Source organism: Callospermophilus lateralis, unplaced genomic scaffold (assembly GCF_048772815.1).
Source record: "Callospermophilus lateralis isolate mCalLat2 unplaced genomic scaffold, mCalLat2.hap1 Scaffold_323, whole genome shotgun sequence".
Lineage (NCBI taxonomy): Eukaryota > Metazoa > Chordata > Mammalia > Rodentia > Sciuridae > Callospermophilus > Callospermophilus lateralis.
In genome coordinates, this window is record NW_027513809.1 from 1,099 (window position 1) to 145,277 (window position 144,179).

Sequence of the window (144,179 nt, forward strand, 5' to 3'; positions counted from 1 at the left end):
ATCAGCAGACTGTGTTTTTCTGGGCAAGCCTTGTGGATGGGAAGAGCTGGAGTCTGGCTGCTCAGTCACTCTGAGAGCAAGGACCTGGGATGAGGGAATTGTTTTAATGTGAGTGGATGCTGGGGGTAGGATGAGGGGTCCACAAACTGAGAAGCCATCAAATTATTTTGCTCCATATTTTTTTTCTAAATTTCTTTTTAGAAATCATATCTGTTCCTCTGATGGGGGTAGGCCAGGGGAGCAGAGCTAGATGAAGTAGGACTTTGGCCTTCATTCTTATTTTGATCCAGATGGCAGACTTCAGCAGCTGTAGGGAAATCCTAGGGAAGCTTGACTGAGGCTGGCAGTCTGAGCCTGTTCCAGCCAGTCTTCCCTGACTCCTCGGAAAAACACATGCACGTACACCTGAGCAAGAACTGCTTCTGTCTTACAGGATACGGTGTAAATATTCATGTGTCTTGTTACCTTTTGAAAGAAAACTCAGCTCTCTAAGAATGTATCCAGAGATAGACTTCATATTTTATGTGCTGGATAGGAGGATAAATATGCCTGAGTCCTGAGGGATTTGGGGGTGAGCCTCTTATTCCAGTAGGTATAAGCTCCATGACAGAAGAATCTGGTTTGTTTTGTTTACCATGGACCTTTAGAGCCTAGACCAGTGCACAGCACACGGAGGCTCAGCAGCTAAGTAGTGAGTGAGCTAGCAAGCAGCTGAAGTCCTTTCTGAATGCGTAGGGCAATGGTTCTCACACTTGGCTGTCGGTTAGAAGCTCCTGGAAAGCTTCAGCAACATCTCAATGCCTAGGCCATACCCAATGCCTATAAGTTGGAATACTTGGAAGTGACATCTACACATGAGTATGAACTCCAGTGTTGCAGTTTGACTACAAGTGAGGAATCTCCTGGGACATGTGACTTGTGCTAAAACTGGCAAGGTGCCAGGAAACTCAGGATGATTTGTTGACTCAGTCTTAACTCCAAGAATTATCTGAGAACCAGTGCCATACCGTGTGTGTGTGTGTGTGTGTGTGTGTGTGTGTGTGTGTGATGTGTGGCTTTATTACTTTAAGCATGATTCATGGACCAGTAGCTACAAGCATTACCTGGGTTTTTGTTAGAAATATGGGCTCTCAGGTCCCACTCTAGACCTACTGAGTCAGAATCTGATCCGAATAAGATCCCACTGATTGATATCACCTTGGGAAGCAGTGCAGCGTGTCTTGGGGATAGAGAATCCCCTGGTGCTTTGGGTCGATGAAATGAAGAGAGCAGTGAGAAATAATGCTGGGAAGTTTGGACCCAATAGGCAGTGTAGAGCCATGAATAGATCTTGAGCTTGGGAACGTGATTGGAATAGTCCCTGCCAGTGGGATATCGTGTCTTAGAATGTCACCTTCTCTTTTAGGTGCTGCTTCCAGCAGCCAGCTTGCTGCAGCTCATGGATGTTCGGCAGCACTGCTGTGACTTCCTGCAGTCTCAGTTGCATCCCACCAATTGCCTGGGCATCTGTGCATTTGCAGATGTGCACACCTGCACCAACCTTCTGCAGCAGGCCAATGCCTATGCAGGTATCTGGGAACTGGAACACTGCACTTTCTCTGTGGGCTTGTGGATTCAATCTCCTGGTGTGCTGTGGACTCCTCAAAGATTATGAGAAGTGGTCTCTGCTGTGAAGCAGCTCTGATTTAGTTAGGAGACAAAGCACAGGTTTGAAGTTAATTAGCAATAGGTGCATTTAGCTCATTGGCAAGTGGAATATGATTAATTGCTAGATGGGTGGTATAGTAGAGGAAGGAGATCTGAGAAGTCTTTGGGGCACAATAAATTGAGCTAAGTGTTGAAAGAGATCTTTTGTTGTTATTGAAGATGATTTTAATTTTGGTCATGATTTTAATTTTACAGCATGTTCTGTAAACATGTTCTGTAAACATAAAGTTAAAAGTCAGACACTGTTTGTTGCTAGCCTTCTATTGATAAACACATCCCCTGCTGTTCCTTTCCACACTTTCTTGCTTTCTAGGCTACTCACTTTTAGTCCTAACAACTAAAATGCAGGTTCTGATTCAGCTAAAACCTGCTTCATCTACTATCTACCTCCATTGATCTAAGCAGTTTGTTCCTACATTAATTTTTGGTTTGTTGACTTTAGAAATTATGTGTTGACTTCTGCACAAAAATCCCACTGGCCTTTCTAAACCTTATCCTCGTCCACACACTCACCTGCTCTTTATTATTTGACAGTCATTCCCATAAATGAACCAAGTCATGTATTAATTTTTAATCAGAAAATTCTTTTTTTCCTTCAAATTAGAAAGGCAGCTAGTAATTTTATTTTTCTTGTGCATGTTAGTGCTACAACCTCTATCTAGTTTTTGTCAGATACAACTTAACAATCCTCAATCTGATAATGTGTTGATTCCATTTTAGTTTTCTGGGAGACATTCTCCCTGCTAGAGCTTGTCATTCAGTTATTTTAATGGGACCCTGGAGGGAATAGAGATGAACTTAAAATTCAGCCCACCATGTTTAGCAGGACAGAAATCTTCATTACCATTTTATTTTAGCTAAAGGAAAGATCAAAAGGGACCTGGGAAACAGGTCCTCACGTTTTTTTGATAGATTCACTTTTGGCTGCCTCCTGTTCTTGCAATAAAAGCCTCAATTTACCCACTCCCCAGACAAACTCTGTCCTATGCCTCCTGTCCAGCAGTGTGTGGCAGGGAGCTGAGGACCAGCTGGATGCCCACCTGTAGCTCCCTGTGGTTCATGAGGTAATTAGTGTGTGCTGTGTCTCTCAGCATCTTCTTGTTCTCTCACCAAACCCCTGGCTCCAGGAGACTGCACAGATTCTCATTTTGCCCTGAGTCTGTGAGGGCACAGATGAGACTGGTTGTTAAGATGGGCTTGGTGGTTATGACATTTGTAAGGACATTCCCTAGTAGCCTCACTTCTGAATCCTGTTGCCTCTTGCCAGTCTTAACTTCATCTCTCCTGTTCCTCTGCTGTCCCTCTTGTGCTGTCCTTTCCCTTGCATTTCTCCACCAGACTTCTGCCTTTTCTTAGGTCCCCCTTTCTCTTTAGAGTGATGGTTTCCCAGCCCAAGCTCTGCAGAGGCCACTTTCTTGATGGATATGCTCTGGCTTTTCTTCAGCAGGAGTTGAGAGCTTGGCCACGGCTGTTTGCTTGTGTGGTGGCAAAGAAGGAGTGTTTAGGTGCCAGGAATTCTGTGGCTCCTCCTTTGGCTCCTCACCAGCCCTTTCCTTCTTCCCAGTGTGTGCATGGATCTGTGCACATGCAGCACATGTTCCATCCTTCTGTAGTTGGCTGATAGGATTGTCTGAGGTTTAGGGAATGTGATGAACTCTCACCTTTAACAAAGGTTCTCAGGCTCATGTGGCTTGGCTTTTCCCATCTTTCAACATCTGTGTTCTCCCTTTGCCCTTTTTTTCTATCTGGTGGTGCAAATGCATCTGTGGGAGAGAAGGGAGGATGTAGTTAGGACCATGTCCACCATCATTGTGTTTCCTGGTGCTGAAGCTGTCACAGTGTTTGGGTTCAGGCAGCACTGAGGATGCATGTATAAGTGCAGATACCCTGATGGATTCTCTTTAGCTAGCATTTGATGAGCTCTTGCTTTGGGTCACATCCTGTGTGAAGCATTTTATGGGCATTGCTTTGTTTTAATTCACATAACAGCTGTGGAAACCACAGAGAGGTAAAATAACATGAAGCTATATAGCTAGTAGGGACAGAAGTGGAATTCAAACCCAGACAGTTACTCCAGAGCTGGCATTTGTACTACCACCTTCTACAGCTTCCAGGCCCCATTTGAACGTAAGAGGCCTTGTGAGTCAATGAGTGAGGAGTGCAGGAGGCTGGAGATGGCATTTTCCATTAGAAGTGTGTGCCTGGAAACCTGTACCATGTAGTCACCAGATTCCAAGAACAGTGTAGACAGACACTCAGCTCTCTGCTAGACACAGGGTGTCTAGTCATCTTGGGGTAGAGAAGCATCATGTGGGCGTCTCCTTCTCTTCCTAGTCGGGCTATTTCCTCCCCACACATTTTTCCTGTTGCCTCACTGCAGGAGGGAGCCATCTCACTTTCCCTGGCTCAGTCATTATCATCCTCAGGCTGAGGGTTTCCTCCCTGTGTGCAGGCCCATGACCATCTTCTGGATGGCTTTCTTTGCAACCCTCAGCTGTGCACACAAAGGAGGATATGTAATGGGATGGTGCAGAAGTTAAGACAATGATGAGAAGAAATTAGAAGTGAAGGCAGGAAGCCTGTAGTGTCTAGAAAGAAAGTAGAATATGTTATGTGTGCCTAAATCTTGCAGTGATGTGGCTCTGCTTTGTTTTCTTGGTCTTGCACACTGGTGTTTAAATGGGGCCTGGTGCTCTTTAAAATTGCTGCTTCTTGTGAGGGTCCAGCTGCTTTGTACCTTCATAAAGATAGGCACCCACAAGAGACAGTGTTGTTCTGCCCAGTGATAACTGGTCTTCTGGGCCCTGACTTTTGTTAAGTGTTTCAAGCCAACAGATTGTAAGGTGACCATCCAATGCTTTGGAGCTAATTGACCCTGGGCTCCTTTTCTCCTCTATGATGGGTATAGTCCATTCTGTCTTGTTTTTATGATGGTTTGGAGATAGGGGCAAGGAGGAGAGGCCGAGAAGACACCCAGGGCCGGGCTCTACAGTCCTCCTGCCAGCATCCTCATTTGCACTGAGAGAGTCTCAAAGATGAGTCTAGGCTAGAAAGCAGGAGTCCTTGAGCTACCTCCACTAGTGCTGCAAGCCACACACAATTTTGGGATGGAGGATCATTTCCAAGGATTTCTGACTTTGGTTTCTTTTTCTCCAGATGCCCCAGGCAAATATGTTCTTACCGCTTCCTCATCCTCCCCAGGCTCTGGCCGGTTGGGCTGTGCCTTTACTTGTTTGCCTGTTCCTTTTCCAGTGAAAGATTTCTTTTTCTGTTATTATTGCTGCTACTCTACTTAAATACAAAACCCATCCCTGATCAGTACAGAAAAAGTGGATAGGCAAAAAGAACATGAAAAGCACCACCGTCTACCCAAAGAGAACCACGGCCAACACCTTGATGTATATCTTTCTGAGGCCTTCTGGATCTTTCTCATTGTATATGTGTGTTTTCCAACTTAAAAAAAATCCTTAGCCATTACCCATGTTGGCAGATACATTTCTTCACCATTGTTTGAAAACTATACAGAATGTATTCAGTAAAAGCAACTTACACTTGTGCAAACAGTACATATATAAAAAAGCAAAGTCCATCTTCTAGGCCCTCTCTTTGAAGATGTCAAAGGGAATATATTAGGTAGCTGTATAAAATTTGTATTTATGATTTTTTAACAGACATAAATAGAATCATTCTGTACTCATTGTTTTTGTTTGACTAAAAACAAAGTCTTGGAATTGTTTCCAGATCCTTGTGGATGGATGTATCTTATTATAATTTTTTATCTGCTGTATCATGTGGATGAAGTATAATTTATTTAACTAGTCCTCTGTCGATGGACACTAATGTTTTTAATTTTTTCTTGTACAAAATGCTGCAGGGAGAATTCTTATAATAATTTGGAATATATTTGCTAGTAATCCTTTAGGGATGCTGCTTTGATAATATTAATTGTTGGACCAAAGAGAATGTGCATTTTTAAACATTCTGATGGAGTTGGGGATGTATTCAGTGTAGAACACTTAGCTGGCATGCACAACACCCTGGGTTCCATTTATGGCACCATATAAATGAATGAATTTATAGATATTGCCAAATTTCTCTCTCAGTAAAACAAAGGAACCTTATTTTTAAGGCCAGTTCTGGATTTCTGAGAAGTCTTCAGCCTCCCTGGTGAGAGCAGGACTTTGGGAGGGGGCTGGAGCACCTTTGTTTCTCCAGGAGGCTGTTTAGGTCCCTGATTCCTGCAGTCCCTTCTGCTTCCTGTAGATCTGGTTTCCCTCTTCGAGTAATGCCCCTAGGTTTTTACTATGATATTTGTTCTGTGGTGTAAAAAAGTGGGGTCCACATTTAGAGTCTGCCTGTTCAGATTCCTGCTTCCAAGTGACACTCTCCAGTCCTCCTGTGTAGCTGGTACCTGGGAAAGGGATCCTAGTATCTTATGCAGCCTATTTCTTATATATCATTATTATTGTTTCCAATGACTGCTTAATTTTTAACCTAAGAGGCCAGGGCCCAGGTTTATGGGTACTTTGTTATTTGGCCATTCACCGGGCTGTCAGCAGAGCTGGTGGGGAGGAATGTTAATGGGACTTCATTAATGAGATGGCAATTAAAATTCCTTGAACATTTTGCTTACATCAGTCTGCCAAAGTTGAGCTGAAACCCTCCAGCCACAGGATGGAAAAGCCATCAAATTTCACATGCTCATGGAGAGAAATGGACTCCTCCCCCACAAAATTGATTGAGTCATTTGAGCCCTTGGAATAAAGTAATTAAATTAAGGGCTGTAGGAATGTTTGGCAAAGCATTTAAAAGTCATTGACCTCTGACTCAGTGAGGATCTTCTTATAAAACTGCTGCCCCCAGCTTGGCATCAAGAAATGGTGGTGGTGGTGGTGGTGGTGGTGGGAGGTTTTACCATTTTTGAACACTTCCTGGGGTGCACACACTTCACGGGCATTGACTCATTTTAGTCACCTAACTATAATGGGGCCTGTTATTTGCTCAGTCTACAGGTGAAGACACAGAAATGCAGAGAGGTTTAGTAACTTGCCCAAGATGACACAGCTAATGAGTGGCAGTGCCAAGGTTCATGGTGAGACTGAGGCTGATATCTTAGATGATCCAGATCAAAGTATTTGGTTTACTTCTTCCCATTAAGAGAAAGGAACAAGCTTGGGGCTAGCTTGGGAGGTAGGCTGAGTCTTAGACAGTCCTGAAGAATGTGAAGTTAAGTGCAGTAATTATTTCAGAGCTAGTAATTATTTCAGACATTGCATTGAACACTGAAGATTCAGCTTCCAACAAGACAGACATGCCTTTTGGGGCTTCAGTCCCAAAAAGACTTCATATGGTAAGGCAGGGAGATTGGTGATATGACAAATTATTATTTCCTGTTTTGGGGGATTTGGGAATATTGAATACCACTTTATGTAGCCTGTTGGAGGAAGATATATATATATATATATATATATATATATATATATATATATATATTTGTGACACCACCTAGTCCTGAAAAAGAGGCTTGGGGAGTGGAAGGACAGAAGCCACACTCAAGGTAAAACAACTGCAACTTTATTCAGCTGTGCTACATATTTATACAGTTTTCACACTAAGGAACATTTGTGCACCATATGGTATTTTAAGATATCATAAACAGAAACAAAGCAAAGAATTGTTTACTTATGAACTCCTTACAATGTACCGCCAAGTTTCCCAAGGACAGAATAACATCCCATTATCAAGAGAACATTACAAGGAAGAGCTATAATGAGAATCAGAGCTATGTTCCTCAAGGCACTGACCTGACTAAACAGGCACATGTTCTTAAAAGAACCCTGCAGGAGCAGGCAGCTCCAATTAACTCATTCCCACATGGATAGCTCCTCACATGTCCCCCTTCTTTAAATTATTTAAATGTACCTCATGAGCAAATTATTATTGAGGATTGTTGGTATATTGATGTAAAATGCACTGCAAACAAGGTGGCAGACAAAGTAGAAATAGTATTAGAAAAAACAATTCAAGCACTGTCATTAGAAATACTTGTTTTAACCAAGTATTTAACTAATATTTGTTTTAACCAGTATGTTAGCCATTGAAATAAATCCCATCCATCAGTATCAGTTGTTTTCAGCTAATGCCTTCAATTTGTCTAGCTTTTCTTGAATTTCTTCACTATTATCACTTATATTAAAACAACACATTCCTTTAATTCTTTCACATCCTTGATGATGAAATAATAGTAAATAGTCAATGGCAGTATGGTTATCCAAAATAGCTTGCCGCAATTGCTTTTGTTCTCTATTAATTAAGGCAATTGCCTGAGAAGTAGCATTAAGAACTTCAGCAAAATTACATCCTAAATGCTGCAATTGTCTTTGATTACAAGGTCCAAATGCTAAAATTCCAACAAGAGATAAAATCATAGCCATGCCTTCAGCATTTGAAAGAAAAGTAACTTTATCATTACAAGACTCAGACAGGGTTATAGATCTCTTACTGTGAATATTATAAACAGCTTGTAATTGATGTTTATCAGGTAAAAAGGCAGTAAGGTGAGATAGACAACACTGACCAGTAAGATTGGCTAGAATATAATTATAAGTATGGTCACCACAAGTAAAAAACCACCCCAAAGGCAAATGTACATGACCATAACTAGCAACCATATTCTCAAAAGAATGACAAGGGAGAGAGGCAGACACTGATTTACATTTAGAACTGGTACAATTTTCTAAGCGAACACATTCACTATTATTTGCTATAATGACACTTGGTGTTATTAATTCAACAGGAATTTTGGGCTTCTCATAAGAAGCAATGCCCCATTTGGCCATATCCTGGTATGTGATAGTATTTTTAATGGTAGAAAGGAATGTTAAGACTTTAATGGAATCTGCAGGTTTGCATACTGGTTGCAAACATTGTCCCAACATATAATGCGAATCTATATCCTGTTTCAAGCAGAAGGACATAGTATTGAGAGATAAAGACAAAGACACCCCAAAATTTTTTGAAGTCAAATTGCGAGGAATACCAATGGGCATAGCTGATGATACAGGAAGTAGTAAAGCAGTCAATATCAACTGTAGAGTAGGCGGCTGCATTCTTTCCAGGTGTTGGGATACAGCAAGTACATCATTCTGGTGGATCAGCATCCTGCAGGGCATCAACGGTATTTTCCTTCTTGTGGGGATTCAAAGTCATCTGTTTGAATTTGGTTATTAGCTGAGGATCCCACGGTGTGTACCAACCTTTCCAGGATCCACCTCAGACTTTGGGCATTCTGTGGAAATACACAAACATAACCTCTACCCCATGTAAGAACGGGATCAGGACCTTGCCATTGATTAGTAAGTGGATCCTTCCACAGGACAGAAGGATATGAAGTAGATTCAGGACACCATAAGCATTGCACAGCAAAATATCCATTAGCATACAAATTTAAAATATTGATTACAAAAAGAGCATGATCTAATAATGACTGTGGAGATCGCATACTTCCCATGAGTTCACCCTTCTGTTTTGTAATTGATTTTTTAAAGTGCGATGTGCTCAGTCAACAATACCTTGTCCTTGAGGATTATGTGGAATGCCAGTAACATGAGTAATAGAAAACGTTCTACAGAACACCTGGAAAGATTTACACGTATAAGCAGGGGCATTGTCAGTTTTTAATTGTTTAGGAATGCCTAAAAGAGAAAAACAATGTAATAAATGAGAAATAACATGCCTCACAGATTCACCTGACCTGGCCGTGGCTATCACAAAATGAGAAAAGGTATCAGTAGTTACATGTACAAATTTTAACTTACCAAAAGAGGCGACATGAGTTACATCCATCTGCCAAAGATGATTTGGCAATAAACCTCGAGGATTTATAATAAATGGGGCACAAGTAATAAAGGTGCACAATTACCACATGATTTTACAATATGGTGAGCCTGTTCCAGAGAAATTGCTTATGTAGTGCAGAGGCGTTCTGATGATGAACAGCATGTGATTTTAAAGCATCTTCCAATACAAAAATCATAGGTCTGGTTAGTTGATCTACAATAGCATTACCTATAGAAAATGGTCCAGGTAAAGAAGTGTGAGATCTAATATGAAGAATACAACAAGGGAATGTTCTGACATTCAGGAAGTGTTGAATATGCACAAACAAGGACAATACCACAGTGTTATGAGCATTGATATGAGGCATAGTTTCTAGCAAAGGAATAGCTTTTGCTAACATAATGACTATCAGTATACAAATTACAAGAGTCAGGACAATCTTGCAATGCACAAAATACAGTGAACAGTTCAGTTTCTTGTGGTGAAGAAAGGGAAGATTGTTTAGTATAACATTTTCCATTAATAGAATATGCAGTAATTCCAGTATTAGATCCATCTGTAAAAATCAATGAAGCATTAGGAATAGAAGACTTTTTAACAATTTTTGGAAAAATGACTGTTGAGAAGAACAGAATTGTAACAACTTATCTGGAGGATAATGATTGTTCAATGTGCCAGAAAAGTTTAATAAAACCAGGTTCCAGGAATCTGAAGTTTGGTAGAGGCAATTAAATTGTTCTGAAGTATATGGAAGATAAATAACGGTGGGATCTTATCCAATATATTGTTTAGAAGCTTTGCGGCCTTGTTGAATAAAAGAATAAATCAAATCAGGATAAGTATTTGAAACCTAATTAGGCATAGATGGAAGATAAAACCACATTAAGGGCCCTTGTTCATATAAAACACCTGTTGGAGAATGAGGAGTAGGTAAAATACATAAAGAAAAGGGCTGTGAATAATCAATACGGAATTGAATGTTCTGTAAAGCCACATTAACCAAATCTAATGCTGATTTCATTTTATCTGAAAGATTCTGCTGAGATGTAGGATCTGGATCTCCTTTAAGAGTATCAAATAAGGGCTTTAATTGAGATGTAGTCAATTTACAATATGTCCTAATCCAATTGATGTCTCCTAGTAATTTTTGAAAATCATTTAAAGTTTTTAAATGTGAAATTTTTTAGGTGAAAAATAATAAGGATAAAGGAAATAACCCAAATAAGAGAAAGGTGCATGATTCTGAATGTTTTCTTGTGCAATAACTAAGCCAAATACTGTTAATGATTCTTTTTAAAGTTGCAAAACTACAAGACAAAATACTTTCATCATGATAGGCAAGAAGGATATCATCCATATAATGAATAATATATACTTGAGGAAACTTACTTCTAACTGGATGTAAAGCTTGATCGACAAATTTTTGACATAAAGCAGGACTATTGGCTATACCTTGTGGTAAAACTTTCCATTGATAGTGTAACATAGGAGCCTTATTATTAATAACTAGAAGACTAAAAGCAAATCTAATACAATCTTGCAGAGCGAGAGGTATAGTATAAAATCAATCTTTAAGATCAATAATAATATCAAGCTCCTTGATCCATTTTGAGTTAACTTTTGTGCATGGCGAGAGAAAGGGATTCAGTTTCATTTTGTTGCATATGGATTTCCAATTTTCCCAGCACCATTTGTTGAAGATGCTATCCTTCCTCCATTGCATGTTTTTAGCCCCTTTATCAAATATAAGAAAGTTGTAATTTTGTGGATTGGTTTCTGTGTCCTCTATTCTGTACCATTGATACACCTGTCTGTTTTGGTACCAGTACCACGCTGTTTTTGTTACTATTGCTTTGTAGTACAGTTTGAACTCTGGTATCGCTATACCTCCAGATTCACACTTCCTGCTTAGAATTGTTTTTGCTATTCTGGGTCTTTTGTTATTCCATATGAATTTCATGATTGCTTTATCTATTTCTACAAGAAATGCCGTTGGGATTTTGATTGGCATTGCATTAAACCTGTAGAGAACTTTGGGTAATATCGCCATTTTGATAATGTTAGTTCTGCCTATCCATGAACAGGGTACAATTTTCCATCTTCTAAGATCTTCTTCTATCTCTCTCTTTAGGGTTCTGTAGTTTTCATTGTATAAATCTTTCACCTCTTTTGTTAGGTTGATTCCCAAGTATTTTTTTTTTTTTGAAGATATTGTGAATGGAATGGTTTTCCTCATTTCCATTTCAGAAGTTTTGTTGCTGATATACAGGAATGCCTTTGATTTATGCGTGTTGATTATATTGTGGGGTCAGGCTTCAAATCCCTTAATAAGATGCCCATAGCCCAAGAGTTAATAACAAGAATAAACAAATGGGACTTACTTAAACTAAAAAGTTTTTTCTCAGCAAGAGAAACAATAAGAGAAGTAAATAGGGAGCCTACATCCTGGGAACAAATCTTTACTCCTCACACTTCAGATAGAGCCCTAATTTCCAGAATATACAAAGAACTCAAAAAATAAAACAATAAGATAACAAATAACCCAATCAAGAAATGGGCCAAGGACCTGAACAGACACTTCTCAGAAGAGGACATGCAATCAATCAATAAGTACATGAAAAAATGCTCACCATCTCTAGCAGTCAGAGAAATGCAAATCAAAACCACCCTAAGATACCATCTCACTCCAGTAAGATTGGCAGCCATTAGGAAGTCAAACAACAATAAGTGCTGGCGAGGATGTGGGGAAAAGTGTACACTTGTACATTGCTGGTGGGACTGCAAATTGGTGTGGCCAATATGGAAAGCAGTATGGAGATTCCTGGGAAAGCTGGGAATGGAACCACCATTTGCTCCAGCTATCGCCCTCCTCGGACTATTCCCTGAGGACCTTAAAAGAGCATACTATAGGGATACTGCCACATCAATGATCATAGCAGCACAATTCACAATAGCTAGACTGTGGAACCAACCTAGATTCCCTTCAATAGATTAATGGATAAAAAAAAAAATGTGGCATCTATACACAATGGAGTATTATGCAGCACTAAAAAATGACAAAATCATGGAATTTGCAGGGAAATGGATGGCATTAGAGCAGATTATGCTAAGTGAAGCTAGCCAATCCTTAAAAAACAAATGCCAAATGTCTTCTTTGATTTAAGGAGAGCAACTAAGAACTGAACAGGGGGAAAGAGCATGAGGAAAAGATTAACATTAAACTGAGACGAGTGATGGGAGGGAAAGGGAGAGAGAAGGGAAATTGCATGGAAATGGAAGGAAACCCTCATCGTTATATGAAATCACATATATGAGGTTGTGAGGGGAAAGGGGAGGGGGAGGGAGAGAATGGAACAACAACAGATGAGGTAGAGAGGGAAGATGGGACGGGAGGGGAGGGGGGATAGTAGGGGATAGGAAAGACAGCAGAATACAACAGTCACTAATATGGCATTATGTAAACATTGTGAATGTGTAACTGATGTGATTCTTCAATTTGTATTTGGGGTAAAAATGGAAATGCATAACTCACTTGAATCAAATGTATGAAAGATGAAAAAACTAAATAAAAAAAAAGATCAATAATAATCTTAAAAGTGTTCTTAGGTATAGCCATAGGTGAAAATAACCCTTGTTGTAAAGCCCCCATAGAGTGCATAGTAGCATTAACTTTGTGTAAATCTTGTTATGGTCTCCATTTACCAGATTTCTTTTTAATAACAAAAATAGGATAATTCCAAAGAGATATAGAAGGTTCTATATGTTTAGCCTGTAATTGTTCCTGCACCAATACATGAGATACTTCTAATTTTTCTTTAGGAAGGGTCCATTGATCCACCCATACAGGATCATTCGATTTCTATTGAATAGGATCAGCATGGATGGCAGGAAAATCAGTGATCCCTATGAAAATGATCTTTGAATGACAAAATTTATATGTGGTAGAACATCATGACCCCAAAGGTTAATAGATAAAGAAGATAATACATAAGGCATGAAATACCCAGAATGTCCTTCAGAGTCTTTCCAAGAGAGATATTGAGAACTTTGTTCAGGATTAGAAGTTTTACCAATACCTGATAAATCTGTCACAGCTGGTTGAAGGGGCCATTGCTTTGGCCACCATTCTTTGCTGATAACAGAGACATTTGCCCCTGTATCAATTAATCCAGAAAATGTTTTTCCTTGAATACTTAAAGTCATAAGTGGTTTTTGTTGTTAAATAAGCGGAGAGAAATAGACATCAGAGGATCCAAAACCAGTAGCTCCTCAATGTTTGGATAATGTATGATTAAATTTAGTATGCACATATGGTAAAAATAACATTTGTGCTATGCAGCTACCAGCATTAATGGCAGAAATTTTTGTAGGGGAAGTAACCATAATTTTTATCTCACCTTCATAATCAGAATCAATAACGCCAGGCAGGACATATAATCCAGAAACAGTAACATTGCTTCTACCAACTATTAGGCCAAAAGTATTTTTAGGCAATTGTCCAAAAACTCCTGTAGGTATAAGTTGAACTCCCTTATCAGGGGTGATAACAAAATATTTGGATGAACATAAATCCAGTCCTGTGCTTCTGTGGAAGCTCGAATGAGGGAAGAAATAGAGCTGCCTTGGTTTTTATTGCCCAGAAGTAATTTTTCGGGGCCTGAGGTTGGCCCCTCCTCACATTTCCCGAAATAAGGGCATTACCAGAAGCATCAAATTTGGATTTACAATCTCTTGCCTAATGCCTACCCTTTTTACACCGTGGACAAACATCGGTTGTTTTGATTTAGAAGAAGAATTTCGCTTAGGACATTGAAAACGTTTATGACGGGGGCTGTTACATTTAAAGCAATTGCCTGAGTGTTGTCTTTTATTCACTGCTATTACTTCAGCTATACTTTTGCCTTACAGGGCTACAGCAAGAGTTACTCCCTGCAAGTATGAAGTGCCTATATCAGCACATAACCTTACATAGTCAGATAAGGTATCTTTCTTCTTCCAAGGTCTAATTGCAGTCTGGCATGCAGTATTGGCATTTTCATATTCTAGCTGCCAAGCCAATAGCATTCCCGCATCAGCATCACTTATTAATTTGCTGATAGCATCCAGTAATCTACCAACAAAGTCTTGATAAGGTTCATCAGACACCTGCCTAATTTGAGAAAGTTCCTGAGTTTTTCTATTGGAAGAAGGTAATCACTTACAGTCTGCTTGAGCTGCAGAGTTAATTTGAGCATAGGCTCCAGGAGGATATTGAAATTGATTTTGAACATAAGTAAATTGACCTTCCCCAGAGAGCATCTCATAATTAACATTATTATTTTCCACTCTATTGCGTTCAGATGTTTCATGACAATGTTCTGCAAATTCAGATTTCCATAAAAGATAGTCACCGCCGGAAAGACAAGCCTTAGCCAATTGTTTCCAATCTTCTGGAGGAAGGGCGTCAGAAGCCAAAGATTGAAGAATATCTTCAGTAAAAAGAGCAGTTGGACCATACTGAGAACAAGTGGCTTTTAGGTATCTAATTGTTTAAGAGTTAAAGTAACATATTGTTGTTGGCCCTGGGCATTAACCAAAATAGGATAACAAGTAAACTCTTAAACATCTTCCCCATTCAATTTTGCCACCCCTGTAACTCGCTGCAAAGGAGATTGCCTAGGGAAATTATTTTTATCTAAGGCAGGCAGGGGAAGAGAGGAAAACCCAGCACACACATTATGCTGTGGGTTTTTTTCTAAATTGTCAAATTTAGTTTGTAAAACAGCCAATAAAGCAGTAACATATCGAAGAACAGGATCAGACAACACAGAGGAAGGATCTTTAGATAGTGGAGAAGGACAAGAATTGGAACTCACAAAAGGGTTAGTTGAAGAGATGTTAGTTGTATTAACAGTATCATCCTGTTTTTTGATTTCTGCCATAAAAATTTCATTATCATCTCATCTAATATGATTTAATTCAGTTTGATAATCAGGGGGAAGAGGAGCAGATGGTTCAGTGACCAATTTCTCTCCAACTTGTGCCCATTTTTTACTTTCATGCGCAGAATCCAAGCTGTCTCTAATTAAGGTCCACAAAGAGAAAGTATCAATTGGCACCTTCTTTGGACCAAACATAGTATAATGACATTCAATTCTTTTCCAAATTTCTCCCAGGGAGACGAATTTATTGTCCCTTCCTCTGGAAACCAAGGACAAACCTCCTCTATAAATGTTAAAAAATGCTCAAGCTGGGAAGAAGAAACATTCATTTTGTGAGCAGCAAGTAAACTTTTTAAGACTTGTATAAACAAGCCCCAGCTATTGCCATTACCCATTTTTAACTTCCACAATAACTAATGACTATTCACCCATCAAATACTCACTTGAATGTCCTCTCTATTGGGTGAAGGCCCCTTTTCTACTATCTGTTTAACTCCGATTCGCGATTCCCGGTTTTCGGCACCACTTGTGGTGCGCTAGACACCACCTAGTCCTGAAAAAGAGGCTTAGGGAGTGGAAGGACAGAAGCCACACTCAAGGTGAAGCAACTGCAACTTTATTCAGCCATGCTGCATATTTATACAGTTTTCACACTAAGGAATATTTGTGCACCATATGGTATTTTAAGATATCATAAACAGAAACAAAGCAAAGAATAGTTTACTTAAGAACGCCTTACAATGTACCGCCAAGTTTCCCAAGGACACAATGACATCCCATTATCAAGAGAACATTACAAGGAAGAGCTATAATGAAAAATCAGAGCTATGTTCCTCAAGGCACTGACTTGACTAAACAGGAACATATCCTTAAAGGAACCCTGCAGAAGCAGGCAGCTCTGATTAACTCATTCCCAGACAGGCAGCTCCTCACATTTATTTATATATGTATATGTGTGTGTATATTATATATATATATATATATATATATATATATATATATGTGTGTGTGTGTGTGTGTGTGTGTGTGTGTGTGTGTGTGTATGTGTGTGTACACACACACACATACACATAGCAGCGATTGAACCCAGGGGTGCTTAACCATTGAGCCACATCTCCAGTCTTTATTATATTTTCTTTAGAGACAGGGTTTTGCTGAGTGGCTCAGGGCCTCAGTTGCTGAGGCTGGTCTCCAACCGATCCTCCTGCCTCAGCCTTCTGAGTCACTGGGATTACAGGTGTGTGCCACCATGTCCCGTGAGAAAGATCTAAGTGATAGGTTAGGTATGACTTTGGAACATAGGACTGACTCCAAAATGCTTAGAACATCTTTCTCTTTCTCTCTAGCACCACTGAGAAGAATTCTTAGGATTTTATGGTTTCTATATTGAGCTTTACCCCAAAGTCTTGCTCAGGACTGGTTTTTATGATCTTAGGGATTAAGGTACTCATCAGAATATTTGTTATGATCAGATAGCCTTGGTTTCAAGACCTGGCTCTACCTTTTACTATTATGTAAGCTTCTGTTTCTCCATCTGTAAAATGGGGATGTTGATATGCACTTCAATAGTGTGTGGTAGCTACTATTAGGAGATGCCTCAACCTCCTCTACCTAGGCCTCCAGAGAAATCTTTTTCTGGGATGCGACCAGTTTTCTCATCCTTTTAACACTGGAAGTGTGTGTGTGTGTGTGTGTGTGTGTGTGTGTGTGTGTGTGTGTGTGTTGCATGGTGGGGAAAAAGACTGGAAGTTACATGTTGGCTCTTTCTCTTCTCTATAATTTCTCATTCTAATGGAAAGGAGCACACACACGATGCTTCATGAACTAGGATTTAGAACTAAAACTTTTAGTTAAAGTCTAGCTAGTTAAGGCTCTTAACTAGAACCCTTAGTTAATTAACACTTTTTCCTCTTTTTCTAGTCTTGGTTAAGGAAGAAGAAGTAAAAAGATAAGAAAAATGAGTTTATTACTGGAGCGCTCCTCTGTAAGGAGCTAGCCTGTGGTTAAAGAATGCCTTGCCTCGTGGGCATTTGGCTCTTCCCTGTGATCTAGCCTTGCCTGTCTCTCCATTGCAAATCCTGGCACCTGGCACAGGTCCTATACTCAGTGAGTGCTCAGTAAACCTTTGTTAGGAGACTGACGTAGTATAGTGTAGGTGTTCACTAGACTCCACTACTGCTGTTCTCTATATGTGCTCTGAATTTTTCTACTTCTCTGCTTTTGTTTCTACTTGAAGTGCTTCTACCTGTTATGACCTTGTAGACTTCGGGTTGGGAATATTGATGCCTTGCCTTATCTTCTTATGAGCCAGGAGGCCCTGCGTGGGCATCAGCTTGTTTTTCTTCTTTTTTGAAGCAATGCTGCATTTGCTACATCAGGCATTAAAAGTTATCTAGTATTTACAATAGTTTTAATAAATATTAGTTTTATATATTTGCTTATTAGCCTATAATACTTTTATGAGATATATACTATAATTAGTGCCACTTAGTAGGTGAGAAAACTGCTGCCAGAGGAACTTGAATAACTTGCATTACAAAGAAAGCTTGTTGAACTCAATGGAATTAAACTTGGTTGGTAAGACATTGCAGGTCCACAAGCTTTTAGTCCTAGAGGATGTCTTGATGTTATGGAAAAACTTTTCTGTTAGAGAAATGCTGCCCTCAGAACTGGAATTTGAAACAGAAACATGGGTTGGTAATAGTCATCCTTTGTTTCTAAAGAGTTTCTTTTTAAAAAAATGTTTTAATTTTATTTATTCTAATTAGTTATAAATGATACCAGAATGTTATTCAACTCAAATTACACAAATAGAGCACAATTTTTCATGTTTCTGCTTGAACACAAAGTAGAGTCACACCATTTGTGTTTTTAAACATGTACATGAGTTCACTGTCTCATTCCACCATCTTTTCTAACCCCATGCCCATTTCCTCTCCCCTGCCTTTGCCCTATCTAAAGTTCATCTGTTCCTCCCATGCTCCCGCCCCACAACTGACTCATCCCCATTATGAATCAGCATCCTCATATCAGACAAGACATTCAGCATTTGTTTTGGGGGGATTGACTTAGTTCACTTAGCATTATATTCTCCAACTCCATTCATTTACAAATGCCATGATTTTCTTATCTTTTAATGCTGACCAATATTCCATCATGTATATATATGCCACATTTTCTTTATCCATTTTGAAGGGCATCTAGGTTGGATCCATAATTTAGTTATTATGAATTGTGCTGCTATAAACATTGATGAGGCTGTGTCCCTGAAGTATACTGTTTTTAATTTCTTTGGGTATGGACCTAGGAGTGGGATAGCTGGGTCAAATGGTGGTTCCATTCCCAGCTTCCCAAGGAAACTCCCTACTGCTTTCCAGATTGGCTGTACCATTTTGCAGTCCCACCAGCAATGTAAAAGTATGCCTTTTCCCCCACATACTCACCAACAATTATTGTTGTTTGTATTCTTAATATCTGCCATTCTGAGTGAAGTGGGATGAAATCTTAGTTTTGATTTGCATTTCTCTAATTGCTAGAGACATTGAGCATTTTTTAATATATTTGTTGATTGATTGTATATCTTCTTCTGGTAAGTGTCTGCTCAGTCATGCTAATGAAGAGAAGTACAAAGAAAACTCAAATTACTAACGTGATAAAAAAGTAAATATCAAAACAGACACTGCAGAAATACAGAAGATAACTAGAAATTATTTTGAAAACTTGTACTCCTATAAAATAGAAAGTATCGATGACATCGACAAAATTCTAGAATCATATGATTTTCCCAAATTGAATAGGCAAATGATTTGCCCAAATGATACACACAATTGAAACAGATAAATTTCAATTGATGAAATAGAAGACACCATCAGACGCCTACCAACTGAGAAAAACTCAGGAACAGATGGATACACAACTGAGTTCTACAACACCTTTAAAGAAGAACTAATATCAATATTCTTCAAATTATTTCATGAGATAGAAAAAAAAGGAGCATTTCCAAACTCATCCTATGAGGCCAGTATCACCTGATTCCAATATCAGGCAAAGACACAGCAAAGAAAGAAAACGTCAGACCATATCTCTAATGAACATAGATGCAAAACTTCTCAATAAAATTCTGGCAAATTAAGTACAAAAATACATCAAAAAGATAGTGTACCATGATTAAGTGGGGTTTATCCCAAGGATGGCTCAACATATGGAAATCAATAAATATAATTCATCATCTCAATACATAAGAAACATGTGATCATCTCAATAGATACAGAAAAAGCACTTGACAAAATACAGCACTCTTTCATGTTCAAAACACTAGAAAAACTAAGGATAACAGGAACATATCTAAACATCATAAAGGCTATCTATGCTAAGCCCCAGGCCAACATAATTCTATATGGAGAAAACCTGAAAGCATTCCCTCTAAAAATTGGAACAAGACAGGGATGCCCTCTTTCACCTCTTATGTTTAACATAATTCTTGAAATACTGGCCAGAGAAATTAAACGAAAGAAATTAAAGGGATAAGTATAGGAAAAGAAGAACTCAAATTAGCACTATTTGTTGACAATATAATTCTATACTTAGAAGGCCTAAAAAATTCCACCAGTAAACTTCTAGAACTAGTAAATGAATTCAGTAAAGTAGCAGGATATAAAATCAACACCCATAAATCAAAGGCATTTCTGTATATCAGTGACAAATCCTCTGAAAGGGAAATAAGGAAAACTACCCTATTTACAATAGCCTCAAAAAATAAAATAAAATACTTGGGAATCAACTTAATGAAAGAGGTGAAAGACCTCAACAATAAAAACTACAGATTGCTAAAGAAAGAAATTAAAGAAGACCTTAGAAGATGGAAAGATTTACCTTGCTCTTAGGCAGAATTAATATTGTCAAAATGACCATACTTCCAAAAGCACTATATGGATCAAATGCAATTCCAATCTTAAGAGCTTCTTAAAGATTCCAAAGTGAACTAATAACATATAGTCTCATCTTTGAACTTCAAGTGAACAATCTCAAGACATAGGTCATGTGTTCTTCCATTTTATGGATGAAGAAGACAAGGTGTGGAAAGAAGTGACCATAGGAGGTCACTTAGCCAGCTTTTCTCTTAGCCAAAGCTCTTCACCGTGTTCTCCATTAGTACAATCAAGGCAAAGTAAAATGAAGAAAAAACCAAGTAATTGTTAAAAGTAGGTGACGACAATCAGGGAAGTATCTTCTGGAAGCAGAGTAAATACTTTCTGGGAAGCAGCTGTTAAGAGAGCTGAGTAATAATCTTCTACCAGAATCCTCTTCCCATAAAATCAAGGGCAATCCTATGGTGTGTGTGTGTGTGTGTGTGTGTGTAGGGGTGTGTGTGTGTGTGTGTGTAGGGGTGTGTGTGTGTGTGTGTAGGGGTATGTGCGTGTGTGTGTGTGTGTGTGTGTGTGTGACTGTCTCTCTCTCTTTTCTCTCTCCCCTCTTTCCCATCTCTCCTCCACAACATAGAACTTACTTTCTTATCTCTTCCTGTTTTCTTCACTATTTTTCCTCTTCAAATGATAGTTCTTTACTCAACCAAACACAAACATGGGAAGGCCAGATGTGGCTCTGGACCAGATAGGTTACTGCAGTGTGCAGGGCTCTCCTCTGAACCTGAAAGCTATAGGCTTTCCTGCTGACTTACAGAAGCAAAAACCAGCTTCCTACCCTGCTGACACTGGCAGTTGTTTCCCTTTATAAAGAATCTGACCTTTAGGTTGGGTTTAGTGGCATACCTGTAGACCCAGTGACTTTGGAGGCTGAGGAAGGAGGATTACAAGTTGGAGGTCTGTCATAGCAACTAGCGAGACCTGTCTCAAAATAAAATAGAATAAAATAAAATAAAAATCAGGGCAAGAGTGTGGTTCAATGGTACAGCACTTGTCTAGCATACATGAGGCCCTGGGTTCTATCCTCAACACCATGAAAAGAAAGAATCTGACTTTTAGGTTTTTCTTGTTATGTACAAACATAGTTCAAAGTTCCAGGATGGACAGGTTTTAATAGTGTTGACAGAGATCATCAGGCTTGCAAGGAGCAAGTGGAGAGCCATTTATTGTTGTTGTTGTTGTTAGTGAAAGATGAAAGAGATTGTTTATAACTCCATCTTTGAATATAAACTAGTAACATTTAAAGTTTATGGGATGACATCATTACTCTAAGTACATATATGAAGACATGAATGGTGTGAATGTACTTTGTGTAGAACCAGAAAAAAATGTGCTATATATCTGTAATATGAATTGAAATGCATTCTTCTGTCATAACAAATTAGAATAATTTTTTAAAAAGACATACAAAATAATAAATATACAAAATGTCAATATTAAAAAAAAGAATCTGGGATCAAGGGAATTCACACAAGAGTCTGAAGTTATCTTCATATAGAAAGTTAACAGTGATTTTTGCAGGAAATAATTACATCTTAATTTCTTTGATTTTTGAGAAGTTTATGAGTGTGAAAGGGGCTTACACATGATCTGATTTTATTTTTCCTTATGTAAGTTCAGCTGACTTGATATTTCAGGAGGCACCCTGGGATGGAGGGACCCTGAATCTCATTTAAGAGGAAGCCAGACCAGGGCTGGTGTTGTAGCTCAGTGGCAGAGCATTTACCTAGCATGTGTGAGGCACTGGGTTTGATTCTCAACACCACCTATAAAAAATAAATAAAATAAAGGTCTATAAACCACTGAAAATATTTTTAAAAAAGAAGCCAGCTAGACCAAGAAGGGATGCTCTCTAGTGAGAATTGGGTGATGAAGCCCAGAAGAGAATCCAAGAGGTTATCAGGTTGGGTAGAGTTGCAAAGAAAGAAGTGGGAGGCTTGGAGGGCAAGGAGCACACTTGTTCCTCCATGGTGCAGGGTTGTGAGACAGCTGAGAAGGGATCGAGGTCTAGGACAAATGACAAAGATACTGTAATCCCCAGAGTTTGCCAAACTAGAAATCATCTATCTTTGGGTGAGTTCACCTTGGAAGAGCTTGTAAGACACAAGCAAGAAAGGTAGTGTTACTTTCATTTTACAGAAGGTGATTGTAAAGTCCAGAGAAGTGATGCTTTTGTTCCAAGGACACAACTCATAAATGGCAAAGCCAAAATTCGAACATAGATTCCTTCTTTCTGAAGCAGGTGGATATAATGTTCAGTACTAGCAGGAAGAGGGCCCAGGAAAATGTCAGGGCAGGAATTGCCCCTGGAGTTTTCCTTGTGTGGACCTCATGCATGTGGGTGTTGCCTTGTTCTAATTGTCCCAAAATTCTCTTCCATCTTAAAGCTTTACACCTTATAGCTGGGTGTTAGGTTGGTACTGCTGGTGAACCAGAGAACTAATATAATAGGTGTGACTTTAGGAAAAAAAAAACCATTATGATCCCATCTTCTGATCTCTTAGTGTTGACCACCTACAAGAATTCTCAGAGACTTCTAGCCAACCAGCTGTTCTGACCCACTTGGGTTTGCCTGAGCTGCAAATGGCAATGGTGTTTGTGCATTGAGGGGAAATGAGCTCAATTATATAGGCTGGTCCGAGTGGGGCTCTGCAATGCCATTATAATATCATGGAGCATGAAAAATATATGACCTCAGATTTCTCTGCCCCATATTTTTCTATGTTGATATTCATAACATAGTATCACACAGGGCAATGGATGCCTGTGCTGCTGAATTAAAAAGCCGGTTTCCCTTTGGCCAGATTCCTCTTTGTCTCTCCCTCTTCCTCCACCCTGGCCTTAGATCCTCCAGCCCAAGTCCACAGTTTGGCATGGTTTTGGCTCTTGAAGAGCTGGAGTGGGATGTAACTTTTTTTTCTTTAATACTACTACTAGTACTTTTTTTTCTTTTTTTTTTCTTTTTTTTGAACAGAGCAGCACTTTCCAGAGGTGATGCTGGGGGAAGAATTTCTTAGCCTAAGTCTGGACCAGGTATGGAGCTTGATATCCAGTGACAAGCTGACCAATTCTTCAGAAGAGAAGGTATGAAGTGGGCTTTGGGTGACACAGGAACCTCACTTTTGAGGTGGTCATGGGACGAACTCGTGTTTCAGTAAGATCTTTTATTCAGAGGCAGGAAAAAAAAAAAACCTTACTATTTTTTTCATCCTCCTAAAACAGGGGTGATGGTGGTTTCTGACTAATGATCATTATATTCTGTACCCTTTTAAGAAGAAATGGCAGGGGTTAGGGTTGTGGCTCAATGGTAGAGCACTTGCCTAGTACATGTGAGGCCCTGGGTTCGATCCTCAGCACCGCATAAAAGATATATAAATCAAATGAAGGTATTGTGTCCAAATACAACTAAAAAATTATTAAAAAAAGAAATGGCAGAAGTTATGGTGGTGATAGCAAAGATGCTTCTATTTACTGTGCACCATAGTTTGTCAAACTCTCTGTGAAGTCTTTATGATCTTCAGTCCATTCAGCCTTAACCATATCCTTGAGAAGCAGACTTTGCTGTCATACCCTTGTTAAAAAGAGGAAAACTAGTTCTGATTCCTCTTCTACCAGAAAGAACTTCTTTGCTCCAGGGGAAATAGTCTGCTGCAGTGAAAATAGCCAAAGCTTCAGTGTTGGCCAACCACTTCAGTGTTTACAAATTAGCTGTGTGACCTTGAGTGAGGAACTTTGCCTCTCCTCTGTTCCCTTACTAGTAAAGCAAGAATAATGGTATTAGAACAGATTCTTCAGAGCCTTTGAGGTGATTAAATAGGATAATATTGTACACAAAATGCCTGGTACTGTACCTAGTTGGTGCTAGGTCAGCATCAGATGAGTTTATTCTTGACCTTGCACCTAGAATCAATTTCTTCCTCTAATTTAACAGGATAACACTCACCTTGTCCTTCTAATTCATTGTAGTTAGTTCTAAGCTAATCTTACTTCCTATACCCAACTATTAGGTACCTAATCTTATTTCTTCATCCTCAGTAAATATTTCTTGAATCATCTTAGTCCACTGTTAACATCCCAAGTTGAGGTCCTTTCCTGAGATAATATTCAAGGAAAAACACTTGAAAAAGATTTTACATCACACCAAACTGCCCAATGGCATGGGTTTAGAGAATGAGGACATATTCACAAGTACCTACCTTTCATGCTGGGAAGGTTTGATTGAGAAGAAGAGCAGTTGTTCATTGGTCCCCAAGTCCTCCAATGGATCCCTAAAAGTGACTACCACAACTGTGGGCCCTGATTCCTCCCTCCAGTGGATCCCCAGAAAGTGACTAGCACAGCAAGCTCCTCCTCCATGGGGAGGAGGCCTCTTCTTCTAGTATCTCTGATACGAAACAGTGTCTCCAGGGAAAACAGTGCTCTGGCCAGGTCATACATAGTTCCTTTCCTGCTTTAACCTCAGAAACTAAGTGAATGCCTTTGCTTCTTTCCAAGTTTATTTACTGTCATCTTTGGGTTTTGCTTCCAAATTGGCACATTTGGAAGGAATGAACCAGTCAGTTAATTGGCTGTGTGAATGATGAGGCAGTTGGTAAATTTGGAGCCTGTTTGAGCATATTCTCACCTGTAAACTGAGAAACAGAAGAAGTCATATAAACAAAAGAGTGTTCAGAAGTGTTAGGGCTGGCTGTCACCCTCCTACCTTGAATTCATGCTGGCCTATCCTGCTCTGAGGTCATAAGTAAGATTTCTTCAAGAAAGGGTCTATAGGGCTAGGGTTGTGGCTCAGTGATACAGTGCTTGCCAAGCATGTGCAAGGCACTTGTTCAATCCTCAGCACCACATAAAAATGAAAACAAAACAAAACAAAAAAGAAAGTTATAAAAAAAATTTTAAAAGCTTAAACACATTTTTTTTAATCTGTGCTTGCTGTGGCAGGATTCTGGTTGGGATCAGGTAATTGTTAGGGAGAGGCAATCTGGTGACCTGTAGACCATTGGAGTTTTGGACTGAGGCAGACCTGGTTCCGATATCTGCTTATTGGCTGCATGACCTTGAGAAGTCACTGGTTTCTTTAAGCCTCGGTTTCCTGAAATATAAAACAGGCAGTCTAGTAGTACCTCCTTTATTGAGTTGTTATGAGGATTAAAGATGATTGATGTAAAATATCAGATAGTGTTTGGAAGGTACTGAATAAATTGAAGTTGTCATAATTGCCATAATTCTCCATTTTGAGACACCGTTGATAATAATAATGATATCAGTTTTGTCATTGATAATGTTAAAATATGCCTTTGAGTTAACTGAATCTTTTTGGAAATATGTCTTTAAATGTACACTCTTAAAAGTTGTTTCTAGTGGCTCTCATTAATTAACATGCTTATATATGAGTTGTTTGTTCTGTATAAAGCAGAGTTTGCAGTAAAAATGGGTGTTTTCACATTAATGAAATTCTGCTGAATTCTGCTGAAATGTTTGGTTGTCAGAAATTATGTATAAATTTAGAATTATGTGATACTTTTCATAAAGCATATTATATTTGGTCTTGATCCCTTTAGTACCTTTACACTGGCAGTATAATTTTGAAACTTATCAAAGAGTAGTAGGTTTTTTTCTGTATTTCTCATTGGCTAAATCCATAGTTTTATTTTCCCTTGACAGATCAAGTATTGCTGGTAGCTAAATAGCTAAAGACTTCTGACATTTAAATGTTTGTCATCTGAATACTCATCCTTTAGGCTTTGAAGATTCTGTGCCTATTCCAGATTTTGTGATTTCTACTCCCTTTAATCATATTGCATGTGATAAGTGATCTCTTGTAAATTTGATAGCTTTTCCTTTCAATATTGTTTCATAGTGGGCTTTGGGAATGTATTTGAAGTAATGTTAGGATGTTAATTTAAGTGAAAATTCAACTCTAGATAGTGTTAATTTTTGTAAGAAAATCAACTGGGTTCATAATCAAATAACCCGTGTCCATCTAAATCCTTACTTGAATAGCAATAAGAGCTATATCATGACTTACTTCTCTGCCGGCAGCCCACATATTTCTTTCAAATATATTATAAATTGCAGACATGAAAGTGGGAAAAAGCTGTGCATTTAAACTAGGGGATGTATGGTGTTTTGTTGTTAATGATAAGTGAAAGTAGCACTGTTCTACTGGATGGATTCTATAGTCAGAGTAGCTGGATATGAATACCATCTCCCTTACTTGAATAAGTACCCACTAGAATGTATGCACTACATGCTACGAGACTTTTTCTGTCTAATTTTCACTGCTACAGTAGTATGAGGCTTCTGGTTGACACAGAAAATATTTGTTGAATGAGTAAATAAAAGAATCTCTTTAAAGCACATTTTTTTCATCTGTAAAAGGTAGCGACCGTGTAGTATCTATCTGTAGAGATGTTCTAAGAATGAAATAACATTTGAGAAAAGCCTAGAACACTGAACATGTTTGCTATTATAAGATACTATTATTTCTGTTATTATTATTGTCACCACTGCTACAACTACAATTACTGTTACTACTGCTAGTAATAAATGTTGACCTGGGCTTTCGTCAGGGGGAAGTTTTTTTTTTTTCCAGTGCCCATGTTGGTTGGGGCTATTGGTGTAACCTGGGGTTCAGTGACTAGCAGGGGCTGGGAGTGGCAGTGACCTCATGCCCCCTGGCTTCCCTAGCACCCCCAGTTCTATTTGGGCCTCTCCCACAGCTCAGAGATTATGCTTCTTCCAACATTGCTCACTGTTTCCTGGACTCTCATCCTCCACTGAACTCATTCTCCTTGAAGCTGAGGATCCCGTCGTTATCTTTGTGTCATGCACAATGGTGACACATGCCCTGGGAGGCACCATGGAGGTGCTCAGCAGATGTTGTCTGATGGAGTGATGAAGCAAATGGGCTGGACTCTGGCCTGAACTAGCTGAGGATACAGGAATCATTTTAGTATTTTTCCAGAGAATAGGACAGATAGGTGAACTAGAGGGCAGGGGAGGTCTTTGGCCTTTGTCATTTCTCTCGTTTTTCCTTCTTGTGTTTTCTGTTTAATAATCCCTGTTTCTTGAGAGAGGACAGATGAATCTGGTAGGTCTTATGGAATCTTACTATTTCTTTGGATGGGACCCTCCCATCCCCATCTCACCTCACCCCCTCCAAGTTAAAGCAAACCCCTCCCTGGCATCTGAGTTCTTTGCTTGGTGGTGCAGTAGGGTCAGAGCTAAGCTTGTGAATAGAGAGCCTGCTGAGCAGATTCTCCTTTGAGAGGCTCTGGCCTTGGGCATCCTTAATGTCTTAGGGAAAGGGTGAGCAACCTTCCAGCCTAACATACTCTAAGGAAAAAAGAAATGGATATGACTCCTGAGTCCTATTGTGTTATGCCATTGAATTGCTTCATGACCTCGCCAGTTATTGGATTTCTCTGAATCTTTACTTTCTTAGTTCATGAATATTTTTATATCTTAGGAATACCATGCTTTCTTAGGAAACACTATCAAGGCTTTACAGAGATAGGTCTGAGTGAGTATTAGTGGGAAATGGCCTGCATTTTAGGTATAGGTCAGAAAGAAATTAGTTGAGGCTCTTTAAAAAATTAGACTATGTGTTTTAATGAGAACTACAGGCTAGTATTTCTTTGTATAATACACTTAAAATGTGCTGCACTGCATGTCAGGAGCCAAATTGTAGCATTTTATGTTCTGGTAGGGACTGTGTCCTTGTCTTCCAGGATCATTAGTGCTGTATGCCCTTCTGTCTGAATTTCTAGCTTTGGCTGAGGGGTGCAAGCTGCTGGCTGTGGGATGTAGGCTAGAAAGCCTTGGCCAGTCGGCTGGGCTTTTGTTATTGCTGTGGGACGTGTTATCTGGTGACCAAGTAGGTACCTTTCGTTGTCTAGGCTGAGTTGTTTGCAACCCTGCCATCTTCTGAGGTCAGTCCCCAGCTTCTTAGCCTTCATGTGGTGATTTGGCCTGGGATTCTGCCTCTGTGTTCCTCTTTTGACTTGTCTTTGGAGAGACCAACTCCATAATCACCTATGTGTAGAATACCTCAGAACTATGAGCAAAAATTCACCACTGTGGCCCACTGTTCTCCAGGCACATTTTGCACATTTTTTTTAAAGATGAAGTTTGTATTGTGATGAGTTCATAGAGAAGTAAAATGTATGCAGCTCAGCACTTTACAAAGTAAAATGTCCACATAACTAGCACCCTCATCAAGAAGCAGATCCAGGGTTCCTTTCCTTTCAGTATACCAGGCCCAGGAAGGGTAATTACTTCTCCTACCCTAAGTGAGTTTTACCAGTTGTGGAACTTTACATAATTGTAATAATGGAATACAAATACTTTTGTATTTGATTTATTTTGTCCAGCATACTGTTCAGCATATCTCTTTTAATCTCCACAGTGATGTGCAAGGCAGAGTTAATTGTCTCTGTTTTGCAGAGGAGGAAAGAAACTAAAGATCAGTGAGGGACATAATTTATTAGCAACAGATAGCTCTGTGATTAGAAGCTTTTTCTGCCTTTTAAGACCTTGCCCTTCTTCAGTGCAGCACCCTGATAGGAGGATACAAGGATGAATGATACCTAGTCATTACTCTTCTGTAGCTCTTCTTTGGGTGGGCAACATACTGGAAATATGTATCTATACTATGTGACTGAAAGAAGTTATTGCTTATAATCAAAGATCAAGGAAAACACCTTGGAGAATTTTACTCCCAGTTGTTGGGTACGAAAGGCATCATGGAAAATGGAATATCTGAGCTCAAACTTGGAATGTGAAGTTAGGATTTTGGAAAGCCATTCATCTTGGAGGGATAGTAAGAATAAAAACATAGAAGTCAGAAATGCTTATTGTACTTGGGAGAGGGAGTACCCTGGGTAATGAGAATTGAGGATATTTGAAGAGGGGATTGTGGGAGATGAGGCTGATAATGGAGTAGGGGTCTGTAAAGAGTGAACATTGTTCTTTAGGTTCAGTATTTGTCAACTGTGTCCCATTAAACCACAATATTGAAAGGTGTTTATAAGTGCCATCTCACAGTTAGCTGGGAATATTTGGGAAAGTAGTTGGTCACTTTCTGCCTCATTTTATCCTTTTGTAAGTGAACGACCTAGCTCTTCTGCATGGCATTTGTGAATATGAGATGAAGCAACTACAAGAAAGAGTTCTTATGTATTATACAAAACCTTGAGATAATGGTGTTGTCAGATAGATACATGCAATTGGGTAGGTTTCAAGAGGGCATGGGAGTCTTCAGACCAGGATATCTCCCAGCTAGTAGTTTAACAATTGGCTTTCCAAAAAACAAGTAAATAAACAAATAAAGAACAGAGTAAAATCTAAAAGCCCTGATTCATTTGATGATTCACTTGCTGATTGCCACAGTGTAAATATATTCACCAAGGCTGATTTCAAACTACCAGTGTAATGTCAATAAACCCTCAGTTGAGAAGACACATGCACAATGAGCTCCAACTGCCCACCATTGTCCCTGTGTTGTATGTGACTCTGAGGTGGGAATATGGCTATTGTAGCTCTTGTTAAGCTTTCCTTTAGGAAACAAAACCAGGAGGCTCTCAAAATCATTCTTGTGTCTACAAGTGCCATCTTCTTAATTTAAAAACATGGCAGCAGATTGGGCCAGTGTTATTGCCTCAATCCCTGGGAAAGGAGCAGGATCCTCAGGGTTGATATCCCAGGAGAGTGTGGAGGGATTCATTGGTATTATAGAATTAAGAACTTGGTTTCCCAATTCAGTAGTCTGCCCAGGGTGTTCAACTAATTATGCCTCTTAGAAGCACTATTGCATAACATTTGAACCTTGGTTTGGGGAGTTAGAACTGAATTCACAGCCCAGATCCACTACTTCCTGCTGGTGTGACCTTGAACACCTAGCTATCTCTCTGAGGCTATTTCCTCATCTGTAAAAATGTAAACAGTAACATCTTCATAGAATTATTTTTGTGGATTAAATGAGATCATACATGTAAAAATGTCTTGCATTGTGTGTGTTATTGATAAGATTAGTCCTCCTTCAATCCTGACTAACTTGAGTTCCCCTTCTTGATTTTTTTTTAAAAAAATTGAAAGCTAGAATTTCTTATTTTTTCTTTTTTTATTTTTAAAATTTATTTTAATTAGTTATACATGACAGTAGTATTTTGCACTTTGATATTTTATATATAAATGGGGTATAATTTCTCATTTTTTCTGATTGTACATGTTGTAGAATCATATTGATTATGCAGTCATATATGTACATAGGGTAATAATGTCTGCTTCATTCTACTAGCCTTCCTATCCTCATATCCCTTCCCTTCCCTTCATTCCCATATACCTAAAATAACTCTTATTTTCCTCTGGCACATGTCCACCCCCCCACCGCCATTGTGAATTAGCATCCACATATCAGGTCCAACCTGCCTTGGCTGCTTGTCTAACCAGAAGGTGAGGTGGATGGATCTAGTTAATCTGGTATCCTCTGGACAAGTCTTGTGCTTATATCAGAAGTATGGTGACCTGGGAACTGTAAAGTCTTTTTCTCTAACTCTTCTGCACATAACAACCTTGTAGCACCCAAGAAATTGTGAGTGAGGAAATGAAATTATTTCTTTGTTTGAAAGTGAAACCTGAAGCCTGTCTTGTGGGTAGCTGATTATTTTCTCATGGGATCCATGAAAGGTATTATCATTTGAGAGAACATCATCCTGCCCTGCTTAGATTTTAGAGAAGGAGTTAACAATTTTTTCCCAAAAAAGGTCCAGATAGTGAATATTTTAGTTTTGTGGGTTAATAGATTCTCAGCTCTGCTTTTGTAGCAAGAAAGCAGCCCAGATGGTCTGTAAACACATGAGTATGGCCATGTTCCAGTATAATTTTATTTACCAAAACAGGTGCAGGATTTGGCTCCTGGGCTATAATATGTCAACCCCTGCTAGTAGACATTTGAGAGGCAGCTAAGAGTGTGAGCATTAGAGCCGGGTTTGTTCTGCCTCTTTTCTAGCTCTGGGACTTGGGCAAATCACTTTATAAAGTTTAAGAGAAACTAGTCATTGGATTATCATGAGAATTCAGGAAGATAATGTCTACAAAGAGTCGTTTATGGGAAGGACTATTGGGAATGACATTGGATACTTTGAAGGCAAGCTATTTAAATGTTTATTTCCTTATTTCTTTTTCAAACATGAAATCTAAATGAAAATATATATATATACATATGTGACCTTCTCTAGCTGCTTGAAGATCACTGCTATTGCTGATTGCTGTGGCTTTTCATGGCTGAGTAGGTAAACAGTGCAACAAAGTGGAACCTGTTAGACTAGTCAAGCCAAAAAATGGAGATAAGGTTAATTATCGACTTTGGTAGACTCAGCTTGCTTTTTAGCTTTTATTACAATGATTAAGCTGGTAAATAGGGGAAGAATGTGATCAATAAATCAACCCTACTACTCAAGGACTTATACTTCATTGTTTAGCAAAGCTTTGTTGACCAGCCACTTGCAGCTTTACTTGGCAGTGTGTGGGAAGGAGCCCCCCCAGAGACAGAGCAAATACCCTTCTCCTCCTGCAAAAGCTCTTGGTCTGGTGGAGGGGAGTAGGAAGAAGTGTGGATAACCACATGCAAGGCAGAATATTAATGTGGCCGCCCATCTCCTTCTTCAGAAAGGTCAGCTTCTCCATCAGCCTCCAGCTCTGCCCTCCCTGCCAATGTTCCAGCCCTGTATTCTCAGTCATTCGCTCTGCTGTAGCCTGGGAAGGTCCCACCCCACTGCCTATTGACTTATTAAGAACTCATGTGTCCATTCATTCATTAAAATTGTATTTGAATATATATTATGTGCCAGCAAATAGGACACGGTCCCTGTTCTCATGGATCTTTTAATAAAGGGCTGGTGGGGAAAACACATTGACAAAATTATGCAATGAGGATAAGGACCATAATTGTAGGAAACTTTGTATTTTTGAAGTATTCTAGGCAAGGAGGATTTCCATGGTGTTTATATGCTTATGTCAATATATAGGTTATTTTATTCAAAAATGTGAGCCAACTACATACACAGACACACACACACATATGCACACACATTGCTCCTTTCCTTTTGCTCTGCTCCATACAAACAAAAAAAAAATTATTTATTGGATGCCATGTGATGTTTTGAAACATGTATACATTGTATAATGTTTAAGTCAGGGTAAACTTCCTTGTCTCCTCAAAGTATCTTTTCATTATGACTCAAAATTTTATGATTCTTTATGATTCAAAATCCTGTTCTCTAGGTTTTTAAAAAATAATCTAGTTTTTTAGTTGTAGTTGAACACAACATCTTTATTTCACTTATTTATTTTTATGTGGTACTGAGGATTGAACCCAGTGCCTCACACATGCCAGGTGAGTGTGATACCACTCGAGCCACATCCCTAGCCTTGTTCTCTAGCTTTATGAAATGTATAATCCATTATCAATAGTCACCCTACTGTACAGTGCTTGCTACACCAGAGTTTCTTACTCCAATCTAACTTCTTATCCACTGATCAACTTCTCCTTACCATTTGTCTCTGTTCCCTTCTTTACCTTTCTGATAACTTTATGATTCCTTGCCCAATTAAAGTTATGCCTGTTCTGACTTAAGATGTATCTAGGAAATAGAACTAAGTATTTTAGGTGCAAAGCATTATTAAAGTAGCAAAAATAAAGAAAAAATCAGTTAAGAGAAATTGGATTTTTTTTTCTCTTAGTAGATAAGCTTTCATTTCAACTTTATGTCAGGTTGTAAATTTTATTGCCCCATCTATCATTTTCCCTTATAATTTATCTTTTTGTCTTTACTTTTTATTTTAAAAACATTTAACATACTGTGAAGTTTGAAAGAATGCACATCTACATACTTTTTACTGAGATTCTGTAGTTAACATTTTGCTTTATTTTTTCTCTCTACAAACTTGATGCCTCATTTTGATGAACTGTTTAGCAGTAAATTGTAGATATCATGATACTTCACTCCTAAATATTTTAGTATGCACCTCCCAAACGTTATTTTCTAACCATAAAATCATTTTATGCCAAAGAAATTTAACATTGATAACAGTAGTGTTGTCTACCAAATAATCAGTATTCATATTTTCCTAATGGTCCCCTATTTCTTTTTAATCCATAATCCAAAGGTTTGTGTATTACCAAATGTTAGTTATTATGTCTCATGTCTCAAAATCTCATTAATCTATAACCATCCCCTGGATTCTTTTTCGTTTTTAATTATATTACATTTTGAAGAATTCAGCCCAACAATCTTGTAGAGACTCCAAACTGATTTGTCTGATTGTCTCTGTACTGTAACATTAAGGTTAAACATTATCAGAAAAATACACCTTGGGGCTGCTGTGTTCTCTCCATTAAATTACAATCAGGAATATAAGTTTGTCCTATTATTGGTGATAAGTTTGATCCTTTGTTTAAGGTGATATTTGTCTGTTTTCCTGTTTGAAGGTATCTTTCCCCTGCTGTGTAAATAAATATTTGGGATGATAGTTTATGAATTTCTTGTTTCACAAAAACTTTTGATTCTAGCTTTCATTGGTGATCCTTGCTGAATCAGTTATCACATTGGTGGTTTTTGCAAAATACTGTTTTTCTAATTTTGTCATTCTTTCTCATTTACCACTTTTCTAAAGAAGAACCCTTCTGATACTTTTCAAATTATCCTAGGAATTAATGGTCTCTTTATAAAATTCATTGTATTGTAATCCATTACTATATTTTTAAAATTAAGATTCTGTTGGGTATGGTTTGCACACAGTGAAATGTACAGATATTAAGGTACAATCTGATTAGTTTTGACAAATGTGTATGACATATAGTGTCTACCCTATAAAGATACATATCCATTACCACAAAAAATCTTTGGCTTCTTCCCTAGTCATTTCCTGAAACCCCACCCCACCAGAGCAGCCCTGATCTCATTTTTTCATTATTCTCTTTTATGTTTGAGTTGTTCCAAGTGTTGGCAGTGAAGGTCCCGTCCAGTTATTTCTGTGTCCTTTTGGCATGTCCTCTTTAATCTGAGAGCACTTTTTTCCCTTTTTAAATTTGTTCTAATTAGTTATACAAGACAGAATGCATTTTTTGATTCATTGTACACAAAGGGAGCACAACTTTTCATTTCTCTGATTGTACACAATGTAGAGTCGCATCATATGTGCGGTCATTCATGTACCTAGGGTAATGTTCATCTTATTCCACCTCCCATACCCCCTCCCATACCCTGTCCCCTCTTCCCAGAGTTTCTCCATTCTCCCAATATGTGCCCCCCTCCTGCCCACTTTCCACCATTATCAGAGAGAACATTTGGCCTTTGTATTTTTGGGATTGCCTTAGCAGGATATTCTCCAACTCCATCCATTTACCTGCAAATGCCATGATTTTATTTTCTTCTAATGCTGAGAAATATTCCATTATGTATATGTACCACAGTTTCTGAGAGCACTTTCTTGTTTTCATGTACAAGAAGGTGTCTTATTTTATTCTTTTTGAAAGCTGAAAGCAATAATAGAGGTGATATTTTAATAACTTCTTTGTTAGTGGACTTTAGGTTGTTTCTTTTTTGTCCTTTTACAAAAATGCTGCAGCAAACATTTTGGACACTTGTTGTTCTTGTGCTCTTCTATGAGTGTTTTTGTAGTCTAGGGCTCTAGAATTGGCATTTCTAGGTCACAGAGTATGCACATTTACACTTTTGTTTGATACTGCCAGTTTCTTCCCTCTTCTCTTAAAAAGTAATATTTATCTAGTAAATATCCACTAATATTACTGGTTTCCCCACAGCCTCACCAACACTGTTTTTTTTTCCTGTCTGTGCATGGTGGTGCAGAGTTTGAATTTAGACTTAGCCTTGAACAAAATAAACATCCACACCACCTGTCCTCTTTTTGGTTCCAAGCCCTCCAGTTTTGATTTACATAGAAATAAAATCTCTTCTCAAGAGAGAAGTTAAATCCAAGGAGAAATGTCTGCCCTTCTCTGTATTCAGTGTCACAGTCATCATCACAGCCAGCTGCAGGCAGAAAGCCTTCTTACAATTTTCATTCTGCACTGAATGTGCAGGGGAGATTAGAGAGGAGAGCAATGCTGGAGGAGTGTGGCATTGCCCCCAGGACATCTGGTCCTCTGCAGCCACCTTTAAACATTTGGTTCACAGTTATTGCTCTATATTTGTAACCTTAAATAACTATTGGAACTGATTTTTATTTTAGAATGAACCACAATGATTCTACATTGGGGAGAGCAGGTTTATTGTAGGCATATATGTGCGTGTTCACTCTTGAGAACATATAATAAAAAAAGCTTTTGTTTTACTTTAAACATTGAATCTTATGTTAAACACTTTTGCAGATGAATTATAATTTTTTTCTTTTTACAGATTGAGCAGGTTATTTGAAAGTGTTCCTTCTTTTCTTTATAGGTGTTTGAAGCTGTGATTTCCTGGATAAATTATGATAAAGAGACCCGTTTAGAGCACATGGCAAAACTGATGGAATACATCCGACTCCCTCTCTTGTCCCCGGATTATCTAGTGCAGGTGTGTCCTGGCCTGTCCACCAAAGCCTCAAGGGACAGCAGAGGCCACTCTGGTTGCATGGCATAGTTGAGATCAATAGGTCTTCTGTGCGTGTTGGGGGGCACCAACTAACTGGTTTAAGTTTGCAGTAGAGCTTAAAGGCATAGATTTGAGGATAAGCTGTATAGGTTTCAGTCCATGCTTCACTACCTACTAGTTTTGAGTTTTTATTCAAGCCTCAGTATCTTCTTCCAGAAACAAGTTGTCAGAATGTAAGCCTGAAGCCTGGCTTAACAAGTGTTCTATAAAATTAGCTGCTTTCCCTGTAGATGCCCAAAGCCAGAAGAGTCATTTTCATAATATTTCTATGTTGCCCTTCTGCTCTAAACAAGTTGGAGCCCAACTCAAGACTGTGAAAATCAGCTTTTCACAGGTGCCTAGAACACAGACTATCTCTACTTCTTCCAAGAAAGGAAAGAAAATTTTAAAATTATGGGATGTCCCTATAGTGCCACCTATTTCCTTATTTAAACCTTGTAATCAGCCTGTGAGGCAAATATTAACACACTCTATTTACCACTTTGGCCCTTGAGGCTGTGGATTGTGTTGCCCTCAGGGGTCACTAACCACCTGGGGAGAGTCAGGATTCAAATCCACAGCAGCCAGACCCTGAGGCACACAATTCTGCCAGCTGCCACCTTTGTTGCTGTTTATTTCATTTCCCCATTACATGACTCATTTTGACTAGTAAATGGCATTTGATACTCTTACAAGCAGGGAGTCAAAGCTTAAAATATGCGAACCAAACTTAAAATCGAGGAAGTAGGCCACCCCTCAGCTGTCCTGGAGGATCTCTGGAAGGAAGTAAAGGTATTATGCAAGAATAAATGAGGAGGCTTAGCAGGCTAACAGCCAGCTCCTGTTACCCTGTGCCATACTTAACCCCTTAAAACCTCAGTTTTCTCATCTGGTAAAGATAGCACTTGCCCCGGTAGGATTGTTTGGAGCAAAATGAGATGGTCCACATAAAGCCTGTCACACAGTGATCAGTGAATACTAGTTAATATTACAGTTGTCCTTGGGACTACGAGTAACATGCTGTTCTTGTGAGCACTTGTAAAGTCCTCTGATCCTGACGCTGCTGGCCATAGGCCTAAGGGGTCAATACAATGCCCTCTGAATCTGTACACCTCAGCCTTCTTTGCAGCACTGAGGGACTCCCTTGAAGCCTTTATAAGGGCCCTGCATGCCACCTTGGAGGATACTAGTGCTACCTGGTGGCATGGTATCCCTGCTGTAGGAAAGGAAAGCAGAGGGACTGAACTTGCTTCTCATTGACATAATAGGTCAATGAGGATAGTGGGAAACTGACTGAAGGCAGGGTGGGCAGCCAGGGACCTAGTTTCCAGTGAAAGATAAAGGGGACTTAGAGACCTCCATTAAGTGTCCATGACTGAAACTTAACAAAGATATTAGGAGATAGTTCCTGGATTATTATGCAAAATACGGTCTGGACCTGGAAAAAGAGGAGGTCAGAGATACTGGCTGTGAAAACTGTTGTGTGGGACTCCTTTTCTAAAAGTACTTTTATTAGGCCTCACAGGGTAAATAATTTTGGGAAAGGATATTTCCTCAGCATTCATTTGCCCTTGTAACTTCAGACCTGCTGGGGATGGCTGACCATGATGCAAGAGGAAGGGAGAGAGGGAAAACTCTTGCAACCAACACTGCCTGACATCTGTGCCTCACAATAGCTAAAGTTAGTTAGTCTTTTACTAAGCATTTTTAGATATTCTAAATTTATAGCATGCTATTTTTTGATAATAAACACATACACATATTTAACATAAACTTTGTGATTTTTTTGTACCAGGGATTGAACCCAGAAGTGCTTATGCTTAACCACTGAGACACATCCATAGCCCTTTTTAATATTTTATTTAGAGACAGGGCCTTGCTAAGTTGCTGAGGCTGACTTTGAATTCTTGGTCTTCCTACCTCAGCTTCCTGAGCCACTGGGATTATAGGTGTGTTCTACCATTCCTGTCAAACTTTGTGATTTTGACTGTTTTTGAGTGTATGACTCAGGGCATTTATTATATTCACAGTGCTGCACAACCATCACCATATCCATTTCCAAAACTTTCATCATCCCAAATTGAAACTGTGTACCTATGAACTCTCTGGGGGGGAGCTTTTAGTTCAAGCAAAATTAATTCTTTGGGAAAAGTAGCCTCTTGAGCAATTTTCCTTTCTCCCTAGCTCTTCTAGAGCCTTTCTCCCACCTCTTTTATTTTTTAACCCCCAAATTTATGATTTGTACCATCCTGGTTTAGGACCCTAATGGGAAGGTTAAAAAAATATCATTTAAGGCTGTAGGGAGTTTTCTTGGGGAAAAAGATGCCCAGAGGTGGCAGAGGCTTTGACTTGCCAATTCTTTTTTCTGCCAGCTCCAGTGTTGCCCAGTGGATGATGACCCTGGCTCTATTTTCATTCTTAGCAATAGATGGGGTCCCAGGAGAGGCTCAGCCAGGCCTTGTGCTGACTGTTTGGAGGGTTGAGATGATTGAAGTGGGAGCCCTTTCTCATTCTGTGATTGGACTTGAATCAGGTCCAATCCTCAGGTCAGAAACCTTGTCTTATTCATCATTTTCTTCCCTGGGGCCAGCACAGGGCTGCCCAACCAGGAGACATCCAATCAGTGTTAGCTGTTGAATGGAAGTGATGTTTTCCACCATCAAGTGGCCTCAGAAGACCCTGCTGTTCATTCCAGATATGTCACATAGTAATGTGAGCTGGGCTGAAGAGATGCGATTTGAGAGCCAGAGTTCCAGTATGCACCCTTGCCTACACATGGAGCAGGTAGGCTTGCATTAGCTGAAGTCCTGCTTAGGTCCTGAGGTCTGAATGCAAGGTAGAGAAGTGAGATCCCAGCGTAGATGGGGTAGATGAGGTCAGTAGATGGGATTTTGTAGAGGACATTCTTTCTGCTCTAGTGTCAGTACTCAGAGCCTCACTGGCCAGTTTTCTCCCTAAGACTTTTGCTGTAAGAAAATGGATGACCATCTTGACCATCTTATTTTACCAGTGCCTTCAAAGTTTGGCCCTTGGATCCTGTCTTCTTTCTTGTTTCCCTCCCTCCCTCTTCTCTCAGATCTCTGACCATTTGCCCTACACCTTATAAAGCATTCAAACCAAGATGAATGTGGGAAGAGATTTTCAGCCAACTCCTTATTTTTTATTTTGCATAAATTCATGTAAACCTCAATGTATAAGCAAACAAAACTAATGGGGTTTTAGGTGCTTTTAATACACCTGTTTTACAGATGAGAAAACTGAGATTCAGAGATGAGTGGTGCAGCTGCGATATGCATCCCTGTCTTAGGCCAGAGCTTGATCACTTAATCCTTATGCTCTTAAAATCCGGGAGGTGAGCACTAAGTTGTAACTTTGTAGATCTTTCTCTTTGGGTGTGAGATAAGATGACATAGAAATGAATGAGAGAATGAAGGAATGACCCACCCCAGAGTCAGCTTGACCAAATGGGGCCAGGCTCTGTTCCAATGTTACCTGTGGGTTGTTTCCTTCAGACAGTTGAATAAGAGGCTTTGATAAAGAATAACAACACCTGTAAGGACTTCCTCATCGAGGCCATGAAATACCATCTCCTCCCCCTGGATCAGAGACTCTTGATTAAGAACCCTAGAACCAAGCCCAGGCCTCCAGTAAGCCTGCCTAAGGTAAGCCCCAGCCTGGCCACTGCCCGGAGTCAGGACCACATCCTAGAAAAATGGCTTTTTCATTCACACTCCACATCCTTCCTCACCCCTGCCTTTCTTGCCTGCATCTTGGTTGCATTTAAGACCTAGGACACAGAGTGTGCTGGTTCCTCTGGCTGGTACCCCTCTCTTCTAGGGTCTTCCTTTCCTAGGAGTTTCAAGGAAACCTCCAGTGTCATTGGAGGTGAGAATAACTCATAACTCTTCCATCCTGCCCCACCTTTTCATTTCATGCCACAGTTTATGCTTCCTTCCTATTAGAAGAGGGATGGCTCTGTTGATCTTCACTTAGTGACAGCTATAAACATTCTTATAGTGTACTATTCTTCGAGTCAGAAAAGTCCCAGTTCGGTTCCTCTCTCACCACAGGGAGGGACATAAAGGCCAGAGAAGAGAAGGGGCCTTGAAAAATCCCAACAGGTAATGAAGTAGGGGGAGGAAGTAGGGGAAATGAGAACTTGTGAAGAAGCAGCCAACAGAGGGAAGGTCGAGAACAGGAGGGGACCCTCTGGTTGAGAGGCAGAGCTGGGTGTTTGCTGACTTCTTGTTTCTCGGTAGGGTTCCTTGCCTCTGGCCCTCAGGTCCCTTATTTGCAGAGAAAGGGAAGTAGCAATAGATCAGTCTTTCTGGGATCCTAACACAGTGTTGTCTGGGGGAAGGTCGCAGGCAACATGGGAGGGAAGTTGGGAGGAGAGGATGACACAGTGGGTAGCACAGGAAATTATTTAGGCCCTTACTTAGTCGTCCTCCTGCCCTCTCTAGCTGGCTGCCATCCTCTTTGCCTGCTGCTTCCAAGAATTTCCATAGGGATAGAGAACAATAGGTTTTGATTCCCAAAACTTGATGTTGGGATTCTCTGAGGTTTGAAGTTCCTTCTTTACATTCTGTTCTATGACCATGGATTACGGGGAATAGAGTGGTGGCAATGTGAACAACTGTCACAAATGTTCCCGATAATAATATAAACAGCTGATCTTAAATGCATGTTATGGGCTAAGCCCTAAGTGAGGGTGTCACATACATAGCTTTTTTATTTTCATGGTACTGGGGATTGAAACCAGGGCCTTGCACACACTGAGGAAACACTCTACCACAGAGCTACATACCCAGACCTTTCTAAAATTTTTATTTTACTTTGAGTCAGGGTCTTGCTAAGTTGCCAAGGCTGCAATCCTCCTGCCTCACCCCTCTACCCCCACACCCAACCATCCCCCACCCCCGTCATCCCCCTTTGCTCCAAGTTGCTGGTATTACAGTGTACATCACCATGCCCAGCTCACATGTGTATCTCATTTAAACTTCACACCCCAAGAGGTAGAGACAAGTATTTACCCTGGTCTACAAAGAAGGATATTGAGGTGATTTGTCCTGACATCACCACTATTAATGTGGTAGAAGCTATGTTTTCACTGAGTCATCATCACCCTCCAAACCCTCTGTGACCTCTGTCCTTCTGTACCTAGCTTTGCCTGTGTATCTGATAGTGTACACTTAGTTGTCTTCCCATGTGTCCAGTGCTGGTCAGAGGGAGGTGCAGCCTCAAGGAGAGGGCCTTGGCCTGGCTGACCATTTGTCTGGCTGCAACTTGATGCCCTTTTAAATTTTGTTGTTGTTGAAATTTTTCATTGAAACATCTTATTATTTTTTTAATTAAAGTAATTTAGCTTTCTTTAACAATAGAAGTATGTGCTCATTGTAGTTTATTTGAAGGATGCTACAATGTAAAAATAAAGTTAAAGTCACCTGAACTCTCTCCCAGGGACAACCACTGCTACTATTTTGGTGAGTTCTCTTTCCAACATTTATCTCTGTACACTTACTCAGAAATAGATGAAAATGTATACTTTCAGATTAACGGTCTTGTTATACAGATTGAAATGTTTTCCCCCACTCAACTATATGCCATAGATCACTTTTCATGTTATATCAACATGGGTGAAATCAGCATTTAAATTATAATGGGTACATAGTATTTGTGTTTTCTGTACCTATGTATTTAATTGTCCTCTCTTGGTGGACTTTGCAGTATTTTCCATTTTTTGTATTATAAACATTTCTATTCCAAATATTCTTTATAAGATGACATTTTGTTTTAGTTTGCATTGCTTTAATTGTGAGATTAATCTCAGTTTAATATTACTGTTTTCCTTTGTATTTCTGTTGGGGGGAATCTCTTTTCGTGTCCTTGCCCATTTTTCTGTTGGATTGTGTTTTTTATTAATAGTTTTAAAGGGCCATTTCTACATTAAAGAGATGAGGCCTCTGTATGTACGTACTTCAAGTGTTTTCTTCTTAGTTTACAGGTTACTTCTTAACTTTGTAGTATTTTCTCCCAATCTGCCTTATCTTTTCATTTTCTTAACAGTATCTTTGGAAGAGCAGATTTAAATTCTTTTTGATAATTTGAACTAATAGGGAAAGATTATATGTATTTGTCAACAGGATGATTTGAAATATGTGTACATTGTTGAATAGTTAAATTAAGCTAGCTAACCTATGCATTACCTCATATACTTATCATTTTTTAGAGTGAGAACACTTAAAATTTACTATTTTATTGATTTGCAACAATACAACAATACAACTAACTATAGTTACTATATTGTACAACAGTGTTCTGGAGCTTATTCCTCCTGTCTAACCAAAATTTTGTATCCTTTGATCAATACCTCTCCAACCCTGCTCCTTCCCCTCATCTCTTAGGAACCACTATTCTACTCTGCCTCTGGAAGTTTGCTTTTTCAAGATTATGCATCTATGAGAGATCATGCAATATATGTTGTTCTGGCCTGGCTTCTTTCACTTATGTCCTTCAGATCCAACCATGCTGTAAATAATAAGGTGTACTTCTTTTTAAAGCTGGAGTGATATTCCACTGTGCATATACACCATTTTTCTTATCTCCTCATCCATTGATGGACAAAGGATGACTCTAATCTTTTAGCTATTGTGAATAATTTGCAGTAAATACAGGAGTGCAGGGTATATTTGCGACATACTGATTTGAGATATATCCTCAGTAATGGGGTTGCTGGATTCTATAATAGTACTACTTTTATTTTTTTGAGTAATCTCCATTTTCTTTTTCATAATGACTATACTTGAAAGTACAGAAATTATTATTTTTTTCAGTTTTGTTGTTATAGTTTTTTTGTATTGTATCTTAAAAAAAACTTTGTCTTGCCTAACATCACAAAGATTTACTCCTGTATTTTCTTCTTGAAGTTTCAAAGTTTTAGATTTTGCATTTACGTCTATAGTCCATTTTGAATAGTTGTTTTTTTTAAATATGGTATGAGAGTTAAGAATCAAATTTTATTTATTTTGCATGCTAATATACAGTTGTTTCATACCATTTATTGGAAAGATTCTTCTTCTGTCAAAGTACTTCACTATTGTTGAAATAATTAATTAACACATAATAATAATATATGTGTTAGTCTGTTTCTGTAATCTGTTCCATTTTTCAATTTGTCTGTCTTTATACCAATACCATGTTGCCTTGGTTACTAACTTTATAGTAAGTCACGATAGTATGAGTTTTCCAGTTTTGTTCTTCAAATTTTTATTCTAAAGTCCTTTTAATTTAAGAATCAGCTTAATTATTTCTACAAAGAAGGTATGCAGATTTGATTAGAGTTATATTTAATCTCTAGGTCAAATAAAGGGAATTTCCATCAATACTAAATCTTTTGATTCATGAACACACCATGTATTTCCTTTCATTCAGATTTCCTTTGATTCCTCTCACTGATTTTTTTTGGTAGGGATTAAACCCAGTGGCACTTAACCACTGAGCCACCTCCCCAAGCCTCCCCCCCTCTTTAAGTTTGTTTTTTAGTTGTAGATGGACACAATACCTTTATTTTATTTATTTACATCTGGTGCTGAGGATCCAACTCAGGGCCTCACACATGCTAGGAGAACGCTCTCCTGCTGAGCCACAGCCCCAGTCCCCCTAAGCCCTTTATATATTTTATTTGGAGACAGTGTCTTGCTGAGTTGCTTAGGAACCCACTAAGTAACTAAGGCTGTGCCGCAGTCTCTGGCTGGGCACAAATCACGAGTCTCCACACAGCTTGTAGATTCAAAAAGCAATTCTTTATTCCCGAACTCACACCGGCCGTCTACAAACACGTTCTGGGGGAATCCACGGTCTCTTCCCAAATCCACACTCTGCCCTAATCCACTACTCTGCCCAAATCCACTCCGCATGGGCTTCTGTCTCCCAAAATATACTGTCTGACCCTAAGAACTCAAGAGGAACTCAGCAGCAGGATACGCCCTATTCTAAAGGGGGAACACCCTAATCTCCTATTATGCTAAACTGCCCTATTCTAAAGGGGGAACACCCTAATCTCCTATTATGCTAAACTGCCCTGGTCCTTGAGCAAGGTCACCTTTCAGAAGTCCTTCCACTAGACAGCATGGGAGTAAGCTGGCAAGGAGATTGTCATACCTACTTGGCTGATGGCTCCCAGCAATGCTGGCTTTAAACTTGTGATACTCCTGTCTCAGTCTCTAGAGATGCTGGGATTATAGGCATGTGCCACCACACCTGCCTTTCTCTCTGATGACATATAGTTGTCCATGTATGGGTCTTACAAGGCTTTTGTCAGATTTATCCTTAATTTTTGAGTAACCTCCATTTTCTTTTTCATAATGACTATACTTAAAAGAACAGAAATTAAATTTTTATGCTATTTTCAACGTCTTTAAATTCAAATTTTAATAGTTTATTTCTAATATGTAGAAATGCAATTGGTAGGAAGGTTTTTTAATGGAGAAGGAAGGGTTTAGGTGGTGATGACTTCACTGAAGGCAAGTATCTTCAGGAGATTGCTGAGTACCCCAGGCTGAGTCTCTGGGCAGATTTTTTGGACTCATCTTCTATAGCGTCAGTTCTTCCACTAAACTGTTGGTTCCATGACAGCAGGCACTACTCATCTGGGTCCTTGGCACCCAGCCCAGATCCTGGCACAGGGTGGGCAATAGTAAACATTTTCATGAATGAAAGACATATTTTTAAAGAAGTAATTTTATGGATCTTTAGACATGACCATTTATATCATCCCTCACTATTTCCCCCAATGCTTTTGGCATTTATACATGAGCTTTTGCATGGATGTAGTAAGTATTTATGTCTTTATAGCCTCTTTTGATCACTAATGTAAGTTGGGCCTAGAAATTTGGTTCAACCCAAAGGCATTCAATATTGCCTTCATTCATGAGAGATTATAAGAATTGTGATGAACCTGGATTGAACAAACAACTTTCCTCTAAAACTCAGCAAAAATCTATAGACTCTCACATATTAACTTATTAATTCACTCATCTAACACACTTCTGTAGAGAAAGCACTAATTGCCAGGCAGTGAGGCAGGTGCTAGTGCCTCATGGGCCCTTGTGAGGTGGTCTCTCATCTAAGGAATTCTCTGACTGGGGAGGAGGGTAGACAGATGTGAAGGATAACTATAGGGTAAAATTTCAGTGCCACCATGCGGGATTGTTAGGGAATTCTAGGAGCATAGAGACAGGTAGAGGAAAATTTTGGGTAGGAGCAAAAGCCTGAGCTGAATCTTCAAGGTCAAACACAAGTTGTCCCTGGGAGCACACACCCAGAAACTGGTTCAGAGGACCACAGGAGAAAACAGGCTCACACCTTCTGATGGCCACTTAGGGTTATGTGTACTTTGCATTTTGTTTCTTCCTGGGTCATTGTTCATATCACCAAAAGAATCAATGATGATGGGGCTGGGGATGTGGCTCAAGCGGTAGCGCACTCGCCTGGCATGCGTGCGACCCGGGTTTGATCCTCAGCACCACATACAAACAAAGATGTTGTGTCCGCCAAAAACTAAAGAAATAAATATTAAAAATTCTCTCTGTCAAAAAAAAAAAAAGAATCAATGATGATGAAGTAGTATTGTTTACATGTCAATGACTGAGCAGTTTGCTTGTAGTTTAAGCTCTAAATGTACATTATTTTGTCTTCACAATGAGGGTGGAAGTGCTGGATGTTGGAGAAAACTGAGATCCAGTAAGACTAAGTGATTTGCCTAGACTTTTATAGCTCTTAGGTGGCAGTGCAAGGACTTGAATCCAAATTTGGTAACATTGAAGTCTAGGCTTCTTAGCATTGCACAGTATTAATCCCTACAGTGATGATAACAGCACATCCCAGTTACTAAGCTCTCATGATGTGCCAAACATTGGGCTAAGTGATTTTCATTTATTATCTCACAGGATTTTCATAATTGTAATTATCCCAATTTTTCACATACGGAAATTGGTTCTTAGGTTATATCACCTGCTAATTAGTTATCTATTTCTGCATTACAAATTTCCCTACTCTTGGAGACTTATCATAAAACCATTGATTATGTCATAGTTTCTGTGGGCAGGCATCCCAGAGTGGCTTAGCTAGACCCTTCATCCTCTGGGTCTCTCATAAAGTCAAGATATTGGTCAGGGTTGCAGTCATCAACAGGCTTATTTGGGAACAACCTGATTATAAGCTTGCACACATGGCTGTTGGCAGACCTCAGATTCTGGACATGGGCCTCTCCATAAGCCACCTGAGAATCCTCATATCGTGGTCGCTGGCTTCTGCAGAGCATGTGACTCTAGAGCATTAAAATAAGAGACAGAAACTTTTCCCTTTTTATAACCTCACCTGAAAATCAATGCCTATTACTTTTGCCATATTTTATTTATTAGATGCAAATCATTAAGACTAACCTGCACTCAGGGGGAAAGGAATAATGCCCATGTGTGAGTGTAGGAGGATCAAAAGATTTGTGATCAATCTTTAAAGCACAAGTAGTCAATGGCTGAACTCAAATTTAAGCCTTGAATGACTGGCCCTAAACCTAAGCTCTGAACTGTTCTATGATATTGCTCTCAACTCCACAGTAGGCTTTTAGCTGGATCATATATGGAAAGTAAACTGATTCCTACCCTTTAGAGACTCATTAAAGATAGAACTTTGTCAAAGACCAAATAAGTGGAGGAAGAGGAGGAGTTAGGAGGTAATTACGGTAGTTGGAGGAGCAGCCTTAGGAATTCCAAGGATTTTGGGGCTTTTATGAATTCAGTCCAGATAAGCTTTCTGAAAGAGCAACTTCAAGAAATGAACTGGTGGAGAGGGATTTGCACCATCCTTTGCAATTCTTGCCAGTGAACCAATTTACCAGCCAAGTTCCTTCCCTGAAAGGAATGGGATTGTGCCTTGAGATTGCTGTAGAAGGTGTAGGGCCAGCCTCAGGCCTGTGTCAGGTTGCCTGCAGTTTTAGCCTCTCTTCTGCCACCACTACATGTGTGATCTTGGGCCTTATTCTCTGTGGTTTACTACCCTCATCTGTCAATGTGGATGATAATGTCTGTCTCACAGGGTCATGGTGACAAGTGAACAATGACACACTTAACACTGCCCAAACACTGCCTAACAGTGATAGTGAATGCTGTACCTGTGGAAATAGCCACTATTAGTGCCCTTTTTCAAAGCATCATCAGTTAAATAAGTTTTGTGATAACCACCACACATATAGTATTGTACAAATATTTTTTTTCTATACTGCAATGAATGCGCCCTACAGGCTAGGCATTTAGAAATAGTTTTAAATAATAACTTTTTCTTAATGCATCCAAATTCTGCACTCTTATAAAATATATTCAAGTTTGTTTCACTGTAAAATTGAACTCCCCATCCCAGTCCTCCAGGATACTGAGATTATGGAGGATGCTTAAGCTTAATGTACCCCCACCATTGCCCCAACTTGGGTATTTTGGAACTGTAGAACTTACGATTGTGTTTCTGTAGGAAGATGTTTGTTAGCTTTTTCTTTAATATTCATATATGTTGGTGACTAGTGGCAGCATCTTCACATATGTGCCTCTGTAAACTGGGAGCTCAGATAACACACAGCCCCTGGGCACTAGTATGTAGAAGAAGCAGGGATAGATCACCCATTAATCTGGTATTAGGAAGATCCAGCTAATGTCCCCTTGTCTTTCTGGAGGTCATGATTGTGGTTGGTGGCCAAACACCCAAGGCAATCTGCAGCGTGGAGTGCCATGATTTTGAGGCAGACCGGTGGGATCAGATTGCTGAGCTTCCATCCAGGAGATGCAGAGCTGGTGAGTCCCCCAGTCTAGCAGCTGTGTTTTCCTGGCTGGTTATTACCATGTATTGGAAGTCACACAGTGCTCCTTAGTTCTTCAGACACCTGTGTGTTTCAGGCTCCCTTGCCTTCCCTACCTGCTCGGTTTTGGGCTGACCCTTCTGCGGTCAGTTCTTTCCTAGTTGGGAGAGTAAGCAAATTCAGGCATTTGCTTGAATCAAGCAAAATTCAAAGAACAAATGGGAAAAGAAATCCAGTGTGCCCCACAGTGACCCCCAGGTGTCTATAGTCGAGATCGTCTTCCGTGGTGAATTATGTGTTGCCTGCCTGCTCCCACATTATCATGCATCGACATGCTCAGCCAGTCAACTGACCTAACCTTCATGCCTTGGTTTCCTGAGCTTCAGGTGTGGTGTTCATGGCCGGCCACGTGTATGCTGTGGGACGGTTTAATGTCTCACTGCGGGTGAGGACCGTGGACGTGTATGACAGTGTGAAGGACCAGTGGACGTCCATTACCAGCATGCAGGAGCACCGGAGCACACTGAGCGCAGCAGTGTTCAATGACCTGCTCTTACATGGTGGGAGGCTTCATGGCAGTACTGGTGGGTCCAGAACCTATTTCCTCCCCATCCCCACTTGGGTACACACTCCATGCAGCCTTATTTTGTACAGCCAGTTGCTGGGCTGACATCTGTCCTTCTGCAACACTGCCCCAGCAACACACACACATCTGTGTTACTCAGCTTTCCTATGGGATAGTTATAAGGAGAAGATTTATTTTGGCTCATGGTTTTGAAGGTCAAGTTCCTGGTAAGGTCACCCTTTGTGCCTGTGGTGAGGCAGCTCCTCATGGAGGAAGCATATGGCCAAGCAAACCTGCCTGCCTCATCACCAGGCTGCTAAAGTTAACAGGAAATGGGACCACACTGCCATCAAGGGCACACTCCTAATGACCCGGAGACCTCCTTCAAGACCCCTTCTGCTGAAGGTACCCTATAGCACTGATCCAGGGACCAAGCCTTCAACAATGGGCCTTTGGGGGCAACAGGAACCAAACTATGGCACCATCCTTCCTTACCCAGCTTTTGGAGCCATAGCCAGTCCCCCAAAGAATAGGAATATATTCATACAGATTATGAAACTCTCCATGTATGATCTCTAGGGCTCTGGGAAGGAGCCTACGCTCAAGTGTCCCTAGTCTGCACCTTCTACTGAACAGATAAGGGAACAAAGGCTCAGCAGTGGAAAGAAGCCTGGCTCAGGCCACAATGGCAGCCAGGCTTGTCCACTGCCCTTTCTACTGCCCCACTGAGCCTCACTAGACTGGGCCATCACAGGTGGACTCCTTGCTCCTGGATTTTACCTTGCTTCAAAAATTTCAGTCTGAACCATTAGAGGACATGGACTTGGAGAAAAGATCTCATATGTACTCATATTGCTGGGTAGCTGTCTCTGTAGACACCAACTCAAGAAAATAAAATGGTGTTCTATGGCCACAAGGGAAGAAAAAGTAAAAAGACAATATTTTTTACTTCTCTGAAGTTTCATTCATGTCTTCACGATTTGGTGATGTTTCTCATTCTTCATGTTGCTTCACAAATTCCATGGTCTTTAGCTTTTCTGGAGGCTATGTTTATTGAGCAGAAGGGATAGTGGTACATTGCTTCATTTAGGGCTTGCTTTTGGTTCTAAGTAGAAAGTCCAAGTATACTATGGCTTTAAAATACAGGATTTCTGTTTTTTGGTGGTTTTTTTTTTTTTTTTTTTGAAAAACAAGAAAAGGATTTCCTGACTTGATCTAATTGCTCAAGGAAATTTGGGCCAAGTTCCTAAGATTCTCTGGGCCTTTTCCTTCTAATCACAATGTGGCTGTTCTAATTCCAGCCAATACATTTGTGTTCTAGGTAACAAAAAGCAGGAAAAAGTGGCACCTATCTCAGAAAAGTAAAGGTTATTTCAGAAATCCCAATGAGATTTCTGCTTAGATATCATTGATTTGGTCACCCCTAGCTGCAAAGGAATCTTCAAAGGCAAGTTTTTAACTTTCTAGCTCCAGAGGCAGAGGAAGACCAGGGAAAAGGGAATTGGAACAGGGGCTCGATGAGGCAGCCTCACATCTCTGCTTGGAATCAAAACGTTCCTTTCTGTGAGTTCGGTGACTTATTTTCCTTAGCAGAACAGCTCAGGCACACCCCTGTTCACTCATAACTCATCCTCTGAGTCAAGTCTTATTGTCCCCTCAGGTGGTCACTGCAGATGTGTTTCAGGGAGTCGTCAAGGCCCACATGGAGAGGCAGAGGTGGCACCAGGCCATGCATGCTGGTCTGCAGCCCCCAGGTTTGGACTCCCCACTGTCAGTGGAGGCCTGGTGCCACAGAATTTTATGAGTCTCTTGTCTCCCAGGACTGGTGTTGGTGGAAGCCTACAGCTACAAGACCAACGACTGGTTCTTTGTGGCCCAGATGAACATGCAGTGCAGCTGTGTGGGTGTGGGCATTGTGGAGGGTAAGAATGCAACAGTGGGCGGCCAGCCCTACCCTGGCCCCCAGGCCTTGTTCTGGGTCTGCAGTCATGCACATACTCTAACATGGCTCTGTTTTTTTCAGATAACTGCTGAGATAGGAGCCATTGTTCCTGATTTAACATAAGAGGGTGGTTGATACAAGAGAGGTGAAGCTTGAGCCCAAGGCTGAGAGGTGTTTGATTGGGTTGGGGAAAAGAGGAAGAGCCCAGAGGAAATGCCATCCTTTCTCTGTCCACTTGTCAACAGCTCTGCTGAGGGTAGGAACCCAGAGTCCCCAATGTGGTGGATTAATTTTCTTGGATTAATTTTTTAAAAATATTTTGTTAGTTGTTCATGGGACTACATTCATTAAAATGTGGTGCTGAGGATTGAACCCAGCGCCTCATACTTGTTAGACAAGCATTCTACCACTGAGCCACACCCCCTATTGAACATTTTTCTCACATGTGCAAACATGGCACATTAAGCAGATCTTCTTCTCAGGTCTGACAACTCTCTCTGCAGGGCAGTTGGAAGTGTGCGGGGTGAGTCAGAAGGCTGGCTGGAGGCCTGGCCAGACAGTGTGCAGTTGTTTGTAAATTATCCATCTCTCATTTTATTCCCAAAACTCTTCTGAAGAAGATAGGCAGAACTCAGAGTTTCTCCACTCTTTCCAGATGGAGAAACTGAGTTCCAAAGAGTTTCAAGGTTGAGCTGCACATCGCGGTGATAGGGAAGTGCACAGCCAGTCCTCAGCCTGTCTCCCAGCTCCAGCCCAGCGCTCTTCCACTGTGCTGTGCTGTGCTCTGCTCTTTCAGGCCATTAACAAGTGCTGATGGGTAGGACTTTTACAATTATGTGTGAATTCAACATGCCAAGGCATAGACTATTTTTTGAACCAAAAAGGCTAGAGTTTAGGGGATGTCATTGGCCCATTACTCTGTCCTGATGCATGGGGACAACTGGAAGATTTGTTCACTTGGATGTGTATGCAGATGTGTTCTCTCTCTCTCTCTCTCTCTCTCTCTCTCTCTCTCTCTCTCGTGCACACATTAAGAACACGCCCATGTACACATGCTTTGGGCAGAGTGGAATATGCAGTTAGAAAATAATAGAAATATTCTTTTTCTGAACTGGTTTGCATAGTTTAAATTTTCATTTAAAGCTATTTAACACACAAAACAAGTCATCTTAAGTGACTGTAAGGATTTTTTTCCTCCTACCAAGATAAATTGTTTCTTGCAGTCTCATCCTCTTGGTGGAACAGAAATTGATTTGTCTGCCAAATCTAAGTGCTTTGTCTAGCCACCTTCCCATTCCCTGCCCCCCTTGTTCCTCAGCCAGGAATATGAAACAATAGACCAGGGCTTAAAAATAGCAAATCCCTGTTAATAGAGTCAAGGAGAAACCTTGAGTGGGTATTTTTTCAGCTGATGCAGGGTTGCAATGGCTGGTGGGGGTTAGAGGAGGTGCCTTAATGGTAGTAATTTAGAATACTCCCCTTGACAAAGGCTTTTGTGAGCATGTTGTGTGTGTGGAAGAAATGCTGTCTTGGAGCCTGCCCTGTGGACAGATTGGGAACTCACTTTTCTTGCCCCTCCTGAATGTGAAGCTCCATGGGCTGTGAGTCACCTGGGGCAGCAGTGGGTCTAGGTGTGGAGGCAGGAATGCAGCTCTGTGCATTGTCTGATTTACTCCCCTCCCTCACATCCTCTCCTGCATGCTGTGGAGTCTGAAGGACACTGAGAAAACATGGGGGAAATTAGGATAGTTTATCCTGGCTGCTTGGAAGAATCTCTGCTCAGGAAAAGAGAGTGTTAGGATGAGAGTGTAGGTAGAAGCTCCCAACCAGCCACACCATGTGGGTGGCCTGTTTTTTCTTTGTTATTGTTGTTGTTGTTTGTTTTGCTTTTGTTTTTGGTTTTTCTATGCTTTGACTTTGGTGAGGGCTGAACAGGGCAGGAGAGGTCTATTTTTCTTCAGAAGTGTCAGTGGAGAGGATTCTGGGGAAAAAAACAAAACCAGGCTCAGTGACAATAGAAGAATAATTTTACATTTCATACATACATCAGTAACCCTGATGGTAGGGTATAGTTTTGAGAATAAAACTTTAACTTAAATTATTTATTTCAGGTTTTCTCATTTTTGCTGTACTCTTGGTGATATTATAAGCATATAATGACCCCTGAAATGTATTGATTAAATAATCCTGTCCAAAGGATTTTCATTTGGTAGTGTTTACTCAGCCTTCAGCTAGTTTTCAACATCCTTGCTCTATAACTCATGCTCCCTGCCCCCCAAGATCATGTGAAGTAGGGTTACTTCCTCTCCCCTACAGAAAGGGCTGTCCCATCACATTCGAAGACTAAATATTAAATCCAAAAGGTTCAAATCTCTGTTGTAAAGAAGCTGGAATATCATCTGTATACGGGGTAAAAATGGGAGTTCATAACCCACTTGTGTCAAAGTGTAAAATATGATATATTAAGAACTATGTAAAGTTTTGAACAACCAACAATAAAAAAAAGCTGGAATACCAATTTTCTGCTCTTTTTTCCCATCTTGCTCCTTGTCCCTGGCCCCAGGAAGAAATGATGCCATTGGGTAATGGCTTTGTGGTAATTTTATTGTAAAAATAGATGATGGTACTTCAGGACCCTCATGCATGGCTTGGAGCTCCCAGCATTGTCTGCACAAAAGTCCAGCCATCTCACCCCAGAATGTACATAGAGCTCTCCACACACAAGCTCTGCCTGTGGAGATATGGAAAGAACAGAAACAGTGGCTATGTGCTCAAGTCTGGGCTCTCACTGAAGAAGATTTTTCCACATTTATCCCATCTGTTATTGGTAGCCATTAGCCAGATGGTCAGCCTGCCTGGTAATAGCCAAGAGTCCTCCAGTTCTCCATCTATCTAGTACTCTGTTCTAGAGAAGCATTATCCTAGTTCACCAGCAAGAATATGTTGAGCCTGGTGGTGCCAGGTCATAGCTTCAACTGGGTCTTTGGAGATCTTGTTTAGAATGAGGTTCAGAATTGCTTCTAGAGAGCTCAGGACTTAGGAGCATGTAGAAGGCAGAAATGTGAAGATGGTTTCCCTTGCTGGGGACATAAGCCGGCATTCCTCTGAAGGAAGGGGGCCCAGCAGTCTAAAGTAAGAGTAGCCTATAGGTTAAAGATGGGCATCAGCCAAGCTTCGGTGCCCTGCTAGTGTCCCTGGCACCATCCTCATCCTCTTTGACTCTTCCAGAGAAGCTTTATGCCATTGGGGGTTATGATGGGGCCTCCCGCCAGTGTCTGACCACCATGGAGCAGTACAACCAAGCAACCAAAGAGTGGCTATATGTGGCTGACATGAGCACCCGCTGCAGTGGTGTAGGTAGGGGAGCCTCAGGGTGCAGACTGTCTGCTTGGCGCACAGCCAGTTCTGGAGCCCAGTGACATAACCTTACATTTTAGTTTACTTTTCTTCTTTTTTTCCTTCTACTGTATATAATCGCATTAGCACCTTTGCAGCTACAGTGTTTGTAAGTGCACCTTTCCCAGAGATCCCTTTGCTAGAGAGTAGAAGATATAATGTTCTTTATCATCACCATGTTTGTATGGAGGGTCTATATCTCCTCAAAGTGAAGGCTTACTAGGGACCAGGCGCTGTCCTAATAGACCCTTTCTATGCCTCAGTATTATATTTAATTACCATAACCCTGAATGGCAGATACAATATTGATTATATTACAATATTGATAATATTGATTCCTCTTACCAGATTTTGGAAGTAAGTCTACAAAAAGTTGAATAATTTGTCCAAGGTCATAAAACTAGTAGTTGCCAAAGTTGGAATTCTCTAGAGTTAAGTCTTTTAACCCCTAGATTAATCACGAGAGGTTCATTTCTGTGAGGTAGTAGGACAACCATCCAGACTTTATTGGACACAGTCCAGCCTGCCTGTCTAAAATCCCTGTCTTGAGGTTGGAAAGCAATATACTAGTTTTCACATCTGGAAATAAACCTGTGTCCCTCCCTCATCCCCTCTTTCCCTCACACCTACCCCCTTCCATGGGAAGAGAATGACTTCCAAGTGGTTTCCCACTAGTGCTTCTGTGGTCCTTGGGGCTGTTTCAGAAGCTGTGGCAGCAGTCCCTCTTTCCCTGCTTGGTGTCTCCATGGTCCTAGAGGCCCCAGGAAAAGGACTAGTGGGTAGGCAGAGGCCATGGATGCAGTTCCTCTGGTGTGTGGCTACTGATTCCCATCACAACTCAAAGTAACCATCTACCATCTGTTCCCCCCCTCCATCGCCTCTCTCTCCCCTCTTCCCTCACCCCCTCTGGTTTGTTCCTGTTTGGAGTGCTATTTTCAAGAGCTTACCTCTGCTAATCCTGACAGGTCAGACCTTCCTGAGTTTGGACCAGATGCCTGGCAGTTAGGAAATTTGGGCTTCAGTGCTGGGTTTGTTCTAACTTGTTCTGTGACCTTGGATAAGACCCCCTCCATTTCTGACCTTCAGTTTCTCAGATATGAAATGAGTGCATTGGAGCAGATGTTCCCTAAGGACCAGTTCAACTCACAGATCCCATGATTCTTCCCTTCCATAAAACTCCTGTAGTATTTCAGTTTTTTTATTGACCATACATTATACTTCCTAGAAGTCCTCTCCTGTTCTCCAGGCATGAGAGCAGGTGCTCAAGGCTCATGCATTTATGAACAGCTCAGAAGAGTGGGTCATGCACACTGACCTGCTCAGCTGTTCTGAGGAAGCTCCCCAGGGGGAAGTGTGCTGACGCAGATCTGCAGAAACTAGGACTTCTCACCTACCTCTGAAAGTTCAGGCTCATTCATGTGGATGGAGTAACTTTGTCTGTAAGCTGCTTAGAAGGTTACTGTTGAGTGGATGTTACTAAGCCCTGATACTACCTTTTAAACCTAGGTAAAAGGCCCAGGATTATATCATCCCAATACCTTTGTCCCTAGGAGATGCAGTTACCTTGACTTAGGGAATGAACTCTTTCCTCAGATTATTGTCAGAGCCCTGGCTTCTTCAACCCTGGCAAGTCTCACCCCTACTTGGGAACCCACATACTTATCTTGGGGGTGTTTTTTGGTGGCTGAGGGCCCAGAGACCAAAGTCCCTGGCCCTTGGAGGTAACCAGGCTGGGCTCTAGATACAGGAATCCTCTGCATCAGAGTTCATGGATCAGGCTGCCCACAAGTGCCTGGAAGGCTGCTTTCTTCCTCAGCTGGGTGTGGGCAACACCAGAAGATATTTAGGGGAAAGGAGGCCATCTCAGGGTTCCAGGAGTAGCAGTTCTTGCTTAGGAACCCATTTGACTTGCTAGGCCTGCATCTATTAGCTAGCCATCACCGGTACAACATCTCCATCTGCTGTTAGTTTAGGGCAATTGCTAGGAACAACTAGTTTGCTAACTTAATTGCTGAAGGGAATTTTACACATTTTGTTATTCAAATGTTCGCTGATGACTTAAACTACCTGGCACAGGGAATAAGGCAAGGATAAGACAATTTTCTGTCCATATGAGGTTTATGTTTTACACATTTAGTTCTTGAATTTGAAACCTGCCTGCACATCATAATTACCCATGGAAATTTTCCAGGCTTGTGACCAGTGTGTCTGAGAGAGAAGCCCTAGAACCTACCTTCTCAAAAATCCCCCAGCTGTTGGAGATGCAGCCTGTCCACCAAGGGGAGTAGTCCACAGGCATTTCTGACCCATTCCATCCCCCTTCCTTCATAAATGGGAAAACCAAAGCCCAGAAAGGGAAGGATCACCCAATGGAGGAATTAGAGGCAGGTCTAGAACCCAGGTGTTCCAGCCACCAGGCCAGTTGCTCTTTCTAGGTGCTACCACCATCCTTTATTGACTTTTGTCTCCTTGACTTGTATTAAAGGATTTTAAAAGGTTGCACTGAAGCTTGTAAATGATGCCTCAGGCTGGCCAGCTCAGTGCCTGGTCTAATGCCCTGTGGCATCCAGGAGAGAAGTAGGCAGAAAAACAGTTCCTTCTCAAGACTATAAGGGAGGTCTCTTTGGTAATGATCTCAGCACACTTACTGCATGGCTAGTTTCAATTTTTAACCCTTTGACTTGATTATTACAATGGTGAGTAATACAATAGTTTTGGAAGGCAAGGCATTATATGTAGGCAAAAAAGAAAGAAATGTAATTTTACTCCCCAGAAATAACTACTTTGAATATTTTGGTGAATTTCAGCCTTTTTTTTGCTTTTTACCTAACACATATGTACATGCATATATTTATGTTTTTAAAACAGGAATGGAGTCATATTTGCTGTATATTTCAACATTTCCATGTTGGCAATCTCTTGAGGATGCAGGAAGGGTATCATTGTATCTGTTTTATAGATGAGAACACTGAAGTCCAGGGAGATAAAACAGCACTCCCCAAGTCACCTGCTGGTGGTGACCATCTGGGGCTGGACATCAGGCCTCATGGTGTCTGGTTCCTGTAGCCAACCTGGGGCCGGAACACCACTCTGCCTTTCAGGGGTTGGGGTGCTCAGCGGACAACTGTATGCCACAGGCGGTCATGATGGGCCCTTGGTGAGGAAGAGTGTTGAAGTTTACGATCCTGGAACAAACACCTGGAAGCAGGTGGCAGACATGAACATGTGCCCACACAATGCAGGTAATGGGACGTGGGGGTCCTTGGCCTCTTCACTCTGCACATAACAGCTCTCCATGAGAGGAAGAGGGGAGAGATTCTCAGCATCTCAAGCTGAGCTCAAACACTGAATAAGGATGGAGTATCCATCTGCAGGGCAGGCTCTAGGTGAGGGGCAGGGGGAGCTCAGAACACAAAATACTTGCCACAGGTCTCTGCATTTAGATGTGCAAGGGTTGTCATCCCCCTCGTCTCCCCATGAAAGGTGATTATTTTACTGCATGCAGTTTGACACAGAGCCGGGGAAAACCTCTGACTGTCACCAGTGCCCCTGCCCAATGGCTTAAGTGCAGAACTGTGTGGACGTGGGCCAGACAAGCACTTGGCCCTGTCCCTTCATTGCTTTTGCCTGGCTAAAGGACTCTCACTTTTACCTGAATCCAGTCTTCTTCCTTACAGGGAGAGCTGGGCCCTTGGCTGTTCTCCAGGAGAACCACTTCCTTTATTCCCTTCTTTGTACTTTCTATGTCTCTTGTCCTTTCTGTCCCTTCCCCTATTCCTTCCCTAGGGGATTTAGATGTGTATCTCCTGGAGCCTGAGAGTCCTGTCAAGCTATTTCCTTTTGGAGTTTTGTCCTTTTGGTCATGCCTCTGTGCTTTGGGAAAGCATCAGCTGAGCCTACCCTCACAGGCTGGAAAGACAAACAGGTTTCTTTCGGGCAGAATTATTTCCTTCATTCTCACATTACCTGTTTGCTAAACCCATTTGTGGCTGACTTGTTGGAAGTATAAATGGAGGGAAAGTTTACTGATTTACTCTTTGCCTGAGTCTGCTGTGATTTAACTTGGCATTTGACCTTAAGCCACATGAGCAGGGAATTACAGACCCTAAGTCTGAGAAAAAGTTTAAATGTAAACAGGATTATATGCAAATATTCACATATAGATATTTCTGTTAATAACAAATATGGAGTCACACTACAACACTGTTTACAACTGCTTTTAAAAGCTCCCTTCACCATCTTTCATCAATATGCTTTGATACGCTGAATTTGTTTATATTATTTTCTTGTCTTAGAGTCTAAGTAGTAGTTTGGTTATTGTAAACGGTTCCTGTAGTTAAATTAATGCACATATTTAAAATTAGTTCTTATAATAAAAGGTGAAAAGTAGAATTTTGAGTCAGAGGGATCACCTGTGTTTTAGACCATTCAGGAAGGTGCTCCATGTTATTCTCTCACTAATATTTGAGAGTATCCTCACCAATGCTGATACCAAAACTACTTTAGGGCATCATCTTAGTTATACTTTCTTAATTTTTAGTCCCCACTTCTTGAGACCTTGCCCCACAACTGGCTTACTCTGAGATTAGGATGAGAGGGGAGCCTGGACCCTGGGAATGGTGTGTGAGTTTAGAACCCTGCTTTGTGAAGGGGTTACTGACACTGCCATTAGCACCACACAGGGGAAAGCTTACAAGCAGAGAATTAATAGCGTGTACAAAATCACTCAACTGTTTTGTTCTCCAGTTTGCGGGGCTGGAAGGTCTTTGTTCTGGGTTCTCTGTGCTTATTGAGAGAGGAGCAGAACACACAATGCTCTATCAGAAGGGATGGCGGGAACATCTGAGGGACTGTGTGGTAGTGAGAGAAATAATTGCTCAGATAGGGAATTCTCAGAGCCTAGTAGTGGCTGTTGGCAGCATGTGCTGCCTCTGAGCAAACCCATACCTGCAGAGCTGGATCTCTGTGATCCTACCATGTGTGAGGGAATGAGCCTCCAGGGCAGCCAGCATGCATCTGCTGAAGATCCAAGTCTCCAGTGCCCTAATGTCTCTGGTGGCTTCTGTTTGACTCTCAGGGGTCTGTGCAGTGAATGGGCTCCTGTATGTGGTTGGAGGAGACGATGGATCCTGCAACCTGGCTTCAGTGGAGTACTACAATCCTGTCATGGACAAGTGGACACTGTTACCAACCAATATGAGTACTGGCTGGAGCTATGCAGGTCTGTATTACAGCCCCTCCCACCCTGGGCTGGGGAGGGGAGGAGGAGATGTGAGCTTGATTAACTTGGGACTGAGTGCCTCCTAGGGTGGCTGGTAATTGTCACATCGCTACCACTCCTTCACTCTGTGCCCAGGAAATATGCTAATAATTAGCCTGTCCCCTGTGAACCTGAATGTATCCTTAACATTCTTATTGTAGTGTTTCAGGGAGCTTGTTCCAAATGATCTGCGCTGCCACAAAACACTTTAGAGTTTTATTGCCATTTTTGGCTTATTTTGTACCAGGCTCCCAGGTGGCACAAGTACAGTTCTTGTTCTCTGGAAGTTGAGTTGGAAAGATAAGTCCTATCTGCACAGAACAGGGGAAATACAAGATGAAGTACACATGAGTTATGAGTGGAATGCCCTGTACATCTTTATTACCTGACAGGGTAATAAATTGAGAATTGGCAGGTTCAAGACCTCCACCTGGAGGAGATAAGCTCCATCAATCCTTAACAGTGGGTCACAATGACACAAATAACTGCCCTTTGCTGGAAGCCCCTCTCTGTGCTATGGGAGGGTGTGTTAGGTACAGTGTACACATTTACTTTCTTCTTTTCCATCCACCCTAAGGCTGAATGGGACTGTATCCTTCCATTTTACAGATAATAAAACCGAGCTTTGAGAGTTTAATTTGGCAAAGGCCACAAAACTAACATATGGCAAAGTCAGAATTCAGTCTTGGGTTTGACTTCTAAGCTATACCCCTTATACTACCCTGGCTCAGAATTGGGGTAAGAGGTCAGTAGGAATAATGGTAGGCTGATGTGGAGTCTACCTATTTCTTGTGGAGTGTGTTTGGAGTTTGCTGAGGTACAGGGGCTGGGGAGACATCAGGGTTGATGTTGTAAAAGTCCAGGTTCTTTGGGGAGACAAGCAAATGTATAGCCACAATGTAGCCAAGCTCCTGAATCTGTTCTCCAGAAACTGGAATAGTTAGGTCAGACACTTACTTATTGAGCACACACAATGTACCAGATATTCATCCTGAATATTTATAAACATTTTCTCATTTAGTCCTCATCTGGACTCCATTGGTGTCAGGCAGGCTCCAAAGGGTTTTATCACATTCTTTCAGCACAAGGCTCCTATTGCAATGAACTTCTTTCATTTTTTTTCCTCTTGTAGGGTTTTTTCTCACCTTATGAGAAAAAAATGTTTTTTATTGTTGTTTTGTTTTAGCTAAATAGGAAAGATTTTAGAAGCATTTTGTTCCTAGAGAAATTCTGTTCCAATGGCTAATTATGAGAATCAGCACCATCACTTTCTTAAATTGTATAGAGATGAGCAGGCTGTTTTCTAGGATAAGACGTTGAGACACTGGTGGGATCTCCCCTTGGCTCCACATGTGCCTTAATGAGAGGGGAGGGCTTCACTATGGCTGGTGAGGATTTCTTTCATGTACTGAATATTTCATGTGCCTGTTTTCACTCTCTACCTACGCCAGATATAGGTGGGAAGCAGACAAACAAGCATGCAATTTTGTGTTCAATCCCATTGCCCAAGTGAGTCTTAAAGTCTGGGAACATTCTCAGAAAAGTAAAGATTTAGAGAGTTATTTATTGGAGTGTTAATTATTTAGCAAAAAATCAAGAACTACTTAATGTCTTTCATAAAGAAAATACTTAATTTTGGGCTATTTTTTCAGAAGTGTATTTTTAATGTCATGAGAAAATATTTGTGACAGGTGTTCAGTTAAAGGGGGCTGGGCAGTGTGTACCCTGTTAAGTCCTATAGCTCTGCCTTGGGGCAGTGGTGGGCTTGAACAGGTACTGCTTCTGGGAATGGATAATGGAGTCAGATCTGAACTTGAATCCTGGCTCTGCCGCTAGACCTGGGTCTGTGGACCAGGTATTCAGTCTGACTTGAACTCTTTTGTATCACTTGTAAAATGGGAACAAAACTACACTGAGCCCCTGAGGGCTGTTGTGAGAGTGAAATGGGTTAATATGTGTACAGTGCTATGCACAGCACCTGCCTGGCGCCGAACACCTCTCAGTAAACAAATGGGAAGCTAATAAATAATCAATATGCAAATTAGAAGCTAGGAAATAATCCAAAAAGATAGTGGCAGTTGTTTTTGTGTGAAAGCCTGAAAGATTTTTTTCTTTGTGTTCTATGTTTTCCATAATGAGAATATATTATTTTTATAATCAAAAGAGAATGCTTATATAAAAAAGAAATACAGAAGCCTACTTTAAAAAATGTTACCTGCTGGGTGTGGTGGGCATGCCTGTAATCCCAGCAGCTTGGGAGGCTGAGGTAGGAGGATTATAAATTCAAAGTCAGCCTCAGCAGCTAAATGAGGTTGTAAAGCAACTCAGCAAGACCCTGTCTCTAGATAAAAAATAAAATGGGCTGAGGATGTGCTCAGTATTTAAGTGTCCCTAGGTCCAATCCTTGGTACAAAATAAAAATCAAATCAAAAAACAAAAACTACTTTATGAAAGAGTTGTCCTGGGTGGAGGAGACATGTTGTCAAGGTCACATAGCATGTCTTTTTCCAGACTCAGGATTCTCTGCTTCCACGCATCTTTGTTGTCACCATTATCCAGGAAAGGATGTTTTTGGCAGAATCTCTCTTATGGGGTATCTTGGGCTTTCTTTTATCAGTGTTCTCTTCAACCAGAACATTTATTGCTGTGAGAATATGTTAAAACAAGGCTCCCATAACCATCTTACCTATAGACACTGTTTAAATTAGGATTTTGTTTAGCAGCAGGTGCCAGAAAACCCAACAGACTGTTGCTTGTATAAGAAAGGGAGTGCATTTGTCTCAGGTAGGAAGAAATCCACAGTTTCACTGGTGACCCAGACTGTCATTGAAGAACCAGGTATCTCCCTCCATTTTCTTTTGCCAGCTTTCTCATAGCTTGACCTTGCATAAGCATTCCAGGAAGGATAAGGACAAGTCCAGGTTGCAACACTGGCTGACTTGCATCTACGATGTCATTGACCACAACTGGACCACCTGACACTTTCAGCTGCAGAGTAGTCTCGAATCTAAGCATGTAACTAGCTGGTGTGTGTGGCAGAGGACTTAGTCTACAGTGTCTTTCATGTAGTGTCAGTCTACTATGGTGAGATTGTAGGTCACACATGGATTTACCAAGTTGTACTCTTTCACCTTTTACCAAGTTAGGTGCTGAAAGAATTCAAATTATTTAGCACTGAAAGAGTCTCTTGGTAAGATGACATTTAAATAGTGTGGGAACTGGGTGTAAGAAGGTGACTGGACTTAGCTTAAGGCCACAGTGCAGGATGACAGGTGGCAAAGCTCGGGTTACATTCAATATTTTTTTTTTGCTTCCATGAAGTCAGTCTTATGTTCTTCCTAATTCATTTCAGTGTCTTCTAAAATCAGACACAAATCACTTCTCTGTGGTGACACAGATACAGAGCTGTGCAGGGCTTCTGCATTCTCAATGAGGGTGATGCAGGACAACTGACAGGGTTCTCTGCAGCTGCATAGCCAGCCTACTGGTCCCTGTGGTGAAGCAAAGTGGCAGCGGAGCAATGGAGCAAGGAGTGGTGGCCCCAGTGGGTCCAGGCAGTGAGCAGGACCTACAACCATGGGAACACACCATGTAGGCACCTTAAACCAGCACCCAGGCCAGTCAAGCCATGCCCACGTGTCACCCTTGGATGCCAGGACTGGGCCCAGTACTGAGGACTGGGGCAGAAGCCCCCACCCCAAAGCACTGCAGTCCCACCCCAGCACCTAAACTTTCCCCTTCTGACCTTCCCTGAGGAAATGGAAATTGGCAGAACTGAATGGAAGTCAGGATTCCAGAGATGACCAACAGCATTAGTGCCTTTCCAGGCTCTCATTAGCATAAATTTGGACCAATAGCAGTAACCCCACAGCTATATACACCCTGAAACATGCCTTTCCTACCAGGTCAAATCTGCTGTTGCTGTCACCAGCATCTTCTGTTCTATGACAAGATTTGTGTTTCTGGTCTTCAATAAATACTAGGGTTACATCGATTCATCCTGAATTTTGGATTCCATTTTTCAAATGCACAAGATAAAAAATCCAAATAGAAAATACTGGTGGTGAGCCACTGGGGTCTTCTGCTGCACTTCTTGTCTCCACCTGCCAGAAACCATAGTGAGTTTGGTTTGTCTCAAAGCCATGGTTTTGTAATGTGGTTATAGACTTCACACACACACACACACACACACACACACACACACACACATTTTTATTACATTGTGTGGCTTTAGTTCTCCAGAGTGAATAATTAGAGGGGACTTGTTGGGTTACATGATAACTCTCAAGTTCCACTCCTTGAAGATTCTCCTCTGATGTGACATAATAAAAAACAGGGATAATGGAAGTGGGGCATCTCTGTTCTCCTTGGGTCCCACAGCCCCTTGTGTTCACCAGTCTGGGGGCTGTCAGAACTGTATCTTTTAGGGTTAACTGGAGGTTCCATTGGGTGGGTATGGATGATGACTCATTGGCAGGAGTGACTGTCACTCCCTGGCTCCCTCTTTTCCTGGAGATCCAGGAGTGAGCTAAAAGTTCCACCCTCTGATTACCTGATGACCACCCTGACATCCAGGCTGGTCCTCCAAAGGCTCCACATGATCCCACACTCAGGTAAGGCCGACAGGTGTGCTGAGTAATCAGCCAGCCAAGCACTGTTTCTTGATTCTCCATTGTAAAGGGAAAACATGCCCCATGGTGGAAAAGGCCAAGACACACCCAAGACAACCATCACCACAATCACTCTGTCTCTGTGGCCACAAGCACAGTACCCCTTTCAGGATTGCTGCAAGGGCCCCACTGCCCCAGCACCCACTCTGGTCCTCCCACAATTGCTCCATTCAATAACCAAAGTGGTTCCTTCAAAACCTGTTACTCCATGTCACTCTCTAGTCAGAGCTTCCCAAGAAAACCACAGCCCTCAAAAGACCTCTGGAGCACAGCACAATCTGACCCTCACCACCTCAAGCCCATGCTGGGCTGTCTCTGACTCAACCACCTGTTGTGCTGGCTCCTCTTGCTCTTCCAACACTTTATGCACAACCTCACTCAGGAGCTTCACAGGGTCTCAAGGTCCCCTGACTAGCCCTGTGAACCCCAAAACCCCTGCATTTAAAACTGTGTCCCACAGAACCCCCTGCTTCTATCATTTTGTCCCCCAGGACTCCTGCCTCCAGCATTGTGCCCCTCAAGACCCCCTGCCTCCAGCACTGCATCCCCAGGACCACAGTCCTCCTACCCCTTTTTTCAGGTTTCTGCTATTTTCATCTATCATCATATCAGAGATCCCTCTCCATGCCCTCTCTGACCCCTTATTAGTTCTGACTATGTCCTTCCAAGTTCATGTGCTGGAAATCTCATTCTGGGCAAAAGTTCTAGGAGTAGGGATCTTTAAGAGCTGACTGGTCTGTGAAGGCTCCACCCTTCTTTCTCTCCTTTACCCTTGGCCTTCCAAGCCCCAAACTGTGAGCCAACTAAATTTATTTTCTCGATAAATTATCCAGTCTGTTTACATGTTGTTAAAGCTGCACAAAATAGACTAAGACACACTTAACCTGGCTTCACAGTACGAAGAACTGAAGAAGACACTACCCTGTTTCCTGCATGCTTACTTAGGGCTTTCTCCCCAGAAATGAGAGCAAGGACTTTTTTTGTTACTAAATATGTCCATCAGTGTCTGGTGGATGTTCAGAAAACATTTGTTGATGATTCAAGCCCTTCTATGACTGATATAGGCTTTGTTATATATATATATATATATATATATATATATATATATATATATATATATATATATATATATATATATAAAACAAATATATATATAACATATATATATATATATGTTATGCTTCCTGTGTTATATAACACAGGAAGCATAATGGACACAGCAAGTTCCTTATTATTAATTGTGACCTTCAGAGATAAATGTATACAAACTGGGAACACAGATAGTTTTGCAAGACAGGAGAAACTGCAAAATAAGTAGTCACCATTAAGACTGCCTTGGAAGTCTAGACATCCTGGGGTAGTGAGAGCTTGTAGTCAGGCTTTCATATGTCCCCTGTTGCTAAGTTATCGTCAGCCCCCACAGGCCTGATCCTGACTCTAAAGACAGCTTATTCCACTCATACCTACTGTCATAAGCAGCTCCTTGCACAGGTCAAGCAGCTGCGCTCTCACCAGGCTCTGATTTCCTTTTCTGTGTGGGCCATAAATACTGCTCTGTGGAATATAATGTAATTTTGTTGATTGGAGGTAGAGTCTTTTAATTCCTATAAATTAGCCCATAGCCAATGATTCTGGATATGGTCCAAAGCCATAATTACATGCCAGTAAGGAGGTAAAGAGTTAGGAGGAATTATTGCAGTTGCTAATTGTTTAAAGCTCAAGGTTTTACCTACTCAATGAAACTCTGCACACTCACAAAACTGTGTAACCAGAAATGTTATCAATAAATAAACATGTTATTTATTGTGACTCCAAACAGGAAGATTCTGGATATTTCTATCTGTACCATGAAAGTCCCACCTGAGGTTGGCAGAATGGCAAAGATGGAAAGCATGTGAATTTGGCATTCTGAAGACAGTTCCTCAGGTTCTAGAATACTTACAGGTTCTAGACCAGGTGTGGAGGACACAGCATGGTGAGAAGTAGGTGCCATCATCTTCTTGGGGCCATTGTGGGAACATGCCTTCTGAAAACATTCTAAGATAAGTGTGCACTGTGTGGTGAAGACTTTTGACTGTTCTCTTCTCCAGAGTCCCAAGCACTTTTTGCCTGGTCACAGCTCCTCATGATGTATTCCTTGAGTGCCAGCACCAGGCAGGCACTCACCTGCTGCTGATACATTAATAAACAGTGGTTCTCCAGGTGCCTTGAGCCTGCTCTGACTGCTCTCTCGTCTCTTCACACAGGGAAGGGAGGGACAATACCTTTGAAAGGATGCTGCAGGTGCCAAGACCATGCCCTGTGTACTCAGCAAGAGACACTCTCCAGCAGTCACCTGAAGACAGGTAGCTGCTCTGAACCTGTTTCCTTAGATCCCAAGCAGGAGATGGAGTGGAAAGCCTCAGGACCTTCTGGCTCTAGTCATCACCAATAGAAACTATGCAAATCCCAAAGGTGAAGAGAAGCATTAATGGTTCTTATTAGCCATGAAATTACCAAGATGGACTGACTGGTCAAGGAACAACACGATCAAGGTGTCAGCTATGACGTTCTGAGAAAAACACAGAAAATAGACACTTTCTTTACATATAGAAAACAGAAAAAGATGCTAACTAATGAGGATCTTCCCAACAATTATACAGACTGCTCCTCAGGTTCTAAGATCCTTTCAAGTTTTAGGACAGGTATAAAAAACACACATGGAAATTATCTAAAAATTAATTTTAAGAAATTGGAGACACACTGAACATTCTGTTATATTTGTCCATGGCAGAGAGGACTAAAATGGGTCCAGACGACATGGATGCAGCCTCATACTGCATGTTTGAGAACCAATGAGACCTGAAAACACAACAAAACATCAGAAAAAAGTCTTCACTTTTTACAATCTGGCCTGCATGGTGGGTTTACACCTGAGTTCTCTCCTCAGTGCACAGAAAACAGGGATCAAAGGCGGCTGTAAAACAAATGCCTTGTCAGCTCCCTGATGTGCTGTGCTTTCCTGTTGGCAGGGTAATGGGCAGCTCCCTGGGTGGAAAATGTGGGTGGAGCCTCCAGAGGCCCCCATGATGTAGAGCCTTCTGGAGGCACAGTAGGATTCATCCCATACAAGAAGATGCTGACCTCTATGCACAGTTCCAAGCAGGTAAGGTCAATGTCAGCAGGGCAAAGGGGTGAGTTGAGTCCTGCAGGGCAATGCACCATGCAGACCCTGCCCTGGCTTGTCATCTTGCCTTGGCCACTGGGGCCAATGTCTGTGGAAGGCAGTGGAGGAAAGAGCACAAGGTAGAGCCACCTGTGTGACCAAGACCAGCCCCAGGGATAAGGAAGCCATCCTGCAACAGCACAGGACACAGTAGCCAGACATGGCGCCACCCGAAAGTCTGAGGCTTGTCCACAAATAGCATGGTCCTGTCAGGGACCAGAAAAGTACCAGCTGTGAAAGACCACAGACATCAATTTCTAGGAGAGACAATATTGTTTGAGTGCCAGGGGGAGCCAAGTGTTACACCTCAGAGGCTTTGGGACTTGTCCTGATGATGCAGGGACACTGGTAGCCTTAGTGAACCCTCATGGGGAAATAGCATACTGAGACTTCTGTGCTTTCACAGTGCTTTGCTCCTGTTCACATCCGAGCTCCTTCCTTTGCCTGCCAATCATGAGATAGCCACTGTTGAAATTAATCATTATGCTAGATCTGCACAACAGCTGCCCCAGGGCTGCAGCATGGGCAGTGGGCATGAGCTGCCACCTGGTGTCCAGCACACTGGTGTGGCCCAAGGTTTACTGAGCCAGCACAAAGACAAACTGATGCACTGAGCTAAGACAGCCCTGCTGGGCCCAGTGTGGATACCTGCTCTACACAGTACTGCAGTGAGAACCCCCAGGCTCCATGATCTCAGGACCTCAACATCCTGCTTGCCAACAGAGAGAAAATGGGAGTGGGGAAACCTGAAAGTAAATGGGGGCACAATCTGTTACAATAGCATCAGTACTTTTCCAAACCCTTATTAGCATAAGTTTAGACCAACAGTGTTGTCCCAAGTGCTATATAAACCCCTTGCCTTACAGGCTTACATGATAACCTGTTATTGGGTCTATTTTTGTCTGTATAGGAGGTCTGCTTTTATTTGCATTTCAATTACATTCAATTCCATCTACTCTTGCCTTCCCATTAATTTAATTCTTTGGATCTGTGAGGCAAGCCTGGAAAGACATTAGTGGTAAAGTGCTAGAGCTTATTGCAGCACTGGAGAGCATAGCACAAGTTCAGAGCTATGACACTGAGAGCTACGATGTGCCACTTAATGGTAATTGAGAAGATTCAGACTTTGCTGGCTGCAACATTCAAATCTGACACTTGTAGATGATGTGGATTTCTGGCTGCTGATCCAAATCAGTCATCCTACTGGTTCTTGTCAAGATGCAGCTGTGGAGCTCATGTGGCCTGCAGCCCTAAGGAGACTGCTATGTAGCCAAGGGGGTCCTGAGGCAGAGAAGGCCAGTGATGAGGTAGATCAGGGCAAGCTGTTCTGTCACTCTGCTGAAGCCTGGATTTTACATATGGGGACACCCTACCACAGAAGCACACTCTATAGCAGTGACATGGCTTCAGACACCCACTGAGCATGTGGAGTCAATGACTTCAGTCTCCTGCTTCCCAAAGCAGGGAGCAAAGTAAAGTAAAGCTAAGTATGAATGGGATTCATGATGAACCAATTTCATTATTGATTTTCCAAACCCTAGTTAGTATAAGTTTGTACCAATAGCAGTGAATCAAGGGCTCTATAAACCACTAGACTGGCACACTTGGCAGAGAAAACCTGCTGTCTGTTTATCTCTTGTGTGGCATGAGCTGTGTTCCTGATATTGTCACCCATACTCCAGGCCCTGTGGGAAGCTGTTCCACAGCCTTGGGATAAGGGTTGGGTTCACTCAGGCATTTTGATACAGGAATTTTACTCTAAAGATTACAATGATGAAAACATGAGAAGACTAAAGTACCTTTCTTCTACTCTTCTTCTCCTATGAGCATGGGACAGTTTTCCAAAAGCCACTGAGCTGAATGTTACAGCACTTTGGTAGCATCACTGAACTATGAGGCCAGCTCTCTTTCAGCAAGCAAGACATTAAAGAAACTCGAAAAATGCAAAACTGCATCCTTCTTCATTTACTCTGGAAAATACATTTACTTTTCATAAAATATCTATTCAATGTGCGATGAGTTTAAAATAACCTAAAACAAATAAATAAATATTTCTAAAATTTCCCAATCTTTGTTTCACTGCAAATATTGATAGTTATCATCCACTCACAGGAAATTGTTTGGGGGTCCTCATCATCTTTAATAATGTGAAGGGATTCTGCAGGCTGGGAGCAGCTGAAACAGGAGCGGTCCTGGAAAAGATGAACACAGTAAGGTCACTGGGGTCAGGGTCTGTGAGGTGAAGGGCAGGGCTCAGATGGATCTGCAAACTTTTTTTTAAAATCTAAATCAAGGTACAGAATTTTAGCATTCTGTGGAGGGGGGTGGTTGTTACACCACATTTTGTATCTTCTGATGTGTTTTAAATAATTCATAATAAAAATAAATTGTCACAAACATGTCACTTAGAGTTATGGAAGCAATTACCAGAAACACTAGCAATGAACATGGCTGAATTTCTGGTGTAGTGTGAGACCAAGGTGGGTGAGCAGGGCTGGAAGAGGAGGCCCCATGGCAGGGTGCAGGTTCCATTCCACTTGATACTAGATACACCTCCTCTACACCTCCACAAATTAGACTCTTCAAAAAATCAAGTGACAAGAAAGTGAGGAAATGGCAAGCACCATGCAGAACTTAAGAGATGAGGAGAAGGTCTGGAAGGAGGAGGAGGAACTTAACCATGTGTTACAATGTGGGACTATGGGGGCTTTTTCTTCCCCTTCATTTTTCATCTATTCTGTTATGTGTCTGTATAATTTCATGTATAGCATAAAATTATTTTTGAAATTACTAATGGATCAAAAAAGACCGGTATTTTTTTTTTACTGAGAAAGACTGGCTGCCATGTGGTTCTATCTCTCCTGGTTATTCTCACGTGGGTGCCTGGTGGCTGCCAACCTTTTGCTCCTTAAAGACTGTGATCATAGGTGGATTCTTTCTCTCTCCTAGTTCTGCTTTGGCTGGTTGTGCTCATCTGGTGCTGCTTACACCAGGGCCTGCTCTGTCTTGACCTGGTCTTATTCTCTGTCTCTGTGTCCTCTTCCTTATTTAGAAGATTACTCAACTTTGATTTGGGGTACATCCTTAATTGTGATGATTCACTTTATACTCCTAAATGAACTACATCTGCAAACAATGAACCTCACATTCTAAAATTCAAGGTGAACATGTATTGGGGAGTACATCATCCTACACACTATAAAGACCAAGCAAAATAAATTACTAAAGGAACATGCTCCAAATATAATTATTGCTTCAAATGAAGAAGGACATGTGTTAAACACAGGCCCACTTGAGAGAACTCTAAAGCAACACTGGCCACACACACATACACACACACACACACACACACACACACACACACACACACACACAGGCTGTTTAACTTTTCCAAAACAACCAAATCAATTCTGATGTGATCTGTGTATCAACTACCCATAAATCTAAAGATGTATTCATCAATATGAGTACTGAATACCTTTATACTTTTGCACTGTTTCAGGTATTAACTTGTGACAGAAACTGAGCCTTCACAAGAATCAAATTCAACAGAAAATAATTTCATTCACCCTCCAATTGGCAATAGAAACTGTTATATAATGGACAAGGCATTAGCATAGTATTTGTAGGTATGATTACAAAATATGCTGTAGGTGTACTATTCTCTTTTTTTAAGAGAGAGAGAGAGAGAGAGAGAGAGAGAGAGAGAGAGAATTTTTTAATATTTATTTTTTAGTTTTCAGCAGACACACATCTTTATTTGTATGTGGTGCTGAGGGTCAAACCCAGCGCTGCGTGCATGCCAGGCAAGCACGTTACCACTCGAGCCACATCCCCAGCCCATTCTATTCTCTTTTAAGTCATGTGTATGTCTGTGAGTGTGTGCATGTGGGGTGGGTGGGTGAATGTATAGATATTGAGGAATGCTGGAAAGCATCAAGGTGGACACCTGGGTGGGTTCTTTTGAGTCCTGCCATCTCTTCCTGGCACAGTTCCCTTTGAGGTTGGGCTGGATGCATGTGATTGAGCTCTCACAGTAGATTAGATGGATCATCTCCCTCACTTTCCAGCCTGGGGCAAACTCTTCCAATTTCTCACTTCTGTGGAGAACAGACAGCCATGCACCATTGGTGGCTGCATTGCCAGACAGAATTAGCATGGATCTCTGCGCCAGCATGGGTGGAGACACCATAGAGCCACTGAACCTGCAACCAGAATGGGAGTGAGAAACAGCCGTGCTTGTCCATTTCATGGATCCTTTAAAGCCTTTCCTTGCTATAGTTTGGGTATTGACAGATCCTCCAAGGCCCATTTACTGAGGCCTTGTCCACTGAGTTGTGCTACTGGGAAAAGGTGGAACATTTGAGAACTTAGTGAAAAGTTGTGAGGCCTCTGGGTTGTGCCCTTTAAGAGGAGTGTGGGACCCTAGCTCTTCCCTCCTCACCTTTTACTTCCTGGCTGATGATAGGAGCAATTCCACTCTGTCTCACCCTCCCACCATAATGGGCTGCCCCACCAGAGTCCCAAAGCAACAGCACCAACCATCGTGGACTGGCATCTCTAGAACTGTGGGCCCAAAGAAACAATTTCTCTTCAGAAGCTAATTAGCTCACATATTTGATACAGTGAAGGAAAGTGGACTAACACAATTATCAACTTTCTAGAGACTCTGAAGCAGTCACACATGACCTCCTCTTTGCTTTTACAGCCCAGGCTTCACAGTGCCTCCTTGCAGCAGGCCTTGGTCTGTGCATTGCCATTTTCCCTGTAGATAGAGCTCTTTCATGGGGCTGGATCCTCTGCCTGAATTGTTTTTATTGCCCAGCCCCACACAACTTTCTGATTCATCTTTCTGGATGAAAGAGGAAGAATTTGTCAAAATGTAATTTATAAGCCAATTTTCAAGAAGAATTATTATAAAGAAGACACTTCTAATATTACCACTGAAGTCTCACGCCTTAGTCATCACAGGTCCAATTGTGTCTTTAGCTCCCGACATTGCACTGTCTGCACTGGTTTCAAGACACGTTCTCTCTGTGCTTCCCCATCCCAACTCCAGCCTTCCCACCTCTCTGGGAAGACATCTTCCCACTTCCCAGGAATGATGGTGACCTGGTGGAAATGGCCCTTTCCCATTTTGGCACACATTGTTGCAGGAAGTCACAGTCCTGTTCAAGTCACTTCTTGTAGTTTCAAGAAGTATTCCACCTCCTATCTTTACCAGTGGCCTCTGCTCTGGAGAGTCTTCTGCTTAGCCATGTTCTCAGCAGTGTGTGAACATTCTCAAGATCTTCATTTCTTGTGAGAGATGAGGGTATAATTTTATTTTGTTGCATATGGATTTCCAGTTTTCCCAGCACCATTTGTTGAAGATGCTATTTTATTTCCAATGTATGTTTTTGGCACCTTTGTCTAATAGAAGATAATTGTAATTTTGGGGGGTTAGTCTCTATGTCTTCTGTTCTGTACCATTGATCTACCAGTCTGTTTTGGTGCCAATACCATCCAGTTTTTGTTACTATTGCTCTGTAGCATAATTTAGTTCTGGTACAGTGATGCCACCTGCTTTGCTCTTCCTGCTAAGAATTGCTTTAGCTATTCTAGGTCTCAATATGGATCAAGGACCTAGTAATTAGACAAAAGAGTTTGCATCTAATAGAAGAAAAAGTAGGCCCTAATGTTCATCAATTCCTTGACAAGACTTCGATAATGCAAGAATTAAAATCAAGAATCAATAAATGGGATGGAATCAAACTAATAAGTTTCTTCTCAGCAAAAGAAACAATTTGTGAGGTGAACAGAAAGCCCACATCCTGGGAGCAATTTTTTACCCCTCACACATCAGAAAGAGCAAAAATCTCTAGGGTATATAAATAACTCAAAAAGCTAAGCACCAAAAAATCAAATAACCCAATCAACAAATGGGACAAGGACCTGAACAGACACTTCTTAGAAGAGAATATAAAATCATTCAACAAATATATGAACAAATTCTCATCATCTCTATTTATCAGAGAAATGCAAATCAAAGCTACTCTAAGATATCATCTAACTCCAGTCACAATGGCAGCTATTATGAAGACAAACAACAGTAAGTGTTGGCGAGGATGTGGGGAAAAAGGCACACTCATACAATGCTGGTGGGACTGCAAATTGGTGCAGCCAATATGGAAAGCAGTTTGGAAATTCCTTGGAAATCTGGGAGTGGAACCACCATTTGACCCAGCTATCCCTCTCCTTGTACTGTACCCAGAGGACTGAAAAACAGCATACTACAGGGACACAGTCACATCAATGTTTATAGCAGTACAATTCACAATAGCTAAACTGTGGAGCCAACATAGATGTCCTTCAGTGGGTGAATGGTTAAAAAATGTGTCAAATATACACAATGGAATTTTACTCAGAAATTAAATAGAATAAAATCATGGCATTTGCAGTTAAATGGATGGCATTAGAGAAGATAATGCTACATGAAGTTAGCCAACCCTTCCCCCCCCAAAAAAAAACAACAAATGCTGAATGTTTTCTCTGATATGAGGAGGCTGACTCATAGTGGGGTAGGGAGGAGCAGCATGTGAATAATATATGAATTGTAGATATGGAGGGGAAAGGGAGGAAGCAGGGGATTAGCAAGGATGGTGAAATGTGATGGACATCATTATTCAAAGCACATGTATGAAGACATGAATTGGGTGTCAACCTACTTTATATACAACCAGACATATGAAAAACTGAGGTATATATGTGTAAGGAGAATTGTAATGCAAAAAATACATGTATGAAGACATGAAATGGTGTGAACATACTCTATATATCTATATACAAAGACATGAAAAATTGTGCTATCTTTAATAAGAATTGTAATGCATTCTGCTGTCGTGTATTAAAAAAATAAAATCAATTAAATAAAAAAGGTTTCCATTTCTTAAAGCAAACTCCCCCTCTGGATCCTCCTGGTGACAAAACGGACAGAGGAGCTATGCTTGCCCAAGCCCTCAGACAACATCATGGATACCAGAGCAGGCAGCATTCCTCTTTGGCTGAGTCATCTTTTCCAAAAAGACTCTGTTTAGTAGATGGAGGTGGCCAGTGGACACATTATAACAGGTTTCTATCATCACTTGCTTGACCACAGTCATGGAGACTGACAACACCCAGAAACTTTCCAAGCTCACAGTCTCAGGTTAGTCCTTCTCTTCAAAAAATCTTCCTACTTCTACACATCCCACCTCCTAATGGTGCAGCTGCAGAACACAGTGGCTCTGCCTCTGACTGCTGCTCTCTTCACCTGTGGAGTCCACCTGGGGATCACCACTGGGGAAGGGAGGTTCTGCCACTGCAAGTAGAGTAGAGGGTGAGCTGGGCAGCCTCCAGCCAGGCCCTCTGCCTAGCGGTCACATGGCCTGGCCCTGCTCCTTGTGGCCCTCACTCTTTTGGTCAGAGTGCACACAGCTCTGTTCCTATCTGCTGGCCAAGCTTTCAATCAACCTGTTCATTTTACCTGGATTCAATAGCTCAATTCCTTCTTCCTGTCAGCCACATTTTGTGTTTTACTCCTGTGTAATCAATTCCCATCTTGAAACCTGGATTTGATAAACACTGCACTGCAACACGTTCTTGTCATGCAAAGCATCTTGCCAAGATCCTAGAGTGTACTTCTGTGGTCTACCTCCCTCCATGGAATGTGAGACCCCTTAACTGGGTGTTACAATGTGGTAGTTTCCCAGTGAATTTTTGTTAAGTAAGTGAATGAGTGGAAGGAACAAACAAAATTGCCCCCCTTTTTTCCCCAACAGTTGTCACTAAGTTTGATCAATTCTGTTTTCTCAACAACTCTCATGTCCATCAGCTCCTTTCCCTGCCTGACTGGAGTGAGTTAGCCCAGGCTGCATTTCTTCCTGCTGAGCTTGGAGCATAGTTCCTGCTATACCTCTCACTCAGCATCCCACCCTCCTTTCAATACCACTCCAGACAGCCTGGGATGTACCACCTATCACACTGCTCTGCCTGTCAGAGCTTCTGCACAGCTGCCCAACTCTACTGGGTGGAGCAGGAGGCTGAGGCAGGAGGTGAGGCCCCCCTGCATGACCAGATCTACTCCTATTATCAGCATCTCCCACATGACCTCCCACTCACTCTCCCTGCACCAGCCAAATAAAAGTATCTCCTGTGCCCCATGCCCAGGCTTCTTTTCTGAAGATAAACTTTTAGTTTTAGTACAGTTTTAGTTTATAGAAAAACTAAAAATACATTGCAAAAAATTAATGATAACTCTCAGCTAGTTTCACCAAAGGTTAGCATAGACATGGCTTTGAACGTCTGTCACAATCAATGAATCTACGCTGACATGTTGGTGCAGCCGACATGCATTACTCACTCTGTTATTCTTAAATTTATTCTTTCTGCACATCCCACCCAGGATACTATGTTATAGGGTGTGGTCATGTTGTGTGGGATCCTCTGGGCTGTCATGGTATCTCAGACTTCCCTGGGTTTCAAGGACCTCACAGAAGCATTGAGAGGCACTGCTTGGGGGTTTGTAGGACATCCTCAACTGCTCTGCTTTGAAGCCATTTCCCAGCCTACAATCTTGGGCTTTTACTCTGTTCAGCAGAAAGAAATTAATTCATAATGAAAATAATTGCTGTAGCACTGAAAGAATTGCTGGTAATAACAATCTTCTCGAGCTAATGGTCCTGGGAGTTATTTAAAGAGAAAGAATAAACTTCAAGAGCGGTTAGAATTTGAGCTAACAACTAATAATCCAACTGCCAGTTTAGAATCCATGAAAAGTACAATTGCAAAAACAAAAAAAGAAAAAAAAAATAGGAAGAACAGAAAGAAAGGAGGCTGTGAGACGAAAGGAGGAAGAGGAGGAGGGAGGGAGAAAGGAGATGTACTGCCTTGATTGAACGTTAAAGAGTTTTCAATTTGGGAAGAATAAGGTCTTGGTAATAAAAATCCACCTGTGCCCATTATTTTATGGAGACTTCTAAGTACAAAGAGAGAAGTTTGTTACGACAGAAGTGGAAATCCACCCATAAGAACCTTCATCCAGGGATAAACAAATAGGAACCACAGAGGAAAGTGAAGCCTTTGAAAGTCCATAAAGATGAGTAGGAACAAAACACGTTAAAAATTAATCAGAGAGACTGAAACTGTACCACCGTTACATCCCCTGGATAATAGTAAGGTAGAGCCCCCTTGTGGCTGGGTGTTAGTTTTGCAGCGAGGTGGGGATGGGAGCTGCTATGCAGAAACTTACCCAGGTGGCTTCAGGAGGGCCCCAGAGGCACAGATCAACCTTGCTGTCTGACTCAATGTCATTGTGTTAACTTTTGTTCCTGCTTGACAGTTTCCTAAATCAGCAGATACCAGTCTACCTTGCAACTGAACATGCCCTTGAGTGAACCAGGGAGTCTGGCACTGACCCACTCTCCTCCTCTTGAAACTACAGAATTCACATTCCTCAGGTCAACCATGCACCCATCAGGTAACTTAAATGCCAAGCACAGTGGAAGTGTGTGTTTTTTCTCAGGACTGAGTTTTAATCACGGACAGATCCATGGGTGATGGGTTTGAAGATACCTGGAGAGAGGAAGGGAGTATGATGATCAATCCTGTATGTCCACTTGACCACACTACAGAGCACAGCTGTTCAGTCCGCCTGCATGTTGGTGAAAATGTATTTTAAAGATGTGATTGGCAATGAATTCTGCAGACAGATAGTCAAGCAGATTGCCTTCCATAAAGTGAGCCTCAGCAAATGAAAGGCCTTAAGAAATAAGACTGGGCTTACCTCTGGAAAAGGAATCTCTGCCCACAGACTGCTTCCAAAATAAGCTATAACCTCAGCATTTCTCTGGGCCTCCAGTCTGCAATGGGACATGCACATCACACTAAACTTGCTACTCTCCACAGTTGGTTAGCCAGTTCCATAAAATAATGATCTCTCTGTCCCTCTCCCTTTCAATAATGCAACTTGACAGTTCAGGAGATTCATCCTTCCTGACATGTGGCCATTGTGATCCTACAGGTAGGTTGGGACATGCTAGTGATAGGGAGTTTGCTTTGCTGCAGAGGAAATGAAGCCATCAGAGTTCTCCTCTCAGGCCTAGCTGGAAGTCAAACTGCATTGGACTCTGCTTCTGGCAGGCCCACACTGGGCACACACTCTGGCCACATTGCAGTTGCTTCTACCTGGCCAAGTTGGGAAGTGTGCAGTAACAAAGTTTTGCTATTCAATCATCTTCAAACTTGGGATTTATTTTTTGAACTATCATTGTAAGTGATGCTTGCAATTCATCCTCTCCTAAAAGACAGTCTGTCATCTAGGAACACAACAAACAAGGAAATTACACTCACAGAAAAGTTAGATGCTTAAGGAAATTTATGGAAAAATCAAAGGACTTCCCAGATGATCCCAGACATCTGTCAAGGTGGGATCTGTGTTGAGGAGTATCCACAGAATTGAACTCTGGCCACTGCTCAAGTTTCTGTTCACATGACAGATTCTCCTGGCCAAGCAGAACAGGGAGGTCAGCAGGATAATGTGGGGATCTCCATCTGGGATCAGCAATGTGTCCATGAGGTCACCTGTCTCCTTCATCTTGGTGGCTGTATGTCTGTCTTATCCTGCCAGCACCCAGTGCTACAGCTCCTGGGAGATGGGAGATGGTATGTGGTCTTTGTAGCCACTCCTATACTTCAATCCAGATCCTTGCAAAAGGCAAGAAGTATGAAAGAAAGAAAAAAGAAAGTATAGGAGGAAAATGGGAGATGCTGGCACAGAGCAACCTGGAGATGGATTCCTGTTTCCCATGATTCCCCAGGGGCCCCCTGAAGAACTGCCAGATGGAAGGGAGGTCTTGCTCTGCCCCTGTCTTTCAGTGCCTTTCTTATAACAGCAATAGTAACAGTGAACATTTTCCAGAAGTTACCACATTAGGTGTAGCTGATCTTCATTATTCATATTCTGTTTTTGCAAGTTTACTGCTTGCTAAAACTTACTTGTAACCCCCAAATCAATGCCCATGTGCACAGAGCCACCTGATAGCTATGCTCCCTGCTGAGGCTGAATGTGGCTTCTGCCTTCCTTTTTGTTCTTACACTGTAAACAAGTGTCTTTTTCTCTACCTGTCCACAGCCCTGTTTAAAGCACCCTCCACACATCATGCTGAAGTGCTTTTGTGCCCCTGAGAAATGGAAGGCTGATACAGCTTCAGGGAGAACACACACATCACATAATCACCCTTCCAACAGAAACTGTGGCACTGCTGGCCCTGATTTATGCTAACCAATTGGCAGCTTGTATCAATTAAGGTGTCTGAAACAGAAACCACAAGATTATATGTTGGTGGGTTGCTGCAAGCAAATAGGACCAGAGGCTGACAGGCACCTGGCCCTGCTGTACCAAGGATCAGCACCCCAACATTTCCTGGCTCAGGGTTTGAGGTGACTTTACAGAGCAGATCTGCCAACTATTAAACAACTGACTACTGACTTTTGGGCATCCTGATCCTGGCTGCATGCTGGATCCCATGGTCAGTGGCTCAGTGCTCACAGAGATGTGATGGAGCAGAGCCATCCTGAGTAAGGGTCATGTGCTTCCCACATTTTTCTGTATAACCCTCCAAGGTAATCCTAAAAAGTACCCCCTGTTGTTGCTCAGGACTTGAGTAGGGTTTTATGGACTTAAGTGACTTGCCCAAGGTAATCACAGAACCAGTGATTGCTGGGTCCAGAAGTCCAGCCCTGGCAGACAGACCATGGAGCCGTGGGTGCACCCTGAGAAATACTACTCACTCATTTCTTTTTCTGCTGGGGCAGAGTTGTGGTGTTGGGAGACTAAGAAAGTGGATATACAGAGACCCTAGACTGAAGCTCCCATGCAAATGACATGTGAACCCTTGGGGACATACTCGATCCACAGCACCTGATATGCTTAAGCTCTCTTCTATTTGTGTTTTGTGCTTCTGAGGTAGATTTTCACTTTGTGGTCACCACAGCTTATATAAAAATCTCAGACTATTTTATGCAGATAACAACTTAATCTCAATCATATACAACTCTGTGATTTGAATAGCTACTTAAAACACACATTTTATGCTTTTAATGTCAGCATTTCTATCACTTTGTACTATGTATCTTGACAATATATTTGGTCTATAGTTGTCTTAAATATTTTTCCTCTCTCCACTTACTGGAGAGAAATATTGACTTAGTATCACTTATAGTATTTATGTCTGTGATTTAAAGTGTTTTATGTTTCTAATTAGTAATTTTGTTTGTCTGTTTCAACTTCACTCCCTTCAGCAGTTCCAGGGACAAACCTTGTGGTGGTGAATGTGGCTTTTCTTTGGGAGAGTTATCACCTACTTCCTCCTCATTTCTGAAGGACAGTTTTTTTGGACAAAGTATTCTTTAGCACACTGAATTTATCCTCCTGCTCTCACCTAGCCTACAGGGCTTCTGTAGAACAAGTCCTTGAGTGTCAAGCTCCTTTGTCTGGGATAAAGAGAAACATTTTTAAATTACCACATTTCTGTGCATTGCAGAAAATTGTAGTCTCAAAGAGTGACAGGGAGGACTGTGCCAGGAGCTGCAGGAGTCTTGTGTGGAACAGGGCAGATATTATGGCTCAGCAGAGCTGAGTGAGGTAATTGCGCTACTCATTATACCTGTAGCATGGAGGCAGGAAATGTGCTCGCTTTCACTGGAGCTCCCTAACTCTGCTTTTTCTTAATTGTTGTTCTTGCTCTGATAAAAGAGACTGAAAACAATCTTAGTTTGGGATAAGCAAAATAAAAGAAAATGTAGTTGCAAGAAACCCTATGTGATGCCATTCCTCTAGCCAGTGTGAGACAGTCACAAATTTAATGGAATGAGGAACATTGAACTTGAATTTATTTCAACTTAAACTTGAAATAAATTTGTAGTAAGTATCCAATAAAATTAAATCCCATAAGAATCTTCACACATAGTTTCCACTGGCACCCATTATGGTCTTCTGCAATGCTTCCTAAGACATGTGAAAGTCTGGAAAACTAGAAAAAGAATCTGCCTCTGCTTCCTGCTCCAAGGCCTCATTATATTTAAGAAACTGCATCAAATGATCTGGTCTGCTTTTGCAGTAGACAGGAAGTTTAGAAAACACATAAAAAGAAATCCACTGTGCTTCTGATTAACTTTGAAGCACACCACAAAACATGGTAACATAAAAAATGAAGAAAAAAACCTTTTTAAAATATTAGACTATTTACTTTATTTAAGCCATGTGAGTGATATAATATCCAAAACAAAAACACAACTCAAAACATGGTTTTATCCTTTACCCACATGTGCCCCACTTCTTAATAAAAGGGGGGAGAAATCTGGGGATCAGTCTGCAAACTGAAGGAAGAATTTTGATTCTCTCTTCCCCTCCATATCCATCAAAAATTGGGAACAGCTATCAACTAGGCAGCATCCAGAAATCCAGTTTAGAGCTGATCAAAAAAGATGAGACACAGGGTCCTCATGTGCAGGCTGATGGCCTACAATGGCTGAAGAATCAAGAGCTCTCCTAAGGAACATAATCAGGACAGTGCAAGACATCACTCCTCCTCTTCCTTCAGCTACCACCCTCAGAGCCCAGCGATGGCTGCAGCTTTCCAAGGCTTTCCCAGGTGTCACCTTCTTAGCACCTTAAAGTTGCATGGCTTATTTTCTCCACACTCCAAATCACCTCTCATTTTCTTTGTTATCCTTTAATAATATTGTAAATTTCCTTTTTATTAAATTGATTGTCTGGATCAGAGATTGGCAAAGCCCTCCAGCCGCATCTGGCCCCCCACCTGCTATTAACATTAATATTTACATTACATTTTGCTAGAGCACACTGAGGCCCTTTTGTCTGTAGCTTCAGGTACTGTGGCTGCTTTGATGCAGCAGCAGAAGTGCTGAGGGGTTGTAATAGAGATGCAGCAGTCACAAAGTCAAGGATTTGCCCTTTCTAGCATTTGCAGAAGTCTTCCTACCACTGGAAAGCTCCATAAGTACAGGAAATGGGTTTGCTCAATTAGTAGCAATAGGCTCACGTTTTGGTTCCTCAGAATCCAAGCAAGGGAATGTACTGATTCCATTTCTGCTAGAGGACTAAGGATACCTCTTTAATTTCTTGTATGCAATTTCTTCCTTAAAGTTCTCTTAAATAAGTCCCTTTTATCTGAAGATTATTGCTTTTATAATTAATGAATTTTCATCTTAATGCATATTGAAAAAGTTGTGAATCTGCAGTCAAGAGGATGAATAAGGAAGCAGAAGCAAGAAAAGCCATTTGTAAAGGGGCAAGAAATGAAAAACACAGTGATATATGTTCTAGGGGCATGAAGGTTTGTTTAGCAGAAAATGACCCAACTTCTAAACATGAAGACTATTTTCTCCTCAGCAATCAATGGCATCTCTTGAAACTTTGGCAAATATGGTTAGAAAAACAATTTGCCTTCATTAAAAACTAAACTTTGTGGGTTTTTTTTCCTTTTTCTGAGATATCTGTAAAATTTTTCTTTCTTTTTTCAAAATTAATTTTTAGGGATAGGATTGTAGCTCAGTGGCAGAGTGCTTGCTTGCTTTGCATTTGTGAGGCCCTGAGTTTGATCCTCAGCACCACATAAAAATGAATAAAAATATTTTTAAATTTTACTGTTGATACAGGAATCCATTTTTCTTACTTCAGATTAGACCATCAAATTTAGGTTATTCTTCAATTCCAAACTTCCTCCCTCAAACATTCCCAATTATTACCAGTACTATGGTATCTTGACTGTTTTTATTCACCTTGAAAAATACTTTTATATCTGCATGGTTATACATATAGAAAATACTTTGCATTATTTCATGTCTTATCACACAGAGAAATAAAAATTTATAATACTGTGCTTGCTTCATTCTACACCTTGTTTTTCAGCAGGAGGATTTTTGAGAGAGATTCATTTTGTAAAGCAGATAGAAAAGAGATGAAAAGATAGACTTTATTTATTCTTTTTGAATGCTCTTTAGTTCCCCTCCTAAGCATCTGCTACTTCTTGTCCATTAATCCTTCCCAGATGGGCCCTGGATCTTAGGGCTTCTTGCTGTTACAATGTAGAGTATTCTTACTTGTATATGCAGGTGAGTCCCACGTGCATTCCACCAGAAAAGACCTTTAAAATTTGAGCTCCTAGGGCCTGGGGAAGCACAGTGCTCTATGAACTGCCCTCCCCTGGAGCCTGGTCACTCACCCCAATAGCAGTGTGCACAAGTGCTGACTTTTGGTGGCACCATGGATTCTCCCTCAGCACCTGCCTTGACAGAGTGAGGCCTGTGCAATCCTACCTCACTTGTGCTGGGATAGGTGGCCACCCAAGGCCTTTTGAGGTGGACTTCACTCAGTTTATTGGCTGTTCTGATTTTCCTTTTTACCTACTGAAGGCTCAAACTTCTCATTTTCCATTTCTTGGTCTTTTTACTGTTTTTTTTTTTTGGTTGTTGTTGTTTTTATTGGTTGCTCAAAACATTACAATGATCTTAACATATCATATATCATACATTTCATTCAAATGGGGTATGAATTCTTATATTTACCACGTGTACAAATTGCATGATCACATTGGTTATACTTCCACGTTTATACATACTGCCACACTAGTGTCTGTTGTATTCTACTGCCTTTCCTATCCCCTGTAGGAATTCTTTGACTACCATTCTCCCAGATTAGGACTGGATTTCTGTAATTTGTCATGCAAGTTCAAACTTGCTGGTATGGTTATATTTAACTATTTATTCCTTTTTATGCAGTTTGCCTTTTTATGAGTTTGTTTGAAAATGTGGCCCTCCTCCATGCTTATCAGATACAGATAACATGCTTTTCCAATAAATGTAACATTTCCCTCTTTAGTTTGGGTCTCTAGTTTAGTGAACTGTGCTTGTGGAACAAGCACAAGGTCACCCCTCAGGTAAGCCCATCTATGGAAGCATCTAATCATTCTCAACTATGTGAAAAGCTGGCAATCATATTGTGTACTATTGTATCTGGTGGCAAAAAATCATAATCTCTGCTCTTCAGTGACTTTGTAAAAGTAGCACAGCACCCAGCCTTCCTGTGGACTGAGACCCAGCTGGACTTGATGCTACTCTCCTTGACCCCTAGAAGCTCAAGTAGATTAAAAGGCACACATTAACATCTCACCTGTCTCTTTTCCATTTCCTACCAATATCTTCTTGCTTAAAATGGAGAGTAACCATATCTAATTTTCCAATCTCACTCTTCAATAAGAGGAATCAGGATTCCCTGGCATGACAGCTTACTGTGGGACAAGGGAAGAAAAGAAACAAGGTGTTACCAGAGCATCCAGTGGAGCCCGAAATCGGAAAGCACTGAAAGAAAACCAAGAACACAGAGTCCTGCAAAGTGATGGAAAGAAAACCAAGAACACAGAGTCATGCAAAGTGATGGAAAATGCCTGGGGACAAAACTGGAGCAAAGGGGCAACGTGACATAAGGTATGGTTCAATAGTATCCAGGTCAATATCCAAGACAAGTATCAGGATTCATATGACAAAAGCAGGTAGGTGGGGCATGTAGAGAATCCCCTCTCCTGGAAGCAATCTGAGTGAGCAGCAGACAGTCCACCTTTAAGCAGGAGGCTCCATCCCTGCTCCTTGCTCCTCCAGGGTGTAACCTGCATGACACCTACTCCAATGTGCACAATACAGAAGGGAAAAGTGTTAAGGAGGACCTGCAGAAGGCACTGACTGGATTGAGCTCCTGTCTCAGGCCTGATGGAACAGACAGTTAAGATCTCCCATCTCTGTGGTGGCGTCAGTCAGAGGATGCACTAACAGAGCAGGCATAAGGTCCCCACTCCCTGCTCCAGTTTCCACATACCCTGACTGGTCACACTGCTGGCTGGACCTCTTCAGGTTCCTGGAGATGCCTGATTTATAATCATTTTTGTCTTGCTCAAATAAACTCAGTTTAAGCTTGTCCAGGGGTTATCCCTTTTAACAAGAGTCACCCATGTCCTGGAGAAACCTGACTCATCCTGCCTTAGCCAGGTAACGGAGGCTGACAGCAGCAGTGTAGTCAAGGTGATGGCAGGCAGCCTCATAACCAGAGCATGGGAAGGCCTCTGCAACACCAACAGGAATGTATTCAAGAGAAAAATATCAGGCAAATCCAAGCCAAAGAACAATCTACAACATTTGCATTTTTCAAAACCATCCAGGTCATCAAAAACAAGAAAAGGCTGGGATACAGTGGAGCTGGCCTATAATCCCAGCTGGGGATCAGGCAGGAGGATCACAATTCATGGCCAACCTTAGCAACTTGGCGAGATCCTGTCTCCCAGAAAGGGCTTGGGATGTAGATTGAATCTAGAGCAATCCCCAGGACCAAACCAAACAAAATAACTAAGAAAACATAAAAACTGAGAGACTGCCACAGTCTCAGGGAGCCTAAAGAGGCATGGTGGATACTGTAGGGGGTCTTGGGACACAGAAGGACCTAAGGTAAGCAAGGATGCCTCAATTAATCAAGCACTTACCTGGATATTAATGCTTCCATATAGGCTCAGCATTGTGAAAAATGTACCCACTCATGTAAGAAGTAAACCTGGTGTTGGGGATATGGGAACTCTATGTACTGTGTGCAGACCAAAAAATAAATTCAAATAAAAAAGCTTCCTTAAGAAAACAAAAAGTGCAGGACTGTATCTTCATGCCATTAACAACTCAAGAGCCAGACTAGAAGCCGCGTGCAAGGATCCCAGATGGCCCTGGGCACAGGCTGGCTCCCTGCAGGCCAGAGGTGAGGACTCCCAACAGCTTGGACAAGGAGAGACTCTCTCTGCTATTCCCAAGCCTGAAGCACCAGGAGGGCTTGATGAGGACAGCCATCCAAGATGATGCTGGTTTACCAAAACCAAAAGAGGACACCATCTGTGTTCACTTCTCCAAGATGAGGAATAGGAGAGTCACTCAAGAGCCTTAAAGGTGCACAGCACTGTGTAGGTTATGCCGTCCATCTGCATTCTGCCATCTTCCTTGCTGGACTCTTCTTATGCACTCACTGGAGAAAGATTCTCTAGCTTTAGTACCTAGAAAGAGTTGGCTCCCAACTGTAAGACTGTCACCATGGTCTCAGTAACAACCCAAGAACTTATGCTACCCTAGTCTTCTCATGTTTAAGATGAGAGTAATATCCCCAAACCCAACCAGAGTTATTAGGTCCAGAACAAATATCTAGGCAAAATACTTGGAGTCTTACAAAAGCACAATACAAATGAAAACTTCCCTCAGCATGGCTGGTTATGGTGATGATGCACCCATGCACTCAATATTGGAAATTCAATATCTGATACTTATCTAAGGACCAGATGAACAGCAAGTACCATCACCTCATTCACTTTTTCCAGAACATATTCTCTGAGTGTTGCTTGTTTATCAAGGGCTGTTTAAAGGGACAGATACCACGTTGTACTACGGGTTTTCCCATTTAAGGAGAAATGTTCACATGCTAATTTACAGTCTTCCTATATCACAAAGCATGATACCATCACCAAATGTGCAAGTACTCTGAGGTTTGCTGGTAGTTTCCCTGCTTTCCTCTTGGCCCATTACAGGTTCCATGCTTCAGAAAAAAACAGCTTTCATCAGGGTTTGCTGTGCAGCCACAGAGAGCATGGGGCCAGCCCTCTCTGATCTTGGCTCCTTTTCATTTGGTGGTTTCTGCAAGGATGCTATTCTCTTTATTCCCCTGCTGAAGTTCCTTTCCTTGTATTTGTCTCATCATATATTAAAGTATAAAACCCCAGGGAAATGTCATTGTCACTGTCAATCAGTAGCACCCATCCTCCCTTGATGCAAAAACAGCAATGACAACGAGAAGAAAGAGATCTCACCATGAATGAAAACACTAGCTGCCCCAAGAGCTCCACACCCATCCTGGACTGTTCCCTGCAGCTCTGAAAAAGGACCGACTATACAGTCTTACCCACAAGCTTGATAATGTGCTAATTTAATTTTCCACTATAGAATCCAGAAACAGCTAGATTTTAAGATTTCCATTTGTAGTGAATTCAGACCCTTCTTAGTTTCTGTTCCATTACCATTTTTGGTCATAGAACAACACTCAACAACTGCTTTTGTGGTTTAATCCAGAAACCAACAGCACTCCCTGAACACAGTGATGGCTTATTAAACCATCTCTTGTGATGTGGTGGGTGTCAGCATGTCTATTAATAAGCCCAGTGGCATCTCGTGCTGGGTCATGCCATCAAGATGTCTGGTAAAGACATTTCTGACAGCTCTGCTAACCAGCAATCTGTCCCAGGCTCAATGCCCTGAATTGGAAACAAAAGCAGGTTGCTTTCTTAGAAATGTCAACACTGCACCTAATTCTGAAGCAAATTCAAAGTGAAGTCAACAAGGTAAATTTCACCTAAAATTCTGCCTTGGGCTGCAAGCTTAACAAAGAGCATAGGCACTCAGTGAAGCCAGAGCTGATGCTGTCTTCCACCAACAACATGAGAAACAGCCCATTTCCATGTGTTAGCTTGCAGGAGTCATGAGTGACGGCTGTGCTCTCCACAGTGGACATCCTCACATGGCAAATATTTAAACATCATTATTATACAGACCTGTGGTTTTGTGATGAAGAGATACATTCTGTGGTTTCATACACAAAGGATTTCACTGGAGAAACTGCCACATTGTTTCTAAGGGTCCTTCTTGTTAGGAAAGGACCCTGCTGTAGAAGGACTCGGACACTGATGCTGAGAACCTGCTGTTAACTTCCTCACTTGTTTTAACAAATCTTCAACTTCTGCCATGCTTGGTTTGGTAGTGCTGTGGGGACACAGATACTCAGACACTACCTCTTTCTTCATGGATTTTAAAGTCTAGAAAGCAAACCCCTGGACATAAGCACTCTGCAAGAGAGCCAGACACAACTAGCTAAAACAGGTGTGGAGGAGTGAGGAGCCTGGACCTTCTCCACATGGAGGCAGAGCTTGCCTGAGCACTGGAGTCACAGATCTGGGAGGAAAGAGAGCCAAGGAGACATGAAAATCTGGGCAGGGCAGGGAGGGATGATGGACACATTGCATATGGTAAGGGGAACCAGCAAGAGCACCGTGTGGGGGATACTGAGCATTGCTGGGCCCCAATGGCCAGGGCACAAGAGAGCAGAACCCCATAAGGGAGAGGAAGACCCTGACTGACCAGATGCAACAAGGAAGTGGGCTTTGATCTTCAGGAAAGAAGAAACCCTGAATGAGCTGGGCTGTAGGCAGCAGCTCCTGTGATCTGCTGAATCTAAGAGGGAGCCAGTGAGCAGTCAGACACAGAGACAATTCCTGAAACCTTTCAAAAAGTCCAAAAAGAAGGAAGGTATTCAGATCACCATTCAGTGTGCTAAGACATCTGGCACTGTCAGCAAGTGGGCAACAGAACCCAGGCTGGAAAACCAGCAATGACCCCAACATTGTGTCTCAGGAACACAGCTGGGATGGGGGTGCTCTGGCTGCAGCAGTCTACTCTGTATTCTGAAGACTCAAGATCAGAAGCTGTACATCAGACCCACCTCTCCTCTGCCAACTACACACAAAAGACAAACTGGTGAGAAAACTGACGGCTGTCATCTTTGATGAGCACTCAGTGAAAGGCCTTGCAGAAATGTCTTGTCTCATCTACAGTCCTATCAAGAGGCACCAAGGACTTCCCCACAGACATGAAGAAACCCAGAACACAGTAGACCGCTTTGGCTTGTTGTTAAATTTTTGCTAAATTACTCATTATTCCTAAGTATGAGAATGATCATTTATTGACACATGAACCACAACAACAAAAACTATCTTTCACTATCAGCAGACATTATCTGCTCTTTACATCCTGCCACAAGCCACACACTACTATTTAAGTTTTTTTAATTAAACAAAATTCAGTTTCTCCATCAAATCACCCACATTTACACAATCCACAGTCACACCCCCCAGCTGAACAGTGCAGATAAAGGACCCCTACATCACTGCACAGTCCTCTGTAACTAAGCATGAGCTCCTGGGGGAAATTCACTCCTAAGTGGAAAATATCTTCCCAAGTCAGGTGCAGCCTGTGCTTGGAGAGGCTGCCACACTGCCCAGCCACACCTCCAGCATACATGTACTACGTGGGGTGCAAGCTCATCAATTGCTGGAATGCAGAGAAAACTCAAATAGTGTTTCTGCCCCATAGGAGTCTAAGAGAAAGAAGAACCAAGTTAACAGTAATTACACGATGTTGTATTGTAACACATACAACGAAGCACGAACCACATAAGGCAAAGGAAGCAGCTACCCAAGTCAGAGAAGGATGACTACAGTGTGGACTCAGGACCCTGCCACAAGGGGGCAGCTGGAACCAGAACTACACATCACACATACAGCACAGCACAGCACAGCATAGCATGCAGGGGTTGCAAAATCAGACACTGACGGAAAAATTAAACCATGCAACAGTGTTTATATCATGAGCCATCAAATTATGAATATTGTGTGTTATTTGTGTGCTATTTATGGATGCATATGTCTATTTAGAAGGCTTTGGTTTTTAAATTAAACTACACATAAAGCAAATGAGAACACATTAGTGTGTTCATTACCACTTGGAATATTGTATTTCTCAAAATAAAAGAAAGAAGTAAAGGAACATACATTAATGGAAGAAAAAAGGATCAGTTTTATGGTGCAAAATGGAATGAGGACCACTCAGTTATAAAAGGAGGCAGTGAATCTGGAGGGCAGGAAGCTCTAGAGAGAAGAAGGGTGGAACTGGAGACAACATTTGCCCAACATAAAAAAGGCACCAGAAAAGTCGCCCCATGTCATTAACCATCAAAGACATGCAAATCACCTCACAAGAGAGAACACCTCCTGCCTGTTAGGATGGCTTCTATCAAAGGGTAGAGAGAAGGCAATCCTGCCTCTGTATCTGGTGGAGATCATGAAAAATGGCATAAGAGTCTCAAAAAACCAAACACAACTACCAGATGACCCAGCAAGCCCCCTTCCAGTCTCGTATCCACAGAAAGGGAAACCAGGACCTCATAGGACACCACAACCCACGTTAGTGCATCAGTATTTACATGACCCTGGGGACCTGACCCCCTGCACAAACAGGTGTCCCCATCCTCTCTGCAAACTTCCAGGAGCTCCAGTTGGCCCACCAGGTCACCCAGGTGATTCCTTCCATGCCTCCACTGAGGCATGTATTTTAGCCTTGGGGAAGGTTGGCATTCTGGGTATATCCACTCTTGGTTCTCCGCCTTCAGTACCCCCATACCTGTGGGGTTCTCTCACTGGCATGATCTTTCATCAGAGCTCAGTCATTCTATACTCAACTCCTGTCCAATGCACCTTGCTCTCCTTCCACCCTCTACCCCCCAGACTACTCTCTCCTCTCGCCTACAAACATTGGACAGAAATGCTTACTCCTCAAATGGCTAGGCCTCTGTTCCTGGCTCTTCCCCATGGTAAAAAGCATCCATCAGCTCTTTATCAGAGAGATGTCTTAGGTATGTCTTTCATGGTGAGCTCTAGAAAACATTTACCCCACTTTGCCCATAACAGCCATTGTATTAGTCAGATGTCATCACCATGATCAAAATACGTGGCAGGATCCACTTAGAGGAGGAAAAGTTTATTTTGAGCTCATAGTTTATGTCCATGTTTGGCCCAGTCCACTGCTCCATGTCTGAGGTGTGGCAGAATATTATGGCAGAAGGGTGTCATGGAAGAAAGTTACTGGGCTCCTGGCAGCCAGGAAGCAGAGAGATGGGGGGTGGTGCTGGGGAATATAGCTCAGTTGGTCAAGTGCTGCCTCCTGTGCACAAGGCCCTAGGTTCAATCCCCAGCACCACCGAGAGAGAGAGAGAGAGAGAGAGAGAGAGAGAGAGAGAGAGAGAGAGAGAGAGATTGATTAAAAGAGAGGAAGGGGGCCAGCAGGGATAGATTAGAGAGAGGAAGGGGGTCAAGGGCAGATATAATAAAAGGCAACATACATAGTGACCTATTCCCTCGAGCCAAAACCCACCTAATTTATCATCCAGAAGTTCTTTCAAATTATTAATCCATCAGACAGACTACCCCACTTATGAGTTACATCTTGCCTGTGAACCTCCTGCATAGCCTCATGAGGAAGGCTGTGTGGCTAGAACTGCATGTCCTGACCACTTTGTTTCCTTAATCCTCCCAAAGGCCCTTGGATGTGCATCATTCTATTTTTACAAACATGATATCAGAGGCTTATGGATATTTACTTTATGAGATTTGCACAGGAGGCCAAAGGGCCAGGATTTGGACCCAGGCAAGCTGCCTCCATGGCCTGCATTCTTGGTTCTGGATTACCATGTTACTTCCAATGTCCATGTTCCCTGAGGTGGAGGGGTGATTTTTAGGCCTAGAGAAATCCTAAGGAAATTACCATTCAAATCTTCCACTTTGGGAGATGAGAAAAGGAAGCCACAGAAACCACGTGTTTCATGGTCACCTGGGTGTCCCTGGCTAAGCCTGGGGCCAATGTGTCTGCTTGAGACCCATTAAAGGTTCTCATTCCACCAGCCACTCTGTGCAGCTACCTGCATCCCCTGTGGAATGAACATAAGAGGGCAGAGAGGCCTCAGAGCCCCCTGGGCTGCATGGACCCCTCAGTGAAGTTGAGCATGTCTGGCCTGGATCCCAGCTTCACCAGGCTCTGCTGTTCTGTCACACAGGCCAGTGTTTCCAGGGTCAGTCCACTGATGCAATTTTCACTCCACTGTCTTTGTGGAGCTGCTAGAGGTCCTGTCACCAACTGCACACAGCCAGGTGAACTGCAGATGCAGGCACACTCAATGAATGCTTGCGAGGCTGCCCTCTGGGATATGCTTTCTCCTTCTCAGTCTTCTCATCTGGAGAATGGGGTCAATAGACATGTGTACTTCAGAACGCTCTGGTGAAATTTCACAGATCACACACAGAGTGCCTGCCTTCTACCCAGCAGAGGCTCACAAAGTTTATGTATTAATCCATCACCACTTTTCTCCACTGTCCTGTCCATGTGGGCCATCAAGAGGCTAGAGGAGGCACCCACTGGAAGTGACAAAAGCTTTCATGTGCCAGCAACTTGGCTGGTGGCTCCCCTCCTCTAGTATCATGGTGACAGTGAAATGTCCCTCCTTCAGGGCCACACAGAGCCCTGTCCCTTCATGGTTCTCACTCTGGTAACCAGGCAACTGGCAGTGATCTCACTCAAGGAGAATGCACAGTGGGGTCCACCTGCCATTGCAACAGTGTCAAGGGTATAGTTCACCCATGAATAGCTATGCCCTTGACACTCCAGAAAATTGGGTTTCATTTTCCTTCATTTGAAGTTATTCACAGGCTTTGATGAGCTAAAAACTCCCCAAGTCAATAGCAAATTGAGCATTTGGCCACGTGCAGGCATTTCAAGTGCATTTGAATAACAGTGTGTCCCAGAAGGTTCTGCAGCAGGAGAGCAAGCATGGTCTGAATGTTTCTTGGGAGCTGTTCAGGGGCTCTGAAGAGCACCCTCTCTGGCCCCCTTTCTGCCTTCTCACCCCAGCGCCACTACAGAGGTCAGGCTAAATTGCCCATGGAACCCAGTGCCTGACTCAGAGACTAGAGATGAACTCTTGTAAAACTACTTAAACATTTGGATTGTAGCAATCCAAACACAATCTTAGTTACTCATTGCACTTATTCTGTGTAATGGAACTGATGATCTCAAAGGAGACAAGTGGAAAAGGGGTCCCTCCTGCCCCACCCATCAGACTAGTGGTCCCACAACCTTGTCACAGAGCACCAGGGCTCTCTGGGGCTGGAGGGTCACTCACTGTGGCTCAGGTCTTGGGTTTGCTTCTAAAGTATTCCCATTTCGCCTCAGTAAAATGGAAGCTTTGTCAAATAGCTAGCATTCAAAGAAAAGAGAGTGATTTCTTTTGAGTTTCAAAAATTAACTGACTTACCCCTTAATTTTATTCAACCTAGTTCTAAAAGAGAAGTCATGGCATTTCATAAAAATATATAATTCAGTAACAAAAAATTATAACAACAGAAATTCAGACAAATGGAAAATAATAAAGATAATTATAATGAAGAGTAGCTGGAGACCCTCTAACCATCAAATATTAGATGATGGGTTTCCTAGTAGCAAGAACAAAGAACAGAGCCTCTTTGTAGGAAACAAATAATATAGCTTCTCCTTAAAGCCAGACTGAGGAGCCACCATTGGACGCCATGGCTAGCAGGAGATCCAGAGTTTTCTGACCAGAGGGAGCCAGTCAAGAGCACAGGAGGTGATGAGCATGCAATGAATCTGAGGGATGTGGGTTGCAGCTCTTCTGCTCACCAAGGCAGCGCTTTCTTGAAGAGCCACTGGATGTTCTGAGGCACAGTTAACAGGGAGCACAAGGAGAGGTGGGGCTGGCTCCATGCACTTGACACCTTTGTAGGACCTGCCACCAGCATCATTTGACAGCCTGGATTCTGATAAGTGGGACATGGAGAATCCCAGCTACTCCTCTTGGAAACCACCTGCACTAGAGATGTGGTCCTTTACCACACTGGGAAGGCTTGCAGACCACATTGTGGCCCTTGACCCTGGCCACAACGCTGTTTCAGAATTACTCAGGCACTAGATGTGGAGCAGTAAATATTTTCTTGGAATTTAGAGACGTCATGCCACATAAATATGGAAGTTTGTTTTTTTTCAGCTTCACTGAGACATAATTGATAAAATGGTGTATATTCAAAGGGTACAACATGAGATGCATGTACACATCATGAAATGACTTCCAGTAAAGCAATGAGCATATCCATCACCTGGCATGGTTACCTTCAGGTGTGTGGGGAGAATCACTAGGGAAATTGGAGTTTTGAGACAAAACACAATTCATTTCTTCCACTGGCAGGGAGAGTCTGCACAAGCTGCAGTTCTCCAGTCTAGAAATATCATAGCCCTTAAAGGTGGGCCATGCCCTCTAATGCTGCACAAACCTCAGAAGACCACCCTCAATTTTTTCTTCCTATGCGCTGCTCTCCAAACTTCAAAGAATGACCTCCTTGGAACACGATGAGCATTAATATCTAGGATATATATAGAACTCAAAAAACTTAACACCAATAAAACCAAATAACCCAATCAATAAATGGGCTAAGGAACTGAGCAGATACTTCACAGAAGAAGAAATACAATGGATCAATATATGAAAAAAGTGTTCAACATCTCTAGAAATTAGAGAAATGCAAATAAAAACTAATATTTCATCTCACTCCTGTCTGAATGGCAATCATCAAGAATACAGGCAACAATAAATGTTAGCAAGCATGCAGTGAAAAAGTTACACTCATACACTGCTGGTGAGACTCAAATTGGTGCAACCCCTATGGAAAGCATCATGGAGATTTCTCAGAAAATTAGGAATGAAACCACCATTTGACCCAGCTCTCTCACTCTTTGGTTTATACCCAAAGGACTTAAAATCAACATACTGTAGTGATGCAGTCACATCAGTGTTTGTAGCAATTCAATTCCCAATAGTTAGACTATGAATCCAAACTAGGTGTCTCCCAATAGGTGAGTGGATAAGAAAATGTGGAATATATACTCAGCTTTGAAGAAGAGTAAAATTATGGAATTTGCCAGTAAATGGTTGGAGTTGGAGAATATCATGCTAATTAAAATAAGCCAATACCAAAAAAACCCTAAACACCTATTTTTTTACTAATATTTGGATTCTAATTAACAATAAGGCAGGATGCAGTAAGGAAGAATAGAGTTACCTTAGATTAGATAGAGAAAAGTGATGGGAGGGGAGGGGAGGGGTATGTGAGGATAGAAATGATAGTAGAATGAAACAGACATGTTTACTGTAGGTATATACGTGTCTGCATGTCCAATATGATTCTGCAACATGTACACTCAAAAATATGAGAAATAATATCTCATTTACATATGATATATCAAACTGCATAAATGCATTCTATTTTTATATATAACTGAAACAAACAAACAAACAAAAAGTAACTAGAGCAGAGCCTGCAGCCTCAAATCCCATTTTCCCTTCCTATCATAACCCTCTGAAAATAACCTTATTAGCAATATAGGAATGCATTTCTTTGTGTCCATTTTATATTTTATGTATATGGAATTATATAGTGAAAGAAGTAACTTTTTAACTTCAACATTGTTTGTAAGAATCACATGTCCCACTGCCTGAAGCCCAAATCTCCTCTTCTCCATTTGATATGCTCCTATTGTGTTTTTTTTTAATATAAATATGTGATGCCTTGAAGAGTTTTACCACCTGTGGGCATTTGGGTTGCTTCCTTTTTGGAGGATGAAGAAGTATTCTCCTATGATTGCTGTTGTAGATGTGTTTGGGTAAATTGCTTGTAAGTAATTTTGTTGTTTATATCCTAAGAGTAAATTTCTGGATCATCAGGTACATATATTTGAATTTAGTATATATTACCAGTGCTTTCCAAAACAACTGTATGAATTCAATCCACTAGTAACATGGGGACACTCTAATCTATCCATATCTTTAATTACATTTATTACAGTCTGTCTTTTGTTATCTTAGTGATTCATCTGGGTGGGCAATAGTGACATATTGTGTTTTAATTTGTATGTCACCAATGACTAAGGAAACTTCTGCATTTAAATAAATTTTAAAAAAATTCTAGATCACCAGAAAATAAAGCCTTTATTTCTTAAAAGTTGTTTAAAATGGATCATAATGTCCATTGCTTCAAATTTTTTTCTTCAACAAAGAAGAGATGATTAATACTGTTAATCACATTTTTCTGATATTGTTATTTTACAATTAAAATAAGAAATTAAATTTAACATAATTGGGCTTAATCTTCATATATATGGTTTCTTAAATGAATAAATTATAAATTACAACTGACATCCAGCTACATTCTCCCTTTTTGTTCAGTTGTTAGAGAAACAACAGAATCCTGCCTCAAATCTCTCCAGAGCAAACTAAATTAACCTGATTCTCATGGCCCTGAGATTATTTTTTACTGCTTTAAACATTACCACATATTCTGAAAATATATCTAAACTTGTTTCTCATATTTCTGTAGCTGTGTTATCCCTTCTTTTGAATTCCAATTTACTATCTCTTATTTTACCACTTCAGACTCCCAGCATCAAAAGTCCCCCTCTTCCTTGCTCATATGCACAGCCACACCAAGATTCCTGGACCTTTGACAGAGAATAATCACCACACAGAGCTGTAAGGTTCCTAAATTTTTATTGTCAGATGCTGTAAAATTCATGGATTTTCTCATCAAAACTCATGGATTTTCTGCTCATGAATGAAGATTTTTCCATTTCTTTTCCAAAATCTCAGGCCACTGTCAATAACAGTTATCATTGTATACCCATCTAGGCCCCTGTGTGGGAATCTGAAAACACAAAAGGAGTGCATTCTAATGCTCTTAGGCAAATGTGTATTAACACATTTCCCTCCTTTTCATTCTTTTTCCTTTTTTTTATATTTCCACTGATATATTTCTGGGTTTATTTGGGCTACTGCAGATTGATCTAAATATATACCTGCTTTCAATTCTCATTTATTACTCTGCTTTGCCTCTATGGGAAAGCCTTCTTATTTAAAAACAGATAACACCCCTGCATATATATACCCTGTGATTTTGCACAATTTGCTGCTCATTAGAATATTAACCCATAGAATTACTCATACTCCTACCAAACAATCCTGGCTTGAATGAGCACATCTTAACCTAATGACATGATATATATATATATATATAACATAACCCACAGTAGGATACAATTCTTAATTTTATGAAAATGAGCATAAAATAAAGGATATAAGGGACAATTGGGATCAAGTGAATTTAAGTAATGGTTTACAGTTCCTATAAGTTTTCCTGAGAACTGGACATTTCTTATATTTGAAATCTCCTGTTTATATTCCAGCCATGTTTTCATGTTTACATTTAATATGCTCTGGTTTTTCTAATTTATGGGAAAATGTGCTGATTTTTATTATCATCAATGCCAAACAAGGGTTCAAATCAATTAAAATCTTTCATTAAGCATAAAGTTAATTTTCACATATGCTACAATCATAATATGCACATTTCTTGGTATAAAGGCATATGATTTGTTTGGATTTTAAAATATCCCTGACTGCAAGATTTTGTATATAAAACTCCCATTGTTGCTTATGTAATAGTAAATTAATCAAATTCAGTTATACTACCTAGAATAAAATAAAATGGAAATAATTTACTCATAGGATTCATTTTCAAATAATCTTTATTTACAAAAATACCATCCTAAGAATAATAATACCATTAAGCTTCAACTGGAGCAAAAGTATAATCACTTAGTTAAGTGAAAGCAGTTACTCAAACTAAAAATGAGAGATAAGTCAAATTGCTTTTGAAGAGAGATCAGAAACATCATGTTTCTTCTTGTGGTTCTGGATGTTCAGTAGCAGTTTCATTTCAAGGTGGAATCAACCCTGAAGGAAACTCACTTCTACATTCAGAATGTGGAGGTGCGAGAGGAATGCAGCTCTTGGGGGGAAGATAATGAGAAAAACACCTCAGTAAACAGGCATTTCCCATGGGAATAGAAGGGGTGGTGGACCCAATGGAAAGTAATCTTCACATGCCCCATATATGTTTCCTGGAGAAGGTGGAGAGAAAAAAGATCCATTTCTCATAAACTTACTCTTTGGGTCCACTGGAAACAATGAACCTCTGACTGGAGGGGAAGATGAAAAAATAAAGCTGGAGCCAGCTGCTTGGTTCTCAGCAGAGAGAGAGATGAATCAGGCACATTGAAATCACCAAGATTGACTTTGGTGTCAATTTTACTAGATTCCATTTCTGAATACAGAGGCACATCCACTGTATCCAAAGAAGGCATATTAAAACTTCTTTGTACAATTGGTCTGGGTAGACTACCATAATTAGAATAATATACTTCCTGCCTTTGTAGAGGAAGATGTAGATCAGAATATGGTTGGCCTGGTGGAGGGATCATCATCCTACAGGGCTTTTTCCAGGGAGGTGACAGGGGTCCAGTATTATAAGGCACTCTCTGAGGATAAGTTAACCCCAGCCTAATTTTCTCCTTTCATTGATAATCTGAGATCCCAGAGGATTCTCTCAGCCTCTTGAGCCTCTTTCTCCTCCTACTGGCACCAAAGATGAGAATATGAGTGGACCCTTCTTTTTCAAAAGAGAACCTCTCATTTCAGATGAAGTCAAAATAGTGAGGGACCATTTGGGGAATGCTCTCTGGCAAAGGCTGTATTTTAATTAAGTGCATACATGTCTTTTTTTTCTAAAAGTTTAAATTTAACATATTTTCAGTTATTTTTTGTCTTTTGTGAGCATTTTGTCTGCATAACTCTTGAGGTATCTTTTAGCACTCTGATCTGCGAGCTCATTATCATGTGCTTTTTACTCATAGTATATAATCTTGCCCTGATAAGAGTGAATGGTGCTCTCCGATTCTTCTTCAAGATCTTTGACTTGCTTTCTATAGTTCTCCAGCTGATCAGTTGCATGGCTGATGTTTTCGTCCACTTTGGAAAGTTTCTCCTCTCACTATACCTGGTAATTTTCCTCTACTATTAATTTTCTTTGGAGTTTCATTACATTTTTTTGATTTAGTTCAATCATGACATTAAATTTCTGCTGAAGATTCTGATTCTCTCTTTTAAACTGTGTATTTTTGACTTCAAAGATTCTTGCTCTGTCTCAGGATTTTTAATATGTTCTATAAGATCTTCCTTTACTTCACCTACTTCAGATAAGAAAATAAACATTTTATTTCTTTCTCCTTCTAAGGTTTTAAATGGGGCATTTAACTTAGCACCATAAACCTGTTCCTTCAAAGCTCCTTTTGGCTGATCATGTAAGTGAGCACCAATTTCTGATTCACTCTTTATTTTCAATTCCAAGTTACCATCATATTTTAGTTCTTCTCCAAGCACAGAATCCCAATCTTTCTTCTGCACCATGTGTTCAGTCAGAGACTTAATGTGTTTTTCTTTCTCTCTTGCAACTTGTTCTGCATATACTGTAGAGTCTTTCAATGTTATTTTCTGTTTATTAAGGTCATTCACTTTTTTCTTTCCATACTTCAGCTTCCTATAAATGATGTTTCTGACAATCCTGAAGTTGAGAATTTTCTTTGAAAATCTCTTTTATTGCTACCTTAAATCCTTCTGCATTTCTTTTGAAATATTCTCAAGGTTGTTTCTGCTTTGGCTATTAGTAACTTGAGGGGTTTTGATTCATCTTCCAGAAACTTAATCCTTCATGATATATTTGCCATCAATTCATCTTGAAGAGAACGTTTAGTTTTCTCTTCTTTTAGCTCTTTTTTTAGAAAGAGTATCACATCCCCAAGTTTAGATTTAGACCTAACTAGCTTTTCATATATTGCTTTCAAATTTTTTGCTTTTATGAACTTCTTCTCCAAAATGGCATCCTTTAGAGAAGAGTCTAAGACTTCATACTCTTTTTGAACAAGGCTAACTTTTTCAGGTAGTTGATATTTTTCTTCAATTAGTCCAGCAAGTTTTAGAGAAAGCTTTTTTTTCTCTTCTCACATAACATCTGCTTCTAACACATTGACAAAATCTCCATGGAAACAAGAGAACAGCAAAATATAAAACAGCTGCATTTATCACCAACTCCCAAGGATACCAATAAGGATGAAAGCCTGGTTTCATATCCGCAGACAATGATCCCAAAGCCCTTTGTACTTCTTTTGGGACCAACCCCAAATACAGCTGAGGGGCAACCCTTGGGCCCTCCATCCAACTAAGGCTGCTTTGCCTTCTGCTACTGCAGCCACAGCATGCCCAGGGATGCCCAAAGGCTGTGGACATTCAGGTCTTTGTTCAGAAACTCAAACCTGTACCAGGCAACAGAGCATACCATTGTGAAAAAGCTCCAGGGGTGCAGGGTGGTAGAGCTGTGGGCATAGGCATGGGAAGCCTCAGTCATAGGCTCTCAGGGGCCTGACACACTCAAGTGCCTATCAGGGAAGTCATAGCCCCTTCACTCTGCTGTGCATCCTGAAACAGTGCTGGTTCAATTCTGTCCCAATTGAGCCAGAGAGGACTTCTTTCCATGCCACCCACCCCTTGGTTTAGTTTCAACCAGGCCAAGGTGGAGCTTATTATGTGCTATTCCATTCAGTCATAATGTCAACCAGTTTAATGTAACTAAAGTTCTAAAGCTTTGTAAAATAATTTAAAGAGCTAGTACATCATATATTTATATTTGTACCACTTGCCCTTTTATTGTAATGACTAATTCCTTTCCCTCCCCTCCTGTCCCCTTCCTTCCTTCCTTCCTTCCTTCCTTCCTTCCTTCCTTCCTTCCTTCCTTCCTTCCTTCCTTTCTTCTTTCTCCCTTCTCTCTCTTTCCTTTTCTTCCAGTGTTGGAGTTAAACTCTAACTAAACATGCCTTCTCCATGCTAGGCAAGGTCTCTACACTGAGCTACATCCACATCCTGTTGACACTTACTCTAGAAGTAATCTGATTTATTTCTATATAAAAACTCTCATATTAGACTATTTCAAAAGTATTTTTTTTAGAAAAGTTGCTAACATAGAGGCACAAATCAGTTGTAACATGTTGCTTTTTAAAAGTACTTGTGTATGTAATAGTTTGTTTTAAAAAAAGGAACTTGGGGACTGGGGATGTAGCTCAAGCAGTAGTGTGCTTGCCTGGCATGCATGGGGCACTGGGTTCAATCTTCAGCACCATATACAAATAAAATAAAGATGTTGTTTTCACTGAAAACTAAAAAAATAAATATTAAAAATTCTCTCTCTCTCTCTCTCTCTCTCTCTCTCTCTCTCTCTCAAAACAGGAACTTGGAATTTGATTTGGCTTTCCTGTCAATTTTTTAGACTACCACTTATTTAAGTCTTCAAAATCATTTTTCAGATGTTCTTTCTCTTTCTCTCTCTCTCTCTCTCTCTCTCTCTCTCTCTCTCTCTCTCTTTCTCTCTAAAAACAGGAACTTGGAATTTGATTTGGCTTTCCTGTCAATTTTTTAGACTACCACTTATTTAAGTCTTCAAAATCATTTTTCAGATGTTCTTTTTACTCCTTATAGAATGTAAAACTTCTAAGTAACTGGGTCATTATAAATACATAGCAAAAAGGAGGATAAGATGTTACTTTTGAAATGGCTTTAGTTCCTGTAGATGAATTATGTTGTTGTTAAGATAGAGTTCATTGCTTGATGTAAATAATAGACATCTAATATATTTTTGTTCCTAGTTATGCTTGAGTTTTTGATCAGCCAAATCTAATGTTTGAAGGAAAGCATTAGCTAGTAGCCTCTGGTATTGTAAATATCTCTAAATTTTAAAGGCATTATGCCACCATGTATGATTAGAACAATTTTATTCTAGGGCCAGAGTTTTATCAATGAAAACTAAAACTCTTGTCCAGTTCCAATGGGTATGAAAGTTTAGAAACATTTTAACAAATGTAATTATGTGAGGTTACAAATATGTTAATTAGTTTGTGGTGAATATTTCACAATATACATACCTGTATCAGAATCAAATTATTAATTGGGCATGGTGTCACACATCTATAATCCTAGTAGCTATTTAGAAGGCTAAGTCAGGAATACCACAAGTAAAAAAGTAATAAGTATTAAATTAATCAAGACAGCTTAATTGAAGCTCTATGTGTAACATTTTTAAATTAGATTTGTTATTAATGCACCTTTAAATGCAACCACAGCTTGAACTCTGGGTTAAATCTAGATAATGAACCACTGTTGCCACACACACACACACACACAAACACACACACACACAAAAAAAAAAAAAAAAAAAACCACTACTTTAATACCCCTTTGTTTCCATGGGCCTCTTCCTGTTGTACAGAGAGTAAACACAGAGGACTCCCTCCTTCTTTCCCAGGGTTATCTACATGGTTGGCAAGATATCATGTTGAAGGCTTCTGAAATACTAAAGCAAAATCCTGAAAAAAGTAAAAGTAAATTAGCTAAGGCTGGAAATGATTAAAAAAAATTTTGTTGCCTTCAAAGATACTTTTTTCAAATCTGTGCTTCTTGTGTTTTATTTATTTAAATGTCATTGTAATATACAGTCATATGCCCCCTAACACTTTGGTAAATCACAGACCACATATATAATACATCTACCACATAGCTGAGCACGAAGTAGGCTATACCATGTAAGTTCCAAGATGTGTGCACAATGATGAAACCACCTAAGATGCTTTTCTCAGAGGTATCCCTATTGTTAAGTGCATAACTGTATATTTAAGGATGCTCTAGTTTGTGGTGGTAAAGACTTAACTGAACATGTCTCCCAATCCCTTCATCATTCCCTTCTTGGCTTTCCTTTTATCTTTTTCTTTCTCTTTTCCAGTTTTGTTCTTTTTTGTATCAGTCTGGTCCCCTTTCTCTTGGTTCCCATTCATTTGTCTCTCCAGAGAATGCAAAGGCTGATCACTCGCTGTGGATATAGATTATCTTCCTGATTGATAAACTTATTCTGTGTCTTCTTCCACTGGGTAATAAAATAAAATAAAGATAAGAAATACAGTGAATCACAGTCACAAAAATAAGCAAGCAAAAATGTTTGAGAACTTTACTTTTCCACATTTTCTACAGCAAAACGGTCCTGCTCTCAACTTGGATGGCAATACTCTTTAATGTTGAGTAGAATTAGAAGGAAATATATGATGTAGATTAGTCTCATGCACACATGTCTGCTACATGAAGAGAATGCACCAATAGCAAGACAGAAGCAGCTTCCTGGCTAGATAACTAGATACTTCTGTATGCACAATAACATTCTGGTTGCTACAAAACATGTATGAGGGGAGGACTTCAACCCTCCTTACACAGCACAGACCTCTCAGGGTCTTTGCACTAGAGTGGCAAGATAAAAAAAAAAGAAAACAAGCAAGTTTCCTTCCCCAAGTACTCCCTTTCTTCTAGTTAAGGCAGTTTAGACACATCCTGGTCCCTCATTAATTTGGTAAACTGTACCATTCTCTATGAGCACACCACTGTTAGCACAGAACATCTTTCCTAAGGGTATAAATAGGTCCATTTATGATTTTTGGACACCAAGGACTAGGCTTTTTGGTTTATAACAAAAACAGACCCTCATGGGCTCTGTAATGTTTCTTTATATTGTTAATGCCAACATCATTATCGAATGCTAAGCTAACATTTACTTTTACTCACTACTCAATAGGAAATCTCCTCTGAGGCAAGGTCTAAGGAAGCATCAGTGAACATTTGTTGAATAAATGACCATATAAACAAAGAGCTGAGAGTTGTATTTTTTGCTCTATAATAATAAAGAATTACCTTACAAATTTTAAAACCATAATGGTAGAAACAGATTCTTTAGTAATTTAGTATTTTTATTGGAAAATCAAAAACCAAATGTGAAAACTCTACACAGGATGACTCACTGTCTTCACAAGGTATTATTTTAAAATGACACTTAAAGTGGTTTAAATAAATAAGACGTTAATACTGGAAGATTTCACTAAACTCAACAAATCTTCTGACCACCACCAACTTCAATCAATTAATGATAGGTAAATAAAAATGTAATAAAAATTGATGAGAGTGGCCTCCTGGGTATGCAAAGTTCTACATAGGCACTGAACATGTTGGGTACATAAATATCGTGGTTTTTTATTTCTTATTTTAGTTGATTATTTTGACTTTGGAAAAGGGGAAAAATGATGTAGCTAAAGAACAGCCAGAAATACAGATGGTGTTGAATAACAGGATCTGCTGTTCTGGCCTCTGACTTTTAACATAGAATGTTGAACTCTTGGCAAGGGAAACAGGTTTTTCTGGACAATAAATGTAATCATAATAATAAGATGATGAAGACAAAGACAAAAAGCAAATATCATGAAACATGAAGAAAAGTCAATTGATATTTAGTAGGGTAATATAGAATGGGTATCAAAATAGGAGAAAAGTTCAAATTCATGACCCTTAAGACACTCTACTCTAACACAGACTTATTTAATTTTAAAATCATCTCTCAGTACATATTGGTAGAGAGACAAAAATACTCGGATTCTTCCATTGTTCACTTTCACTCTGCATTCTAAACTTCTCTCTAATCTAGGCTCTCATATGTACTGGGTAAAAATATCCCAATGGTAATGGTAGTATGTCACTTGCATTATTCCCCTCTTCCAACACAGGCTGCAGAACAGGAACAAGGAGTCCACACACTCAGTTTCATGAACACTTGCATATTTGCTTTTGGTTCTCAAATGATTTTCAAATTTATTTATTTTTTTAAGAACTCATTTTTTATTATTAGTTGTTCAGAACATTACAAAGCTCTTAACATATCATATTTCATACATTTGATTCAAGCAGATTATGAACTCCCATTTTTACCCCGTATACATATTGCAGATTCACATCAGTTACACATCCACTTTTTTACATACTGCCATACTAGTGTCTGTTGTATTCTGCTGCTCTTCCTATTCTCTACTATCCCCCCTCCCCTCCCCTCCCCTCCCATCTTCTCTCTCTACTCCATCTACTGCAATTCATTTCTCTCTCTTGTTTTTTTCCCTTTCCCCTCACTTCCTCTTTTATGTAATTTTGTATAACAATGAGGGTCTCCTTCCTTTACCATGCAATTTCCCTTCTGTCTCTCTTTCCCTGCCCCCTCTCATCCCTGTTTAATGGTGATCTTCTTCTCATGTTCTTCCTCCCTATACTGTTCTTAGTTGCTCTTCGTATATCAAAGATGACATTTAGCATTTGATTTTTAGGGATTGGCTAGGTTCACTTAGCATAATCTGCTCTAGCGCCATCCATTTCCCTGAAAATTCCATGATTTTGTCATTTTTTAGTGCAGAGTAATACTCCATTGTGTATAAATGCCACATTTTTTTTATCCATTCATCTATTGAAGGGCATCTAGGTTGGTTTCAAAGTCTAGCTATTGTGAATGGTGCTGCTATGAACATCATTGTAGCAGTATCCTTAAAGTATGCTCTTTTAAGGTCTTTAGAGAATAGTCCAAGAAGGGGAATAGCCTGGTCAAATGGTGGTTCCATTTCCATCTTTCCAAGAATTCTCCATACTGCTTCCCAAATTGGCCGCACCAATTTGCAGCCCCACATCCTCACCAGCACTTGTTGTTGTTTGACTTCATAATGGCTTCCAATCTTTCTGGAGTTAGATGGTATCTTAGGGTGGTTTTGATTTGCATTTCTCTGACTGCTAGAGATGGTGAGCATTTTTTCATGTACTTGTTGATTGATTGTATGTCCTCCTCTGAGAAGTGTCTGTTCAGGTCCTTGGCCCATTTGTTGATTGGGTTGTTTGTTATCTTATTGTTTAATTTTTTTAGTTCTTTGTATACTCTGGATATTAGGGCTCTATCTGAAGTGTGAGGAGTAAAAATTTGTACCCAGGATATAGGCTCCCTATTTACCTCTCTTATTTTTTCTCTTGCTGAGAAAAAACTTTTTGGTTTAAGTAAGTTCCATTTGTTGATTCTTGTTATTAACTCTTGTGCTAAGGGTGTCGTAATAAGAAATTTGGAGCCCGACCCCACAATATGTAGATTGGAGCCAACTTTGTCTTCTATCAGATGCAGAGTCTCTGATTTGATATCAAGCTCCTTGATCCATATTGAGTTAACTTTTGTGCATGGCGAGAGAATAGCACAACATGGGTGTTTTCTGCCCAGTGTGATATAATGGCATTGAAGTTTTTCCTTTCAACAGTTAAAAACAAATGTAATGTTTATAATAATAAAAAGGGTATTACCCAAAATTCTATTGATTTTAAAAAGTGTAAAATGCAGGGCTGGGGTTGTGGCTCAGCAGTAGTGTGCTCACCTAATGTGTCAGCACCACATAAAAATAAATAAATAAATGAAATGAAGATATAAAAAATATTTTTTTTTTAAATGTAGAATGCACAGAGAGGTTCTGAAACCATGTATATGGGGCTGTAAGAAGTTATATTTATGGAGGGTGTGTGGTTAAGCAAGAAGGAGCACCTCTAGGGATGGGGATGTGGCTCAGTGGCAGAATGCTCAAATCGCACATTTGAGGCCCTCGGTTTGATCCTCAGCACCACATAAAAATAAGTGAAGATATTTTGTCCAACTACAACTAAAAAATAGATATTAAAAAAGAAGGAGAACCCCTGCTGGAGGAATGTTGAGAATGAGTGTGCAGTTACAGAGCTTCCTGAGCAAACCCAGAAGCAAGAGGTCCAGTCAGAAAATCCTAACAGTAACTTCAGATATTATATAATGAGAGGTCAGGCTGAATTGGAAAGAGGAGTAAAATTAAATTTCTTGAGAATAAATTAAGAATGCTTGGTAATGGAGAGGTTATACAATGAGATGATAATTCTGACTTTCTGAGCCTGGAAGTGCTAATGAGAAAAATCATGATCATCCATCTTTATGTGTGCAACGCTAAGGGTGTAAACACAGTTTCTTCTTTTTCTCTTGCACTGCCAAGTGTCATTACTCACCTGGATTTTTTCATTAATATTACATAAGGAAGGAGCTGGGGTTGTGGCTCAGTGGTAGAATGCTCACCTAGCACATGCAAGGTGCTGGGTTCAATCCTCAGCACCACATAAAAATAAAATAAAGTTATTGTTTTCCAACTACAACAAAAACAAAAACAAAACAGCAACAACTATGTGTGTGTGTGTGTGTGTGTGTGTGTGTGTGTGACCTTCTTGCCACCAACATTGCTACTTGCCTTCCCTTTCCCCAATGACCCATCTCAAATCCATGGTCACAAAAGTCATAATACTTTTACTTGAAATTCTTCAAAAACTTGTAAAGGTCCTTAGAATAAAATGTAAACAATTTACCTTAGATTATGATCCTCTCTCTACATACATCTGAAACTCATTCCTCACTATGATCTTACATATACTGTATACAACATCCTCACAGAGCTTGGAACTACAGAAATCTAGAGATGGGCCCCATTCCACATGCTACATATAACCCCTCTTCACCCATTGAAGACTCTCAACAGGAATGCGGGACTGAAGAAATATATCTCTGGTAAACCTTCTCCACTTCTGCATCTACTTTCTTCTCCATCTGAATTCTACACAGGCTGGGTGGGTGGCCCACACTTTGATACCATAACAACCATTACACTCAACCACACAGCTTATCAAGAGTTGGTTACAACTGGGTTGGTTTTCTCCTGGACCCTCAGGAACTTACAGCCCAAATATCACACCATAGGTGCTCTGTCTCATTAATACATGTTTAAATACTTAAGTAGTATTTGTTTAATGGGTTATACCATTTGGAAGATTTTCAGATATTCCAGCAAATCACAGGGTTGCTAATCAAAAAAAGATGTATTCTAAATGTGATTTTGGTCAAATATTTAAATACTTTACTCTTTAAAAAAGTTATAAATAATCATTCTGTTATTCACACAGTTTAGATATGATTCTCATGAATTTTTGCTGAAGTTATTATTAATCTGGAAAAAAGAAATTTAAGAATGAGTTTTTGATACTTCACATGCACAAACCCATGCTACATTCATAAACTTCCTATAAACAAATCAAAGCTCCTTTCTTAAACTGAAGTCCTAATATTTAAAAATACAAGTTAGCAAAAAATGATTTACTTTTTTTTGTACTGGGGATTTAACTCAGGAGTAATCAACTGCTCAGCCACATCCAAGTCCTATTTTGTATTTTGTTCAGAGACAAGGTCTCACTGAGTTGCTTAGTGCCTCACTGCTGCTAAGGCTGGATTTGATCTCAGGATCCTCCTGTCTCAACCTCCCTAGCTACTGGGATTACAGGCATGGGACACCTTACTGATATTGTACACTTTTGTTGTTGTTGTTTGTTTTTGTTTTTGTTTTATTTTTTAGCATTTCAGAATATTCAACTAACTGTTAAAAGGATTAAATAAAGGGAGCAATTCATAAGGTACTTTGACTTTGGAATGTATATCTTGAATTTTTTCATAGTAGTTTTATTTTAATACAATGGATCCTGGTTTTGATAAAATTAAACATAGTATGTACTTCTTTTTCTCAAATGTGTAATGACAAAAGGGGTCAGCATACTGAGAAGTAAAAAACAAGTCTTAAGTTATCAAATACAAGCTAATTAAACAACAAGATTGCCCTAGAAGTTCTCATTTACCAATATAAATTTAGTTTCTTCTAATATCATATTGCAAAGCACAATTATGTGTGTTTTAGAGCAATGCTTTTTTACCTCCTAAGAGAACTATATGAAAAACAGGCAAGCTACTCAAAAGAAATATGCACATCTTTGTAAGACAAAGTTTTTTACATTTAAAGTTCTAAATATGATGTATCTTAAAATCAACAGTTACAATTAATAAGAGATGTATGGTTCTGTTATGTTTAGTCAAAACAAATTAAAAAAATACTAATTTAATAATAGGGTATAGTTTCTGGCAATTTTTAATTATTTATATATATATATATATATATATATATATATATATATATATATAGATATATATAGATATAGATATAGATATAGATACATATGTTTTTTTAAAGGAAACAAAGCAACATTACTGCATGCAATTTCTTGGTTGCAACAGAACTGATTTATTGTGTGGGATATAGAAGCTACTTGCTGTGAGCCAGGCTGGGTGTATAATTTGCATAGAAAATGGAACAGATTATACATGTCCTGAACTGTGAAACAGAGGTAGGGCCTCAGAGATAAAGGGGTCCTAGAATACGAAGCTCCATATCAATCCAGCCAGACACATACAACATGGAGAGGCCAGATAGATTAAATAACACACAAATGCTGGACTATTGCCATCTCTGCAGGAAGAACATAAGTGCTACGAAGAAAGACAAATACCAGATACCACATGGATCCTACCGCAGTCTCTTGGTCCCCAGTGTGGTGCTTCTGCCATGATTTCAACACTGTGGAAAAGAGGCAAGCCTGTGCAGTGCCATGAAATGCAGTCACTGGGAACGTGCTCTACTCAGTTGATGAGAACAATCAACATGCCTCTGTATGCATCTCTCCAGAAATGAGAAAGCATACCAGTAGAAAACAAGAGACTAAATCAGTCTGAGGCTTTCTGCTCCTCACCAACTGTCCTCCAATACCTGTTAGTAGCTTTTCATCAACAGCCCAGTCACCACAACAGCATTTGCAGGATGTGCTGCATCATTGAAGGTGTCTGTCTAACCAAAAGGCTCCTAAGACAATGATCTTCTTCTCAGAGCACTGGTGATATGGCATTTTAACTTCAACAGGTGACCAGAAATGAGTCCTAGCACAGAACAAGAACCTTCTGGCACAGTATCTCACAGAGTGCCAACAGTGGAGGGTGAGTTGCTGAGGCACAGGCCTGAAAAAGTGAGATTGAAAGAGTAGGGTTCACTGATGGAAAGGGTACAGAGTGGGTGGCAAAAGCCTGAATAGATTTGAAAAGGATGGCATTGGGAAATCAGAGGAGGAGCTAATGGAACCAGCTGGCCATGCTCACAACCCTGAGGCATAAAAGGCGTTTTTGTCTCTCATTGTCATGACCATCAGCACTCAGGGCACCCTTGATTATTTGTTTGATTGCTTTTTTTAAGAAAACTAAAGTTTGCTAAGATGCAAGGCTCAGTGTAGGATACAACATGGTTAGTGATATGTCACGGAAAACCTATTAAAAATAGTGAAAATCTTTCTGTCTCTCACATTTCTTGCACACTGGCAGCAGGTAACCCAGAGCTCACTCACTGATGGATTTGAAGACATCCATGAAATCCTTTGATTTGCCCAGCCCAAGGGATGTGGTTTATTTTCCTGGCAGTGCTTGAAAGTGCAGAAACCCAGTGAGGCTCTGAACTCACCAACTCCTAACAGCAATATCTGAAAACGTGGAGGACAATTTGTCCCTGTTTATCAAGGATCCCTGGATTCCTCTCCTGTAACATAACCCACAGCCTTGGGCCAGGGTTCTGCCTGCTTCCTCACAGGCTCTAGCCTCTTCCCAAGACCCAGATCTTGACATTCACTGTCAACATACTCCCTGAATGATTCTAACAAAGTTTTCTTTTTCTTTACCCACCCCCAGTACAGCTCCTTCCCCAGCTTCCCATACATCTTCAAGCTCCATGGCCAGGTGTGTTGTCACCTCAGACAGTTCAGTTGTCTCTGACACTTCGTTGGAGATGCTTTGAGCTACAAGGAACCACAGTCCCAACTAAGCAAGTTCTGAAAATGCTGAGAAATTTAGAACAAAACCTGGAAGGATGAAACCAGGCATTACCTACCCCAGGTTTACCCAGAACAAAGGGAAATTGCCATTTAGGGAACAACATCTTTATACTCCTACTTTGACAAGATATAAGAACCTTTCCCAGGACCCCATTGGCCAGAGTGAGGTCATGGGCATCCCTCACAAAAAGGAGCCCAGAGGCATCTGACCAAGTGACTGGGAGAGCCAGGACTGGTTTTGACTGCTCACCATTCCTTTCCATTTTTTCCTAGAAAAACCATGCAGCAGGCAGAGAAGCGGGCATGGTCAAATGGCAGACCTCGGCTTCCACACTCACTTCCTTCTCTGCCAGTGTCCCGCCTGAGCTGCAGCCTCGTCCTTTCCTCCCCTCAGGTACACTTATGGAACTGCATCTTTCTAGACCTGCCTCAGATCATCTGTCTCCCCAAATAATGACAGATGCTGAATCCTCAAGCATGTTGCTCAGATGAGCACTCTAGCACCCAATTCTGCTGGTGGCTCTCTTACCCACTCTTGTTAGTTGGGTTTCCATCACTATCACCATAATACCCAACAAACTCCCTAGAGGAGGAAAAGCTTATTCCAGCTCATGATTTCAGTGCTTCAGTCTATGCCTGGCTGACTCCATCACTCTGGGCCTGAGGTGAGGCAGAATATCATGGAAGGTGGAGGAATGCTTCTCAGCTCATGGCTACCAGGACTGAGAAGAAAAGAGAGAGCTTCACTAGCCTGGGACAAAATATAAACAAAAAGGTACAAGCTCAATGATCTCCTTACAACCTACTCACTCTAATTATCACCCATTGACTCCTTCATATTATTAGCCCACCAAATTGATTAATCCATTGATTATATTACAGCTCTCAGGATATAATCATTTCACATCTGAACAATTCTGTATTGCCTCACACATGAGTTTTGGAAGACACTTCCTATCTAAATAGCATGTACCTTACTAGGTATAAACCTCCTCTGACTGAAACTCAAGGCCTTCAGCAATATGGCCATTGATAAAATAAAGTCTGTTCTGTTTTCATCTAAACCCTGAGAGGAACTGAGAAAGGGAAGTGACTTTCCTGACAATAGGTGGCTCATTCATGATCTCCCCAAGTCAACACAATCACTGCTAATAGAATGAAAATCTCAGGCAGGACCACATGGTGGTCATATCAAAAACTATGTGAAGACTGACTCTGAGGCCACAGAAATCACTAAGTCCATCCTTTTTCTAACATGAATGACAGCTGCCTCTTTACCAACATGGAATGTGACTCTCCAGTTATCTTCTCACCCCTGAGAAAAAAAGAGTTAAGATGCCCCATCACCAAGCTGCCTCACTTCTTGACCCTGTTCTGACTCACATCTTAGAGTCATTGAATTGAATACAGAATCAGCAGGAACAGGGCCTTTCAAAGAGGTGATTAAAAGGCTACATTACATGTGTCCTCTGTTAATTCACTTGTTAATTTGGGAGACAGTCATTTCTGAGATTTCTGGTGCAATCCCCAAAGTCTAGATTACTTTGCTCCTATGGTGGATGTGTACTCAAGGACAGATAAATCTGCCTAAAATGGGGAAAAAGGTAAATCAGTTTCCCAGAAACTAAGATTAGGTATGGGGAGAGATTAAAGAGGAGCAGGGAGAGAGGAAAAAACAAAATATGTCCAGTCTAAAAATGAGTTGCCATGGCAGAATGGCAAGGGCTATATTCAAAGAATTAAAGTCAACCACTGTTACAAAAGACTACCATTATATTGATTGTTGGATCCCCAGTATGGTGCCTGGCAGAGAAGTGAAAGTCAACATCTGTTCCATGGATTAGTGAGTTCCTGACCCATCAGAGTAAGCTTGTACTTAATTAAAGGCATTGTGGAGTCAGCACAGTGGACAACAAGAAGCCTGGACTGCCTGTGTGACTTTGCACAACTCACTTGCCACCGTTATATATGAGTTTCATCACATGCAGAGTGAAGATAATCATAGTACTATCTATTCAACTAGTATGAAGATGCAGTGTTTATAAAGTGCTTAGCATAGGAACTGATACCTAGAAAGAACTCAGTAATTGTTGGCTACTATAATTAGAAAAGAAGAAAAAAAAGAGAAGGAATTTTCTTAGGACATTTTTAAACCCTGAAAGTGTCAAATCCAGAATTTTTCAAAAGACTGGTTATTGAGATAGTGTTTGGATATTAGGGCCTGTGAATGCAGCACTCCCAGGCATATTTGCCTCCTGTGAGTTCACAGAACCTCGTTATCCTGGACCAATGATAAGAAATTGGTCTGAGGGAACAGAAAAGCAAATATGGGGCCCTGAGATGGAGAAGAGGAACCCCTGGGAGCGATGTCCATTTAAAGACTGGGCATATTTAAGCCTCACAGGACTTTGAAGTGGAGCCTTTCTGAATGCCATCTGAGCCTGGATGGAAGTGAATGCTTTTTTAGTTGTCAAACTCAATCTCCACAGCCTGCAGGCCATTAATCAGAAGCTATCTACATCAAGCTACTCATTTTCCCTGAGGCTTCCTGGAAAGTCCCAGCCTGTTACTTGGCCAGGCCCCTTCTTAATTATCTCTGACCTTGTTCTCTGAGCTCTAGGCATCCCTAAGTGATGAGAATTTGGCCTGAAGGAGGTTCAAGTCCCAAAATACACAGTCCTTGAACCCTTGGTCTCTGGATACTTTGATTGGCACGCTGGAGGCAAAAGACCCTGAGGCTCAGCCTCTGTATCAAATCCTAAACTAACCTTGGCAACTTGGAAGTAGGGGGCCTCATTTCACTCACTAAAGTAGTTAATTTCATACATTTCTTTTTTCATTAAGCATTTCTGCTGCTCAAACACTTGGGTCTGTTACTTTTACTTATGGCCTTGGAATAATCTAAATTACTCTGGGTAAGTTAATATATAAATCTAGGAAAACTGATGCAGACATTTGACCATGGAGAAAGTGATTTGCAATGCCCAATGAGGTGTTACTCTACCCATCAGGAAAGTCAGTTTTCTGTACATAATTTGCATTTCAGATTCAAATAGCTCTTCAGTGTTTGAAGTTACTCCAAAATCTCAATTCATTAATTTTACAAATATAAAATCTGAGGTCCCACAGCAAATCGAGGGACTTATCAAAAGTCACACTGTCATTAAATGTTGAAGCTATAACCTGAACCCAGGATTTCCTAAATTAAAGCCAATCACTCTAAGTGATAGTCTGTGATTCTCTTAAGGCCCAGCTAAAAGCAATTTCACTAAAACATTAGGAATTTTAATTTGGAGGTAGAGGAAAGCAATAAACATTTTCCAGCCTGTAATGGTTTTTCTAATAACATTTTTAAAATACCTATTTGAAGAGGCAAAATGAAAGTATATTTCAGTGTTTTAAGAAAATTATGACTTCATTGAATTATCATGCAAATTTTGAGAGGGTATGCTTTAGAAGTAGCTTTGTTAAAGCAGGGTGGAGGGATGTAGAGGGATGGAGGCAGGGCTTGGGGGAAGTCTTGTAAACAGACCTGCAGTGTTTTGGGATATTTCCTATTGTGGAAACTACAATTTGATCTTCAGCACACAAAGCCATGACTCTTCTCTAAACAGCTGCTCTCAAATTATTTTTTGTTTAGAAAAACATTTCAATTCTTTTTATTTTATGGGCCATTTCCACCAGCAAAAGGAAAAATTCTGGCAAAAACAGTTCCTGGACAGAGTCCCAGAAGAGTATAAGCAATCAGCTCATCACTCACACATGACCAGAGTTGGCCTATGACCAAGTCAGTCAGACTGTGGCTAGGGTAGAGCCACCATCATCCTCTGTCTGCTCAAGCATCATCTTTGACTCCAGGCTTTTCAGCAGCTGAACTCTCAAAGACCACTGTATTATGATGTGGGTATCTGTCAATATGGGCAATGGAGGGACAAATTGAGGATGGGAAGAATATGGAGGCCAGCTTGGAGTAGTTGGTATTTCTGCCACTGGCAAGATAGTCACTAACAGCAGTCTCCACAGGGTGGGAATTCAGCTTTGAAGCTCTTAAGAAGAAGTAGGAAGATAGTCACCTGACACATATCTGCAAAGTAGCTACAGTATTAGTGTAGATCTAAAAGAATACCCACCAAAGTATTAGACCAGCCGCCTCACAGGACTGAACTGGAAGAGGGATGGGGGAACTATTAACATAGTTTATGCCTTTAAAATCCAATAAATTATTTTTCAAAAGCTAATAACTGAAAATTAAAAACTAATTGTTTTTTTCTAATAACTAATAACTGCTAAGTGGGGTGGCTCATGTCTGAAATCCCAGCAGCTTGAGAGGCTGGGGCAGGAGGATGGCAAGTTCAAAGCTCCGCAATTCATAATGGCCCTACACAACTTAGCAAGACCCTGGCTCAAAATAAAAAATAAAGGGCTGAGGATGTGGCTCAGTGGTTAAGCATCCCTTGGTTCAATTCCTGGTACCAAAAAACACCTACTAACCACATACTGAAGCTCATTGCAACAGTTACAGAACTATAGAGGAAAGCATTCTAATCTGTAAATTAGGAAAACTGGGTTTTAGGTCATATGTGGTACCTGAAGAAATTCCTAGATTCAGTTTCCCTACATTTAATCAATGACTGAATGATCCCTTAAGACATCTACCATGTGTAAATGTCAGCAATCATATTTCTCCTATTATGCCTCCAACAAACTATCAATGGTTAAGAACTATTTCCTCTCTTCCAAAAAAGAGGATTGTCTGTAAGGACAGGGACCAGTGAGGTATCTCCTCCCAATCTGAGGATCTCCTGATTCTAAGCCTTTCTTTGAAGGCACATTTCCATTTGCTTCTGGTCGTCAACATTCCTAGAGCCAAAGGGTTGACCTTTTTTTTCCGTATCCCTATCCCGGTTCCCTCCATGCCCTCTTGTGGTCACAAACGCCTAAGTATCTGAAAACCGGGCCTGGTCCTCTCCCCCTCCTGCAGGAATGATCTGGTCGGAATGTAAGGAGTTCTGGGAGGAGGGGACGCGGGAGTACACGCTGCACCTGTGGAACCTCCTGGACTTCGGGATGCTGTCCATCTTTGTGGCCTCCTTCATGGCACAGTTCATGGCCTTCCTAAAGGCCAGTGAGGCCTAGCTGTACGTGGACCAGTACGTGCAGGACATGCTGCACAATGTCTCACTTCCGCCGGAAGTGGCCTACTTCACCTATGGTGAGTCTGGATCAGCCTGGATGCATCTGAGCCACAGCCCTGGCCCTTGACTAGGACGGTGTCACAGCCTGGGATTTGCACTTTGGCTGATTTGGGTCTTGTCGACTGACAGCCAGGTCAGAGTTCCCCAGAGTCCCCCAAAATACCTCATTCCTTCAGTGCAACCAGCTGAACAGAACATGGGGTTAATTAGTGACTTAGAAATGCATCTTTCTGTATTAGGAAAAATGAGTTTGTTTTGGAAAGGTTATTGGGGACATTCCTGTAGGTTTTTGGTTTTGGTTTTTTAAAAAAACATTTTTTTTCTTCTGATGTGAATCCAAAAGGAATGTATATACCAAAAAAAAAAAAAAAATCCTTCCATATTGGATCCCTGCTTTGTATAAAGATAAGGCCTTCTTTGCTAGTTCAAAAGTTCTTTCCTCATGGATATAGGTCCTTTGAACCACAAAGCCATGTGGTTTGAAGCAGTAAATTGATATTTTAAGAATAATAATGATAATAGTTATTGCATCCATTCATTGAGGACTTACTATGACCAGGAATTGTGTAGACATCTGACACACATAAACTCCAGTCCTTGTAATAGTACTACAAAATTGATCTGTTTTGTTTGTTCCTATTTTATAGCTGAAAAATAAAGTTGTTTTCATGGCAAGGATAATACTATAATCAGAAATACAGAATTGCTTTGTATAACAGGGAATCCTGGCCTGAGATGAATTGAAAGTCAAGGTGAATAGCCTGGTACTTATGTCCCAGACTTTAATATTAGACCAGAATTCAAATTCTAGTTCTGTAGCTTCATATAACATGTGTTTACTTAACTATTTTGAGCTTCCATTTTCTCATATGTAAAACAGAAATAATAAAACCTATGTCAAAATGTTTGTTTTGAAGATTAAATAGTACCTGTGAAGAATTTAGCACTATGCCCTGAAAATACTAAATTTTCACTAAATGGTAATAGTTTTATCAGTACATTCTTTTGGGTAATTTTCTTGTTTAAACACAGTACTTTCTATGGTGAAAAAGAAAGATGAGAGAGTGTAGGAAAAACAGCTATTTATTTTCACCAGTAAAAAGTAGCTGAATGCTTAATAAGTCTTTCTTAATGGCAGCTGCTACACCTTGAAGAGTTTAAGTGTCAAATGTCTCTATTACATGAAGCCATATGGCTGTTGCCTCTCCAAAATCTTCATGATCAGTACAGCAATGATGTATAGAGGATTGTCACTTAAAAGTTGATTTGCTCTTTATTTTCAACATAAATTGTATTATGTGCAAATTTGGTAGGAAAACCCCCATTGAGAAATGAAGAGTCTTGTAGTATTACAAATCATCTACTCTCTCCTCAACTACCCACCCAGCTGACACACACATACCACCATTCGTTAATTTGTCAAATTCTGACTTTCTTAAAACACAATAAGCTTGTATATTTTCCCCTCCGTGTGGCTCAAGGTTCACCAAGGAAAGATGAGAGATATGTTTCTAAATGCCACGATTCAGGCTGCAGTATTGTTCATTTGTAACTTCTATTTCTTTATGAATTGTATTGTCTCAAATTGTATTAACCCAAAGTATAGCACATTATTGTCCTTGCTTTTGTGGTTCACCCCATGCACTTGGAAATCATCTGCATCTCTCGGCATTCACTTGTGCTCCAATTATGAGAGAACAGAGCCCCCTTGTGGCCAGACAACTAATGGTTCTCTCCAACCTCTACAGCCCCATATAGACAGACCCCAAATTTTCAGGTTGTGATAAAGCCATTTTCCTCATGGAAATGGCTCCCAGATGAAAACCCCTAGCTCTGAATCATCATAGTGCTACTTGTTTTACACCCATTATAACTGTTACAGGTCATTCCAGGGAGGATATTTTTCACTAAAAGTTCTGACCTGGTCACTAGGATCTGAAAACAGCTAAATCTATCTTAATAGATTATTGGTGTAGCTTTTATGGTTATAGCTGAGGTTGAAAATGCTAAATTGTAGGTGGCAGGAAAAATCCTTTTTAGTGTCTGTTTAATAGAAGAAGTCACATCCTATTTCATGATATTCAAATGTGTTTCTTATCCATGGAGAGTGACAGATATATTGGAAAACACATAATTTGTTCTCCTTAGTTGTCTTTCATGAACTTTTGAGTTATGGCCTTGATGAGAACATAAAATCTATAATGTTGTTATATTTTCAAATGTAATTTAGAATGTGCTACATGAAACTTTGTCGCCCTGCTTTCCTTACTTAAGGTTTCTTACTTGCTCTCTATTATAATTATTTAAAAGAATCTAGCTTTGAAAATGAAGAATAAAATTTTTCTCTTCCATCTCCCTTGGGGTGCCAAGAATTGCTATGCAATATCCTTGCTAACTGCACTTACTAAAAAGTACCCCATACCCCAATCTTAAAAATGCCAATAATAATATCTACAGGACTGTAGTAAAAAATTACAGCTAATGTAAGTGTAAGAGCTAATTTAGGTTTCTCAATGTTTCTCAACTTACGTTTCACTTAGCATTTCTCAACAGGAACACTATTGGCTTCTTCAGCAGGGCAATTTCCATGGTGAAGACTGTCTGGGGCATTGCAATATATTAAGCATCCCAGATATACTCCTAACTAGTCATTGTGATGACCACAGACAGCCCCACACACTTCTCTTGGGAGAGAGGTACTGCCCTCACTTAAGGATGGCTGTATGTCCTGACACATAGTAGGCAGCTGATTTGTGATAGACACTGCTCCTCGTGGCATTAGAACTGTAGTAGGAGCACTTTGCAGTTCTGCTCTACTGCAAGAATGCCCAGAAAGCAGTTGAAGCCCTGGTGGTCACCAGTGACTGCAAGCAGAGTCTCTGCAGCTCAGGATTGGTCCCAGCCTCTTACCCAGCCAGAACAGATAACTGTTATGGCTAACATGCCTGACTGGTCACCACTTTGGGGTGGGGGGCTTAGCTAAATCAGGAAGCAACATTCTTGGCACATACTACCTGGGGAACAAAACCCAAGAGTATTTTCTCAATCTTGATCTGATCATTCCTAGTTCTAACCCTGGTCCTTATGTGAGCTTATTTATTCCAACTTGTGGTTACTCTAAACTTGTGTTCATTTAGTCATTTAACAAGCATTCATCAACACCCACTATGTGCCAGGTGCCATGCTGAACACTGAATATCAGATTTTATTTCATCTTCCTCATAGTACTGAGTTGATAGGATCCTTAATGTACAGATGAGGAGAAAGAGGTTCCAGAAAATTAGTTGACTGAGTCCAAACCCCTGCTTATAGGTGCTCCTGTGTTACCTCCTCATGCTGCTTCCCCAGTGAGTGGTACAGCACCTGGGTGTCAAGTGTAAACACAGGTAAGGGGGATGGAATAGCAAGCAGTGTGGCAAATACCAGAACCAGAGTGTGTACAGATAACCATGGGAACAGACGGGAAATAGGGATCCTGTCTAGCCTGTGGGAGTCACAGAAGTCTTCCTGGAGGAGGTGACACTTGAGCAGATCTTTAAAGGATGATTGGGAATGAATCAACTTAAGTTTCACTTAGCATTTCTCAACAGGAACACTATTGGCTTCTTCAGCAGGGCAATTTCCATGGTGAAGACTGTCTGGGGCATTGCAATATATTAAGCATCCCAGATATACTCCTAACTAGTCATTGTGATGATGAATTGAGGAAATTCTTCCAGGCAGTGGACCAGCACATTTCAAGAGGGTGGTACCTTTTTCTGTATTTGGATTAATCTAGGGCAGGGTAGGAATTGCAAGTCATGTGGTTGGAGACCCCTGAAGATGCCTAACTGGTTTCTCTTCCAGAGCAGATTCTATCCCCCAGTCAGTAACCCAGATTATTTTCTTTTAGCCAGGGACAAGTGGTGGCCTTCAGACCCTCATATCATATCCGAAGGGCCGTATGCAATAGTAGTCATGCTGAGCTTCTCTCGCATTACGTACATGCTGCCAGCCAATGAGCTCTTTTGGCCCCTACAGATCTCTCCGGGGAGAACTGTGAAAGATATCTTCAAGTTCGTGGTCATTTTCATCATGGTATTTGTGGCCTTCATGATTGGGATGTTCAACCTGTATTCTTACTACCAAGGTGCATAGTACAATCCAGCGTTTACAACGTGAGTATCCCAGGACTCTCCCCTGAGGCTCTCTCTGGCTTTGCTGGGAATCCTTGGGAGTCTCTTGCAAGTAGTTTCTTAAAGAAATTCAGGTTTCTTTGGTATTTCTAAAGATATAAGGTAACTTTATTCAAAGGTCGCTTAGAGTTCAGGTTCTGAAGTTGGAAGAACAAAAGAACTGGGTTAAATCCTTACTTTGCCACTTATACGCTGTGTGGCATAAGAACCTTCCTTAACTCCTTTGAGCCTTCATTTCCTCATCTTTAAAATAGACATAATAATTATACCTGCTTTGTAGGGATAGTGTGAGGATTTTGCGAGATAATATAACTCACACATATAGAATATGTCTTGGCACATTTGAAATAAATCACCAAGTTAGTCTTGGAGCAAGACCTGGGACTTTATTCACTGGGGGGTAGAAAGGAAAGCAAGCAAGCTGCCTTTGCAACCCTCAATCCCTCGCAAAAAATAGAGTATATGTTTATAGCTAAAACCCACAAGCTACCAGTAAGTCAAAACCATTGGAATATAGGAAGTGGGTCAAAATGACCCAGTACAGGGTATAGTACATTGCCCAAGAAAAATGAAAATTAAAAAGAAAGCATAATACATTCAATAAAAATAACAAACATTTTTATACCACCATCCCTTGTCAAACAGGTTGTGCTTAATGGGAGGTGGCAGAGGCAGGTTTTCTCATAGAAAAAGCATTTCTTAGATGAATTGGAGTCTCAGGGTAAATGGAGTTTGTCTGGTCAAGGCACATATAGTTTAGCCCATAACATATAAATGGGAGGAATTAATATTATTGTTATAATTATTATCATTACCATCATCGTCATCATATTGCCTGTATTGCCCAGAAAACAGAACCCTGGGCAAGAATTGCATGCCAGCACTTTATTAAAGAAAGTGAGTTGTAATCTGAGAAAAATAATACTGAAGGGGAAAGAAAAGTGAAATATGGGTGGAGGGTAAGCAAGGACAAGGTCAAGGTCTCACTGCATGGGTAATACATGAAGCAAGGTATGGGGAAGGCAAATATAGGTTGCTGCCCTAAGCCATTATCTGCCAGAATACACAACCTGGGCATGATAGACCCTGCCAGGGAGACTACCGAGGGAACAAAACCCAAGAATATTTTTTCAGCCAAATCTTGAAGATTCCTGGTCCCTGTGAGAACTCATTTGTTTGTACTTGAGACTTCTCTAAACTTGTGGTTAGGAGTTCATTCCATCATTTAACAAGTGTTTTTAGTACTTGCTGTGTACAGAGAAAGGAGCATCACATCAGGATGAGAAAGGGAACTTAATAGTCAGATCTTTCCCATCTGCAGTCTCTCATGAGTCAGATTCATGAACTCACCTACACTTTAAGGGTGGCCATAGTGAAGCCATGTCACATAGCATGGGAAGTAGGTCTGCAAGTTGGCCTGGGTCAGCAGCTCTTCCCACCTGGCTCGGCATACCACTGTCCATGCATGGGCACCAAGCAAGACCTACAGCATCATATGCCCCTGCAGACAGAGAGGAGGCCCAGGCCAGGTAGCCAGGAGGCATGTGGCCTGGGTGATAAGTAAGGCACTGATATCAGGATTCAGAGATTGTTTCTGAGGGGCTCCAGCCAGCCAAGCAGACAAAACAACACAATGGCACCCACATGCTATGGAGGTAGAGACAGAGCCCACTGACTCTGTGTCTACAAAAATTCAAAACTCCCCCTCTCTGTGGGGAATACCAGGGTGATGGGGTATCTGGTGACATGGGCTTCTATCCCAAGTCTTTTGCCCTGGTTTATCTATGTAACCCTTTTTCCCTTTCATTACACGGAACCTATATGAACCCACAGGGCCATGAAAAAGGCCATGACCTAGAGTAGAACTGATCTGGCGATGATTTTCAACCAGATGTGACCCAGCTATCTGTAGAGAGAGTAAGAGATGGGGAAAGGGCAAGATCAGGAGAAAGGGACAAATCAATTGACTCTCTTGTGCTCAGGGTCTGAGCAGGGTCTACTGAAAGGATGTGACAGGGCTAGATGTATACTCTGACAAAGGCATTTACTGGCTGATGACTTTTAGCCAAGTCACTTGACTTATCTAAGCCCTTATGTACTCATCTGTAAAATGAAGACAGGACTTTCCACCTTCTTTGTAAATACCTACATGAATAGATGTGGCAGTTTATGTAAAGTGGCTAAACACAGAATGTTTCCAGCCTGAGTCCTTCTCCAGACCCACGCAGTTCCAGAACTCCTCCTTGCCTTCATCAACCTCCACCGGAATCTTAAAAAGAGACTTTCTGACACTTACCCCTAAGAAACCCTAAGCGGTCTGGTGTTTAAGTTTTCCAGTAATTGAAGATGGCCCCTAAGCCTTATCCATGCAGGCACCCTGAGCAATTCCCACCTTACATCAGGGCCTCAGCTTATCCTGCTTCTGGAGAAATCACCATCAAGGGAAGATACTTGTGTCTAAGAACCAAGTGCAGTGGCTGTCAGGCTGCTCAGCTCAGATCTAGGGATTGTGCTGTCCTGCCTGCTGAGTGGCCCTCAGTGCTGAACCTCAAAGGCTGTTACTCTCTGTGGCAAAAAAAGTAACTGTGTCCACAGAGAATTGGTGCCAGGTCCAGTGGTGATAAATGTCCCTGAAGGTGGCCCAGGTTGTGTGGCAGCCTTAGCACCAGAAAAGACAGAAAGACTGGGTTTCAGTCTGCACTCTGCCTCTCACTCGCTATGTGGCCTTGGGCAAGTGCTTGGCCCCAGTTTTTTAATTCTGGAAGGATAAAACATACTAAGAGATCCATCCATACAGGATTAGAATAAATGGGAAACTTACATGGTTTGACTTATCATAAATCTTTAATAAATGGTGCTTATGATAATAAAGATGGGGGCAAATATGGGATGAAAGACAAACAGCAGAGACATCTGGGTACAGATTTGGCACTATAGACACCCCTCTGGGTAGTGGCCTACTTGACAAACTCTCCACCAGCTCAGGATACGCACATTATTGATTTAGGTGGACTGCTTTATATCACTCCAATACTCAGCAGTTAACTGTTTCAGGAAGGGAATAAGCTTAAAGTCCCCACAAGCAAATATGCTCTAAATGTGCTAGAAAAGAGCTAAATGAATCCCCTTGACATGAGATGCATTGTTATTGGACATGAAGAAGTTGTCAGCCTAGGAACAAAAGGTCTTGCCTTCTGTGGTCAGGCCCTGATGTCACTCCCATTTTCAGTCCAGCACAGTGCCTTGCATAGAATACTTGCCCACTAAATGCTTCATGAGCAAGAATGAGAGAATAAATAGGAAAAACAGAGCCATGTTAAAGGCAGCCAAGTAAGTAATAGACTGGGCATCTGGTAACCTAGGCTTCTGTTCCATCTCTGCTGTCCTGGCTGATCTGTGCAACCTTTATTGTCTCCCCTTACAGGACCATGAAAAAGGCCATGATTTAGAGTAGGACTCATCTGGCCATAATTTTCAACCAGATGTAAACTAGCTATCTATAGATAAAGTAAGGAGAGGTGACCTGGGCTCTCTGGCTCAGGAACTTATGGAGAAAAGTAAAATCAGGAGAAAGGGGAAAATCAGTTGACTCCCTTGTGCTCAGAATGTAATTAAGACATTCCAGACTAGAGGGACCCAGGAAAAGAGAACCCCAAGCCTTTTTGGATGGGGATATGTACAAGCAGGGAACAGCAAGTGCAATAAAAAAAGAGACAGGATAGTCATTGCCTTGGAAGTTCCTGAAATGGAATGTGTGGCTGTAAATAGGATTTAATTGAACAGGAAAAGTCAATAGAGGATTGAGGTAGAGAGAGAGGAAAGAATGGATTTATGTAAATGTCATCTTTTTACCTTTTGACTGCTCTCTGGAGTATGTCACCCTCCTAGAGATCTTCTTTGATAATAAAAAGCAATTTGAGAATAAATAAGACTCATACCTTAAGGAACTCAAAGCTATGCTAAATGCAGCTATGCTGCTGATGAAGACCCCACTCAGATGTGTGCCTGCTCCAGAGCAAAACATCCCATGGTCTCCACCCAGACCTGCCTACCCTGTGGAACTTTGAGTTTGTAGGGTAAGACTGAGCTCTTCTCATCTGTTTCTGTAGATTCAGAAGACTCAATCCTACAGAAGAAAAATTTGGGTTGGAATACACTGCGGGAATCCCCTCACCTTCACTTTGAAATGATCCACCTGCCCCCCATCTCTGTTCTGGCCATGTTCAAGGGAAAACTGTATTCCTAAATGCTATCCAAGAGTCCACTTTAAAAGGCAGCTTTTTGACGGCTGAGGTTGTGGCTCAGAGGTAGAGCACTCTCTTAGCACAAATGAGGCACTGGGTTCGATCCTCAGCACCACATAAAAATAAGTAAATAAAAGTATCATGTTCAACTACAACTAAAAAAATGTTTTGTTTTTTTTTAAATTGAGGCAGCTGTTTGGTCTAGAAATTCTTCAAAAGGCTGGGAATGGAACTACCATATGACCCAGCTATCCTACTCCTTGATATTTATCCAGAAGAACTAAAATCAGCATATTGTAGTGATACGGTGTTTACATCAGCTCAATTCACAATAGCCAAGTTTTAGGACCAGCCAGGTGCCCATAAACAGATGAATTATTAAGGAAAATGTGGTACATATACACAATGGAGTTGTACTCAGCCATAAAGAAGAATGAAATTATGGCTTTGCTGGTAAATGAATAGAACTGGAGAACACCGTGCTAAGTGAAATAAGCCAGAAAGTCAGGGCTGAATGTTTTCTCTCATATGCAGAAGAAAAAAAAAATAAGGAGGGGGGAGTTTGGGGGCCACTTCAAAAATGGGAGGTAGATCAATAGAGTGGAGTAGAGGAGCAGGGTTGAGTGGGAAGAGATAGGGATGGGAAATTTGAGGAACTATAAAATGAAGTCAACCAAATTATGCTGTGTGCATGTGCAAATGTACCACAGAGAAGCACCCATATGTAAAAATAATAAATAGATGAGGGGAAGGCCAGAAGACCAGTGGAGTAGAAGAGGTAGAGCAGGGGTAGGGGAGAAAGGGAGGGATGGAAGAGGTACTAGGGACTGAAAGGGAACAAATTATATTCCATGCATGTGTGATTGTGTCAACATGAACCCACAATATTATGTGTAGCTATTGTGCACTAATAAAAACATTTTAAAGAAAAAAATAAATAATTTAAAGAAAAATATTTTAAGGCAGCTATTAGAAATCTAGAGAGAGTTGTCTCAGGAAAGACTTGCTGGCCCTAGGAGTGTGATCCCAGGTCAGTTCAAGAAAGCCAGTTCTACCAGAGGCTTACCAAGATACAGTTCTGTCCCAAAGGTAGAGGGTAAGGCAGATAGTCTAAGACAAAAGGAAAGATAAGGAAAACAAAACTTTTCTATCAACTGCAACCTCCAGCCCTCGACCAAGCCCTGCACTAACTCCCAGTGGGTTCCCGCTCCAAAGTCACAAAACTTCCTCCCCACCCTCAAATGCCCATTGCCTTCACCAGCAGACCTCACTAAAGCAGGTAGAAGAAAATGGATGGATTGAACTGTTTCACCCAAAAATGTGAATAAAAACACAACATGAACACCCTTAATGAGGTCAGTGGTCTTCAACACACCAGAATCACCTAGGGAAGAAGGAGCAAAATTTAGGATACCTCTTAGCATCTAATTATAATAGTTCTAGGGTTGGACCAAGAAATCTATATTAACAAAAGCTCTGCAGGGTTCTGCACAGGTAGTATTGAATCACAGGATAAGAAAAATGGGTCTGATCTGACTTCATCACTGCACAGTTGAGGATATGGAAGCCACTGTCAGTTCTGTGCATCTCAGAAGCCAGAAGCTCATTAACCTAAGCAAGCATATTACTGATAGGATTTCAGGTCATGCAAACACTCATTTTTAAGTACAAGGCATTGAGTAGATAGCCAGATCAAGCAGTAGCAAGCCCTCAAGTCAGATCCTATAAGTGGTTCTCAATTTCTCACCCTCCTTCCACTTCAGACCCAAGATTCTCCCAAAGGTCTGGGTTATTTTTTATGGCCACTTCCCTGACAGAGACCGGCCTGAAGGGAAGGAGTAGAAATGTGGATGCAAAGATTGCTGGTTGGTGAACTTGGATGCAAGGGTCCCTGCTCTGTGAGTTGAAGCCTGTCTGAACATGACAGATAGAACACCTGCTGGCAGCTCATTATTTCCAAGCCACTTCTACTACAAACTGAAAATAACCAAAGGGGAGGAAGACAAGGTGTTCAGACCAGATTTATGCTCTCAGAGTACAAAATCAAAGTTTTCCAAAATGTATTGAAAAAATAGAAAAGTTTTTTTTTTTTTTAAGTTCAAAGTTCAGATTGTTAGGAATTTTGTTCTTCTTGGGGATATAAGTTATGCTTATATCATGGAAGTGAATAGAGAAATAGGATTTGCTTTTTGGAGGTTTTGTAGGCAACTTTGGTGAAATGTAGATATTCTATAAAGCAAGGAATTTCTGATTAGAGATTGTATGGAAACCTTAGAGTCCCAGATGTTAGTGTATAGAGAAAGAGAAACAAAAGGTCCTTAGCTCATAGGTGAAATACAGCTGGGAGAGAATACATAGAAAAAAAAATGCTCTCCTTCTACAGTTACACATGGCTTTACAAAGTTACATTCTGACAACTGCAACATTAAGCAGTTTTATCATTCTACAAATATATAGCGCCCTTACACAAACCTAGACGACAGCCATTCTACAAATATATAGCGCCCTTACACAAACCTAGACGACAGCCTACGACACATCTAGGCCATATGTGACCATTGTCATATATGTATTCCACCATTTGACAGAAAGTTGTTATATCACACTTAACTAGACAAATACATGGAAAATAGGAGAGGTTATGGGCAATAAAGTGACCCAGAGCAGGGAAGTGGAAGATTCTCCAATAGAACATGTTAGTCCCCTGCTCTCCCCTGTGGGTGAACTTGGCCTCTCTTATTTAACTGTGATTGCAGATTAATGTGGGCTCCATCCCTCAAAAGATGATCCACGACAACCTTTTCTATAGACTGTTGTGGAGTCAGCTTCCTAGAAGAGCTGGGTTGACACTTTTCTTATCAAAAATAATACCTCTCTTAAGATTGTTCTGTCTCCCCAGGAATTATTTTAATGGAAGGAGTTTCAGCAGTGCTAGGCAAAATTAGAAGCTTCTATTTTCCATGACAGTTATGGAAAATTTACACACTGTAAAAGGAAGGGATTCATATGGCCACCAGAAGAAGAAAGCACTGATCCACCCCTGCCTCACCTATCCAGGTCACAGGCAAGCCAGCTTCTCCTTCCAGTGATCCTGGAGAGTATGGGGCTAGTGGAGAGAATTGTGAAGACCCTGCCCTCATACACCTTCCCCATTCTAGGCCTGTTCTACCTGCCACAAACTTTCCAACTCTAGAGGCTGAGCTTCACATACTCCTGGCTCAGAGATGAAATCAAAGCTCCAAACAGTCCTGGTAGAGGCAGTGAGAAGCAGGAAGAAGAATCAGCATCATGTGCTGAACAACACATTATGACAAACACATGTATGTATCTGCCCTCTTATTTAATCCGTGCTATGGAATGACAGATACCACTACAGGAAGCGAAGGCTCAGAGAGACCCTGGACTTAACTAAGATCACAGAGCCAGAAGAGGATCCCAGCCCAGATCTTTATGATTCAAGACCATCCTCCACCTTCTGACCTGAAATTAACAAGAGTGGGAATCCCATACCCCTGTGCTTTTGAGGCAGAGGTTTAGTCTCTTCAAAGGTTGGGTCATTTTCCTGTGCTTCTAAATTCTAAAGAATAGGATACTGAATCCAGATTATGATTACTGGTGAGAATTTAATTATTCTACATACCTGAGCTATAACTGCAGCCCTTGATTCTCCCCTATGTGAAACAAGTTCTCTACTCCAAAGTGAGTTCATTCATTTAGGAACATTTAGGGAGCAGCCATTTTATGCCAAGTTCTGGGTTGGATCCTGGATTCATGAAGATTAAGAGATTCCTGTTGGACATGGTAATCCCAGCAGTTTAAGAGGCTAAGACAAGAGGAGCAAGAATTCAAAGCCAGCCTCAACAAAAGCAAGGCATAAACAACTCAGTGAGACCCTGTCTCTAAATAAGAATATCAAATAGGGATGGGGATGAGCCTCAGTGGTTGAGTGCCCCTGAGTTAAGTCCTCCCCCTCCAAAAAAATGAGATTCCTTATGCCCCTGGGAACTTGTAGACAAGTGAAGACTGGAGAAGAGGGAAGTAGCAGCTGTAACACACTGTGACCACTGCAACAGGCCAGAGGAGTTGCTGAACTCCACCTTGCAACACCAGGAATGGCTTCATGGAAGGGATGGCCTTAGGGAGGATTTTGGAGGATGACTAGAGGGCATTCCAGCCTGTGCATGGCATTTTGGGGGAACCACAGGTAGGCAAGAGTTGGGGGGATGGCAGAAGACTAAATCAGAGTCCAGAAGGAGCCAGATTATGGAGAACTAAGTCCTCATTAGGTGTTACAGTCTCCATTAAGGCCTTTTTAAAAACAGGCAGATATACTCAAAGCTGCCTTCAGAAAGAATGCTGTTACAACTGTGTGAAGGACAGGTTGGAAGGGGAAGCTCAAACCTGGCGCTAGCTTGATGATAGGGATGTGGTGGTTAGAACAGCCAAGGCCCCTTTCATCATGACGGTTGCAGTTGTTAGGGAAGACAGGTGTTTGTCACATAATCTCAAGAAAGAAGCATAATAACAAATTGAAGAAACAGTCTGCAAGAAAGAAATCTGAAAGAAAAATAGCTCCAGAGGACCTGTGCCAGGGGCCCCAGAAGGCTGTGAGAGGAAGCCACGTGAAAGAGGATGTGCTGCTGCACTAAGGGAATGGCCATGTGGGCAGAAGAGGTAGAGTGCAAGAATCTGGCCACACAGGGGTGTCCTGCTGGGCAGCCAAGGCTGGGTTTTGTTGCAAAACTCTCCAAAATCAAGGCCCTATTAATAGAAACCAGGGATAAGTCACACTGTGGTACATGGAGGACCAGGCTCACTGCCATTGTCTTTGTGTGGAGCCTGCTGAAGTGTTCAGAGTTGAGGAACATGGAAGGGCATTAGCCTCCTGGGTCTCACAGAGGACAGACTTTTCCCAGGTTCCTAGGTCACTGTAGACACATGGGCACCCTGATTTGGAAGCTCTGCAGGCCAGTTTTACATCATACGCTATTACATTGTGAAAGTTACCTTCATCTTTCATCTTACAAATTTAATTAGGGTGTCTGAGGGCACAAGAGCTTATTGAGCCCATTTTATGCAGAGCAACTAGCACAGAAAAATTCATAGACTTGAAAGACACCACATGGTCAGACCCAGAGAGGCTCGGTATGTGGAAATGATGTTAATGTGTCCAAAACAAAGTGGTTTAGATGTAATATAAGTTCTTATCTTAGTATAACTTTCTAATAAACAGTAAAAATGTAGACTTTCAGAATACATTAATAAAGTCTGTTACAGCAGACCTTCTCCTCTCATATAGTGCTTACTTATTTGCTCTCTTCATGTTTATTCATGACATGGATTTGAAAAGCCTTGTACCTTTGAGCCTCTGAAACAGGCTAAAAATCCATAAAGCTTTGAGGAAAGAGACCTAATGATACATAGAAAACATGCTTCTTTGGATGATGTCTTCTTGGCACGTTCCCAGATGCTTCCCCACATCCTCCATGTTATTCTCAGATGCAGCCTGACAAGGAAGAAATTCCAACCTTTCTTTTTTTTTTAACTAATATTCAGAATAAAATGGAAAGATTTAAACTGTCATTCCTCAGGAAACTAAACTTCCCAGAGGGGCTCTAGAAAGTGGCAGGAGAAAGATTGCCCATGGCATTAAAGAGTTCAGCTAGGTGATTAGCTTTGATTGTTGGCCATATGGAAGCTAAGAAGGGAAGTGCAGGATCTGATTTCTACTCATAAAGGATTCTTCTGAGAGTTAACTGTGGTTGTCAGAGAATTTCAGTCAGATTGTAAAGCCTATTGCAATTAAGAGAGAGAGAGAATTTTAAAAACTAGTATTACTACTACTAATAAAATTCATAAAAAACTTATTGTGCCATTGGTAAGTACCAGACAGTATTTTATGCAACTCACAAGCATCTTATTAATTCATTTAATCCTTACAAACAATCCTAGAAAAGAGATGTTATTATTTTTCTATTTTATCCCCAGGAAAAAAGAGACATAGAGCAGGTACATTATTTGGCCAAAAACTTAGTCAAACTCAGGTTTGCCAGTCATCAGAACCCACATACTGACCCATTCATTAGCCATGAAACCAGGATCAGAGAAAAGGAAGTCAAAATGTGCATCAGAGATCCATTTATCCACTCATGCAACAGACATTGAATTTACTAAGTGCCTCCTGGGTGTCAGCCTGTGTATTTAGTCTCAGAGACCAAGAAACCTTAGCCTCTGCCCCCAAAGAGTTCCCAAACTACTGTGATCATAGCTTGATCCTCAATATTAATGAATCCAGGCTGCTTTGGCATTGCTTCTATGGCCAGATTCTTCTCCTTCTGAACTGTCTAAATCAAACTCCTTATCCAGGACTGAAGGTAGAACGAGAAGGTGGTTCAGAGGCTAAAACCCTGCAGGGTGACAGGGATGAGGTGCAGACTTCCTTGGGCATTTGGCCATCTCTCCTGACCTTCCTCAAGCCTGACTTGTTTGGTCTCTGGGTCTGGCCACTGGGGAAACACAGCCCTCCAATAAGGTCTTTTCTCACTCCAGACACCTTCCTCCATCAGCCCAGCTCGGATGACAGGCAGGCATTGTTTCCCCTGTGACAGAGCTCTAGCACAGCTGCAGCTATTATCTTCTGAACCCAAGAAACAGCCTTTTGAGGTCTGATCCTCCTGCTTAATTTTCGCCTGTTATGTGCAGGGTAGGTAACTGAACTGAACTGCTGGGTGGGGAGTGGAGGAGAGAGTTCTGGCATTCTGAAGAAGCACCAATTTTCATAACAATCACCCTAAACCCTTGCCTTGTTGATCAATTTGTTCTCTGAGGCCCATACACAACTGCCTCTTCAGGCAACCTGTTATTAAACTCTCATTATCCAGGCGAAACAAACCTTGTAGAGAACTGATTACCTTGTCTCTGCTTTCTGCATGACAAATCAGCCCCAACCTTCCCACACATACACACCCGCCCAGTCAGAGAAGGGTGAATCATGTTGTATTCAACATCACTCACAGGCACTTTTCTCTCTTCCTTCATTAGGAGTGCTTCTTATGCCAGGGTGACCTATTGACTAAACTTCAGTCCCTTCCACTGCCAGCCAAGAGGAAAAAAAAAAACAGCATGGGTTGGAGAAATCAGAAGGAGATTTTGCATGAAATCAAGGTTTGTGATGATCTTTGCAGATAGGAAAGAAACTGAGGTTTGTTCAGAAAAGTAAATAAGTAGCTGAATTATTAATTTCATTCAGGCCTGCCTGGGTTGAAAGCATCTAAGGAGTTGATGGGTTATATGTGTAACTGGGGAAGGCAGAGGCAAACAGAGCAATGTGCCTGTGATGTCACAGCATTCTCTCACCTTATTGGGCTTTTTTTTCAACTGGGACCTAAAAAAGTACAAACACATTTGTTCTGGACATCACCATATCCTTATAACCTACTACACAATTAGAATTCAGAAAATAAACAAATGAATCAAAATAGTAGCTATCATTTATTGGGCTATTATTATATATTTTACATATATTTCTCATTTCATCTTTGTAGGAACTGAATAATAAGGTGCCATTATGCCCATTTCATGGATGAGTAAATGGAGACTTAAATAGGCTTACTTGTAACATACCCAAACTCACACAGCCAGTGCATGATGTTGCTGAGGTTTGAATCCAGCTATGCACCTGTGCCTTTTTTACTCCCCCCAACTATCTCTGTGAAAACACTTGTGATTGACACAGTTGAAGGGATCTGTGACTCTACAGCCATCATGTAAAGTAAAAAGCCTCAATTTTAGCCTTGAAACCTACTAGTTCATGAAAAGGGTGGCTTCTTATGCCAAGAAACTTTCTTCCTTTGCCAGCCCCAGACCTCCCCAGTGATGAGCCTTCTGTCCCATGCCCTATGTTCCATTGCCCCTGAAAAGTGTGGATGATGATTAACACCTAACTCAGAGAGCATACTAACCTCACAGGATACTAGGGCCAGCTCTAGGGCCTGAACCCTTGGGATCAGTAATGTATTATGATCTTATTTCCAGGACCAACCTTCTCTGTGAAAATATGTATTTGTAGATCTCCAAGTCAAGATAACACAAATCTTTTCCCACTCAGCATAGTGAGGCCAAGTTTCATTTATTTCCAGCCACATATTAAAACTAGAAAATGACATCAGCATGGCATGTCACATTAATTGTAAAGTTCTTGTCAATAAAGTTTTTCTTCCCTTTGATTTCTACAATTATGTATCATTTTCATGTTGGTTCTTATAAAAGCTCTTTATGTAAGAAGGACATGATCCATTGTCTGCCCATGTTTGCAAATACAGATTTTTTTCCCTCACTTAGTTTTCTGCCTTATAGTTTTCTTATTATGTTTTTTATATAGCAAGTTAATTTTCTGTGGTCATGTCAAGAAGGATAGGTACAAATGAAAGACCCAAGACACCCAAATGATGAATCTAGCTATCCTGGGTGATTCAAGCCAATACACCCACCTTTTCTTTAAAGAAGGACTTTGTTACCTCAACTCTTTTTTTTTCCTCATAAAAAAGAGGAAACAAGGGTCATAGACACAATCCCTTCAGAACATGGAAGAAATTTTTAGAATTGCATAGTTTGGCTAAGAGCTCTTCCTGGCCAGCCACTGCAGCTGGTTATTGCTCATGTCCCCATGAGTCTGAGCCCCTTATAGTTAGAGTCTCCTAAAGATCATGGTCAAGTTCAAGTCTAGAGGTTAATCTCTAAACAACAGAATAGATATGAAATAGGTACAGAGTACAAAGTCTGGCTGGAAAATAGACAACAAATAGAAACTGATTATTGATCCAAGCTAGGTATGTCCTCTGCTGGAGGACCAGACAGAGGAGGGGCTGAGGCATAGACTGAGATATTTGTAAGTATTCCTTTACCACAACACACACTGCTTAATGAGCCAGCTCTGCCTCCTTCTGATTATTGATACAGAATGCCTACGTTAGGAGCCAGGGGTAAATCGGTCCTCAGTGGCAAAATTCATGGTGAGAAGCAAATGAGAAAAAAAATACATGCTGAAACCAGGCCCATTTTACCTAATCAAAATTCAGAAGGTTTTCCATGGATATGTTCTATAATTGCTTGCTTCCTTAGTGTCAGCCAAAGTTTGTGGGGTGTTCCAAGGTAAGAAAAGGAAAATGAATTTGGGTAAAATATCTCTCTGTCACAAATATTAGCCATTTTTTTACATTGTTCATGGCAAGTACAGAGACCTAAGCCAGCACCTGCTTGGCCAATCCCCTCTCAGAAGGGTGCTCTCTGGTTTTTCCCTGAAGGGAACAACCATCAGAGAGACCACATCCCTGTTATCCCCTCCCATTTTGGGATTTGGGGTTCATCCAGTGGTTTTGGACTCTGGCTGCACTGTTCTCTTCTACTAGAAGGATAACTGGAAGATTATTTTGCAATAGGAGACAACACTGTTGTCTTGGCCTGGGCATACTTGGTTCCATAGGCAATGACTACTCTCCAAAGAGCTGTGAGACCAGCAAGTGTCCACAGGAAGCTTCTGGGATGTACCATGAAGGTATGAGGTCATAACCAGCGGGCTCAACCTCTTTGTTTTATTGAGGGTCAACACCTGGCCAAGTCTACTCAGCATCATCCTATGTGGGTCTTTAGACTGGAAGCTTTGTGAGGGCTGGGTCACTCCTTGTCTAACAGTATACTGGAACACCTTTACTGAGAGGATGGGTGGTATAGTGGTAAGAGCATGGGCTGTCGAATCTGCTTGGGTTCAAGTCCTGCCTCTTCACCTTTCTAGTTGTGAAAACATGGCAGCTGATTCTAGGCCTCAGTTACCTCATTTGCAAAATGAGAATAATAGTACTTAACTCATAGGTGGTTGTGAGATTAAGGAAATTAATACAAAAAAGACATTTAACAGTGCCAGCCACTGAGTAAGCTCTCAGATAATATAATTTTCATTTCCATAGCCCATCACAGGCCTAGTCTTCAACCTTCAGTCATTTAGCAAACATATATTGAGCACCTACCCTGGGTCCTTGCCAGTGCTAGGGAAGAACACACCCTGGTGGAACATCTGGTATGGCCAATGATGCATTTGTTAAAATGCCTTTGACGGAGAGATGTGCTAGACCAGTGGGAGGAATTTCATACTGGCCCTGACGTGGCCTGAGCCTGGGAAGGCTGCCCCATGGCTGCTTTTAGAGCTGAGCAGTTTTCAGCCAGGTCAAGTAGGGATGCTTGGGATAGATGATGAGTAGGAGTTAACAAGTGGGAGAGGCAGAGAGAAGCATAAACAACTCTGGAGAAGGGTGGCAATAAAGAACAGGGGAAATAGCAGCTGAGAGCTCAAAGTAAAAATCCAGGGAGGAATTTTTTTTAGTTGTTGTTGTTCTTTTTTTTTTTTTTTAAGATCAAGGGACATGTTTAAATGCTGACAGGAAGGATTAGGTAGAAAGAAAGAGGGGAAAGACACAGGCCAGGCTGGGCAGATGTATCATGCAGAGGAGGAATAAGAGTGCAGGAGGCAGGAGGGAGGGAGCCCCAGCCAGGCAGGGCCACTCCTGGTGGAGAAGGCCTTTCCTGCTCAGATGGGAGGGTAGGGTGGCAGGCGCAGCTGCAGAAGAGTTTCATATGGAAGGATTTGCAGATATTCATTTCATCAGGGCTAAATGTGGCCAAGAATCCCAGGCACTTGTCATGGTTCAGTGAGGTAGGTGGGTATGTGTGTCCTGCCCTGGTGGAGGAGAAGTTCAGAGTTCCTAAGGGACATGTGATGCTGCAGTGTGTTCTCTCCATCTCAGGCACCATTCATGCAAGGGAAATGACAGCACAGCTGTGAACTGGTCCATTACTGCCCTAAGTTTAGGGGCATCTCTCAGCCAATCATGAGAATTCCCATGCCTCAGTCATTAGGACTGAAGCAGACTTGCTCGTTAGGATGGCAGCTGCCCTGGTGAGTGGTACAAAGACCCACAGATTTTCCTGGTGCCATCTGTTTTTCTTCTGTATGTGGAGAAACTGAGGCCCAGAAGGACAGAGGACTGGTTAGAAATAGCTTGTTATCCACATAGGTTACAAATATATGAAATGCTATTTAAAAATATATGTTGTTTGTCCATCTGTACAGTGCTACGTTTTCCCCAGGTAGGAAGTGGGGGGCAGCTAAGACTTCAGGAACCAGGACACCTCTTCCTCTCACCTCTTGTCTCTTTCAGTTGCTCGTCCTATGCTTTGGCAGTGATGAACCCGTCACACGATTTCACCCCTCCCTGTCTTGAGACACACTGTTTCTAAGGTTTGGAATACTCTTTCCCAAACCCAGGGAAGGTCCTCTTATTTATTTCTTTTTATTAGTGCATTGTAGTTATACATAATTTTTACACTTATACATGTTTAGAATTTGATTTACTCCATTTTGGTACCCACTCTCTCTTCCGCCACTCCCTATTCTTCTTCCGCTACTTTACTGATCTTCATTTCATTTTCTTTTATTTATTTTGATTTATAGTTACACATGAAAGTGGAATTCACTATGGTGTATTTATACATGCACAGAGTATATCAAAGCCAATAGTTAATTGCTAATGCTTATTCTCTCTACTACAGGGTTTGATAAACCCCAGTCTAACAAATGACTTGTCCTAGCATCCATTTGTCCACTCTCTTCTAAACATTCCTCAATTTCACTGTACCTATTTGGAACACGACTTCCCTCTGGATTTTTATTTGGTACATATTGGCTACATATGTGTTCTCTTTCTCATCTATGTCCTTAACCACCCTGTCTGCACAGATAGCCTCATCACCTATAGAAAGATATTCTATTTTCCCACCCACCATCAGCAGCCAGAGGCCACCTGACCCTTAGAAGTCTGGGCTGGAGGAATTGTGTGCCTTTCTCCTTAGATGTAAGTCTCTGCCGGACAACCATTCTTATTCATTGTGCATCCATTTGAGTCTTCTTTTGCCTGAGTAATATTGCTAAATATACTCCTCTCCAGTGCTTGCTAAAGGCATGGGGGCAGGGGCAGGAAAGTTGCTACCAATAGGGACATATTTGCTCAGGGAAAGTTTATCTTCATCAGTTGAAAGTGCTCTTAGGGAAGATAGCAAGGAGACATCTCAAACTTATCACACAGGAACACATTTTCCCCAAATAGTGAAGGAAAGGAGGCTTTGATGTCCATCTTCTCTGGAAACAGATATCCTCTATGACATAATATTAAATAGAACTTCAGGGTATTTTCCAATCATTTTACACTTTCTGTTGATAATATCAGCATTCTGGTCTTGCAGATTCCAAGTTATCCAACATGCACTTCACATCCAAGCCATAACACTTAGATACCCTACTCTATTGTCTAGAAGAATGTCCCTTATAAACCATTCCAATGCCTCAAATAACTTCCAAAGAGGAAGTTATTCCCATGAGGACATGAAATCTCTTACGGACAGTAAGGATCACATTACTCCCACTGAAGGTTTAAGTCCCTGTCATCTTGATAGTAACTTGGGGATGAAGAATAATATCAAAGAGTCCTTGCACACTCACAGTTCCCATTAGGATCTGTTTCCATGAAGCATCTATGATCCTAATGCATAAAAGCAAACCTTCACTTTGAAGCCCAGGTCTGTAGGAACCCCACTCTGCTCAGTCATGCCAGTGCTCAAGAGTGGGCATGAGTGATGATCCCAGTGCTATGCCAGTAACCCTCTTGCCCAAGGGTGGACACTGGATGAGGCACCACCTTCTGAAACCTAGTGAGGCTTCCTCCTGCACAACAGGATGTGGTACCAGAAGCAGTCCAAACCTCCTCTGACTAATGGAACCAGTTACTGAGCAAAACATTTTCTTCCCTAACCCATCTCGCACTTACCCTCTTTCTGAAGTCCAGATAAAGGCCTGGCTTTGGTTTCTATTTGGGCTGAATCCTACATCTGCCACTTCCTATGTGTGACCTTGGAGAAATCCCCTTGCTATTTGAGCATCTAAAGGCATGGGGGCAGGGGCATTGTCCTGCTGAAAATAGAGATCACAACTTTTATTTCACTGAGTTTTTGGGAGGACTCAGTGAGATCTTTTTGTGAGACAGACTAGCTCAATCCTGGTCTAGAGGAAGCACTTGATGTGCTTGTCTCTTTGGTTCTTTTCCATCCTTTGTTCTTTCCTACTGGAGGGCTACTCAGCACTAAAGGAGGCCTATGACCTAGATCTCATCAATTCAAACCAAATAGAGCCTAAGGGGTATATTTTGTTATAATAACACATGGGATTTTTAAAATATAATCAGTTTAATCATATGGTACAGAAATAGTACACATTGAGCAGGAATAATTGCTGTACCCGTGAAAGAATTCAACTCAATGCCACTGAATTTCCAGGCTCTGGCTTATCATCATAAATAATAAGCCTCTTTTATTGATGGATCTATAAACTAAGGAAACCTTAATTCTTAAAGTTTGTCCTTTAAAAAGCAAAAGATTTTAACTAGACCCCTTAAACTTGTGTTACCCTGAACATTTGCAGAAGAAGAGTATTTCTGAATTTTTTATTCAGTGAGAATGACAGATTCTTAGGTATCTGCAGTTTTGTCCCCTCCCCAACCCTGGCATAGAACAATGTTTTTGCTTTGCTTTATTTTTCTAATTCAAAGTGGTGCGCACCTGTAATATCACTCCCAGGGACAGGGAGGGAGAGGCAGATGCAGAATGATTGAAAGTTGTAGGCCAGCCTGAGCAACATAGTGAGACCCTATCTCAAAATAAAATTAAAAGGGCCAGGGATGTAGTTAGGTGATAGAGAGCCCTAGATTTTGCTAGTACAGGAATAAAAGAAGAAGAAGAAGAAGAAGAAGAAGAAGAAGGAGGAGGAGGAGGAGGAGGAGGAGGAGGAGGAGGAGGAGGAGGAGAAATAAAAATAACATCATTGAGTCTCATGGGAAGGTACATATTCTTATAACTTAGTGTTTTAGGCAGCTTTTTTGCTGTTGTAACTAAAAACCCAGCCAGAACAATTGTAGAGGAGGGCAACTTTATTTGGGAGCTCATGGTTTCAGAGGTCTCATTCCATAGACAGCAGGTTCCACTCCTTGAGGCTCAAGGTGAGGCAGGACATTATGGTGGAAGAGTGTGGCAGAGGGAAGCAGCTCACATGATGATCAGGAAGCAGAGAGAGACTCCACTCACCAGATACAAAATATGTACCCCAAAGTCATGCTTCCATTGCCCACCTCCTCCAGCCACACACCACCTGCCTTCAGTTACTCCTCAGTTAATCACTATCAGGGGACTCATTCAATGATTGGGTTAAGACTCTCACAACCCAATTATTTCTCCTCTGAACCTTCTTTCATTGTCTCACATGTGGACTTTTGGGGGACACCTCACATCCAAGCCATAACACTTATATACCCTACTCTATTGTCTATAAGAATGTCCCTGAGAAATTATGCATGACAGTTTAACCACTGACAGGGGAAGACCCGTGCTCTCTGAGAAGGAACAGCAGAAAGGCAATATACTTATAAACCATTCCAATGCCTTAAACCCAAGAGCCAGGAGGATGTGAACCCCATGGCAGAAAAAAGGTACACCGGCCTGAACAAGTCACTGCAGAGTCGTGGACAAGAGCCTTGGCCAGGGTCAGACACAGTCTTAGAATCACAGACTGGAAACACTTCCTTGTCATGGAGAGAACCATCAAACAGTGATAAAAATTAGATGTACCCCCAGCTCTTTGTACCCAGTTCACTTCCTTCTTACTTCCAGGAAGCTTTTCCAGAGCCCACATACTCAGAACTTAGCAACCTGCATGATGTCACATAGCAAACCCCAGAACAGCATTTAAGGCCCTAAAGTTTTCCTCAGTCTGGAAAATGCTGCCTTGGTCCCTTTATTCTAAGTGTGAACACATGAATAGGCCACAGGGCAGGAGGACTGAGGGACAGGGAAATTCCTCCCTTTTTTTCTGTGCTACTCATCTCTCTTAAGACTTAGAAGTCTCAACTTCCAGAATATTTTTAAATCCTGAGATTTCACAGGAACCATGGATCAACTAGCTGACAAAATCCAAAGTTCACCTCCTACGGTCTTTCTTACACTTGACTCTATTCTTGGAGTCTTTATTCTTGCTTGATTTGCTTAGAGAACACAGTGACTGCATAATAACTGGAACATCAGGTCCAAACCCTTCTTCATCATGACTGGAAACATGGGGTTGGGCCTGTGGGATTTTTGTGGAAAACGATCTCTCTAATATAACTGTTGCTTCATCTGGCAAGAGTTTTCCAAGGTATGGTGGACTTTTCCCCCAAGCCTAGCTCTGACCTCTGCACCAAGCGAATCTCCTCTTGTGAATGGCATACCTCTCACTGTCAACCTTTAGGGGACACGGCTCCACCTGGGCTGACCTAATAAGATGTTCCCAACATTCCCTCCTTAAATAGAACTGAGAAAGAGGCCATGACTGGTCAGGATAGAATCAGGACTAGGACCGTAAAGCAGCACAGTGCATTCCAAATTATTATCTCTCCCTCTCTCGTGGCTCAGCCTCCTGCCATTGAGAAGTGTCCTGTTCTTATATCCCAGGTCAAGTGGACATTGAATCCTGGGAACTGGGGAGGTTTAACAGAAGGCTGGCCAGCTTTTCCCACTAGGCAGGGCATCCCAAGCAAGGCACCAGGGTTGAGCATGTCCCAGGGACTCCTGAGGTGCTGTGAGGGATGTGGGCCTCATGTTATGCCATGTAGGCTGCCTCTGTACAAGGCCTGGCATATCGAACTCCTCTTTGCTTCACATTTCAGAAAATCATGAACCAGCTCATAAAAAGATATTTCCTGAAGGCCCAGGTACACAGAGAGAATGATGAAGTCAACGAAGGTAAGGGATTGCATTACCACAAATGTGGGGCCCTACAGCAGCAGTAAGCTCAGAAGTGAGGTGTGGGTGTCACAGGGCAAAAATCATGGTGTGGTCTGGATACTGTGTTCCCTTCCACAGGCTAGGGGGATTCCATCCCCTCACTCATGAGCACAGTGCATTTCTATGAGGAAACAGGACCAAGGTCTCTGTTCCCAAGCTGGTGCACCTGAGGCTGCCCCAAGTGCAGCTCCAGATGCCACCTCCTGTTTCTGCAGATCACCAGCATCAGAGCCTCCCTCTCCTCATGCTACCACTTCTCCTGCCTGTTGTCTCTCATCCTCTGTCTCTGCCCAACTCTTCTGCCTTCCTCCTCTACTCTTAAGAACTCATGATTAGATTGGCTTCTCCTGGATAACCCAGAATGATCTCCTTATTTTAAGGCCAACAGCAAAGCAAGCTCGATTCTGTTTGCAGACTTAGTGCCTGTGTGCCATGTAACATAGCACACTCTCAGGTGAACTCCACAGTTTAGGATGTGGACATCATGAACGTGGGAAACATTATTGTGCCTACTGCAGTGATGGCTTCTTTGAGTCAGCCTCAGGTCCCTTAAGTTCAGGATGGCCCAAATTTCCAGTACCCCACCTCATTCTGTGGGTGCACATACAGAGAGAGCAACCTGTATTCCATTTTCAGAGACTGCCACTGGATCAGTTCCAACCAGACCTGTCTTGTCTCTGTTTTAGGTTCTCAGCCTCTGACAACTAGTAGTTTCCCTAAGTATCCCCCAACTCTGTATCAGTTGTTAAAACTGCAGATTCCAAACCCCACCTGGACCTAATGAATTGCTATATTTAGAGTGGGGTTTGGGAGTCTGCATTTTAGATAATAACACCAGGTGACTCTCAGGCACACTGAAGTTTTCCAAATACATTATTTTCACTGTTTGGGTTACTTTCCAGTCTATTTTAAGCAATTCCTCTTCAGTGAAAAGCAAATTACCTTATACCAGGTCATTAATCTCCGTGAGACACCTAGTATATTTGCTACCTAGAAATGGCTGTGTCCATGACCAAAGGCACTAAGTCTCCTCCTCACTTGGGCCATAGGGGCTACAAAGAGTCTGATCATTGAGAGGACTTTTGCCTCATTCTGGGCACCTAGTGTGCAACCTCAATAATGACTGATCTGGTTCCTGAGATGACACTGCTTAGGGACTCAGTAGCATCCATCTACCCACCCCTACTGGGAGTCTCAAGTATAAAACTGCCAGGTGTCATGCCTGCCAGCCTCAAGTGGTGTATAACTATGATGGAAATGAATTCAATTGCTACAGAAGGTGGAGAAAACCAGGTGTCCTGCTGCTTAAATGACACCACAAAAATGGGGCTCAGTGAAGCACCTGATGAAAAAAATAGATCCATTTGTCAAGATGAATCTAGCCATACTTTCATGATCTCTGCATTTTATGTGTATAAGACATGCCTGGAAAACAGATTCATATCTATTTTCATATTATTCAAATAACATGTCCATAGGCAGTGGATTCCCACTGAGTCAAGTCCAGTATCTTAATATCAGGAAAGAATCTTTCTACTCTTCTTTGTGGTTAATAAAAAGATTCCCACAGCCCAGACCCCTGTGATTTCTAACCACATGGTTCACTGTGGAAATACAAATTGAAGGTCCCAGGCTGGGGTTAGGTAGTGGTAGCACACTTGCCTGTCATGAGTGAGGCACTGGGTTCAATTTTCAGCACCACATATAAATAAATAAAATAAAGGTCTACCAACAACTTGAAAAAAAATTTAAATTGAAGGTTCTTAGTTGGTCCCTTGTTATGGAGGGGGTGGTGGCAGGCATCCGAGAGGGTTCTATCAGTGAGGCCATGCTGCCTGTTTGGGCAAAGGGGACCTATTGGGGCACCTGCCTCACTCCCGGGAGACTGGACAGCTCTGTGGCTGCCACTGTGCTGAGCCATTCTCTCAGGTGCCTTGAAGTTTTCCTTCCCTGAAGATCTCAACAGAGCAAAACATAAAGTATCATGAAAATAAATGTTCCAGTTAATGAGGGTGTTGCTCAGTCTTGAAATGTGCCATTAATGACCCCAGGAACAACAGTCTCAAGATAAGTGCTAGACAAAATTCACAGCCCTGATCTCCACACCTCCTTCTAGCCACAAAGGGAGAGGTTTTCCAGGAATGGGAGGAAGAGGACTGTGTTCCTGAATATTGGGAAGCTGGGTAGTATGTAGGTCAGACAGAGCTGCCATTGCCTCACCTCTACCCATGGCAGCTGGTCCCGCATGTACCTGAGATGAGCCCCTTCCTTCTACTTGCTCTCACCCAGCAAAACCTCCTCTGTCCTTGTAGATGAATTGAAAGAAATCAAGCGGGATATCTCTAGCCTGCGCTATGAGCTTCTTGAAGAGAAGTCCCAAGCTACTGGTGAGCTGGCTGACCTGATCCAACAGCTCAGTGAGAAATTTGGAAAGAACTTAAACAAAGACCACCTGAGGATGAACAAGGGCAAGGACATTTAGCATCCCAGTGGGCATCTGTGACTTCTACCAGCATTCCAAGGCCAGGTTGGATACCCTGGCCCCAAGCTCTGGTGGGGAGGGTCCTGGCCCACTCCTCTAGGACACAAGGGATCCACTGGCTCAGTCTCGAGCACATCACTGACATCTCCAGCCAGGAGCCTGGACCCAGAGTGGTTGTGAAACTAGGCTGCTGGGTAAGAAAAGTTACTCAGAAGAGTAGTGCCCCTACACAGCTGAGGCCTTCAGTTCAGCCTCAGTGAAATACATTCCTGTAGCCAGAGCAGGAAAAGGCCATCTTGGAAGCACACATGTGCCCCCCACAGCACACGGGACTGTAGCTCTGGCTATGTCCCAGGAAGCCAAACCTTCTTATCCCATGACCCCTTCTCACTGCCCCATGCCACCCACATACACATCCAGCCAGAACTGGGAGGTAACCTGTGATCTATTTTTAAGTGCCAGATGAGAACACAGATAGCCTAATAGTAAAATAGTTCTATTTGTTTATAAAAAATGTTTAAAAATCCTAAATCAGTATTTGTACTGTAGGTAGCACTGTTTAGAGAACAACAACAAAAAAAATCCAAATGATGTATTTTTACCTTTATTAAGATTATCTTGTGATTACAATTTTTACCTAAAATGGAAAGAAATAAAATTACCTTATAAGAGCCTGAGGATCTCTGTGGATATGCTGTGAAGCTGTCCTGCACTCTGTCTTGAGGTGGCCTTAGGAACTTTCACATCAGTGGTGACCTGAAGGAGAAAGAGCTAACCCTAGGGGAATCCAGCAGCCAAGATCCCCAAGAAGTTCCTGGCTCTGGCCTATTCTGCTAAGAAAGTGTCTCCCCAATTTCTATCCCCAGACCTGGTGACCCCAGCCTCATTAAGGCCAGAAAGGAGGCAAAAGAAATAATGAGAAAGATGAAGTTTTCTCCCAACCCACCTCTCGGGATTTTCTCTGGTGTGTGTGTATGAGAAAAGCTGTGGGGATTTTCTCCAGAGATGTGCCATCACAAAGACTGGCACACAATCTGAAGGGCACTTGAGGATTTGTAAGTTTTTAAAAGTCCATCCATGCCCCCCTACAGGCCCCAGGTTTAAAATTCCAGACCACAGTTTATATCTGTAAAGTTCCCTGTACACCTGTACACACAGTATGCTGAGGTACTCATCAGACCCACCTTTTTTTTTTTTTTAAAGAGAGAGATAGAGAGGTGTAGAGAGAGAGAATTTTTTTAAATATTTTTATTTTTTAGTTATAGGCGGGCACAACATCTTTGTATGTGGTGCTGGGGCCGCACGCATGCCAGGCGAGCGCGCTACCACTTGAGCTACGTCCCCAGCCCCCCACCCTTCATTCTGGACCCCCAGTTCTCCTGTCTGAAAGAGGGAGCTGTGAATCTGAAGAACAGCCACCAGAGGGCGCCCAGTCCCAAACAATGCCCATTCTGAGCAGGTGGAAGGCAAGGCCTTGGATTCCAGAAGAGTCCTCTGGTCCCAAGGACTAGTATTGCCATCCAAAGCTATTGAGCACTTACTGTGTACCAGGTGCTATGCTTAGGGCTTTGCATGCATCAGTTCTCCAAATCTTCATAGCAGCCCTGTGAGGAAGGTCAGGGTTACAGATCAAATACCTTGAAGATTCCCTAGAAAGGGAAGAAAATCATAAATATGTAATATATATATACATACACATACATACACATGAATAAGCACACACATATACCCACATGTATTTGTGTGCATGTATATATGAACCATGGTCCCCAGTGCACAATGGTTTTGACAATGATTTTCAACTTTACTTTTTTAATACACATTCAGTAGAAACATACTTTAATGTTTGAATTTTGATCTTTTCTTGGAGTATTTGTATGTAGAGTGATCCTCTCTATGATGCTGGACAATGGCAGCTCCCATTCAGCCACCAATCACAAGGGTAAACTACCAACACTCTATGGTGAGCTGTGCTACTGGTATTTGGGGATACCAGTATTCCACAAATTACAGGAGATAGTCAACAACCCATTATAAAATAAGCTTTGTGTTAGATTATTTTCCCCAACTGTAGGCTAATGCAAGAATTCTGAGCACATTTAAGATAGGTAAGCTGTGACATTTAGCCGGGTAAGTTTATTAAATGAATTTTTTTACTTATAATATTTTCAACTTAAGATGGGTTTATTGGAGTGCAAACCCCATATAAGTATAGACTTTTATAGATACATATGTATATACAGAGGATTATATATCAAGATAAACAATATATCTTCAGTAGCAGAAGATTTCTACTGAACTCTATATAAGAAAATAGCAGATGAGATGAAGTAGTAAATAGAAGTAAAGTCTGTCCCAAAATTAAGGGATTGTAAGGGTGGATTGTGACAAACTGGTCAACGTGCCCTTCTTAAGCAGGTTGTAGATACCAGTTCAGTTTATTGTTGCTATAAGCACTCCAGGCCCAGTTTTTCCAAATCTTTCCAATTTCTTGGAGGCAAAGTCAATTTTGAGGATCCCCTGGCAGCTGAGATAGATGATCAGAGATGTTGCTGACACAGGGCTCTATATCTGGGCCTTCCCAGACCATCTGCACCACCACTTAGTGCTCAAAAAACACAGAAACACTGGGTCTGGTGGGTACCTTGGGCATACTGTGCGTGCAGGGAACTTTACAGATATAAACTGTGGTCTGGGAGTTTTTAACCTGGTACTTGTAGGAGGCCGTGAATGGATTCAAAAGAACCCACAAGTTCTCAAGTGCCCTTCAGACTGTGTGCCAGTCTCTGTAATGGCACATCTCTGGAGAAAATCCCCACAGCTTTTCTCAAATACTCATCCAGGCTCTGTGAAGCCTGAAGAAGATGAATGAACTCATTCAGCAAATATTTACTCAGTCCCTTGCC

General features: G+C 41.2%; 1 protein-coding gene and 1 pseudogene across 1 annotated transcript; both read left to right on the plus strand.

Moving 5' to 3' along the window:
• Window positions 1-1,405: 1,405 nt before the first annotated feature.
• Window positions 1,406-68,328, plus strand: LOC143389347 (uncharacterized; the record flags this gene model as incomplete). Its single annotated transcript, XM_077108273.1, is given in 12 exon segments — window positions 1,406-1,568; window positions 6,112-6,114; window positions 23,364-23,473; window positions 35,851-35,967; window positions 39,537-39,686; window positions 47,747-47,864; window positions 48,256-48,453; window positions 50,255-50,356; window positions 53,605-53,733; window positions 56,874-57,014; window positions 58,850-58,993; window positions 68,069-68,328. Coding segments are annotated over 12 exon segments (1,635 nt in total), but the record flags the coding sequence as incomplete, so codon positions are not given.
• Window positions 68,329-109,565: 41,237 nt separating this feature from the next.
• Window positions 109,566-122,081, plus strand: LOC143387261 (short transient receptor potential channel 7-like; annotated as a pseudogene).
• Window positions 122,082-144,179: the final 22,098 nt, after the last annotated feature.